The sequence below is a fragment of the Arachis hypogaea genome, chromosome 6, assembly GCF_003086295.3.
Source record: "Arachis hypogaea cultivar Tifrunner chromosome 6, arahy.Tifrunner.gnm2.J5K5, whole genome shotgun sequence".
In the NCBI taxonomy this organism is placed as follows: domain Eukaryota; kingdom Viridiplantae; phylum Streptophyta; class Magnoliopsida; order Fabales; family Fabaceae; genus Arachis; species Arachis hypogaea.
The window spans coordinates 109,209,313-109,353,491 of NC_092041.1; the positions used below are offsets into that span (position 1 = coordinate 109,209,313).

The 144,179-nt window shown below is 32.1% G+C and overlaps 10 protein-coding genes across 17 annotated transcripts; 3 read left to right on the forward strand and 7 right to left on the reverse strand.

Annotated features, from left to right (window-relative positions):
• Positions 1-412: 412 nt before the first annotated feature.
• On the reverse strand, positions 413-1,944 carry LOC140173759 (uncharacterized). The gene is made up of 3 exons (XM_072198333.1): positions 1,879-1,944; positions 772-1,363; positions 413-657 (listed from the first exon to the last, which is right to left on the reverse strand). Exons 1-3 carry the CDS (start codon positions 1,942-1,944, stop codon positions 413-415), a joined length of 903 nt encoding a protein of 300 aa, XP_072054434.1.
• A 5,799-nt stretch (positions 1,945-7,743) lies between these two features.
• LOC112755593 (BURP domain protein RD22) lies at positions 7,744-10,100 on the forward strand. Its single transcript, XM_025803781.3, has 3 exons — positions 7,744-8,073; positions 8,285-8,396; positions 9,026-10,100. The coding sequence occupies exons 1-3, from the start codon at positions 8,035-8,037 to the stop codon at positions 9,859-9,861; spliced, it is 987 nt and encodes a 328-aa protein (XP_025659566.1). The 5' UTR covers positions 7,744-8,034; the 3' UTR covers positions 9,862-10,100.
• A 414-nt stretch (positions 10,101-10,514) lies between these two features.
• LOC112755592 (helicase and polymerase-containing protein TEBICHI) lies at positions 10,515-29,290 on the reverse strand. 2 transcript variants are annotated; one of them, XR_003814648.2, is made up of 25 exons: positions 29,038-29,290; positions 28,250-28,716; positions 27,057-28,050; positions 26,336-26,400; positions 24,649-24,754; positions 24,302-24,502; positions 23,985-24,185; positions 22,972-23,133; positions 22,650-22,889; positions 22,266-22,478; positions 21,595-21,945; positions 21,285-21,437; positions 20,652-20,873; positions 19,969-20,187; positions 19,733-19,850; positions 18,203-19,365; positions 17,894-18,091; positions 16,258-16,517; positions 13,733-13,922; positions 13,532-13,639; positions 12,567-12,995; positions 11,594-11,702; positions 11,355-11,495; positions 11,132-11,228; positions 10,515-11,025 (listed from the first exon to the last, which is right to left on the reverse strand). XR_003814648.2 is itself a non-coding variant. In XM_025803779.3 (25 exons), exons 1-25 carry the CDS (start codon positions 29,071-29,073, stop codon positions 10,955-10,957), a joined length of 6,438 nt encoding a protein of 2,145 aa, XP_025659564.1. In that variant the 5' UTR covers positions 29,074-29,290; the 3' UTR covers positions 10,515-10,954. The 2 variants fall into 2 exon arrangements, 1 of the variants encoding a protein (XP_025659564.1); XM_025803779.3 differs by having other exon boundaries at positions 12,643-12,995.
• Positions 29,291-37,507: 8,217 nt separating this feature from the next.
• LOC112755594 (uncharacterized) lies at positions 37,508-48,742 on the forward strand. Of its 2 annotated transcripts, none has more exons than XM_025803782.3 (19): positions 37,508-38,004; positions 39,634-39,716; positions 39,815-40,042; positions 40,411-40,497; positions 40,621-40,710; positions 40,795-40,921; positions 42,693-42,793; positions 43,398-43,566; positions 43,735-43,856; positions 44,027-44,155; positions 44,258-44,356; positions 44,444-44,501; positions 44,582-44,657; positions 44,743-44,872; positions 45,690-45,847; positions 46,703-46,775; positions 46,850-47,044; positions 47,475-47,568; positions 47,685-48,742. In XM_025803782.3, the coding sequence occupies exons 2-19, from the start codon at positions 39,642-39,644 to the stop codon at positions 48,557-48,559; spliced, it is 2,886 nt and encodes a 961-aa protein (XP_025659567.1). In that variant the 5' UTR covers positions 37,508-38,004; positions 39,634-39,641; the 3' UTR covers positions 48,560-48,742. The 2 variants fall into 2 exon arrangements, with proteins under 2 accessions (XP_025659567.1, XP_025659568.1); XM_025803783.3 differs by having other exon boundaries at positions 37,855-38,004; positions 39,629-39,716.
• Positions 48,743-50,157: 1,415 nt separating this feature from the next.
• On the reverse strand, positions 50,158-56,400 carry LOC112755596 (basic leucine zipper 9). 2 transcript variants are annotated; one of them, XM_025803786.3, is made up of 6 exons: positions 55,981-56,400; positions 53,102-53,261; positions 52,852-53,014; positions 52,703-52,778; positions 52,235-52,360; positions 50,158-50,700 (listed from the first exon to the last, which is right to left on the reverse strand). In XM_025803786.3, exons 1-6 carry the CDS (start codon positions 56,233-56,235, stop codon positions 50,380-50,382), a joined length of 1,101 nt encoding a protein of 366 aa, XP_025659571.1. In that variant the 5' UTR covers positions 56,236-56,400; the 3' UTR covers positions 50,158-50,379. The 2 variants fall into 2 exon arrangements, with proteins under 2 accessions (XP_025659571.1, XP_025659570.1); XM_025803785.3 differs by having other exon boundaries at positions 53,090-53,261; positions 55,981-56,398.
• Positions 56,401-64,068: 7,668 nt separating this feature from the next.
• Positions 64,069-67,552, reverse strand: LOC112755597 (uncharacterized). Its single transcript, XM_025803787.3, has 5 exons — positions 67,205-67,552; positions 66,220-66,342; positions 65,155-65,225; positions 64,947-65,033; positions 64,069-64,418 (listed from the first exon to the last, which is right to left on the reverse strand). Exons 2-5 carry the CDS (start codon positions 66,338-66,340, stop codon positions 64,164-64,166), a joined length of 534 nt encoding a protein of 177 aa, XP_025659572.1. The 5' UTR covers positions 66,341-66,342; positions 67,205-67,552; the 3' UTR covers positions 64,069-64,163.
• A 1,464-nt stretch (positions 67,553-69,016) lies between these two features.
• LOC112755598 (uncharacterized) lies at positions 69,017-72,600 on the reverse strand. Its single transcript, XM_025803788.2, has 2 exons — positions 72,248-72,600; positions 69,017-69,618 (listed from the first exon to the last, which is right to left on the reverse strand). Exons 1-2 carry the CDS (start codon positions 72,413-72,415, stop codon positions 69,085-69,087), a joined length of 702 nt encoding a protein of 233 aa, XP_025659573.1. The 5' UTR covers positions 72,416-72,600; the 3' UTR covers positions 69,017-69,084.
• Positions 72,601-90,106: 17,506 nt separating this feature from the next.
• On the reverse strand, positions 90,107-92,436 carry LOC112755599 (tRNA-splicing endonuclease subunit Sen2-1). Of its 2 annotated transcripts, XM_025803790.2 has the most exons (3): positions 91,951-92,065; positions 91,620-91,704; positions 90,107-91,156 (listed from the first exon to the last, which is right to left on the reverse strand). In XM_025803790.2, exon 3 carries the CDS (start codon positions 91,149-91,151, stop codon positions 90,417-90,419), a length of 735 nt encoding a protein of 244 aa, XP_025659575.1. In that variant the 5' UTR covers positions 91,152-91,156; positions 91,620-91,704; positions 91,951-92,065; the 3' UTR covers positions 90,107-90,416. The 2 variants fall into 2 exon arrangements, with proteins under 2 accessions (XP_025659575.1, XP_025659576.1); XM_025803791.3 differs by lacking the exon at positions 91,620-91,704 and having other exon boundaries at positions 91,951-92,436.
• Positions 92,437-94,408: 1,972 nt separating this feature from the next.
• Positions 94,409-101,691, reverse strand: LOC112755600 (protein RBL). Of its 4 annotated transcripts, none has more exons than XM_072197606.1 (7): positions 101,264-101,663; positions 98,797-98,845; positions 98,496-98,685; positions 98,080-98,178; positions 95,551-96,638; positions 95,204-95,462; positions 94,409-94,992 (listed from the first exon to the last, which is right to left on the reverse strand). In XM_072197606.1, exons 3-7 carry the CDS (start codon positions 98,512-98,514, stop codon positions 94,811-94,813), a joined length of 1,647 nt encoding a protein of 548 aa, XP_072053707.1. In that variant the 5' UTR covers positions 98,515-98,685; positions 98,797-98,845; positions 101,264-101,663; the 3' UTR covers positions 94,409-94,810. The 4 variants fall into 4 exon arrangements, with proteins under 4 accessions (XP_072053707.1, XP_025659578.1, XP_025659579.1 ...); XM_025803793.3 differs by lacking the exon at positions 101,264-101,663 and adding an exon at positions 99,158-101,067; XM_025803794.3 differs by lacking the exon at positions 98,797-98,845 and having other exon boundaries at positions 101,264-101,691.
• Positions 101,692-131,162: 29,471 nt separating this feature from the next.
• On the forward strand, positions 131,163-132,286 carry LOC112754154 (uncharacterized). Its single transcript, XM_025801734.3, has one exon. It carries the CDS (start codon positions 131,174-131,176, stop codon positions 131,831-131,833), a length of 660 nt encoding a protein of 219 aa, XP_025657519.2. The 5' UTR covers positions 131,163-131,173; the 3' UTR covers positions 131,834-132,286.
• Positions 132,287-144,179: the final 11,893 nt, after the last annotated feature.

The window sequence follows — 144,179 nt, forward strand, 5'->3', positions numbered from 1 at the left end:
ATTGAGGTCAGAGGCCTTTTCATGACATTCTTGAATCTAATCATTAACATGAATAAAAAGTCACAGCTCAGACCTCATCTAAATCTAATCAGTACATAACACAGTCATTGTACCTCAATTTTCAAACATAGAGTAAAGAAGTTATTGTTTAAGATAACTCAATTCTCAAAACTAACACATTGTACCTGAAAAGTGCTTGTTGCTGGATCAGTGTTTGTTGCTGGATCAGTGCTTGTTGCTGGATCAATTGATGAATTGTGAGTTGTTGTCTTCTTTTGTGCTCGTCTCTCCTTTTTAGTCATAGGCTTCCAGCTGGGATCTTGTGCTGCATTCGGACATGTCTTGTAGTAGTGGCCTTTTTGGCCACACTTAGAGCAAGTAACAACGAATGTCTTCTTTGCCTTGTTGGTGCTCATCTCTCTCTCTCAACTGGATTGGCTCTTCTCTTTATCTTAGGTCTATGAGCAGCTCTCTTGATACTGGGAGGCAGTGGCCTTGATGCATTGGTAGGTATCCAGTTCTCTTCATTATTGGCTGGTTTAATACAATGTGAATAAGTTGTTCTGATGGCTTCCATAGTTAGCCACTTATGGACAAAATCCTCACCCTTACTATCCATTTTAGCTAGTGCTGCAACTGCATGTCTACCAGACATTCCTATGGATAATAACGAAGTGATGCAGAATCAGAAAAAGGATAATGGACAGACAGTGATAAACCAAAAATTATAACAACTAAATATTTATCCAATAACTATATAACCAGAGTTACCAGTCAACTGCCAAACATTGCATGTGCATGTCCTCTTGTGAAGATTAACACCCACTTTATGGTTTTGAAAACGAACCTCAAAGAGGACTCTTTCCGAATCACCAGCCCATATAGTTCTCCATTTATGACTCTTAGGCTTGATAAATTGATCCAACTTCTGATGTTGTACTGGTGCAAGCGATCCAATGTGAGCCTCCAACTTCTTGTGCATTGCCATCTTTCTCATTATGTAGCACCGCAGCCCTTCACACATTGTTAGAATAGGCTTTTTCCTATGCTCCACAATCTTTGCATTCCATACTTCACACATATTATTAGTTATGTTGTCCACTTTCGACCCATGACTAAAGTATACCTTACACCATACAGCCGGCTCAAATTTTTGTATATACTCCCATGCTGGTGTACTTACTCGCTTTAACTTCTCCATCGCAACACCTAATTCAGTGTGTGTGGTGCACCTTGCACATTCGCAAACCAATTGCTTCGTCTTTTCATCTTTGAAGTGCTTGATGAAGTTCTTCCAGATATGTAGTACACAATTCCTACGATGAGCTCTCAGAAATATCTTCTTCAAGGCCAATGTCAACCCCTGTATCAGTCCAAGGACATGATATTATTAGAAAATTTTAATTAGCAATTGGTTGCATCTTATAATAAATTAACTATTGGCAATAATTTTGTAGAGAGAGATATCTATCTATATGTTTATATATATTCCAAAATAATCATCTAATTTTTACTAGAAAAATCAAATTTGTTAAATACAAGATCTAATCAGGGAGCTGCAGTACAACATATTTAATCATCAATTGACGATGAATGAAATGGACTCTTAGCTAACATAAGAATTAATTCATCCACTAATAAACTGATAAATAAAAAAAGTTTTATCTCAATGGAACATATTAACCAACCAAAGCAGAATGCAGAATTATATATAGTTATGATCAAATTTATAGCACAGTAGTACAAGTCTATAACACAAAACAGAGTACATAATGCATAAGTATTCAATACAAGTAGCTGATTAAATTTATATGCATCCAAAAACAAGTTACAGTAAATTACATCAAACAAGTTAACTTAGCAGGGTTTAGAGTTAACCTTTTGTTGATCGGAGATAAAATTCAGTCCCAACTCAGTGCAATCCCTTAGATCCTGCTTCAACATTGACGAAAATCAGCCCCAGGTGTCTTTACATTCGTTCAGAATCATAGCATACACAATGACAAAAAAGTGGTTGTTGGCATCTTGCCCCACTGCAGATAATAGTTGTCCACCATAGTGACCTTTGAGGAAGCACCCATCCAACCCGATTAGAGGCTTGCACCCATCTTTAAAACCCCTTTTACATGCATACAAACTTATATACAACTTGTCAAAGAGTGGCAGCGACTCTGGCTCCCTGGATTACTCCTGTGTAGTTCCATTAGATAGTCGTGGAGCTTTTTATACTGAGCTTGTTCGTTGCCTATAACTATCTCTCCGGCAACCTTCAGTCCCCTGCTTATCATTTTCTCACTAAGATGTACATTATACTCCTCAATCATATACTCCCTAGCCTGTTTAGGCTTTAACTCAGGCTGAGTCAGTAACCTCTTTACCAACTTTGATGTCACCCATTCTCTCTTAGCTAGATTACTGCCAAAATGTCTAGCACGGTTATGCTCATTAACCAATGTCTTCACCTGATAACACCCCGTAGCACTACTGTTCCAAAAGGTCAGAATCAACCAAGGACAGTTCTCTCCTGTACATGCAGCCCTCGCCCTCTTCTTTTCATTCTTTAGATACATCACATCCTTCCTTTCATACACAAAGTAGTCCTTTAGTGCATTCTTAGAACTTTCCATTATGATAAATGTTTACCCCACCTTAAATTCAACTTTTTCATGTTCTGTCTCCTCATTGAAAGCATCAAATGTAATCTTGTTTTCATTATCATCAGACATTGTGCTGTTAAATACTTCACTCTCATATTCATAAGGCTTGTCATAATCTGGGTCTAACTCTTCTCCAACAATATCAGAATTTGATGCCGTTGTATTTTCAGCCAGTCCATGCCTAGCCTCCACACCACTCCCTGCTTTAGGCGCATCAACTACTGCACCTTCTGTCCCAGTTTTTTCATCCCTCAGAATATGTGTCCTTCTCCTACCTGAATACTTCTTGGAAGTCCGTTTCTTGGCTGTCTTTGGAGAATAGCATGGACCACCTTTACTTGGTCCAGGCTTATCCCTACTATTTAGGCCACCCTTGCTTAATCCCCTATTAGGGCCAGACTTCATCTCACTATCTAGTCCATCCTTCACCTCACTAGCTGGATCACACTTCACCTCCCTAGCTGGATTCTGATTAGCTCTCTTCCTTGGTGACATCATTTTTCTTCTTTTTTTTTCAATCTCTCCTTCCTTTTCTGTTATTCGCTATAGTCACTGCTATGAGTATCTTCATATTCCGGAGGAGGTGGCTTATATGGCTCGTCCTCAGTTGCTTCATACCCATCACTTGAGGAAGATGAGTCACTCATGATAACCTCCTCAGCTTGCATCTCCTCATCCACAACTTCTGGCACACTAACCGGATTATCAAAGTAGATATAAATTTCGTTTGTCCTCTTGTTTTTAATCTTGTTATTCCTCATGTCATTTATCTCAGTATCACCCCTCATTACATGTAAGCCAAATTCTAAGTCAGGTTCCATGATATCAAACCAAACCATAGTCTTGTACCCTATGTAACTCAACTCCTTCAGTAACGTTTCAAAATAAAAGAAGTTCACCAAATCAATGTCTAAAGGTGGCCACTTCTTGACTTTTTCATCAACATATTCTAATTTTTCCTGTGCATTTCTCTTAAAATTTTGTCCATGATGAAAAACAAGAACTACTTCAAACTCATCCATCTGAAAATTATTATTACTAATCAAAATCCAATTCATAACATTTTATCTCACTATGCCAATGGTCTAAACTAATGACAAGCAACATTAATTATTTAACAAATTAATTAAAAAATTTCAAAATCTATTCACGTCCACAACATTTTTAAAAACCCACAACTAGGCAACCCATTTTAACCTACTGAACACTGCAACACCAACATGCAATTTAGGAACAAAAGTTGCCTCTACTGCACGACGTCAGCGACTCCGTCAAGTGCAGAGTCAGAAGAGTCTTCTGAGTCCTTCCTGGCAGCCTTGTCAGCATCCTTGTCAGCACCAACACTTGCTACTTCCACCACTCTCTGTCCTTTTGCACGAAAAAGGTTGCAGGGGCTTTGGTTATTCTGTAAATATGAGTTAGGACTTGGGGGGTTATGAGGGTGAGAATGACATTTTCTTCTTCTTAACTTACAAACCACGTCGTTTTTGAATGTGACAGGGGGACAAATCGACCCTTGTCCATTCTCCCTCATCTACATTGGCACTTAACTCTGGACTAACTGCCAGATCAGCGCCGGTAAGTGCCACATCAGACTTTTCCGTCAACTATGGACGGGGGATACAAAAGAGGGGCGCGATGAGTTATTTTATGCACGGACAGAGTCCGACGTGGGTTACTTTTTTGCTGAGAGATCGCTTTGTCCTAATTTAAAATGAACAGGGATCGAGTTGGATGTTTACTTTTTTCCTTTTGATTTTTGGACGGCATGAATATTATCTTACGTGTTAGTGTTGACTTTTTTTGTTTTTTTATTTTTTGTATTAGAATGGGGCTAAAAACCCAGAATAAAGGACCTATATACAAATTTGTTGGGGTAAGATAGTTCCTCTTTCTTTCTCATTGAGGATCCTGGATACATCAGAGAAAGATGAGTCCCAAAAAACAAAATTAATTTCTAAGTCTAGACTCTTTTTAGCCAAGCAATTGACATATCTATTGCCTTCTCTGTATATCTGTACAAAAATTATTTCTCAATTTTTATATATCACATCACTGATGTTTCTAACAATAAGATTGGAATGAATGGCCAAATTCTTCTTCCCTATCAATAAGCTAAAAACAACAGCAGAATCCACTTCCATCATAATCTATTTTATACCCAAAGTCCACGTTGTACTCAAACCTTTCAGAATACTCCACAATTCTGCCTCAAACATAGTTTTCCTTCTTATTTTGTGTGAAAAGCTAGCTATCCATTTTCCTTCATCATTCTTTAGGATGCCACCACATCCAAACCCGCCTGGGTTTCCTCTCGCTGTGCCATCCAAATTGCGCTTCGCCCAACTTGGCAGTGGTGGGTTCCACCGAATCTGCCTCTTTTTTCTTCGACGCATTTTTCCTACACGGTAAGTTTCTTCTATTAGATTTTCTTGACTTGTTTTTTGATTTTTTGGTGTGGGTGAGGTGGACGTTTGTAATTTGGCTCATTTATTTCTCTATTTCTCTAAGACCATAGTCTCCAGTAGCACATCATAAAGGTGTCCTTCCAGCTCAGCTCTCGATCATTTCCTAAGTTCCTCTTCAGGTTAGTTTGAATCCAATTCTCCCAATTTAAATGGAAAAAATTAGAAATTTTTTTGGGTCTTAGCAATTTACACCATACAATATATGCTTTAGGACAATTCCTCAAGACATGAATAGTATTTTCTATACCTCCATTGCATAGTTGGCATATATCTGAAGCTATAAAAAATTTTTATTTTCTTTTGTTAGTCATTATCTTCTCGTGCATTGCTATCCATAGAAAAATTTTGGCTCTTTGTGGTCCCCACCAATTCCATAGTTTCGTCCACACTATTTTTTTTCTCATTCGGCCAGTTGGCTAGAGCTCTATAGATAGTTTACTGAGTAATCTCCATCCTAAGAGTATTTTCACATCCTCTTGTCATCCTCTCTGTTTGCTTGAGGTGCCGGAATGCTTAAATTTTATCCACTTTGATGGGAGACAGATTTCTTATTAAATTTTCAATATTACATTCTCTATTCTCTCTGGTTTATTCCCAGACTAAACTGTTTTGATTTATATCTGCTGGGTTTAGTGTCGCACCAAACAAGGGGGTTCTCCTACTATTCATTGTTGCTCCCGGAGCTTTGTTGTTAAGTCATTTCCCATTATTTACACTGATCCATACTCAAAATTTAGCCAGAAATTTAGCAACTCTTTTCAAAGTGGGAAGTCACTTGATTTAGGTTGATAGTAGTTGTTTAGCATCTCTCCATTGTACTACTTATGCAATAGAATCCTAACCCATAAGGCATTAGAATTTTTTATAGCTTGCTAGATAATTTTCAAAAGAAAAGCATCATTCATAATGGTAAGTTTCTTGAATCCAAAACCTCTTACGAACTTTGGTTTATACAGGGATAATCAAACACCATTTTCTTCATTTATCCCAAATTGGTATTGCAGAGAGTTGAAGAAGTGAAGAAATTAACTTATATGCAAATAGAAATAAATTACCTTTATCATCTGACTTAACTTAGCATGCTTTTGATTAAGGTGATTTGACTTTTACTTTTTTTATTAACATTTCTCTTTCTTTTTTCTCCATCTTCATTTATTAGTTTTTGGATTTTGTTTTTTTCTCTTCGAATAATAGTCTTGGTGTGATAGTATCTGTGATATTTCTATCTCCCTTAGCTATCCACTTCTATCTTGATTTTTGCATCTAGAAAGTCTCTTCTTTGTCAACAATATCATTCAGTTCCTTGTTGAGGTTATGTTCCAGCTTTTTTAAGAAAGGTTGTTACCATAAGAGTAGTTTCTTTGAATGCCGACAATTTTATTTAGAATTCTATGCTTTGTTTTAACGATGTTGCCAAATGTGTATTTATTCCACTTTAGAAGATTCACCTTAAGGGTGTTAAGAGAGTTTAGCAGGAAAACTTCTTTTCTTCAATTTGCCTTAACACAATCTGTAAAGTTCGGGTGAAGAACTCACTTAGCCTTAAATCTAAAAAGCCTATCTTGACAACCACTGTTCACTTTGTAATTCTTGATCAAGAGAAGGTGGTGATTCGAATTAGTCTTTTTTTTGGTGAACAAAGGGGCCAAAGGCCCATTCGAATTAGTCTTTTAAAAGAATTTCTATAACTAATTTTTTTTGTTATTCTTTATAGTTATGGTCTAACAAGCGAGTTTAGTTTGACTTGTAAGTTGTAAGTAAGGCCCAATATATAGATTACGGATTTCTTTAGCAGCACTACTGTTTTTTGAAAACTTTTTTTTCCCTTCTCTCTCTTTTTCCTTTTTTTATAAACATAAGACCATCCAATTTTTTTATTTTATGATATTGAGAAAACTCAGGATTCTTTTATTTTTTGAATAAAAAATGTGGTATTTACACAAATGTGCAAAATTTGAACAATTTACCATTATACACGTTATTAGGAATAATTATAATATATATATATATATATATATATATATATATATTAAAAATTAATTATTACATCAATTACTCGTATAAAATACAGTTAGAATAATACAAAATAAAGATTAAAAGTATATGAAGGAAATTTGGCTGGAATATTTCGCGAAATATGTTACACTACTTTCTTATCATATTGTCATGGATTCAAATACCATGAATAACCTCAATATATAACAGCAATATCGTACAAAAGATTCATTAACGCTGTAGCAACAAAATCTTAGTTTCATTCCACAAGCACCCAAAAACCTTCAATGTCCAATGCCTTCCCCGAGTTCATTCCAATATGCTGTTCCAGGGTTGCCTCCTATTAAAATAAGAAGAAAAATAGGACAAGTAGATCCTAAAAGAACTAATTTGTGTTCTCCAATCTTACTAAAAGATGAACTTGAATAAATTTTCTTTGAGAGGTTTTAACGAATAATTGTCAATAAATGCCCAATATATTTATCATTAGACAATCTTTTTATTTTATTTTAGTCCCTTTTTTCTACTTGCCTGGCTAGCCGTGGCGAACTTAAATCATTTCAATAATTATTTAAAAAAAAAAACATGATTATAAATAAACATTTCTAGTTTGTTTTAGCCATATACTCTACCAAACTAGACATGTATTTCAGCTTTGAAATAGAAGCAATAATTGTGTCTCATATTATAGCATTGCAAGTTTGCAACAAAATTGGCTGAGACAGGGGCAGTTGAATGAATAGAAGTTACGTGTATGAGTTAGTTGATAAAATTAGTGGTCATTTGTTACGTTTCAAGCAACCCAATTGAGAATCCATTTCACTATATATACAAATGCTGCAACACACATTGTTCTCCACACCTTCGATCTTCTCAACTTTGATCAATACTTGATAAATTAGCTCTCCAATATCATGGGGTTTCATCTCTTTCCCATTATTACATTTTTCATGGTAAGCTTAGGCATATAATTATTATTAGTACCTATCAATATATAATTAATAAATTAATTTAATATTAATATGACTTTGTGAAATTTTGTTTTACTTTGAACCTTTAAGGTATTATAAACCACTAACCCATTATTCAAAGTCTATTTTAATCTGAAATTGCCTTTGCTATTATTATGGAAAATTGAGAATGAAGTTCTATTTCGAAATGCAGGCATCACTAGTGGCAACTAATAATGCTGAATTGCCTCCTCAAATTTATTGGAAGTCCTTGCTCCCAGAAACTCCAATGCCAAAGGCAATCACCAATCTGCTACACCCTTCAGGTCATATTGTACTTCAGAATTCGGATGGTGCCTTGTTCATTTTTCTTATGCTGAATATCATCACTTTTAATTGCTAATTTTAAATCTTTATCAACAAAATCGTCATCAATTAATTGGGAATGACAGATAATTAAAAAAAAAAACACTACTTTACTATATTACTTCATTTTCTTTTCCTAGAAGTTTATATCTTAAAATGTCCTTGTAGTACATTTGTTGCATAGGTTGAGATTTTGAGATGAAAACATGAAATGCTACTACCTCTAGTAGGCAAACTCGTATTATACAACAATTTGTCCCATTAGATAAGTTAAAATCATGATTAAATTCAACAAGTGGAGAAAATAATTCAAATTGTTAATCATTGAGTTCAAGTTGCCTTTTGTTAAAAATATCAGGTTACTATTTTAGTGATGTAACATAGGTATAAATATCTGAGTATTAAAATTTCTGCAAATAAATATCTTAGCAAAAATATCTAACCACATATAAGACTTGAAAAACTATAAGTTAATAATTAAAAATTAAATTATTATCTAATGATTGTTAAGTATTAATTTGACACGAAAAAAAAATCTGCAATTAAGCTTAAAAAAAATACTTGAGCTGACATTGACCAAATTTGAAAGGTTTGACGAATGAGAAATTCACCTCAGTGGATTACGAAGGAGATGGCACCGACGTCAACGTTGGCGGAGGAAACGGAGGAGTCTCCGTGGGAGCTGGGAAAAGAGGAAAGCCAGTACACGTTGGCGTAGGGTACTCTCCATTTGACTATGTATATGCAGCTACAGAGACACAGTTACATCACGATCCCAACGTCGCGCTTTTCTTCTTAGAAGAGACCTTGCATCATGGATCACAGATCAACCTGCACTTCACCAAACCTTCCAATCTACCATCCTTCATTCCTCGCCGACTCGCAGATTCCATTCCCTTCGCGTCAACCAAGGCGAAGGAAATATTCAAGAAACTATCCATCAAACCAGATTCGGACGATGCCGAAAGCATGATAAATACAATAATCGGTTGCGAAAAGCCTGCGATCTCTGGAGAGGAAAAGCAATGCGTGAATTCTTTGGAGTCTATGGTTGATTTCTGCACTTCCAAGATTGGGAAAAATGTTGCGGCGGTTTCTACCGAAGTGAGCAAAGAAAGCGTTTTGCAAAAGTATACGGTTACCAAAGGAGTGAAGAAACTGGGAGAAAAGGAGGGGGCTGTGTGTCATTTACAGAATTACCCTTACGCGGTATTTTATTGTCATAAAACAGAGACCATTGAAGCTTATTATGTGCCTTTGGAGGGTGCTGATGGGAGCAGAGTTAAAGCAATAGCGGTGTGCCATACTAACACATTGGGATGGAACCCAAAGCACTTGGCCTTCCAGGTTCTGAAAGTTGAGCCTGGAACTCTTCCAGTTTGTCACTTTCTTCCTGAGGACCATGTTGTTTGGGTTCCAAAGTAAAAAGAAACTCATGGATACTATTTGTGAGGACCATGTTGTTTGGGTTCAAAAGTAAAAAGAAACTCATGGGTACTATTTGTGAAGTCGTTTAATAACTACTTGGTTTCATAATTGAACTGAAAGAACTGTTCTACTTCTAATTCCTTTCTTTTCTTAGTTTGTTGAACACTTCACTTTCTGTGTACATTGCAAAATCAATTAAGAATGGAGGAAGTGATAGTAACATTGTGCTCGATTCATTTTACTGTTTTATTGATTCTGTATTTGCTTATGATGAATTGTGATGAAAATCTTGTATTTTGATTTGGGATTGCAGTGATTGTATAGTGTACACTATCTTTTTTTTAGGCAAAAAATGTTAAAAATGTATATCACGTTAAAGAGTAAACTAGCAAATTAAATTCTATAAAGATGCCACTGCCTATTTTAGTTAATGCGACCAAAGTGCATCAGGCAGCAGCACGAGTCTTCGGAAAAAGTTATAACAAACATGAAAACTTGAATGAAAATCAACACAGGATTTCTTAAATTCTTCCATGACGTTTGTGCTCTTTGTTAGATGATGGATTGCTTAATTGACTGATCGGTTATCAGAGTTAATCCTGTCAATTTATTTTTACTTGACATTATGCTGGATGAGAGTTTTACCATTGTTTGTTGAGATGAAACTGTAGCCATTTTTTCTTATAAGGATACAACAGGGGAGTGACCACATTGTCAATTCTTTCTTACAAGAGCGTTCTATTATGTACAGATTTCTACAAAATTTTTTGTTTTTCCCATCCTATACATGAAAAATTATTTAATGAATAATTGCAGCATCGCCACTTGTGATGCATCGGAACCCGTTTGCTATCTTCGAAGTGAGAAATATGAAATCTTGCCAGTATTTCTCGCTCTTAATCTGCAACATAGAAGTAAAACCTCATCAGAATTAATAAGCCTTTTGTTTGGCTGCCATGGTCGGGTGATGATTCCCCCCTCCATTCCAGACCTCCCTGAAAATTTAACAATGAAGGTGCCGCTCAATATAATTGAATACTTCTGACATCATGGACTATTCAGTGATGTGATTTTCGGCATTATCTTGAATTTATCTGTCCGGTGCAAATGCCTCCAAAGATCCCCATGTTCTCCCAACTTGGACTTTCGCACGAAGAGGAACTGCACCAGCGCACGGATAATCGTAAAGAATGAATTTGATTTTCACAATATGATAACAGAAACTTTCGTCTACCCAAGTAAAGAAGAGAAAAGCATAAACACATACCAAGAAGTGAGACTGCATTCTCCATGCTTGTCTTTAACAGCGCGGCAGCTTCCCTTATCACCGAAGGATCAACTTCCAGCACTAACTCATCATGCACCTAGTTGTAAATCAATAAAGATCGAAATAAGAAAACACAATGGGGTAAACAAGAGAAATAATAATAATAATAATAATAATAATAATAATAATAATAATAATAATAATAATAATAATAATAATAAACCTGTAATGAAATTCGGCAACGATCTCTGAGCATGTGAAACTTGGTTGCCATAGAAGAACTAGAATCCGAACTATCAACACCGTCGACAATCACGGAGTAAATTCTTAGCATTGCAATCTTGATTATGTCTGCAGCAGATCCCTTGAGGAACAGGGGAAAAAATATTAACACAAAGATCATCGAGCTCTGAAAAAAACATAATCTGACTCCGGATCCAGGATTGAAATTTTAAACTATACCTGACAAATGGAATTCACAGCTTGCCTTTGAGCTTTTGATTTTTCTGTACTGTTGCCAAATTTTATTTTAGACAAAAATCGTTTTCTTCCCTTAAGAGTCTCGACATATCTGGATAGTGCATGAAGAAGCAAACCACAAAGTTATAGCCCAACAGTAACAGGCTTAGAAAGAATGCAGTTTATCCTATGTTTTTTTTCCTGATGAAAAATAAAGCTAGCTATACGATAAAATACTAGCATAAATATGCTTAGTTTGCTCTATGGTTAGATACAGAAATCAGTAAATCATTTAAAATAATTAAATTGTTTCTATTTTCTAATACCTAAAACTATAATTTATGTCTACAAAGAAAAACAAATAAAAGTGTGGTTAGATAAGACATCATTTCATGAGACTAAAATTTTTGGAAAACAATGTCATATGTTATCAGAGTTTATATGATCAAGGATTAAGAATTCAATGTTAATCCCTATTCTTCCATATAAAACTAGAATTCCACCTCTAGGTATGATGGAGTAAAGTACTATTCACACTTTAACCCTAAAGTTGTACTTTCAAAAGTTGCTCATCTTTCTTGGCTTTTCAAATATAGCTAACTAAAAGTTCTTAGATAAAACAAAATTAGTGGTTTTCATTCAATAAGCATGAGTTACAACAATAGTATTTAGTGAACTTACTTTTAAATTAAAATAACTTTAATAGACATAAATGTAATAAATAGTAAGAATAAATCTGGATATTCATTAATATATAAGATTATATTAGATTTTTAACTTTAAAAAGCACAAGCTATCTTTAAAATATATATTCTTTTTTGGAAAGCACAAGCACATTTCTAATAAACTTTACCAAACCACCCTAAATATAAAACTATTCATGAACATTCACAAAACATCTTAACCTTTCAGAAATTAATCGCAAGCATAATCAATAATTGTTTGAACCAATTGGTGTCCTAAGCTTATTGCTTACCTCATCTTAGTCATTATAGCATTGCAGAAGGGATATGTCATTTAGGATATACAAAAGTGGGAAAAAGTCTCCTCACCCTTTGAGACGACAAGATGAAACAACTTCATTGAGCCAAGAAGAAACACCAGGAAAAGAGCTTTTGAAATAACTAATCTTTTCTGCAGCTTCATCAGAAGTGCAATCAAGGTGATCAGCAAGGCTATTGGCACCCATTCCATAAAGAATTCCATAAACCATCTTTTTAGTCTGATCTCTCTCATTGGAGCTGACAGAATCCTCTGCACACCCAATCCACCTTGCCGCTATCATTGTAAAGGCATCACCATCAGGCTTACTGAGAAGCTCAATGAGAGAAGAGTCTTTAGAGAAGTGTGCCATCACCCTCAATTCTATTTGAGAATAGTCTGCTGTTAACAGTAACCAGTTGTCCTGCAACAAACAAAATAAACAAATAAGAACACAACACAATCGCTCAAGTATATCACACAAATACACTTTCCTAAACTTTAAAATGTTCCAAATAAGGTTTGTTGAAGAATAGCAGACTGCAACGGATATACATTGGGAGTTTTGGATGATAGGAAGAGAACCCCCCGCCCCGCCGGGGGGTTAAGCGTCGTACTAAAAAGGAGGTTTGTCCTGCTATAAATGTGAATCAAATTTCAGTAGGGAACTTATTGTAGGTGTACAACATCGAAACACATTTTAATTTTTAACGATGCTGGTTGGCATGACAGAGATTGGGGAAACCATTCTACACTAATAACACTCATAAGAACTGGGCACAGCATAGAAAGAAAAACTACACTTGTCTTGAAATTTACTAACTAATCTTGCATTCAATAAAGACCCAGGTCCTATCACACACACATACACAACAACGACAACAACAAAGCCTTATCCCAATAGGCACACACAGATACACAAAACGCAAATAAAACATAACCCAAGGTAAAGTTAAAGACCTGAGTAGGAATAAAGAAATCACGAGCATTAATGCTGTAATGATTTTCATCAGCATCTCCTTCGCTTTTATCCTCTTCCATTTTGAAGTCTACTGTATGTTCAACACACTGCATCGTTCATAAAGACAGTCCATAATATTAAATATAGCAAACAACAAAGGGAAAAAAAGAAGAGGAAACTTGCAGATTAAGAACATATACCTGAAGATTAGGTTCCTCCATTGAAAGTCGACCAGTTGCTGTAGATGTCTGAAGCCAATGCCCATGTAATGTATACTTCTGTGTGCTTACCGATAGCCTAGCTAGAGAACAAATTGATCCAAGTGTAGTGTTCAAGAGCTTTGCCATTGTTCGATGCTCTTTAATGATTGGAACAATGGGATGTACATGCCTGAAAAATAATCATATTTTCTAGAATAATGTGCAAATATGAAATACAAAGAAATTTTAAATCAAAATACAGATATATTGGGAAATATATTTACAACATTTTTGCACACCTTAAAGTGTACACATTTATTTTTGAGATAGTGGCTATAGTTCATTTATTGTCCAAAATTGGAAGGTGTACCGTGTACCAAAAAGATTGTGCAAATAACACTTATATATTTAGCCTCCTACATATAATAAAAAATTCTGGTCTCTACAGCATGGTAAATGTAATAGGGTATACTATAAATCAAATAACATACAAATCAAATAATCAACTCATGGAAATAATATGGGAGGTTCATCATAATATTCCTAAAACTGAGATTAGAAATGTTCAAACTCAATGGGATATCACAGCCCCTTCGGAACCCACTTTGTCACCTTTTATTAACCCTCTTGCCTCTGCTCTAAAAATCAGCAGACCAAGAGTATCTACTACTAGGTGAACAAAAAGGGGGATAGGCAATCACCATGTCTCAGGTCCCTTTCACCACAAAACTATCACTTTGGCTAGCCATTGACAATCTCTTGTAAGACATCCAGAAATGCCTTTCTGTTGCAGAACTTTATCCAAGAAGCTCCAGCTAACCTTGTCAGAAGCTTTCTCAAAGTCTAACTTAAAAAGAATACATTCTTTTGATCTTCTCCTCATCATCCACCACCGAATTAAAATCAACATCCTAGCCAAGCACTTTGGTTGTCCAAAATAGCATCTCCAAGCATTTCACTCAAGTGGGTGGAAAACCTTTCTAATGATCTTGTACATGCTGGTTAAGAGGCTAACAGGTCGATAGTCCTTGACTCTAATCAACCTATCCTTCTTAGGAATGAAGGTGACAAAAGTGGAATTCATGCTCTTCCTAATATTTCCATTCCTGTGAAATTCCTCAAACACCTCAAAAGATCATGCTTGATAACAATCCAACACGCTTGGAAAAAACAGAGTGAAACCATCAAGTCCAAGTGCCTTATCCTTATCCATGCTCCAAACAGCCTGTTTAATTTTCTCTAGATCAAAAGGTCTCTCTAGAAAGGTTGTTTTGCCCTGGGGAATGACCAACCAATCTATCCTTGAAGAAAGGTCTAGATTTGTTTTCCTCATAGTAAAGCATCATAAAAAACCATGTTTGCTTCTGGAGCTTTTCTTCTTTCTATTTAGGTGCTCTTCTATTTCACTTTCTTCATAAATGACTAGTTTGAGTGTTTGAGGATGATGATGAATGCAGAAACATGGTGGGTGGTACGAACAAGAATGAAGAAGGTAATGAAAAATCAATGACTTTTCACGGAATATTTTATTTAATTCAAGTGTTGGTAACAATACCCTGTGGGTACTCAATTGAATTGTTTTTATTTAAGGTAGGAACCTGAATACAAATTTAAAACTACAGCAATTTATTTGAAATTTCAGTAAAAATATAAGGGCCTTAAGAAAAATCAAGTTAAAGATTGACATATTTTCTTTACTTATGCATTACATCTGATCACACCGTGTCTACTTTAAAAGATACAGACTCCCTAAACGTTCATCTTTCATAAGATTTTTTAAAAAAATAAAAGAAAATACCCCTCCTTAATTTTCATCCAGACACATGGAGAATTCTCCAGACACAACATTTATTTTCAATGATAAAAGCAAATGCTACCAACATATCAACATAACCAAATCACCTAAATGGATCAAACTTGTCTTCTACATACCAAACCTACTATAAATATGTTTGTGCGGTATAACATCCTTCCATCCCACTTAAGCCAAACCATCAAAATCTGAAACATTTTAAAGATTTTCACGTATTATTTCTCTTGATCTTTCTCATCTCTAGTTATTTAATATTTAGATACAGTCCGCCCGATAGTACTTAGCTCATACGTCCTTTTGTAAGGTTGAAAATCAAAAGAGGAAAGAAAATCATTAAATAAGAAACTGGAGGCATAGACATAAATTCGCAAACCCAAGGAAAGGTATTTGTTGCTCTTCTATTTATTTATTGAGTTTAATTTTAATGCACTGACAGTGTAAAGCATTTTACACAGTCATGCAATCACATTTATCCTTTTAGATAACCATTCATGCAGTCAATGTGAAAGGTAATTATTTTTACTGATATGGTGCTACGTAATTGGATGCACGTGTAAAATTACTTTACATTGACAATGCATCAAAATTAAATTCTTATTTATTATATAAACTACCTACTAAGTACTAACAAAAGCAACAGCAAAGCATTAGAAGTTATTGGAAGATTGCTTTTAATAACAATTAAAAGGAAAAAGAAAAACTTGCTGAATACCTTAATGCATCCAAGCATTGCTTTCCAGTACTTGCATGTTTTTTCCCCTTATTTCGGCCATCAGGAATAGGCAGCATCAAGTGTTCAAAGAGCACCTTTGCAATGTCTGCTGGCATGTTCAATGAAAATGTAATCCCAGCCAGCTTATAAGCTTCCTTTTCAAGATACTTCAGCCTTTTCACCAACAATTTACGAGCCTGAATGCATCTCTCCAAGTCGACACCAATTCCCCATAGTTCCATGTCAGCAAGAACATTTACCTAAAGCAGCATCCATGTAGCATTACTCAGTGCATGTAAACATATAAAACAACTGAGAACTTAAAACCATAAAAACAAACATCAAGGTAACTTGGTATAATTGTTCATAGTCTTAGTTTATAATTGTGACAGTACATATTATTTATAATATTTATATTGAGAAAATTTATGGGGAAAAAATAAAGCAAATTCTAAATAACATCCTTCTTATCACTGCATTGAATGTTTGTAAAAGCATCTTGCTGCCAACTTCAAATAATCAAAATGGCCTGAAAACAACATACCTTTATATATTCCAAATAAAAGCTAATATCAACTATTTCATCACCTTTTTTACTTTTATGGCTTTTATTTAAGCTTTCAAGCAAATTAAAAACGAGATTAATTCATGGCTTAGTATTTAGCAGCTAAATCACCTTATATGATACACTGCAAGGATATGCAAGTCTAATGCTAATCTTTCTATATGATATTTCACCAAATATAAGGAGAAAGTCCATCAGAGTCAGCATGTAGAACCACACAAAAATGTTAACTATACAATTAAGAAATTAAAATATTTAAGTCATTTAGTGAATTTCATATACAGTTAATCTCAGCCTTCAATGGAATAGATTGGTTAACATGTTGATAATTGTTTATAAGTTCATTGCATAGTTAGCATTTCCAGAAAACCCAAATTGGAATAAATTTACTACACCGTTGACAGAACAACACCAATAAATGAACATTTGAGTTATACAAATATCCAAAATCAACAAGCTATATAAAATCTTTTGTCTTGCTTGCTGAAGGAATTCATATTTTCAATATCAATATATATAACCAAAACAAAATTTCCAACATGAGAAAGGACCAAGATGTCTTTACATGAGAAAGTTTTACATGTCTATGCATATGTCCAAGAAAGGTCCTAACCCCTAAATGTATCCAGCACTTGTTCGATATAGTTTACAATTTTTTTGATGCATCAAATGTGCAATGCATGAATTTATAATTTATTGTAATGCATACATCCTACATTAAACAAGTTGCTAATTTTAGTGTCAACACACATCAGAATAAAAACACACTTCATTAAGTAATAAAGTTAATGAAGTCTAGAGAAGTGTTGGCTAGTTAGAACAGTAGAGCCAGCTAGGATAGGACAGTTATAAGTTAATTACAGCTTCCATATCTAACTTAAGTATGAAAGCACTATTCTGCCCTTTGGACTAGCTTATGCAGAATCCTATCCCACATTGTATATAAACACAGATCAGTGCTAAGCTCAATCATAATACAGAGTACACATTTCTGAACTTTCTCTCTTCTCTTTGAATTCTCTCGTATCTCAAACTGTATTATTAAAATTAAAAAATTACTTAAAATCTTACCAAAGGGATTTCTATTCTCATAAGCACTTCAACAAGTTCTTCAGAAACAAGTAATTTCCAAAGAACAGAACATAATGCTCTTGTTTGGGCAACCCGTCGGCAGCAACCATTATGTGCAGCTCTTCGCATCTGATTCTTCCACCTGCCACTCTGATTAGCAGCTGCAGCATCCTCAGAGGATAACCTCTTCTTTACCTCCTAAAACATCAACATAAATACTTAACTCTAAACGACCTAATATCTCCTACAATAACACAAAACATAGTCACATATGTACAAGTATCCATGCAATTCGAATATTTACATTACCTTCTCCAGGTTTGGATTTGAGCTCCTCTCTTCATCAGGCCACAGTATCCAAGTCACAATACACATGTCAATTACATCTTTAATGAGGACACGTGGTAGCAATACATATGAACTATCTACAATTTCAAAGTCTTCATTATTTCCAAGATTGTAAGAGCAACCAAACCTCTGAAGTGAAACTGCAGGCTTTTTTAAAACCTGAATTTGAATCTTCAAATTCCAAGTGAACTTTTTGACATCTCTTTTTCCTAATATTTTACTAATCCTGCTCCATCTATCCTTGGCAATCTCCAAATCATGCTTAGAATTAGAAGATGAAACTTTCAGCTTGTGACTGCATGCACTCAAGGATAAACTGTCATCGCTTTTACCCGTAGACAACAAAATATCCCTGGGAAGGTTAATGTAGTATACAGGAGAGCATTCCCAACAGATGGCTATGCCATGTATTTCAAAAGGAGCAGGAGAGTGCAGTTCCAATCGTTTGATATAGTGGATATCAAAGTAGAACTCTGGCAAAGTTTCCCATAGATCCAGAAATGAATCAATCCCACCAGGACTACTACCTGCATTAATGGGACCTCTCTGGGTGGAACTTTCCATATCTCCACTTGCTAAAATTCTACTATGATGTTGGTCCTCTGAACCACGAGCTAGGCACCCATCATGTATGACGGTGGTATCAGTTGGATTCTGTAACTGATCAGAGAGAGTGGGCAGATCTACATTCTTGGTAGGGTCAAAAGCAGCATTGGGCTCATTCCTTATAGATCCAATAACTGGAGCTTCAGAATTTTCAGTAGAAAAATTAAATGGAACCTCACTGATTGGTTTTCCTTTCAGATAAACTAGAGCATCATTTTCAGAATCTTGTCTCTGTCTTGCTAAAGCAACTTCATTAGAACTATCATTGTGGACTGCATCAACAAAACTATGACTAGTGTGAGCTGTGTCACTTCCAGAGTTACTTCCAGCTTCTTTCTTGGTAGAATCAGAAGCAGCAGTAAATATGGGAGGAGCAAACTGTGGGACATCATATCCAAGTGACTTATATGCTGAGAAAGCAGCAACCCTTGCCTCATCAGCTTTATCAAGAACAATCTTTCGAGCACCATTCTTGATCTTCTTCGCCACACCAAATTGTAAACTCCGTTTCGCAGAGCCTTCCAAAATAAACAAAATTAAATCTCGTCAAAATAGAGTCTAGATTGTCTCCATAGACATCAAAGATTTATGGAATGAATTGAAGCAATAAATTAAAGTCAAGTAGAAACTATAACAAGAATTGAAGATAAACTCAAAGAAATAAAAAAATATAGCGCAGTGCTAACAGACTCAATTGAAAATGTTATCAAGAAATATCGACAAACAAGAGGTCCATATAAGATGTTAATCCAATTATTTTAATGCCATTTTAACCATATGTGATTTTTCATGTAATAAAGCACCAAAAAGGTTATCTCAATCTTTTAAACATAAAAACAAATAAATAAATAAATAAATTCACTAATAAAAATTTTTGAAGATGACCTTCTGTTGCCCATGATGAAGATTCAAAAAGCGCCTTAACTATTTCTGGTACCGAAGCTTCAGCAATTGCAAGAGGTGTTCGTAAACCTGCTTTATAGAGTGCTCTAGCTCGAGAACCCTACAAATTGAATGGTAAACAAGGCAAAGCAATGAGCTCTATCACAAGCCTATACTAAGAACAAGACATAAACTATTTGATGGAGTATGCCAGAGTGATAGCATTCGACTGCACCTACTTTAACATAGGGAATGGCAGTAAGCTCTACAATCTCTGCTCTGACTCCAAATGACACACGATTCTGAAATTTAGCAACTAAGCCTTCAAGATCATGCCAGCCAAGCCTCTCACAGAATGCAGAAACCATAGATGCAAACCTTCCAGCATTCTCTTGCAAGGCTTGAACCATTCCTCTGGCAACTTTATATGCTTCACAAACCTCGCCCACAGGAGTTTCCTTTAAAAAAGCACATTCATTCAAAGAATGATTTAATCACTAGAAAAATATTATAGATTAAATAAAGAGGAAAAGTATTGTTAAAGCAATTGTTAAAACAAAAGTTGAAATATTGTTAGAACTACAACAGTAAGCAGAACAAAATTTTATGACACTATCCTTTAAATATTGTTTACTTTCGCTTAACAGCAATGCTTTGCTTTTTCCGTTACCCCTTGACTTCCTTTAGGATCTAATTTACATTCATGGCTTCTCTTTGATCCTCTCCACTCTGTTACTTTCAGGAATTTTCCATAATTGGACATGCAAAAGGGTACTGTGTTAACACCTTGAGTTCTTGTTCTAACTGAGAAGGATTGCTTCTTACTTTTCTATCTTTTTTTCCTAATGGCATCCATCTTTGGAAAAACAAAGAAAAAAAATACAAATAGTGATATTTTAATCCACACAACAGGAAAAAGCACCTGAACTAGCAGCGACAAAATAAGAGCTACATAGAATCGTCTACAGACACGAAGTGTTTGATCATCTGAGAGTGCAGTTGCATCAGAGATCCCGAGTTGATTTCCTCGTTTATTGTTTATCCCTCTTGTACTGTCGCTTGACTTGTTATAAGAACGTATAGGTGCCCCATGTGCCATACGCATCAAGAATGGTTCCGTCACACCTACTCGATTACCAACTGACTGCAAAAAGTAAAATAAATAATGAAATAAAAATTAAAAAAATCAATGATAATCAACAGGTGTTACAAATATGCTAAAGCTTCCATAGAACAGTTATGTCAAAACTACAAACATAAAGTTACTCCAAATTGATCTCCCTTGACATTTAAAGACAATTCAAACAGTACACTTTGCACAGCATACTAGTACTAGAATAACACTGACATAGAGCTCTGACTTCCAATTTTACCATTTCATTGTTCATTTATATAGTTTGGACACTTTCCGTACTATAAATTTATTTCTTCTGCAAAGATAGGTTATATTGAATATCTGATGAAATCCAAGCAGCTCCAAAAGTCTTTCTGAAAAGCAACATGGGAAGTTACATCATGAACTATGTCATGGCTGTATTTTCTAGAAGAAACCAACCTGGTCAAGTGGAGACAATTTCACAAATCGCTCATAGTACAATTCCCAATCTGGCTCAACATCAACATTGATTGGAGTGACCAAGTAAACTAAGTGCAGGTCAGATGCGAGGACAAATCCTTCCCTAGCCCTTGAAAGGTCAGCGAGCACAATCTAAGATCAACCATACATAACAGGTTAATGCCAATGATAAACATAACTTTTAAAACTTCCCCAAATTATCCACCTAAATATTAAGCCATCCCCAGAATAAGAAGAACCAAAAAGAACAAACAGAACAGTGAAAATAAAAGTAAACAGAAACATTTACAAGTGATTCTTCTGGAGGGAGAGAGCTGCCAAATGATGCACGTCCAAGAGGTGTTGTACTGTAAAGTTTAGTGTCTTCATTCCATTCAAGAAACTTTCTTTGGCACAACCAGCGGAGGGATTCTTGTGCAGACTTTACCACATCTTGGAATGGTTTTGTGGAGTTCAAAAGAGTACATCTAACGTAGCGATGAACATCACTAGCTGTTTGAACTATTCCACCAGCCACAACTTCTAAGATTGCATGAGTCATTCCATTCACATCTTCAGATAAACAGGAATGTAATGGTGGACAGCTTTCATTAAGAAGCCCCATAACTCTTTTTACCTCTTCTGGTTTGCAGATAAGTACCTATGAAGATCAAAATCATTTGACACATTCAACTAATCAATTAAGTATAACAAAACAGTGCAATCAATGTAACATGAATATGCCCACATACATATAAATTATAATTAATTAAACTATAACATGCATGTGAAAAGCATAACCAAGTAGAGGCAAACAATATGCATATGGAATTATTGAATATGTTAAGTACAACAAGAGAAGAAATAAATAAAGATGATAATGAGTCAAAATACATAAAAGTACAATATATCAATCAGCCTAAAAACAAAACACAAACACTACCCATATAATAGTTGAAAGTGTAACAGAAAAGGGCATACACTTTCTCCTTTTGTATCAATTCCAGTACGACCAGCACGACCAGCCATCTGTTTGTACCTCGTCCCATCTATAAAATCACGACCAATTCTAGGCTGGCGGAAAATAACCCTCCTAGCTGGCAGATTAACCCCTGCCGCTAAGGTTGATGTGGCAGTTAAAACACGTAAAAGTCCTTTTCGGTAACAGGTTTCAATTATCTCTCTTTCCTCAACCTGAGAACAGTGAAAATGGTCTAGGACTTGAGAAATAGGTGAAATATTCTGCCACAAATTCATTCTATATACCATACGTAAAGTTCAGGTCAAATGAGGAATTCTACTAAATTGAGTTTGCACTAACAATGTTAGCAGAAGCTATAAACAAAGAAGAAATAAAAGAATTACCGTGAGGCCAGCATGGTGAAATGCAACACCCGAAGGAAGGGTTTCCTCTAATACGGGATCCAACCCAGCAGGACACTTTCTCAACGAGTCGATAGCAGAAGTAATATCAGCAAACTCACAGTCATTCTCCTGAATATTAGCAATAAAGCTTTTAAGGAACTTTCCAACATGCCTTGCTGTCGATTCACAACCCTTTCGACTAGAGCAAAATATTAAGACTGATTGTCCCTCTTGAACAACCTGAAAGCATATTAATTGTTGATAATTATTCAGGGTTCACTACAGAGTGTATACATTGCAGTTAAGACTCTAAAGTACCCACCTCATTACAAAGCTCAACAACATGATCTGGATCTTTACCACCAAGATCAGCTGCCTTTGAGATTGTTCTAGAAAGTTCCATACTCTTGTCATATATGGAATTACCAACTTTTATATATTCTTCTAAAGGAACTGGCCGGAACTCTGTCTGGTATAGTGCTGCCTTGAGGTAAAATTTGCAACAATCGAATTAAAAGATAATCACCAGAAGAAAAGGTGCTTATACTAATATGACAATGTTGAAAGCTTCATTTATCATTTAGGAAACCAAATTATCTAGCACAGTAATACTTGTACCTCAGATAGAGTCTACAAATTATGATTCAAAGAATTCCCTGAAGTTTCATATCGTCTTTTGAATTAAAAATCATGAACTGCAAGATAGATTCCTCTTAGGATTTGCCTTGCTGATGCTGAGTTTCTTCAATTTCATGTCAATGTTCATCAGCAGTGCATTTTGGTGGGGAAGAAAGTGAAAACCAATAAAATCCTATTTTCTATTTTTACTTTTTCATTTCAAACAAACCTAAAACCAGAGAACATTAGAAAATGGAATGGAAAATGTTTGCGCAGACCAAACATGCCCTAAATGAATTACTTCACAACCAGAATATTAATTTAGTGTGATATCAACATAGGAAGAAGATCGTCGTCAAAATGCTTAGGAAGATAATCCAGTGCAAATCCCCAGTTCACCACCTCCTGATCTTCCCCCCAGCAGGGCAACAACTCCCTAATTCTCTATTTATTTCCACCTTTATTCATTATATCCATGCACTCTAGTATTGTCTAGGTTCCTAACACAATCAGGTGGGATCAAAGTTTTCTGAAAGATAAATACCAATATGTATGTTATGCAGATCATGTCTGAACAGATTGAAGTCCAATAATTGCTACTTTTTGGACTTATTTTAGGTTATAAATGGAAAAAAAAAATAATACATGCTATTCTTATGTTTGTTAATGAAGCATTTGTTATGTATGGAAATAAATAATGTTTGAAATACTCCATACTTGAAGCCAGTCAGCAACTGCTGCAACATTTGGCATTGTTGCACTCATTCCAACAATTTGCAGACCTTGAGCAGGATCAGAATTGTCGCTGCTTCCACCTGAACTTTCTCCTTCACTTGATTTTGAAATACCTTCTCCTGCCGCATAACGAAGTTTTGTCAGCATGAGTTCCAGAAGATAACCTCTATTTGCATCACCAACCTGTTAAAAGACATAAGCAACAAAACACTATGAGAACTGTCTAAGTGTACCATTTTGCATGTAATAGAATTCCCATCTCCTAAACGTGTAACTAAAAAGTTAATGAGTGACAATACCATATGCAACTCATCTATCACAATAATTCCCATCTCTGATAAACGGCCCTCTTCCAATAATCTATTGATTAAGGAGTTTGCCTTCTCTATCGTGCAAACAGCCACAGAAGTGTCTTTAGGAAGTGTTCCACCACCTTGGTTCCCAAAATAACTACGAACATATTTACCAAGTGGCTCAAGAAGACGTTCAAGGTGTTCTGCCTGTGAACCAAATTGACATCTAAGTGTAAATTTTGAGCTGTTGAAATATGGAAGTTCATAAGCACATCCACAACCTGAATCGTATTTTTAAAAATATAAATAAATGAAAAATTAAAAAATTAAACAGAAGAGAACAAAAAGTGCACCTTTTCAGCACAGATTGACACATATGGAAGAACAAGTATTGCCATTTTATCAGTAGATATCACCCTCCGCAGCATTAAAATCTCAGCAACGATACTCTTACCAGCACTGTGGCAACAAGAAAATCATTTCATACATGTTTTCCTCGAAAGGAAGACATATAAAGGTAAAATGAGAAGGATATAGAGAAAAAAAAAACATACAAATCAAATTTATAAAGGAAAATATAGATAGACAGGAATTTCAATAGTATAAAAGATGATAAATAACATGATGCAGGTATAGAAGAAATGATATAGATCTTGAGCAATGATATACACAGAAGTATAAAATAATATATTGATTCAGTTAGACATTCAACACAAGAAAAGTAATATAACAACAACAACAACAACTAAGCCTTGTCCCACTAAATGAGGTCGGCTACATGAATCAAACGACGCTATTGTGCTCTGTCATGTATCATGTCTACAGAGAGACCGTTTACATGTAGATCTCGTTTGACCACCTCATGGATGATCTTCTTAGCTCTTCCTCTACTTTTCGCCATTTGTCCATCTTCCATCTCATCCACCCTCCTGACCGGATGTTCTATCGGTCTTCTTCTCACATGTCCAAACCACCTGAGACGCGATTCAACCATCTTTTCCACAATGGGTGCTACTCCAACTCTCTCCCTTATATCTTCATTCCTTATTTTATTCAATCGCGTATGACCACTCATCCATCTCAACATCTTCATCTCTGCCACACTCAGCTTATGTTCGTGCTCCTCTTTAGCCGCCCAACACTCCGTACCATACAGCATAGCCGGTCTTATAGCGGTGCGATAGAATTTACCTTTAAGTTTTAAAGGCACTTTTTTGTCGCATATAAAACCAGATGCACTCCGCCATTTTGACCAACCTGCTTGGATCCTATGATTTACATAATGTTCAATCTCTCCATTATCCTGTATGATGCACCCAAGATACTTAAAACTTTTAACTTTTCGTAGGATGTTCTCTCCAATTTTCACCTCTATATTGGAGTTTTCCCTTCTCAGACTGAACTTACATTCCATATATTCCGTCTTGCTACGGCTTATGCGCAGACCATACACTTCTAGAGCTTCTCTCCATAACTCCAACTTCTTATTTAGATCTTCCCTTGACTCTCCCATAAGGACGATACAAGAAAAGTAATATAATATGAAATAAAACATTTATTGATTAAATATGCTTCTTTTTCCAGATGTCATTACAAAAGTATAAGGCTGTAAGTGATCTTAGTATTTCTGACCAAACTCAAGAATAGCATTCTATCTAATGAAATCCTGAAGGTGGAAGACGGAACAAATGCAAACACGTTCCTCAAATTCGTGACCCTTGGCACATTATCATTAAACCCTTTACATAAATGAATAGGGCATAAATATAACAGGGTGCTGTAAGATCCCACATTGAGGAAGTGCAACTATGTTAATTCTGCATGGTTGTATACCCTAGTTATGGCTGATTAAGTAACTACTTGGGTATTTCCCGTTATTGAGCCTGTGTGCTCGCACAAGTACAATACACACAAACAAGCACTCACTATAGATACTTTTGCATGCTCTCTGTCCTGATATAATTGTTTTCCAATACTATCCAAATTATCTGTTCCTTCCAGACACGTTTTACAGAAATATCCAGTTGCATAAGAGAGTACCTTGTAGAAGCACAATATACAAGATTTCTTCTCTGAAGGACACCATCCACCCGAAGACAGTCAACCTAATAGATAGAAAGATAAATAGAAAGTTCCAATAAACTTATATATGCCAGAACAAAAGGTTTTTGAAGTAAATAATTTTTAAGATCAGATCATAATGTTAAACACAGCCATATTTCAAGAAGTTCTCATATCCAACTAAATTTACACTGTTTTTACACCTGGTTAATCACATAAATATATATACCAAATTATGTTTATTTCATGGATAACAAGTACCAAGTATTTTCCCCTGGTACCAAAAAAGAGGCACGACTAGTTACAAATTTGAACATCATTAATTCCTATCAAAAGAAAACATCCATTAACCACATATATCATAAATTATGTCACAATAATAACCAAACAATATGACTAACGGGAAATTTGCACATCGTTAGAGCAGCTTAGACAGGGTGGATAGAGCAAGCTTAGAAAGGGTGGATACTTTTGGTGTAAAATCAGAACCCACTAAACACTAAGCCAACAACTTGAACAAAAGTTAAGATACATTAATAGAAAGAAAGAAATGGGAAAAAAAAGTAAAACAAATAGCAGCCAGTACCCAGTAGTGCAATACATTTGGATAGAAGAGCATAAAATCAGTTTTATAGAAAAAATAAAGTGTAGCAAATTGTTATAATACTTAAGGAGCAACTTCATATAAAAGGCAACTAACCTGCCATTCATAAAGCTTTGAGATTCCTTTCTTTCTATATATACTGCATATTTCAGGTGGAAGCCAGCTGTTTAGCTCTAAATGATTCTTAAACGACAGACTACTCGACGGAGTACAAGCTTCATCAGATTTATGTGTATTAACTGCCATCGCAACCTCATTGAGGGGTGAATTAAATGTCATACTAATATTATCCTGACTTGAAAAATTCATTCTTTTGCATACTGCATCTACTAAAGGCTTCTCCTTCCCTTCATCAATCTTTTGATATCTATGATCTGTTACAGAACCACACTCATACTGTCTACCACCCTCACAAGTAACATTAGTCAGATTACCAACACCACGATCTTGCAGGGTACTTTCACCCAAAATATTATCCTCTAATGAAAAATCAAAATGCTTCACAGGAAGAACAGAGACTTCTTTCTTGGAATCTTTGGTGTGCATCCCTGCTTCCCCCTTCCAAAATCTGCTCTTGCATTGATCCATTACTTCCCTCAGCTTTCCATCATGACTTTGTAAATTAGATGAATTCTCCATTTCATGTTGCTCATCCACCACATTAATCTTGTGCATAACAATAGAAGAATCATGAGTCACAGGAACACACAAACCATCGGCAACTTGAATCGCTTCATTCCAAAAAGCTGAGCCAGGTGAAAAACTTGAGCTTCCACGTGTTGACTTTGGAGTCTCCTTGACACATGCTTTGACAACCAAGGATCCTGGCGTATTAAATTCAGCAGGATTCATACTTGAAGTAGGTGTATGGGTACATTTTCGAAGGCTCGGGTCACTACCAACAACACCAGAACAGATTTCTTTAGGAATATCATCACTAGAGATGTTTTCACTACCAAAATGTGGCTCACTAGTGGGGTCCTCACACTTCTCCGCCAAACTAATATTTTTATCTACTAATGTAAGAGAACAATGTCTGGTATGAGCATCTTCTTTCATTTCCGACGACAAACGAATCTGGTCTACTCCACTGCAAGCAGCATAGTTCAAATTATATAAGAAGCAGGAATTGATAGTTTAAAATAAATAAATAAAATAGAGGTAGTAGAAAAACCTACAACAACAAAACCCATGCTTGCACATATCCACAGCAAAGTGCAAACAGATGACCCTACCAATCATGACAGAGCCAACATGATCTAATTGGTCAAAATTATAAAGGAATGTACCTGCAATACAAGGACAGAAACTCTGCCGCAAATCGTTTGGCATCCGAGTTTGGCACACCCATTGCCATACCACTCCATCCTTTTTCCTGGCCAGGGTCTCCAACCACCATGGAACTCACCTTCGATGATTCATCCATTAGTCCTGAAGGCAAAGCTTGTGCCAGCTCATTCCCTTGGGCCGACAAAACAGGCAGCTTACTTTGCTCATAATCAATACAACTACTAACATCTAAAGCTAAATTTCTCTTAACCGAATGCTGCCTAACCAAAGACTCCCCAACCGGGGTGGCCACATTGGACAGCCTGGCAGCATGGCAATCATCTTGTGAAGAAACCAAGTAACTGTCCAAAGTTCCTTTGGCACTAGGAGACCCATCAACCCCATGATGCTTTGCACCTTTCTCAGATCTCCCAGGCATAGAAGCAGGCGACACCGCAGCCGCTTTCCTTTTCTTCGAAGGATAAAACTGTATCATGCAAAAACTCAGTCACCAATACCAGTGAGAAACAGAACAATCCATAGATTCTCTAAATTCAAACCAAACCAAAAAAAAAAAAGCAATAACCATCGTAAGTCATGCTCAAGAAACAAACTAGGCATAAGGGAAACAAAAACTGTTTTCGCTAATTACCAAAGGAAAATGAAAGATTTTCGGTGATATGCAAGAAACAAAACAAATCAGATTCTAGTAGTTATTTTTCGTTCTTTTCAGAGTGAAATGCGAAGAAAGAACAAAAATGAGTATGAACGGCGTTGTTAAGGGTTGGGAGTGAAATTTGGGGAGGACCTGATCAATGCGATTGCGAGGAGAACCAGAATCCATGGTAGAAGAGGAGGACTTTCACGGTTTCCAGAACTCAAGATCCTTCTTCTTGTTCCTCGTCTACTTCAGTGTGCCCTAATCGCGAGAACCATGAAAGGTTGGAGTCCTTTTCATGGCGGAGTGCCTGCCTGAAATGGCAGTGGCGAAGCGGAGTGTGGAAATGGAAGTGGCGCTGATAACTTCAAATTGAAATTGAAATTGAAAACTGTGGTGGCCCATGAAAACTTGAACATTTTTGTGTTTTATTTCTCCATAATTTAAAAAGCTTTTCTTTTTTGGACGGGGGTTAAAAAGCTTGAATTTATTGAGTTTACACAAATAATTCTCTCTTTTTTTGGTTTGTACCAAGGTATCCATTGGGCCAAAAGCCCAATCCCAATGAGCCCAGCCCAACTACAATGAGCCCAGTCCAATCAGTGTCACAAGTGACAAGTTGGGTCGTTCAGAAGAGTTCTGACAATGTAGCGCGTTGTAGTGGCATGTATAGTAATGGCAAATATGTTTGTTTCCTAAAGAGCTACACCAATTCTTATTTGAGTTAATAGTCAAAATCGTCTCTAAAAAATACTCGATCTTCATTTTAGTTCTTGAAAGATAAAATTAATCGAAATCTACGACTTGATCACGTTAGTCCTTCTATCAGTTGGATGATGACGTGTCACGTTAAGTGCCACGTGGCACATGATGACGTGGTGGGCTGATGCCACGTGTCACAAGATGATTGGTTGACGTGTCAGGACAGTGACACGTGACGTGTCACCTGTCACTTGACATTTAAAAAAGTTATTTATAATCAAAATAGTCCTTAAAAGTTTAGATGTAAGTTATTTTCATCCCTAAAATTTTAAAAATTAATCAAATTAGTTCTTATATAATTTTTTTTATAATATTAAATTTAAATTATTTTTTAATACTTGTAAAACCCATATTTTTTAAAATTAAATAATTAACTATTTATAAATTATTATATTATATTGAGATATAATTTTTTAAAAAAAATATTTTTAATAAAAATAATTAAATAGAATTTTATGATTATTAAAATTTAATTTAATTATTATTTATTTTAATAAATTTAAATTATTTAAAAAAATATTTTAATTAGACAAATATTAAATTGATTTTTATTATTATTATTATTATTATTATTATTATTATTATTATTATTATTATTAAAGTTAAAAAGAAAAAAGAAAAAAAAAAGAAAAGAAGGAAGAAATTGGCCGAAGCCATTAGGTAGTAGAAGAAAGAAAATATAGCTTATATGTATATATAAATATATAACACCCATGCCACCAAATCACCATCTATTATATTCATTACCTTAGTTCCATATATATATATATATATATATATAACTGTGACATTACCATTAAGCCTTTAAAAGGGAATCAATGAGAAGAGATTGAAACATGGCTTGCATGTATGTATATAGTTTATACATGTATAATCAATGACACCTATTAATGCTTTACAATCACAAATCTTTATTAATCACCATCATCCCTAATTATCTTTCTTTTCCCTTATACATCACCGAATTGAACTTGAAAGAAAAGAGAGAGTATGTTGTGAGTGAGAAGAACGAGAAACCATGCAACCTCCAACTTTTCGGCTCTTGATTTTTTGAGATTCGTAACTCCAATTAAAAATCTAATTTGATAAGTGTTTGTATCCTTCTCTTTTACACATTGGCATTATTTTTGTTCAGTAAAAATTGACAGTGACGTAGCTCCTCTTTTTCTTGAATTCGGCCAATTGAAGTTCTAGGAGACATAGATGACTTTTGACGTTTTCTTCTTCAGTAGCTCAGTCAAAAAGTTTTTCTAAAATTTTTGTTGATTCTGATTTCGTATAAAGGTAGGGGTTTCGTTTTTAAAATTACAAGTTTTTAATTTAAAAATGCCAAAAAACTTATTGAGTAATTGCAAATAATTTACACGTGTTTTGTGTGCCTAATTGATGAGAATTGGCTGTAATTGTGAGTGTTGATCAATTTGGTGTTGCTTGTTAAATTGAAATGTGATTTGAGTTTATGAATTGGATTTGAATTAAGACTGTGTTTGATGCTTTATGGTTATGGAAGTGGATGGTAACTGATTTTGGTATTAGTATGATGGTGAATATGTGTTGATGAAGGGCTGGTAAAAATACGCAAGAAGGTGATTTTGGTTAATATTAAATGTTAAACGAGTATGGTCGGAAGGATTTGTAAAGTCTGAATGAAGAAATAAATTTCCTTTAATTTCAAAAGAAAAAGATTTGAAACAGGCTAATTTTATTCGAATAGAAAGAGGCTTAGCTTTAAAGAAAATGATTTTATTATATTTGATATTTTGAACGGTGTGAATATTGAAAATAATTTATTACTTGAAAATGTTTTGAAAAGGGTTTGAAAAGTGGTTAGGTTGGGACTCTTGAAGGGTGGCAAAGACCGGATTGTAAAGAAAATGCTGCCAAATTTTTATAAAACTCTAAAACTTTATTTAAAGTATTATTTAAAAAACAAATCTAATCTAAGAATATTACTTGTTTTTTTTTCGATATATTACGAAAAGAGTTTTGTTTTCAAACCGATTTATTAAAAATAGTATAATGTATTAAACTCAGTCTTTTGAGAAGGGATTTTGCTTTAAGTTATGTTTTGAGTTCGGGTTGATAAGAAAGAAAAGAAGAAGAAGAACGAAAAGTAAAGGAAAGAAAGATAATTAAAGGAATCTCTACCACAGGAGAGTAGAGAATAAAAATTAAATAATATATTAACTAAAAGGATTTCTGTCACAGGAGAGCAGAGAACAAAGATTAAAGGAATATATTAATTAATGAAATGACTGCCACAGGAGAGCAGATGTGACATTATATGGGCCTTAGTGCCAAATGTAAAGTGGAGACACCCACACACTGAGAACTGTTTTTCAGATGTACGCTTATTGATTTGGAAGTCACACTGTATGCGGTCTAGCAGTACGACTTATAAGCACACTGTATGCATATGGAAAATCATATCTGGGACTCGTGCCCGGGTAATGTCTGGAGCGGGTAGGCAACCGACACATGAGCTCATGGCCTGCGTTAGGGATAGACATGCATCATGTTGTTTGCATATTTGCATTTGATTGCGCTTGCTTATCTTATTTCTTTGTGATTGTGCTGTTTGCCTTGTTGTGACTTGCTTGTACATTGAATTGAATCTCTTGATTGTACTATTTGTTTGTGAATGTATTAAAGTGATTACGAATTGACATTTGACTGAGGATTAACTATGTGATTGAGAGACAGGTAGTATGACAAGTTTTATATTTAAAATTTGTTTTGAGTTTAGAGATTTTAAAAAGAGGTAATTAGTTAGCTAAAGTAGAACCAAGAGTATTTTCAAAGGGTTTGATAAAAAAAATATAGTTTTATTGAGTAAAGTTAATTATTTGCACTTTATTTTAAAATTACTTTTACGACATTCTCATTCCCTGTTGAGAACGTGTAGTTTGTTCTCACCCCAAAATCTTTCACCCTTTCAGTGACATAGGTTTGAAGACTCAGTTTGAAACTGCGGACGATTATTAGTTTTATTTGAGTTAAGTTATGAGTTGAGTTACTTTCATAGAATTCCCTCGCCTTTGTTATTTAGATTTTATTTTATACAGATGGATAGGAATTATATTCAAGTTTTATATTGAATTTATTTGTATAGCGCTTATTATTATTAGTAATTATGTGAATATTAGTGTTTGAATATCTTTTGATATATGATTTTAGTTAGTAAAAACAAGTTTTTTTTCTGAATTTTTCTCAAAAACTGAAACGTGATATCGACCTAAAGGCTCAATAATAAATTTATAATAAAGGAAATCAGGTCCGTAATGCCTTACTTTTGGTACGATCATGACGTGCTAAAAGTTAGGGTATTACAATACTACTAATTTTAATAGAAATGTAATTGACAAACAAAAAATTAGTAATTGTATCTTTTCTTCTTAAAATTTTTTTCAATAAAATTATCTCTCTCCTTTAATTCTTCTCAAAATCTCTCTTATTCTTTTCTATTCTAAAACCTTTTTCTTACATTATCACATTTTGCTGGAATATATATATACTCAAAATTGAAATGTATATTTTGTTTGTCAATTACATTTCTATTAAAATTAGTAGTATCAAAAAATATTTTAAATTTCATATTATCAAGAAAAAATAAAAAAAATTATATAAGGACTAATTTGATTAATTTTTAAAATTTTAGGGATGAACATGACTTACCTCTGAACTTTTAAGGACTATTTTAATTATAAATAACTTTTTTACATGTCAAGTGATGACACGTGTCACTAATCTGATGCGTCAACCGATCATCTTGTGACACGTGACATCTACCCACCACGTCATCATGCGCCACGTGACACGTCATCATGCGCCACGTGACACGTCATCATCTAATTGACAGAAGAACTAATGTGACCAAGTCGTGTATCTTTTGATGACGATTTCGATTAATTATATCTTTCGAGAACCAAAATGAAGATTCGGGTATCTTTCAGGAACGATTTTGACTATTAATTCTTCTTACTTTCTTAGTCACCCCCAACTTATAATGTAGTATGTATAGTGTGTTGCATGTATGAATGGGTGTGCGTATTGTATACGACAAAAAAATCTTGTGAGGCTATTGTTTATTAAATTGTGTATGTTTATAACTAAGTTGAATTAGTCTAGTGATTAGCTTATTAATCTATTTAAATAAATGTTGGCTAATTTATTTGTCAACGACAAATTCTTAAATGGAGTTCTAATCCACAACGAATTAGTCTTTGGTTTGCTGCACTGAAACATGGTAGGAAACAAAAAAAAGAGAGCTATTACACATTCAAGTTTTTTTTTTCAACCAAATTTAACTAAGTTTGTCTAAATCCAACAAAAATAGTTTTATTGGTGGAGCATGAATAAACGCTCCAACTATGTAAACGTTTCTGCATTTTTCTTCTCTTTTTTCTTCTACTTCTTTGCGTTTCTCCTTCTCATTCTTCGCATTCCTCTTCCTTTTTCTTTGTGTTACTCCTCCTTCTTCTTCGTGTTTCTTCTTCTTAGTTTTATTCCTATGAAAATAGTAAATCAGGAAGAATTTTGGAAAAATGAAATAAGAAAGAGAAGATGAAGAAAAAAAAGATGAAAAAGAAGAAGAAGTCGAAGCAAAAGATGGAGAGAAGAAATTCAATTGAAACAAAACCAATGAACCTAAATTAAACTAAGAAATGAATCGAAATTTCTTAAAAAATAAAAAGTTTGGTCAATACTTAGCAGTAGCATCAAGTGAACCTCAGTAATTCACAAATGAACAAAATTAGTTCAGATTTGAACAAAAACTAACTAAATAACTATACGTGAATAAGTTCAACAAATTCAAACGAAACGAAACTAAATGAATCTAAATTTCTTAAGGAATAAAAAATTTGGTGAATACTTAACAGCAGCATTAAGTGAACCTCAATTAATTCACAAATAAACCGAAAGAAGATTATGACTTTAGTTTTATTATTACTGTTGATGTATATTTATTATAGTGAATGCTACGGTATCTTTGAGATTGTGTCTAACTTATTAAAAAAGGTAAATAGATAATATTTAATAAATTTTAAATATTTTATTTTTTGTTTTAAACATTTTATTTTTTATCTTTAAAAATAAATTAAACAATTTAAATATCATAGTAAAATATACCATAAAAATAATTTATTATTGTATTAATATAAACGATTTAAAAAAATAGAAAGAGAAGATGGGGCAATTTACCATCTTGCTAATGTATCCTTTGACAAGTCAAAACAACAAATTCATTTTATATCATTTTAGTAGACTAGAGGTGGACGAGACAGATTGATCCGCTTTGTCACCCCTACGGGATACAATGGCATTTGTAACGGTATAGATATCCATTCCATCCAACTTGTGCACTACGCGGGTATCAACTAACAACCTAATAAATAAGTAATGGAAAGTCTTAACAACCGGAAGGAGAAAAGGGCATGGTGCATAACAGGACACGTTTATAATGGTTGCTCAAACGCGCTTATGTGTCCTTGAATTCTCAATTCTAAATTCAAGTTTCTAAGTTTCCACATTCAACTTTCAACAAATGGAAAGGGTCAAATAGAACTATAGAAGGTGCTATATCTCACTTCAAATAAAAGTCTCACCTTCTCCACCCCTAGTAGCCTAATTCTTTGTATTCTTAATTTAATTTAATGTTGGTCACATCACCCTAAGACAATTTTAGGTAGCCTTTCAAAATATATTATTGATGTCAACTTTTTAAAGTCATTAATTAATATTATTAAAAGTATGTCATGATTATATATATAACAACAATAAAACTTTCTCTCATTAGCTGAGGTGAGCTTAATATATATTTTAATTGATATTACCAATAAAAAGTTAAATATAAGAGTAAAGTATAGTTTTTGTCCTTAATGTTTGGGGTAAGTTTTAAAATTGTCCCTAACGTTTCAATCGTCCTATTTAAATTCCTAACGTTTCAAAATTGACTCAATATTATCCTCCGTTAGGGATCCGTTAATAGAATTAACGGCGGGACAAAATTGAGACGATTTTGAAACATTAAGGACTTAAATAGGACGAAAACATCAGGGACAAAAACGATACATAAAAATAAATTTTATTTTATTTTATTTTTCAATAATATTAATTTTGTTTACTGTACATAGTATTCAATTATTTTTTTAATTACATCTAAATAAATTACACTTAATCACATTTCTTTCATTTAAAATAATTTTTTATAATTTTAAAGAATTTTGATACATTAGAGACAAAAAGTATAATTTATATTTTATTTTATATATATTAATTTTTTTCTAAAAGTTTATATATTAGTCATTCTACAAATATTTCATGATAACTAAAAATCTTTAAGAGTAAAATTATAAAAAAATTAATTTATTTAAAATGAAAGTAATATGATTAAGTGTAATTTACTTAGATGTGATTAAAAAATAATTAAATACTATGTCTAGTAAAAAATTGATATTATTGAAGGATAAAATTAAAATTTATTTCTATATATCATTTTTGTCCCTAACGTTTTCATCCTATTTAAGTCCCTAACGTTTGAAAATCGTCTCAATTTTATCCCGCCGTCAATTCTGTTAACGGATCCCTAACGACAGGACAACATTGAGTCAGTTTTGAAACATTAAGGACTTAAATAGGACGATTGAAACGTTAAGAACAACTTTAAAATTTACCCCAAACGTTGGGGACAAAAACGATACTTTACTCTAAATATAATTCAATCCAATGTTTATATTTATATAATTTTAAGAAAATAAATAATTGAATAACAGTTTTAAAGATGTGATATTTGATGTGCAGGTTAAACTTCTTTAGGTGTGTTAGTTTGTTAATTAGTTTGAAGAGAAAATAGAAAGAAGAAAACAGAAAGAAAAAAATTAGAAAAAAAAGTAGCTACTTTCTATTATTTGGTTGAAGTGAAAATTAAAAGGGAAAAAATGGATCATATAAAAAAGTGGACGAGAGACGAGACCCACTAAATATTTTTTTTCCTCCATCATTGGATGGAAAATAAAAAGAAAATATCACTTTATTATATTTCAATATTATTTTTATAATATATTTTATAATATATAAGGATAAAATTATAAAAATATCCTTTTATAATATTATCTATTATTTTTTTCATCTAAACATATCTAAAAAAAATAAAAATTTACTCAAGTATTTAGTTATACCAACAAACAAGTAAATTACATTCACAAGCAATGATTTTATCAATTTTAAAAAATACATAAATCGCATCAAGAACTAGAAAATTAAAAAGAATTTTTGAATTTTTTTCCATCGTTTAAATGAATGTACAAAATATAATTTAAATAACAATAAAAATAATCAAATTACAATCTAAATGTTCAACATCTATAAAATTATTCATCACAATATTTATTTTCAAATAACTGATAAGAATAAAAAATAATAATTTTAACTTAATTTTCAATTAACAAACAATTTTAAATTAATAACAATATTTACACTATAGAAAAACTGTGTTAAAAATAAAATAATTATATTTATTTTAAGAAACAAATAAAAAATAAAATAAATAAAACAAAAACAAAAAATATTTATTATTTATTTATTATCGATTACATTTATTATCAAAATTACATGAGAGACATATATATATATATATATATATATATATATATATATATTTCTCCCTTATTTTATTTAGTAAAATATAAATTTATGTATTTAATTAATATGTAATTTTTATGGCTCATTTTTTTATATATGAATTTTTTGAAGATATTGTTTGTAGTTATAGAAAATTTGTGTGTTTCTAATTAATGTGGAGTCAATTTTTTTTTTAATTCTAAAATATAAATCAGAGACATCGAATTGGGAAGAAAAAAAGCTAATAATCTAATTTAAGAAGAGTTGAATTTAAATTTTAGAAGTTCACAAATTAAAAGGTCGATTTTGTAAAAATTTATAAATCGAAGGATATTTTTATATTTTAAAAATTTTAAAAAATAAAAGTTCAAAAATCGAGAGATCAATTTTGTATTTTAAAAATTTTAAAAGATTAAAGTTTTCAAATCGAAGAGTCAACTTTTATGTTTTAAAAATAAAAAAAAAACCTTCACAAATCACATAATCAAATTTGTAATCTTCCTCTGAAAAAAAAAAAACATAGTATTTTACACATTATTAAAAAATACTACTATAAATCTAATATCAAAATTAAAAAGTGAATTTCTGTTGCTTTTTCCTTTTCGTACCACTTCTCGTTCAAGCAGTTACCTTTTCTCAGCTTCAGGTCCCTCTTCTCTGGTTTCTTCCCTTCCCCAGCCATAATCTGTCAAGTCTCTCTCCTTACACTATTTCTTCGCGTTTCCGTGTTCACTGGTGAGATTTTCTACGATTCATGGTAGCTGCTAATGATTTCGTCCTATGGACTCATTTTTTTTCCCTCTTTGAATTGGAGTTTTTGTTTTTATACTCAATTTGATGGGAATTATGATCTTCAATTCGAACGGCTGCGTTACTCATTATAGTTTTACATAATTCACGCGTAAAGTGTCGGTGTTACCTTGTATTTCAGAGATTAATGTATATTTGGCATCATCATTTTATTTTCACTTTCACAAGATGTTTCTGTAATTTGTGGTGCGAGGTTATAAATTGCTTGTTGCTGAAGGTGGTTATAAAATTTTATGATGGAAGCTGAGATTTTGGGTTTGGGAAATGATCGTCTTGTAACAAGAACAGCCTTGGAGTTAATTGTTCAATAGAGGTGTTGAGTGTTTAATGGAAATTTGTACATTTTTATACTAAGGGCAGTAGCTGGAAAAATCAACTGTGATTACTGTTTGCTATTTATATTGCTCCTGCTGTTGCTACATGTGGATTATGATTCGGCGAAGTTTAGTTAGCTACCGTTTAAGAAGTTATGTTACTACCTACAATTAATATGGCCTTTTTATGGGGTTTCATGGACTTCATTGTTCAGAGAATGTGGAACTGCGAGAATGAGTTTGCACTGCTCTGCTTCACTGTTCTGTTAACTTGTCACTTGTGGCATTATATATGTTTTAGTCATCGCAGTAGCTGTGTTTACCTTTTTTTTACTATGACCATTTTCCCTTTTTGATGTTTCATTTTCTTTCCAATCCTTTTAAAGAAAAACAGTGTAAATTAATCTCATCAACCTCTAACTTGAGAACATATTATGCTTATGTTTTGTTGGTGTTGGTTCATCCTGCTTTGGTGTTGCAAAAATAAGATCATTCAGCATATGCTTCGAATGCACGTGATTGCTGGGATCTTGTCTCTTGAGATTTTAATTATGTTAAATTTGTATTGCCATATTGTAGGCTGTTTGGTGGGAATTCAATATTTTGGGATTTACTGTTACATGTGGACTTTTCTGCTAGAGTTATGTGTATATGTTTATACTGAGATAATCTAAATTCAGCAATGTTCTTTTTCGGTATGATTACTGGTAACCAGTGTTGCACAACTTTACATGCTCCTCTTGTACTTTTCTTGAATTCTTTCCTCAATAATCAACTTGTAGTACTTCATATGCCATACCGTGTCAATGTTTCAGAATAGGGAGTTTTATTTTGAGAGCCCTCCAGCTCTCCCTCGACAGCTCTTAACTGTCTAACTAGCTTTCCCTCCATCTATTTGTGCCTATTGATTCTTTCCTTACTTCTAATCATTGCCTAATTACTCTGACTGTACTGTACAATGCTGTCCTGAAATTAATTAGGGCCTGTTCCCCACTTCCCCCCTTCCTATGTCTAAAACATATACCTGTATAACCATAGGCTTGTAATAATGCCATAAATTAAACTGTAACTCTTTTTCCACTCATTCTTCGTTCGGGATTTCGCATTGCTTTTCTAATTTGTGTTATTATCTTGCTCTCTAAATTCCTGCTTTTGGAAGTGCTTATTTTATGATATTTTTCCACCAGTATTTTGTGTTTTTGGACTTAAAATTAACTTTTGAGTTCATGTTCAAGCCCAGCTGCGAGAATGGGGTGGGGAAGCATATACAAGAGACGTGTTAGAGTATTTACAATGGCCTTAGTAATATACCTAGATTATAAGGTGAACTTTCTTTCATTACTCAGACTGTATTTTATATATATAAATATAAATAAATAAGTATATGTAACTTAATTAATTGTTCTTTTTCGTCTATGCAGTCCGTACAACAGCGAGAGAAATGGACAAGCAAATCTAAACAATCTGTTTTGTGGGAGAAGGCTCATGAGCGTAATGCTAAGCGAGTTTTAAGTTTGATAATAGAGATGGAAGGCTTGTGGGTGAAACTTGGCCAATATATGTCAACACGAGCAGATGTTCTTCCTGCAGCTTATATACGCCTTTTGAAGCAGTTACAGGACTCTCTTCCTCCTCGCCCATTGGAAGAGGTTTCTATAAGATTTATCTTTTCAAAAAGTTATTTTGTTATGAACTAATCATTAAAAAGAAGCTTTAGGAGAAAAAAAAACTTCCCTTATACTTTGGGGTGTTGGAAACCATTTCCGTCCATTAAGGTGTTCAAAACAATATTTATTTATCAATTCTCTTGCTATACAAGTTCACTTTTTAGGACTCTTAAACAATGAAATTCACATTTCCCCCCATGAAAATTAACTGTCAGCCTGGACCTCACAATCCATTAACGAGAGATTAAGGGTTGTCATCTTCTAATCTAAAATGGTACTTAATCTTTTTTCCCCCCCCTTGAGTCGTTATCTCTAATAGACTTCTCATAGTTTATAATTATATTTGTAAGGTCTATGGCACAATACAGAAAGAGTTGGGGAAATCAATGGATGAGCTATTTGCTAATTTTGTCAATGAACCATTGGCAACAGCATCGGTAAGCCGAATGAGATTTTGTTAGTAAAGGATTATTATATAATCTAATATATAATGATTGTTGATGAACAATTCTCTGTGAGTGTGATAGTCTTGTCTAATCTAAGTCATTCATTTTATGCAGATAGCGCAAGTCCACCGTGCAACCCTGCTCAGTGGTCAGGAAGTGGTTGTTAAAGTTCAACATGATGGAGTAAAGAGAGTCATATTGGAGGTTTCCTTTTATGCTTTAGCGTATAGATGTAAAATGTCACATAGAGGCTTTCAAATGATTGCTGGACCTGCCATTTCTTTTCAGGATTTGAAAAATGCAAAGTCAATTGTCGACTGGATAGCATGGGCTGAGCCACAGTACAACTTTAATCCTATGATTGATGAATGGTGCAAAGAAGCACCTAAAGAACTTGACTTTAATCATGAAGCTGGTATGTTAAGAACTTTTCTAAACTTTGACTTGCTGGATATAAATTTGTGCTTGAAAATTACTTTACTGCATTCTTATTGGACAAGGTTTTGTTCTTGGTGCGTGAATTGCTTGCTGAGTAATTTCTGTTAAGCATCATTTCAATGACGTGTCATTGTGGTCATCCAATATTCAAATCAAGCTCTCCAGGATAGTGACTGTCCTGCTGCTATGCTGAGTCACTTTTCCAGCAATGCTCATCCCTGAGTTATCTGTCAACCATATTTTATGTATAATGTAGGGATGCACATTGTAACGAGCATAAGTTTCAGTGGGCTTTATCATAAAAAGGAGTTCAAAGCGCAGTAGGCTTTATCTTAAAACTGGGGTGGGGGTATTAGATTATCAATGGAATGTTCTAGAATATTTTAGAACTTTGATGAAAATAATAATATTTTGGGGGATAAAGAGCAGTATAATGGAGGAGCCAATGATAGCTGTAGTCTTCTTAAGTAATTTTTTATTCTTTATTTTCAAATAGGGTAAGAGTTTTATTGTATTAATGGGCTTGGGCTTATTGGAGGATGATGGCTATAGTACCTGACCTACTTATATTTATAAATAGGAATAGAGTCATTGGGATCGATATTTTGAATCACATTGTTACAAATAATATCAATTAAATATTAGAATCTCCTAACCAAGTTGGGTTGGTCTAGTGGTTAGCTCACTAGTCCGCTTAAGTTCGAGGGTTCGAATCCCGTCTTGTGCATGCAGCAACCCATTGGCCATCGGCAAACCTTTAAATGGAGCTCCAATCCGCGATGGATTAGTCCTTTGCTTGCCGGGTTTGGGGATACTGTGGGAAACGAAAAAAAAAAAGAATATTAGAATCTCCTTTCTCCCTTTTCTTCCTTCCTTGCCCATGATAATGTCAACACCACTACCACCACGTAACATATCCAGGCATCTCATCCTTGGTCACTGCAGTGTGTTAATTTGTCATGTTCTTGAGAATTGAGAATTGAGATTTCAGAGAGCTAAAGGCTGCTAGTGGACAAGGAACTTATAGAGAGATAATCAACATTATATGACAAAGGATCATTGTGCTATAGATTGGGCATGATTTCTCGTACGATGAGAACCAAGTGCCAACCCTTTAGTCATTGTGTTTCCTGTGGTGGAAGTGGAAACTTGATTTTTGGAACAAGAGGAAAGATGTGGCAGCAAGATCAAGTTAAACATTGGAATAGTGAGAATTTTCTCTAGTTGCTGTTGGGCAACGGTGGGAATTTCCACATACTTAACAATCGAGTGAGGCAATCAATGCCTGAAATCCAGTATTTCATGAGAGGATGAAATGCCAGAAGCTAATTTACATGTGCTTGAGTACAGATTTAAAGGCTACACTATCACTAGTCACCATATTGTAATGTTGCTGCTATCATTACCAATACACTTACTGATGCCAACAGAATGGACTGTATTTTCACAATTTCTAGATCAACATGTATAATCAAAGTTGAGGAGGAGTCTTAAGCGCGTAGTTTAACATTTTCTATTTATTACTTGTACTAATTGGACCATAATTACATTAGTTTTATGTATACATGTCCCTGCAACCATTTGATGAATACTTTGAAAAACGAGTAGCATATTCAAATATATAAACCAGCCATAATTGCAGCCTCCATTAAAATTTCTTCCCTTGTTTGTTTTTGGTTTGTATGTTATGATAACACTCTACACTATTTCCTTTGGTTCATTTCCAGCTGACATTTGTGTTGTTGCAGAAAACACCAGAACAGTGGCTAAAAATCTTGGTTGCAGAAACCAATATGATGGAAATAGGAGTGCCAACCGGGTGGATGTTTTGATCCCTGCTGTAATTCAGGTATCTTTCCTTTATAAATTGAAGTATCTATATGTAATGGGGGTGATGCAAATGGTTAAAAAGTAACTAAACAAGTAATTCTTTTCATATGATATCTTCTTAAAGCTTGAATGCATTAACATGGTTACATATTGCCATTAATAATTGAGCTTCAGACCTGGAAATACAGATTTACAGATTTTGGATATTTCATATGAAGTTCCCCATGGAAGTAACTAAACCTTTTTTTCTGTCTCCATGAGAGCCTTGGAGCAACGGTTGAGTTGTCTCTGTGTGACCTCAAGGTCAAGGTTTCAAGGCGTGGAATAAGCCATTGATGCATTTATCAAATTAGGTTGCGTACATTACAGTTGCAGTCCTTCCCTGGATCCACCTTAATTTGAGATGCTTATGCACCAGGCTTCCCTTTTAAATTGCTTCTGGTGCAAATTTCCAGCAAGTGTTTTCATCATATTCATGCATCTTCTAATAGTAATGATTTCAATTGGTGCTATTTTTATTTCTGGGTGTTCAAACTGAAATGTGTTCCCTTTATAATCTTCTATCATTTTATTTTCTTGTGTAATTTACCCTATTTATATGAACTTGCTGCTGCCAATGATAGTCTACAGAGAAAGTGCTTGTTTTAGAGTACATGGACGGCATTCGATTGAACGATCTACAGGCATTAGAGTATTTTGGAGTAGATAAACAAAAGATTGTTGAGGAGATTACTCGTGCCTATGCTCACCAAATATATGTTGATGGGTTTTTCAACGGTGATCCTCATCCAGGTATATATTCTCCTGCTACGTATGTGCATGTTTCTGTGATGAACACATTTAAAATACTTTTTAATTTTTTTTCATATGGCTTATAACTCTAGTAAAGGCTAAATGAACTTCTTGTACTGATTATTCCATGTTATCGTGCAATATTTTGGTTCTCTTGAACCTTTATAGGAAATTTTCTAGTGAGCAAGGAAGCTCCACATCGTCCCATTTTACTTGACTTTGGGCTTACAAAAAAACTATCAAACACGATTAAGCAAGCACTTGCAAAGATGTTTCTGGCAGCTGCTGAGGTAGGCTTTTTGTGTTTTTTCATGGTTATATGGATATTAGCGAAGTTATTTAAGTACATTAATGCTATGGACCATCTCTCAAAAGTTTATACTGTTGAGTAGAGACACATAAATAATTCTCACCATAAATGGTGGCTCAAGTCAATCTTTCTAAATTATATTTTTGTCAGGGGGACCATGTGGCTCTTCTGTCTGCCTTTGCCGAAATGGGGCTTAAGTTGCGTCTTGACATACCTGAGCAGGCAATGGAGGTAACAACTATATTTTTCCGTTCAACGACACCTGCAAATGAATCCTATGTAAGTGTCCCTTGAGCTCTTGAAAATGTAATTTAAATTGAACTCTCTGGTGTTTGGTTGTCTAACTTCTATCTAATTCTGGTGTATTTCTCTGTTATTAAGAAAACCGTCAAGTCTCTTAACGATCAAAGAGCCAAAAACATGAAAGTTATACAGGAGAAAATGAAACTTGATCAAAACGAAATGAAACGCTTTAATCCTGTGAGTTCAGCTATAACCTTTCATTTCCCCTTCTGTTTTGAAAATTGTTACTTAGTGTGCGAGTGTATGTGTGTATAATGTTTTCAGGTTGATGCATTTCCCGGTGATATTGTAATATTTGGAAGGGTTCTAAATCTTCTAAGAGGTCTGTTTGTCTCATTGTTAGGTCACTGCAATGCTAATTTGTTCTCTGCAACCTATTTTACTTACCTAACATGGATGCAGGGCTTTCTTCCACCATGAATGTAAAAATAGTATATATGGACATCATGAGGCCATTTGCAGAATCAGTACTGAGTGGGTGAGTCTTGTAAAAAATTCTTAAATGATTAATATTCTCCGGTTTGCTAGTATGATTTGTAGCTGAACTGAGGTGCCCTTAACAGGTACATCAATAGAGGACCATCAGTAAATGACAGATGGATTTTTGATTCACCAGTGCACTCTGATGTAGAAGCCAAGCTAAGGAAACTTTTAATTGAGCTGGCAAATAATGATAAAATACTTGGAATCCAGGTATATGCTGCTATTTTTTAATACCGTTGTTTGCTAAAGATTGAGATTGCATTTGTCCGGTCTGACATGTTTCTGTTTCCTTTCTTTATGGCTGAAAGTTGTTCTTTGCTAGAGTCATGAATCATGTATCAAATAATTAGTAAGTACTTTTTAGAACAAAATGTTGGATCCTTGCCCAGTTTGGTTACCTAGTAAGACTGAGGATAGAAGTAAAAATATGGAAAGTTTCTTTCATGAATTGATAGATAGTGTAGATATCTTCAACCTTGGGTAATCTTGACATGTTATTGGTATGAAAGACTCTATAATCAAAAGTTTGATCTGTTTTACTAAATAAAGTTGACTCTTATCCCATGATAGAATAAGCCATGGCATTATGCACACTTAAGTCCAATTGACTCTCACCAAACCATGTTTGCATACTTTGATTTTTCTATATCGGTTGATGTAAGGACAAGTCTCTAAGTTGATGTATCTTCAGCCTTCTTTTCATTTGGAACAACTTTGTTATAGAAATTCTTGATTTATAAAATAAAATGTTCGCTTTATGTATAGTACGAACTGATGAATAAGACTATTTCAGCATTTATACATTGAGATCAATGTGTGTGGATTTAGTTGAATATTCTTTACACAGACATCCACTACTGATATAGTACATATTATTGTTGAGCTAATTGTGCCATCTTCCCATTTATTTCTGTTCACCTAAGAGATGTTATTTTTACTCATTTATTTATGTCTATATCATTGTCGCTGTTGTTGCTTTGGATGTTGAGAGTCAAAGAACTCAAGAAATTGTTTACTGTATTTACAGGTCTGTGCTTACAAAGATGGAGAAGTCATTATTGACACTGCTGCTGGAGTGCTTGGCAAATATGACCCTCGGCCAGTTAAGCCTGATACCCTTTTTCCAGTGTTCTCTGTTACAAAGGGTATAACAGCAGGAATGGTACATTGGCTGGTTGACAATGGGTATGTTTAAGTATGCTATATGCTATGACCATAGAGTTTGCATTCCCATGCTTGTATCTTGGGTAATTAGGGTTCACCCATAACACGGTATATATTGAGGATAAGCAGCTAGACTGCACTGAGTTTCATGCGTTTGACTAGTAAATGAACGCTGTTTGAATTGTTAATCCCAACATAGATTTTCCTTATGTACAGTCCTGTCTTGGATTTTCCATGAAATGGTCTTCCAACCTTTTCGATTCTATACTGTCATCCATATTAACTTTCATTTGCTTTCTGGTATGGAACAATATACTTGATCACCCTACAATGTGTTGCCTATCGTATGATGAGTTCTCATGTTTACTCTTCGTGTTAGTGTTGTCTATGTAGTTTGGAGCATATGTATGGTAAGCTGGTTTTTTGGAATGGGAATGTCTTGTCATGCCTATCAAGGACCTTTTATGCATATTTGGAACCAAGAAACACATCCTTACTTTATGAAGATGAGAGGAAAAACTTTTACTTAATACATTCATTTAGACTTCATAATCTGTTGCAACATTATTTATGTGGTTTAACATATCATAAGTATCCCCACATCATTTAACTTACTTTTTTATATGCTGAGTTACAAGAGTTGGTATTTCATTTCGCTACATGCGTGATATATGTTCAAATGCCAGAAAAGAGGAATATATATAACTTCTTTATATGCTGAGTTACAAGAGTTGGTATTTCATTTCTCTACATGCCACGTGATATATGTTCAAATGCCAGACAAGAGGAATTTATATATGTGTGTGTGGGTGGGTGTGGGTGTATGTGTCTAGAGCTTTCTAAACCTTAAATAAGTATATGCTTATTATTTTGCAGAAAACTGAACCTTCAAGAGAATGTTGCGAATGTTTGGCCTGCATTTGGATCAAACGGGAAAGATGCAATTAAGGTCAAATACCGATATTTTCTCTTGAATGATGCTCTGAAGCTAGTATTTTAATAGTTTAAATCTTCCGTTTTCAGGTTCATCATGTGCTTAACCATATCTCTGGTTTGCACAATGCTATGGCAGACATCACGCGGGAAAACCCTCTACTAATGATTGATTGGGATGAATGTTTAAATCAGATTTCTAGGTCAGTGCCTGAGACAGAACCAGGCAAGCAGCAGTTCTATCACTATTTGTCATTTGGGTGGTTGTGTGGTGGAATCATTGAGGTATGAGTGCTTGCCTTTTCAGATGAATTTTCCTCTTTTTGTTTTGGTTCTAATGCATCCTCTAATTAATTTCAACTTCATTGAACTTTCTGAATAACTGAGGGTAAAAAAGGATTACTGTTTTGTTGATAAAAAAATGAGATGGAATATTATCCATAATGATGATACTTTGAAAACCATATATAAGAATAATGGTTCAGTAGGCCTAACAAAGTTTGAATCTTGAAACTTGGTGGAGTGCTAATAGAATATCTCTTTAACATTTGATGACAACGTGCAGCGTGTGTTTTAGATGAAATAGGATTGTGCGGCATTGTTGCAGTCATTTTTATGTTATTATTCCTCCGAAACTGGCTAAACCAATTGCAAGTGGAAACCCTTTACTATTAGGATTTCTATCATGTTCTGATGATTCACTTGGATAAAACAGCATGCATCTGGCAAGAAATTTCAGGAGATCCTTGAAGAAGCAATAGTTCGCCCCCTCCATATTGAAGGAGAGCTATATGTAGGGATTCCCCCAGGCAAGTTTTGATGAATAAATTACTTTCTGAGGGATGAAATTGAATTTTGCATCAGTTCAATTTTGATTTCTTAAATAATGTAATAAGTAACCATGCTTCATTGCTGCTATTTTCAGGGGTGGAATCACGTCTTGCCGCTCTGACTGTAGATACTGATGATTTAAGCAGGCTCTCTGCTATCACTTCTCGTCCTGAGCTTCCGTCTACCTTCCAGCCACAGCAAATTGCTCAACTTGTAACCACCTTGCCTCCTCTTTTCAATACACTGAATGCTCGCCGTGCCATCATACCGGCTGCTAATGGACATTTAACTGCCCGGGCACTTGCACGTTACTATGCTGCCTTAGCTGATGGTGGCAGGATACCACCACCTCATTCTTCTGCTTCCAAGCCACCACTTGGAAGCCATCCCCACATCCCCAAATTCTCTTCTGAGAAGCCCCCTAAAAAGCGCAGTTGTATGGGGAGGAGAGATGTAGCTTTAACTACAAGTAACGCCCCTACGTATGAAAAAGTCCCTACCCATGACAGTTTCCAGGACAATGAAAGCCAAGGTATTAGCAGAGATAGTATTAGCAGTAGTATAAGTAGTAGCAGAATGGATAGTACTCCAAGAACCAATATTACTGGTCAGCTTTTCAGGAATCCGAAAATTATCGACGAATTCTTGGGAAAAGGAGATTATGAGAATTTAACTTTGCCAGGTGGTGGTTTTGGCCTAGGATTTAAGAGGTTTAGTTCGAAGGATGGTTCATCAATAGCGTTTGGTCACTCTGGAATGGGTGGTTCCACAGGGTTTTGTGATGTTACAAATAGATTTGCAATTGCTGTGACATTGAACAAGATGTCATTCGGTGGTGTCACTGGAAAAGTTGTTCAGCTTGTTTGTTCTGAGTTGAATATTCCTGTGCCTGATGATTTCCTTAGATTTTCAGTTGAGCAGAGAGGACCTGATGGTCAATTAAATATGGGTAGGCCTATTATTAATTGAGGCTTACATTTTCTCTCTTTTTTAAAACACCTTTACATCGGGAATCATATGTATCCAATTTCATTTTCCTGGGGCCTTAAGAATTTATAAACAAGGAACTTATAGTTATATATATATATACCGGGAGCTGTACTGTTAAAAGTTTATAACCACATGTGAATGGATTTATATTTTTGTTTCTTACATGAATATTCAAATGAAAAGTGTACGTTACATACCAAATTATAATCAAATAATATACTTGTAAACTTTTCTTGAGAGTATCTTTTAGAAAATACTTTTAGTGATTTATTCTTCTCAATTTTATTTCAACTTTGGTAAGAATTGTGAGGGAAAAAAGGTATTGTTGGCCTGCAAACTATAAACATAATTATTCGTGGAATAAGAATATATGGTCAGTTTGGAATTTGGATGTCAACCAAGAGTCCCGTATTGTTTTTCTCCATTTATCCTAGTGATTATATTATGAATATGACAGAGATCAATAGTTTGTAAATTAAGTTGGTCCAATAATTCATTAGCCATGTACACAACTCTTACTTCATCCTAGCCTCTCCTATTACATTCACTATTTTCTAGTTATTCTATGCTTGACTGATTCTTATGTAGTTTTGTGGTATTGCAGAGAGAGGTCTATTAATCCTTATTTGGAAGACCTTCCAATCGAGTATGGACAAATTAATAATAAAAAAATCACTATCACTTATATAAAGACGGTAAAAATAATTTTTGTTAAGTTATTATTTGACCGCAGTTAAAAAACATAAGTTAATAATAAAAATATAAATTATAAAAAAAATTAAATCAACAAATAAATTAAAAGATTTAGTAAAAATATAATTAAATTATTTAAACTAATAGACTAAAAATGAATGATTCTAACTAATATTAATTCAAATGACAGTAAATTTTTAAAATTAATACAAAATAATTTTTTTCAAAAGCTCAGTTTTACAATAAATTTTATTCAAATAACACTGAATTTCATGTTTTCAACTTGTGATTTGTACTATTTCAATATAGTTTCCTAAATAAGATAGCAATTTTTTCGTAAGAAAAACAAAAGCATAACAATTTTTTTTTTCGTTTGTAGCTGACCATAATACCCTCTTTGAAAAAGAAATCTGTTAATACTTTGTGATGAATTCCAAAATTTAGAGTAAATACAATTTCTGCAACATTGATTCTAATTCATACTCTACTTGCTTAAATAAATATGAAAATTAGAACTTTCAAGTAATTCTTATTTTTCAGTATTTCGTATCAAAGGGAAAAAGATTAAATTATCAATAGAATTACTCTTAATACTCACTTCTCTAAACACAATGTATAGGATCAGAGCATAATTTCAAGTACAGAAAGATACTTAAAAGAACCGAAAAGATAAACAAAATGATAATGCATGAGTAAAAAGGTCAACTATAATTTTCTATCATTTCACATCCAGAAGTAAACTATAATTTTTCTAAAAATATTTATTTTTAGAAAAAAGTTTCTCCAGATATAAGTCGATGAACCCTTCAATTCACTTTAGGTTCTTTTGCGGATGAATTAAATACCCCATCACAACAAAGAAAACTAAAATAAGGGGAACTATATTGGACAAAGGCAAACATTAATTTGGATGTAACTAGTTTCATTACTACAAGAGAGTATGGATGGTCGAAACTCTTAAAGTTCTATTTGCTAATTAATTATCTCAACACAAAACTATTTGGAAAAAGAGATAACTATATAATTTTACACATACATCCAATTACGTAATGTCAAGTAGTAAAATAACTATTTTTGTCTAGAAACATTTATTAAGCACAAACTCATCACGGCCATAAGTTAGTGACAGAGCTTACAGCATCGCTTATGACTGCATTATAATCACTATAGTTGTTATTATTATTATTATTATTAGTTATGTCCAAGTTTCTGGCAAGTCCTCCAAGATGGGCTGAGTTTTGTCCATCAACACTAGTGATGCAGCTTCCATATGAGGAGTCATTTCCATGGACAGTAATGGTTGGCGAAACATGTGCCACGCGCCGCAAATTATTGTTGGTGTTCATCTGACCCCGCTGATTCTGGATTAGCTGGTTGTTCAGATTAGTGAAAGAGCTTCGAGCAACCATGTCCTCCGCTAATTTCACCTAAAATTTATACATAGAAAATTCTTTATTTGTGGCTAAATACTTTCTTTTATGAAAAAGTATATCTTACCAATATACTATCTGCGAACTTATTACCAACAATAATTAATTATTATATTTTAAATACATGTATAAGGAGATACATTCAAAAAATACATATATAAAGATATTTTTATTAGACACAGTCATAAAAAAAACATTTTTATTAGACACATTCACAAAGACATTTCCGTTAAACACAATCATAAAAAGAGTTGGCAAATATTAGCAAAAATGTTGTTAGTAACGTACAAAATTGTTCTTTTATTTGTTCATTATTCTCTACCCAAAATCATTTGTGATCAAGATAGGTTTGGGATGCCCGAGGTTGGCCCGGATTCATCTTAATCGAACCGAGTTGGCGACATTTATCTTGCTGTTTGGTTAACCAAGATAAATCCGGACTTATCTGAACCGATAAAATCGTAGGATATGTCTAGTCGACTCAACTTAGTTGGTATTTGTTGAGTCGATCCAGAACAATCAATTTTTTTTTCCTTTACCAAAATAGTAGACTCGAATCCTTAATTTTTTAATTGAGTATGAAGAGACTATATCAGTTGAGTTATAACTCATTGGTCCGGACAATTAAATTTTATCATTTAATTTGTTAGACTATATATAAATTAACTATATTAGATATATATTAAGATTGATTACTAATAAAAAATATATATTAAAATATATACATTAAAAATAAATTAAACTATATATATTTATATAAAAATATATAATAACTCATTTTAATAATTAGTTTTAAAATAGAAATAACATCTTTGTATATAAATAACTAAGTACTTAACATTTCTATTTTGAATTAAATGAATGATTTGCAAATAAAAGAGCTGCACTTATATATGCATGCATTCAACGTGTCAAAATTAAAGTTCATTAATAATGGTATCGCTAAAACCTTACGATACAGGAATTATTCATCATTTTGCGTTAACTCTATACCTCATAATAAACGATTAGGATTAATAGGTAAATTAATCTATTAAAAAAAGAATATTTTTTAAATTTGTTTTTAATTTTTTTAATTAAATTGATCTTTTAAAAATTATGAATTAATAATATTTGTCTTTTATAATTTTATTAATAATTTTTGTCAATAATTAATGATATAATATCTAAATATATTTATAAAAATCTATCTATATAATCACTAAATCATATTAAAAAGATAATTTATGTAATTAGAAAAAAAATTAATTAATAAATTTTTATAAATATATTTAATCACCGTCTAATTAGACATATTAAATATTATGTATGTTATCAATTAACGTTTCATATCACTAATTATTGATAAAAATTGTTAATAAAATCACGGAAGAAAAAATATCAATAATTAATCATTTTTAAAATATCAATTTAATTAAAAAAATCTTTTAAAGACAAATTTAAAAAAAAATTATTTTTCAGGAACTAATTTAAATATTAACCAAAGCTATGAGAAACATGATCCACACAGAGAAAAGAACCTGATATATACCTTAGCTCTCAAAGCTTCAACATCTGATTTAAGAACTCGGTTATTTGTATCAGCATCACGAAAGTGTTGGCTAGCATCTGTAAGCTGTTTGTACAGGGTTGCATTTTCCAACCTCAGCTGTTCAACCTGATCACAAAAACAAATTTCAAAATTATCATTATCATAATCTAAAATTATTTTTAGTGGTAAAGTCAACCTTAATAATTAATAAATAATGAAGTAAACTATACTTAGAAATTAAAATCACACAATATTTGTGGGGGTCATGATATATGCCCCAGCAACCAACTAATATATGAATCCAAGGTATTCTTATTTTCAAGGATAGAAACTCTTACTTTCATATGAAATCGTTAGTTAAAAATATGAAATAATTTGATATGTTTAACGATTTTCAATTAACAACTTTAACAAAAACAAATGCATTCGAGTTTTCACCTTTTCTATAAACAAGTTATGTTTAATTACCTGAGACTCAAGGTCAGTCAAATAAGCTTGCTTCCTTCTTCTAGACCTCCGAGCAGACTCGCGATTAGAAACCTTCCTGAAATTAGAACCATGTAAAGTTGCACCTCATATTTTCCTATGGTTGAGTAGAATAATAAGTAGTTTGATACCTTCTGAGGCGCTTCATATCAATAGGGTTTGTGCTTTCTTCACATGGACCTGCCTCATCATCCTCATCGGACGCCTCACGTGATGAGGAACCGCACGTGGTCCCTCCTTTGCCTTCACTTCCTCTGCCGCCGTTTGGTTTATTAGCAGACACTGGGCTTCCAACTGCCCATAACTAACAAAATCAAAACCATATAATATACATGACTTTGAGTATTATAATAATATTATTATTATTACCAGTAGCTGTACCACAAATGGATGATTGAGAATCAATAGTTGAATGGTTGCGAGTGAGGTTCTGAGAGCACACAAGCTGCTGCTGCTGTTGAGTACTGTTATTATAATTAATATTGTTATTATTATCTGTCACTCCACTAGTACAGGTCGAAAATGTAGTCACCACCACATCCTGCAAATATATATATATTCTTAAATTCAACTAATTAAGTTAAGTGCCTAAACAAAGTAATAACCTGATGAAAGAAATAAAGTTCTTAGAATTCATGGACATACACAACAATTTTGTAGTCCTATATATTTTAACTACTCGCAGATATTTTCGTTAATGACATGCAAAAGGTGCATATTATTAATACGTATATATAAAAGATGAAAAGCTATCAGGCCGGGCCACTAGCAAAAAGCCTACACAAGGGGCCACTTAGATTATGGGCATGTGCAGTAATATTATTAATTAGGACATTCTAATAATAAAGAAATCAGTTTAATTATGCTAACGTGGAAGATTCCATGTCTTTTATCTGTTTGTTACCAGCTTTAGAATTCATTTAAAAATTGCTGCTTTTCTTTTTTTTTTTTTTACTTAATTGATAAGAAAGAGCAGCTAGGATTTTTTTTTTTTTGAGAGTGGAAATTCAAGTTAAAACCATCAATAACATGTGAAAGGATTATGTTTACATCCATTATTATATTACTCGTATTATGATAACAAAAGATGAAATTGGTTATCTGATAAAAAAAATTATATTGGATTTCTTCCCCTTCTTTTTTTCCTCTAGATTGGATCTATGAAATGGATGATGAAATTTTTCAAGGAATTCTGTATAACACTTTGATACGGTGGAAGTAACAATGATTATGTTCGTATTCTTGATGAAAATTCTCTCATCAAAACATGAATTTGACAACTTTAAAACAACTTTATTATACATATATTTGTTTAAAAAATTAAAACAAACAAATAATTAAGTAGTGCTTATTATTTTTTAGTTGATATGAAAACTATTCCGGCCGGTGGACCATTTTTTATTAATTTAGTTACCTTTTAATATCTCGATAATATTTTTGTTTAATAATATATTTTATAATCAGTATGAAATGATGAAACCTTAATAAGGGAACACAAAAATTTCTATGTAAACTAATAAAGTTAAACTACAGGGGTGAATTGGCTTTAAGAGAACGAAATTGAAAAAAAAAAAAAACAGTTAGTATATTTTTGCAACTCTTGTGTGAAAAAAAGAAACCATCGGTTCAAAATTTTTTCATATTTATTTTTTTAATGAAAAATTTGTTTATGTTTAATTGTTGAACAAATTAAAATATATATTGAACTTCATTACATAAAATTCTATATATCATCAACTCTTAATCTATATACTTAGAGTAAAATAAATGAGTGCCATAATTAGAAAAAATAAAATATTATAATAAATTTGGCGTGATTTTGAAAAAAAAATTAGAACAATTTTCTGAGTAACAATCAATAACTTTGTCCATTAAAAAAAAAAATCAACTTTGATAATTTTCTGCTGATGAGATGGCCTGTCCTTTATTTCACCACTCAACTTTTTTTTTAATTTTATCTAATTTTTTTAAAAATAAAGAGTAAGTTATTTCTTATGACATGTCTAATAATTATTAAATGAAATGAATTATATCATTATGGTTAATATTAACTCTTAATTTAACTTAACTTTTGATAACTAATAAACTAATTAAATATAGTCAATTTTATTTGTACATGATAAGAGTTACAAATGAGATATTGTTTTATAATTTTTTTTATTTTTTTTAAACCATACACATATTAATTAGATCTAATGATACAAAAAAAAACTAAAAAACTAAAAAGAACAATTGAAAAGAAAAATCAAAAGGCCAATTTAAAATAACAAAAAAATAGATAAAGTATTAATTCATTAAGGGTAAATTTCATAATTGTTAATGGAGTTGATATAAAAATTTTGTAATTTTATAGGTATAAAGTTCATATAGTTTTACTATAATTAATTAATTTAGTTGTCAAAATTTAAGTTGAATTAAGAATTAATATTAATCATCTTGATAATATAATTTATTTTATTTAATAGCTATTAAATTTATCATGGAGAATAATTTACTCTTTGTTTAAGAGAAAGTTGAGTAAAATTTATAATTTTTTTTTTATTTGTCTTCTAACCAAGTTTGTCCTCTTTTATTTTTCGTGCAATTATACCTTGAGTTCAACATCTGTACTCTAATGAAAATTCATTAATCAACAAAATTATATTTCTAAACCTGATTCTTATTAACATATTCCAATTAATTTCATTATACTTTTCTCATTCATATATAAGTTACAATAAGAACTTGTTACTTCACTTGCAAGGTTCCTATTTAGTACTAAGTATTAACACCTTTTCAAAGGAAGCATGCCTTTGTCGAAAGTCCAAAGCAGTCAGAAATTACCACTCTACCTTTATTTGTTGTATACTTGTATCACATGAGAAGCTTGTGTTCATTTTTTTTTTCACCAACTGATATTTCAACTTAGATGATACAATATTCACGGAGCAAAAGTCAGTTGTTTCTATACGAAGTTATTAATTAAAAATTATTAAATAATAATTTAATCAAATAGGTTAAATCATCTTCGGCTCACAATAAATGAATTAGTCAAAATGGCATGCACTGATTTATGGAGTGGTTGATTAGGTAAATGAAAACCTAGATGCATGAACCAAAATCACAAGAAAACAAACGACTGCCACATCATCAATACTGTAACCGTTTGATGACGTGGCATAAGAATGAGATCCAAATACAACGAACTTTCCATTGTGAGAGAGCTAAGATCCAGAGCGGTTCCTAAAGTGTGAAGTGTGTGAGAGTGAAAGAGCACTAACCGGGTTTCGGAAAGCGGCGGAGGCGGAGGCGGAGGGAACGCCACCGTCACCGCCGCCGCTGCCGATGAACGGATCCGTCATACAAGGTTTCAAGTCGTTGTCGTCGGCGTGTTCCTCGTTCGGTGCGTCCGCCATCCAAGTCTTCATGAATTCTTCGACTTCCAGATCGAGCTCCGTCGGAGCACGGCGGAAGTCACAGTAGTCGCCGGCTAATAACGACGGTGCTGACATAACGCCGCAAGATTTGGGGTCCATATAGCCGGAGAGAGGGAAAGAAGCTAAGAAGGGGTGGTGGGAAGAGAAGGGGAAGAAAAGGGAGTAAGAGAAGCAGCTTGATGGGTATAAATAAGAAAATTAATACGTGGCAATGGTGGCCACTGGGATAGAATTTTAAAAATTATAAATAAATAAAAGAAAATAAAATTGCATGGCACATGAATGAACTTAGCGAAAGCTTTAGACTGTTGAAATCACTGAATTGCCCTTCAGCTCAATAGCATTTGCAAATTGCAACACAAGTGTGGTATTTCATCCGCATAATGTATTTTTATTTTATTTTAAAAATATATGATAAATAATTTTTTATACCTATTTTTATTTTTCTTTGTATTTATCTATATGATTTTTATATAAATATAAAAAATCAGTTATTAGTTAGTTATTATATAAAAATACATATCTATTATTGTTAAAATATTTAATTATTCTACTATAATATATTTAATTATTATAATTATTAAATTTGTTAAAAAATATATGAAATAATATATATAACTGATACAAATATATAATAACTAATTCAATTGTTATTTTTTATTTTGAAATATTTTTGCTTTTTGTTATTTATTTATCATTGTTATTATTTATTAATCTTAATACGATAATAATGTGCCAAAAAGAAAATGTGACGAGTTTCTTCATTTTTATTGGTGAATGATCACACTTGAGCTTCTTCCAGCCAATCTATTTCTTCAGCAATTATCTATTATTATTATTTTTATTCATCGTTATTTATTTGAAATGTTACGAATTAATGAACTATGAAGTTATTAGTAATTGGCGTGGCCAAATTGTGTTCCAGTAGCATATAAGTGCTTGCGCCAACTTTAATCACTGGAAAACTTTGATGATAAATACATAAATAGCATATTAAAAGCCATGCAAGCTAAAGCCACTACCCCTATTTAATAAGATCTAATCCAAAATAAAGGGAACTGATGACAATCGGAAAAAAATCGGTCCTTTCTCTATTTGCTAAGGTGTTCATGGATTGGATCCAATTCGTATATTCACAGTATTTATTTGAATCTAAATCAAAAATTGCGAATATAGCTTCAATCTGTAAGACTATCAGATCGGATCAGATTAGATTTGCATAATAATCAGATCGGATTCCAAATATTTTGTGCAGATATCTGTATATTCGCATATTCGCAAAAATAAAAAAATAAATAAGTAAATATTTTTTTATGTTTTGTTTTAACTAATAATTATCATATATGTTGTATTATTTTAATTTATTATTTAAGAAAAGTATGTTTAATATTATTTTAAGAGTAAACATATTTAAAAAAATAGAAAAAATGAATTTTATTGGTATTTTTTAATAAAAATAAGATTTTAAAAATATTTTATGTTTTACGGATATATTCGATATCCAATTCGTAAATATCGGATCCAAACTTAAAATCTGTGGATATTAGATCCAATCCGATTTGATAATTTTAGTGCGGATCAAATTGAAATCTTGGTCATATTCAATCCGATCCGATCCGCGTTCACTCTTGTTATTTGCTGCTCCAAAAAATAAATTAATATTTTTATATACGTGCGTGTAGAAGTATCTAGACGATGAGAGCTCAACTTTTGCATCCCACAATCCTAAAAGTTTTATTTATCATGGTCGATAATATAAGTCTTTTTTTTTTTAAAGGATAATAAAAAGAGGAAGATGAGAGTTGAATATACACCTTTGGATTCAATAGGAGATTTGATCACTGATGACATGTAGACTAAACTGCTACTAAAGGTTTAATAGTAATAAAAAATTAAGATAACTTACATTAAATAATTATTGTCTATCTAGGATTATTAGTTGAAAAGAAATGGAAAAAATTATCATCAACTACGTGACTAAACCCTAAATAAGTAATAAAATAACAACTTAAATTTACATCTCAATACCTATTCCAACGCTGTGTGGCAAAAGCATTATTAACTTTGAAATTAATTTTGATGTACTATTAATATAAAGTAGTGTTATACGTATATTAAATTACATAATAAAATAATTAATTTGAGTTGGTCGAATGATCAGTTTACTCGTTCGTTTAAGCAAGTGTTGGAAATTTGAATCCCGTTCTTGACCTGTCGGATTGTGAGATACCATGGACAACCAACAAAAATTACATAATAAAATATCAGCAAAAAAAACTACTTTATTTTTATATTGACAGTATAAAATAATTATTCAAAAAAATAAATGTGATTGTACAATTATATAAAACATTTTACATTATCTTACCAAAATTAAACTCTATAAACTTTATCAAGACCTGAATCATGAAAAATGAAAGAGCACAAAGTGAAAGCATACGTGGTAAAGCAACATACAAAGAGTACAAATCTCTGAAAGCGTTGTGCCTCTAAAATTTAGCAGCCTGCCAATGAGATGATGTGGTCCAAAAAATTGAATTCCAAACCCAACAAAGCCAAGCAGATAGATTAACAATCTTTATTTTACTTTTGGAAAAGCATTAAAGGATGTGGCTTATGCATATCAATAATGAAATAATGCATGCATGAAAGGCAAATAGCACACACACGATGCAACTAAAGTGTTTGGAGCAATAACAATAATAACTAAAATTTTAATTAAAAAAATAATGGGTTTTCTTAGTGTGTAAGTTCTTATGTTCAAGTATTGGAGTTTGATTGGGACAAGCACCGACCCCAAAACTAAAGTTGGTAACGTAATTACATGCTTTATGGGTCAGGCCTCTGGCTCTATGAGAGTTTAAAGGTGACTAGCAAATAAAGCTTTTTTTTTTTCAATTTATTATATTATTTGTTTATTCTGAGTTAACCTTTTTGCTGTTATTATCATCACGCAATACCTAACTTTTCAAAAAAATTAAAATACCCAGTTAGCTTCCACGTTAAACCACCATGAAATAGTTTATGCAATCGTGTCTTTATTGTTTAATCTGGTGGTAGTGGTGGTGGTGGGTCAATGTAACTCATGGGGGCGAAGTTTGGCTACTATATCTAGCACAATTCTATTTTACTTTTATCTTTAGCTTAAATTTCAAGAATTTAATTTTGATACACTGTTATTGTAAATCATTTTGCACATGTATCCAATTATATAGCGTCACATTAACAAAAATAACTATATTTTATATTGATTGTGTGAATAATCATCTAAAAAAATTATTGTTATTATACAATTGTATAAAATATTTTACACTTAGGATATCAAAATTAAACCCAAGTTTCAATATACATATGTTATCAACTTGATCGGAAATGTGGTTTTGATTCCTTATTTGTCTAGTAATCATCCAGAAAACTGAATCATTAAACAAAAAATAAAATTTAAGTTTTAAAGAATATGTGATTTTAAAATGGTGTCGCTTTTGGTGGCACTTATTTGTTGGTGGCTAAAATGGCCAAGCAGATAGAACCAATTCAGTTATGACACATTTCACGTTTGAATATATATAGGGGATGAAGTTTTTGACCAGGCTAGCTAAACACAGTAATTTCAGTAATGGAACACAATAAAATTATTGGATCAGTAAACAAGAGTGATTAACAATTCAAATTTCAAAGACCTAGTAAATCATTGAGATGACATATTAGCATGTCTCATAATATGGCGAGTTAATTTATCTGACAAAAAAAAATTTCATGTGTCCACAAAATAAGTTCAATTTTGTTTTATTTGAATATGGTATTCATTGTCAATTCTTTTTTTTTTTTGGAAAAAAAAAAGTTCAATACATAAGGTGGAGCAGAAATAACGAAAGACCCAATGTATATGATAAAGCAAATTAGCCAACTCTTAATAACAGTAATGATTATCTCATTGTCATTCCGGTATTGTCATCAACAACAAAAAAGATCCACACCTAGCCACTCCTTATAGTTCATGAAGGACATATGAATGATCTCATCAACCCCTTTTCTTTTATTCTAAAAAATCTTTCTATTTCTTTCTAGCCAGATGTTCCAGATAATCGCACAAAAATCCATCAACCACCTCTTGCGTTCCTCCTTGGTACCTGAAATCTCAGTCCAACTTATAAAATGTTCCTTCAACGTCCCCAGGTAAGACCATAGCCTTCCAGCAAAAGATAACCAAACACATTAAACCTGTCAAGAAAAATCACAACCAAGAAACAAGTGGTGACCATATTCAATACTCTTGTTACAAAACACACATACAACATCTTCCTGGTGGATAACTCCCAACCGACTCAGCCTCTCCTTCGTGTTGACCCTACCAATCAAAGCAAACCAAACAAACAGTTCAATCCTTGGTGGAACTAAACCTTTCCAGATTGTCCTTGTAAAGTTATAGCTTGTTATATCCTCCGGAATGATATCCTCTTGTAGTACCTACAAAAAAGAGTTAGTAGAAAAGACCCCTTGTTTATCAAATTTTCATACAACTCTATCCTCACTGCCATAATCCAATTTGATCAACCTTAAGACATCATACAGTTGGTTTACTAGATGCAACTCCCATTGAAACAGCTCTCGTCTCCATTGGAAGTTCCATATCCACTCAGTCCCATCCCAAAACCCGCAATCCTCTATAAAAGATCCTCTTTGGTTTGAGACTGAGAAAAGTCTCGGAAACTGATCTTTCAGAGCACCACCACGCAGCCAAACATCCTCCCAGAACCGAGTCCCTCTTCCATCACCCACCTCCATAGCCAACCCAATAATCATCTTCTGTCTTACTTGCTGATTCTTGAACTGTAACTGGCAGATATCCTTCCAAGGGCCCCTTGATAGGTAATACCTGAGAGGACAACAACACATTTAGGTTCAAGTTATTATAAGCACAAACCACCTTCTTCCACAGCGGACAATCCTCTTTTGAAAAACGCCACCACCACTTAAAAAGAAGGGCGGTGTTTCGCAGCATGGCATCCCCGACACCCAACCCACCAAGTTTTTTGGGCGCCTGCACCACCTCCCACTTAACCAAAGCCATACCATTCCTACCATCCTCCTTACTCCATAGAAATCTACTCTGCAAAGAAATAAGCTTCTCCGCAACGGCCTTTGGCATCTTATACAGGTTCAAATAATATATAGGAAGGCTATTTAGTACAGATTCAATGAGCACCAACTTACCGGCTTTATTAAGAACTTTGGCTTTCCAAAGGCTAAGTTTTTCTTCCACTTTGTCAATAATTGGCTTCCATGTCTTCACCAACCTTGGATTAGCTCCTAACAAGATCCCCAAATATTTAACTGGAAGGGAGGCTTCCTTGCAGCCCAGCACGCAGCACATACGTTGTACCCACTGAGCATCACAGTTAATAGGAATAAAGCTAGATTTATCAAAGTTGATGCTTAACCCCGACATCAACTCAAAACAGCGAAGAATCCTCCTGTAGTTATTGACTGTCTCTTCCTCTGATGGACAAAATAGAATGGTGTCATCTGCAAACTGGAGATGCGACAGCTCAACCTGATCTTTACCTATCAGTAGTGGATAAATGCGACCGTTCCTAACCGCCTCCTCAAGCATCCTATGTAGCACATCCACAACAAGGACAAACAGAAAAGGAGACAGCGGGTCACCTTGCCGTAGACCCCTTTTCATCTTAAACGGCTTAGAGGGCGAACCGTTTATCAAAACTGACATGGAGCAAGTACTGACACACTCCATAACCCACCCCCTCCACCTACTTCCAAACCCCATTTTTTGTAAAACAAGATCCACAAAGCTCCACTTGACTCTATCATATGCCTTCTGAAAGTCTAACTTTATTATCACTGCTTCCTTCTTTCTCAGTTTGAGCCATTGAACAGTTTCGCAAGCAATAAGAGCCCCGTCATGTATTTTCCGGCCCTTAACAAAAGCATTCTGTGTCTCACCTACAAGTCGTGGCATTATCGCTCGCATTCTCCTAACCAGCATCTTAGAAATGACTTTGTATACACACCCGACCATACTAATAGGCCTCAGGTCTTTGATTTCCTTTACTCCAATAAACTTAGGAGCCAATGCAACCCAAGTGAGATTAGCAGCCGCCGGTAATCTGGAAGACTGGAAGAAGCCCAACACCGCCCCCGTTAATTCAACACCAATTTCATCCCAACACTTCTTTATGAAGTTCATGTTGTAGCCGTCACTCTCAGGAGCCTTTGATGATTCACAATCCCACACTGCTTCTCTAACCTCTTCAGGGGTCGGTTGTATCTCCAAAGCCAAAGCATCATCCTCACTAATCTTCTCCACCAGCCCGTCTCTAAACCCCACCAACGGCGACTTCTCCTGATGATACAAGTCCTTGTAGAAGTCCCTAATCAGAATCTTGATTCTAGTTTGATTCCTTATCAACCTTCCATTAATAACCAATGCATCAACCCTATTGTTTATCCTTCTCGCCGAAGCTATGTTGTGGAAGTACCTCGTGTTTTTATCTATGTCCCTGGCATGTCTTGAGCGCGACATCTGCTTCCAATGTAGTTCTTTCCTTAGATACCACTTTGCACAACATGTCACAAGCGCTTTCCTTCTTGCCTCAACCGTTTCATCATAAGCCCCTTTGCCCACCGTGTCATCAATCTTCTTGATCTCTTCCTCCAACTTCAAAATTTTGTTGTCCATGTCTCCAAAATTCTCTTTATGCCATCTTCTCAAAGGAACTGCCAAAGCATTCAACTTATTTGTGAATTGCACGTCTTGTAACCCTCTCCATTCCTCCTTTACCAACCTCAGAAACTTTCATGTGTAAACTACGAGTCAAGGCTTCTGAATGGTTTAGGGCCATCTCTCAGTCTCTTATCTTCCACTATAAGGGGACAATGGTCTGACAAACCCCTTGGACCACCTCGTAATCGACTCTCTGAAAACTTCTCTAGTCACTCCAAACTCACCAGGGCCCTGTCAATACGGCTATAGGAATGTCCTCTGAACCAAGTGAACTTGCAGTCAGTAATAAGCAAATCCACTAAACCCATGTCTTGTATCCAGTTCTTGAAATCCTCCGCCGATAAAACAACAAAACTGGCTTTCTGTATATAAAATTACAACATTGTCTTCACAATAACTTAGCACAAGTTACCACACATTTAACATAACATAAACACTTATTACGGGTTAGATTATAATAGTCTCTTCCAAGTTCCAATCAGCTCAGCAAAGTGTCACACACTATTGAGTATTGAGACATTGTTGGCAACTTGGCATTATATGAAAACAAAAACCACCATTTATTCATTCGATAACTTTACTATTAATGGTGTTGCTAATCACCCTTAGTCACGGGATTCCAGGTCACCAGAGAACACCCTTTTAAAATAGGTTATTAAAGTGCAAGAGTTTTCAGCAATACAATATATGAATAAAAAAAAACTTTTATTCAAGAATGTAGCCTTTTAAATTATGTAATTTAGGTTACGAAAATGTGATGTTATAAAAAAATTTATAAATTAAATGCATTAATTGTCAGATCGTTATTTGTACCGTGCAGGATGAACAATACATATATCCTGTAGCGTTCTATAATTAATTGCACATGTCGGCATCGTGTTCTATGCTGGCTTCTTATGTTAGAATAGTCTATTGCAAGTGTTAGACTACCTCTAGAATGTTTTAATACATTCCAACCCATGGATTCCAACCGTGCAAATAAGTGATGGGGCTAATTGTCGGATAATTGTCTAGCAACGTAGACATCTTGGTTTTGCTCATTACTGGAGCTGATTTTATTTTGCTATATGATTTTGGATATATAGTGACTTTCGTCAAGATTTATTTTGGTTTTTGAATGTGGTTCGGATGATGTTCCCTTGTCTATTTTGAACAATTATATGACTAATGACTTCAAATATCTATGGTTAGTTCAAATTTGGGTCATAATTTTCATAGACACCGATGAATCACTACATTAAATTTCATACAAAATTTTTGCATTGAATAGGGGATTGTATACTCAACGATGCTTCTTACCGCCACCCTTTTTCCCTGGTTTCCCTTTACCTCCTTTCTTGGTCCATTTACTAGACATTCCAGTGTCATGATCTCTTGATGTTGATGGTGCTGAATTTAATAAATGCCTCACATCCAGTATGCCGTTTCTAAAATGACCTTCACTTGATCTCAAACCCCTGTCCTCGGCCTTGTGCTTACCCGCCGATTTCTTACTGCTACCACTATGCTTTCCACCAAATTGTCCAAGAATCAATCGCTGCAAAACGTGGTACAGATAAGAATAACAGACTAATAGAGTTACCATGCAAGTCAGACGAAAAGTAGACAATAAAGATAAGAAGGCAGGGGGAGGGGGTTGAAGGGGGAGTTTCTTCCTAACTTATTTTTTGGTTTTTTCCCCTCAAAGCAATACACATCTCAGTTCATCCCATGCATAAATACATATTTCAAATGTTGACCCCTGAACTTTGAAGAATCCGCCAAAACATTTATCCTTTTCGCAAATGCTTTGCAAGCGTGGTTTCTTACATTAAAGAGAAGATTTGAAACTAGCAGTTGTCACAAAAAGTGTCATCTATGTTATTTTAGCAAATTTATATGCTAAATAGGACTATTCTATAGATATAACTAATGTCGTTTATAATGAGGATAGACAATTTAAATTTTCAAATGAATGTGGGAAAAAATAAATCATTTATTACAAAAGAAAAATTTGAAACTAGAAAAGAAGTTAGGAGACAGAGAATATTTTTGCCTAATCAAAAAGTTTGTAAACATAAATTACCTCTTGAAGCATTTCCTGTTCTCTCTCCTTTTGTTTCTTCAGTATTGGACGTGCCACACTTAGAGGTAATCTCTGTTTCTTGGGGGGCTAAATAAAGGAAAAAAAGAAATCCATTAAAGCTTGCATCTTGATTCTTGAGCATGCTGCTGATAATACCATTTGCAATGGTACATGATGTTAAAAAATAGCATCAACAGATAGTCCTCACCTTCCCACCAAGAGAGACGACCTTTTGATTCTCAATCTTTTTACGTTCTTTCCATGTCATATGTGAGTAGCCTAACAAAAAATTGTTAATCATTAGTTATTATAACAAACCAATTCACTACAATAATAGATAGACATGGTGAGAAGGTGATTAAAACCCGTAAAACTGATAATGATAATCGTATATAGTTTAGCTCACACCTCCAATATATAGAAACATTGTAAAACTCACTAAAACATGAATAAAGGCTAGAAAGGAACTTGGACAGTAACAAACTTGCCTACATCGAATCATGGTGGGAGATTACATGGGTTATAAGCAAGAAGGGAATAATTAACTAGACAGGCAGGAGATTGGTTAGACCTATCTTGTTTTTCTCTTCCTACTTTCTTTTAAAGATGAAATTGGTTAGAATTCGGAAGAAAGTAGACACTCCTTAACTTCTTCGACTATGTGTTTCCTTCATCTACCTATACTCTTTTCAAATTTTCCAGAAATTGAGATTGTTAAAAAGTCTGCCTTCTAAGAAGAGATAAAAGGAGGATAAGAGGCACCTTAAAACGTTTATTCCTAGACCAATGGAATGATAATTCTAAAGATAATCTCACCAAATCCATGAACTGCCAAAGAAAGTGAAAAGTGAATTGTGTTTGAAACAAAAGACTACTCTAAACACAACTATGGCGCACTAAGTTGCCAGATCATGTTATTATGCCCTATCACAACTATCTACCCAAATAAACTGGCATAATCCATAAAATTCTACTTAGAGCATTTGTTTGCCAAGTATGTATACTAAGGATTAAACTGCATCAGGGGAGAGCAAAGAAATCCGATCTATTTACAAATAATAAATAGTAAAAACAGCCTGACATCGAAGTATATTATAACTGTTGGTAATATTCTTTCTCTCATCTTATTGTTATTCTTTTTTAATAAAAAAAAAACACTAAGGAAAAGATCAAAACACATCAACAAGAGAAATTAGATTACCAAAAGGTAAAGATAGGAGACAACAGCCAAGAAAAGGGAAAGCTTCAAATGAGAAAAGAATAAGGGACATACTAAAATTTTCAACTTCTTTCATAATTTTCTTTATGTCCATCTCTTGATCCTGCATATCATTATGTTCACTTGGAGGCCCACGTCTCCCCCCTACCTTCTTATTCTTGTTCATCTTTCCCATCACTGCTTCAGAAATTGAAAGACAAAAATTGATTAGAAAAGTCACAAACAACTGAAAACTTTGAAACATAAATATATTCTAATGTAAATCTTAAAAAATAAAAATACAACATCAACCAAAGCCTCATAATCATAGTTATTAGAACCAAACCGGTAATCGACCGGGTCATACGACCGAGTCATTGGTGCAACTGGTAGACTCTATTACAATTAAATATAAATATGAAATTATAAACGATAAACTTAAAATTAAAAATTCAAGAACATGTCTTCACAAACACATTAATAATAATCAAGTATAACTCTATGACATAACTAATGAAGCAAATATAGATAATAAACTAGACACTAATACAAAATAATTTTTCAATTTAAATAAACAAGAGCGCAAAACATAACTCAATCAGTAAATTAATGATTAACAAACTAATCAAAAACATAAATTCAACTAATTTATAAATCAATCCATCAAATACCATTATACCAATAATCCAATACTGCCTATGTAATAGTCAATACTCAATATTAAATCAACTCTTATTATTACAATTAAAGGTTAAGACTAAGACTAAGAGTCTCTGTACAGAAACTATCTATTCTTACAGCAACAAATTCTTCTCAGTGATGATTGTCGGCAACAAATTCAACTCAGTGATAATTTTCAACAACAAAAAGATTATTTACAGCAACCATAAATTTAGTTCAATGCAACAACAAATTCAACTCAATACAACAATAAATCTGACTCAATACAGCAACAAAAGATGGTTCAGTCATGATTTACAGCAACAAGGATTGACAGGGACAAGGGACAAGGGAAAAGGGAAAATTGAAAAAGAGAGAAGAGGGGAATGCAGGGACTCACCAGCCACGATGTTCGACGGCGACTCAGCGACGAAATCGGCGAGAAGGAAGTGACGGAGAGGCCCCGGAGCAAGAACACGACGACGAGGAGGAGGCGAGGGAAGGCGGAAAGACACAAACCACGAGGAGACACCGGCAACTGTGAGTAGACGACTACTGGAAGGCGTGAAGAGGGCCGGAGAAATTCGCGATACTGGGATTTCAGTTAGGAATTAGGTTTGTCTTTCAGTACTCTTTTTTTTTTTTGGACAGAGCCGAACGGGTCATGGGTTTCTCTTTTAGTATGTTTCAGTCTTTTCCTCGCCTTTTTCCCCTCATATCCAAAATGAGTTCAATTTGCTTTTACTCCAAAAAAATGGGCCCATTATGTTCTATTTAGCTCAGGTTAAGTGGTTAACTGTTCAAGACCCAAAAAAAAAAAAGTGGTTAACTGTTCTTTACCTATTTTTCTGCAATTAGATCAAGGAAATAATATTTTTATTCTTAAAATTTGGTACACCAATTTTGCCTTTTTTTTATGGAATAATCGAAAGTTTTATTTTAAATAAAAAAAGGTTTAGAGATCAAATTTTGGTCTAATTCTTTTTAATATATCTTTTAAATAATTATTTAAATATTCTTACAAAAATATAGATTTCATCCAAATAATTGTTAGTTTTGATGTCCTGTATAAAATATTTTAGAATTTAGCTAATTTGTGCTCCAAAAGTATTTGTTAAAATTACAAATTAAAAATTTTTTATTTAAAATATAAAAAATAAATTTTTAATATATTTGTTAAAAAATTCGAAAAATTTTCATTAATAATAATCTTACAATTGTATCTATTTTTGGATAATTATTCACACGATAAATATAAAAAATAATTTTTTTTTACTTAATATTATGTATTTAGATGTACTTATAAAATTATTTTTAACTGATAGGTATATTAAAGTTATTTTCTTAATTATTTGAAAAGAGTCGCAAATAATAGTTTTGGTTTCTTAAATCTACCTCATCATATCTCCTTCTTCCTCATAGTCATTAGCACCATTTTCATCTAATTCTAATTTTCGAGAATGTATTATTATTTGAAATTAAGCTGGGGTTACTACACCTTGTCCCTTGAGGCTAACGAAATGTCAGTTAAGATGTTGCACTTAATTATGCCATCTAATTAGCGATAAGAAACTAAGTTTAGTGGGCTCACTACACACACATACAAAACAAACAATATAGCAATTCAAAATCATGCATGCACCGCGTGTCATATATAGGCATTTTTGATTTCCCGACCCACTTTCTGGATCAAAATCTCAACCAAATTAAAAAGCTTATTAAGTGGGCGATGAATCACGTATAAAATATTTTAATTTATAATCCAATTAAAAAAAATGGACTAACTACTGTCGTCAAAAATAGATATATAGAATAAAAATTTAATTTTGATGCACCATCACTAAAATAGTTTTATAAGTACATCTAATCACATAATACTATAACATTAAAAATAACTATTATTTTTATTGATCACGTAAATGCTCATCCAAAACGACAGATGTAATTATATGACTGTCTAAACAGTGCGTCAAAATTTAACTCATAATAAATCACCAAAATAGTATTCACTAAGAATATAATATCCGATCCTAATTAATTTTGATCCCTAACTTTATATTTCCCTACCATTATTTTCCCTTAGTTATATGATAATTTCATTTTTTTTATATAGGACAATTTTGTACCCAATTGACATCTTCTAATTTAGAAGTCACATATTGGTTTAATTTCGTTCTTAAGAAGTATTCTTTAAGTAACAAAAAGTTTCGAGTTCACATAAAAATATTTATTATTATAATTAAGATTGTACATATATAGAAACATACATATATAATAATTTCATACAAAATCTCCGTTTTGATTGGCGTTGACCATCTTTCCCTTGGCAGTAGTAAACACAATGTCAAGATTGTATAACACTGGAACCATAGTGATGGTGCACAGGAACACCAGCACAGGACCAAATATCCACAGCAAAAGAGGTAGTGCACCGTAGAAAATCCTGTTCCCAACCGTGTTCAACATAAACCCTCTCTCCAATATCTCACTTATGTATTCTGGAGTCACAAGAGACATTGGATCCTGAGGAATGTTGATTAGGATGTTTACTTGGTTTATGAACCTTATGGACAGGGAGTGGCAAAAGAATGAGAAGAGGAAGAGAGTCAGCAGCGTCACGTATTTCAAAGCTACCATGAACTCGCCATGTGCGCCGTACACTGCGTCGTTCAGCGGCTTTTTGACACTGTAGGTGCTGCTTATCACGGCCGCTAGGCCGGAGCAGAGGAGGATGGAGGTTGTTGCCATTAGGGTTGAACCCATTATTGTGTTTCGAAGTGATTGTACGGCCAATATGTTTTTCTTGTCATTGTCCTACACAATTAAATAAGTAAAGTCAGATGATTTGATATATTTGACTAAATTATTATTTAACGATTCTTAACTATTAATTTCATATAAAAACAACTTGCATGTATTATCAATGTAATAAAATTTTACACAAATAATTAAAATAGTGAGAATAGATAATTAATCTCTATCAATAGTGTAGATATTTATCCTATTCATAGTTGAAATAACCACTACAAGACAAACAGAACTTAGCGGCGGTTTTAAACTGTCGTGAAACCAAACACCAGCAGCTCAAGAAACGCCACCCATAAGGCTGCGGAGTTGTATTTTGCATTTGACATTTTGCATTATGTATATATATAATGTAACGATTATGTTATGTCTAAGTCAATTATCGGTATAAAATACATATTAAAATATAAATACACATTAAAAATAAATTAAATTACATATATTTATACACAAAGATATTAATGGTTTATTTTAATATTGAAAATAACATTTTTGATAATATAATTATGTTTTGTAAAATAAATAAAGATGTTAAAAATTGAAGGAATTGTTTTGCAGAATTGATTTTCAGTTGCCTTATTAGACATTATCAAATCTGCTTTCTATTTGCACAATGATGAAGCATGCACTTTTAATTTGCTCAAATTAATGGGCCACAAATTAAGACTATTGAAAGACAAACATGTAACATGCATGCATAATGGAATGAGACAGTAAATCACTACTACTTGTAGTGTGTATTTGCTTTACCGATACGAAAGAACCATAAATACCTGTACATTCTTAGAATAAGTGACTTATCAATTTTATAATTTTATTAATAAAAATTAAAAAAGAAAATTTATTTATGAATTAATAAAATCAATTTGTATTCATAAAAAAATAAGCAAACTATCATTCTACTTGTAAAATATTTAAAATATTGACAAATTTACTCATAAATAAAATTAATATTTAGATATTTTATCACATAGACATTAATAAAACTAGTCTCATTTATTCATAAATAAATTTATTAGTATTCTAAATATTCATAGATAAATATATTTTAAAAATAATTATTCATTTTCAATTCTATTTAATTATTTTTAATTAAAATGTGTATTAATTTTTCCCAAGAAATATACAAGAATATTTTTAGGAAAGATGAAAGAACACTTTTGATATTCTTTTAGGGATATGCCTGATTTTGTTGCATCAAATGCGATAAGATATAGTATGATGAGATGTTTGTTGTGTGTCAAATAATGCTGCAAAAGACAGATAAGTGCCCTCTTTTCTCTCTTCCTATCCTAGGACACTTTTTTATATTGGAAGATCTAGTATTATACCAATGACTAAGGTGAATTAATTTTAGGGGACAATAAAAAAATGTTAGTCATAACGCACTGACTAAAATGAGAATAATAATAATAATGAGGGAATAATGTGAATATAAACATAGATATATATGGTGAGGATAAAATTTTAGTGGATATCTGTTTCACTTCAAAAAGAAATTTAGATTGTAAATATTGTAAGCACCAGTTAGGAGCACAATAATTCAAAGATGTTTTTTCTTCCCATCTTTGAAATGTATTGATGCTGCACATGCAAATTTATCAAACTATATATAATTAATTAGGTGTGGCTAGAAGAATATGAAATTGGATATTCTAAAATTAATGAACGAATTAATTTAAGGAAATTAAATTAAGAATTAAGTATATGAAATTGGATATTCTAATAATGACTCCATTGAATATTAATTATTAATAAAAAAGTAAAAAAATGTTTAAGACACATATATTTTTTATAAAAAATATTTGATAATAAAAAAAATTAATCAAAAATAATAAAAAAAATTCTAACTATTTTTTTTGTTTTTCTAATATTACCAAATTTTTATAAGTATAATGTGATTATTTCTCTTACCTCCATTATTTTCTTTTTATTTCACCGGACATAATGGTTAAAATTCCAAGACCAGTTTATAGCTAATATAAGTTGTGAAAAAGAAAGAATATAATGATGCTATACTTTACAAGGGTTGGCACATGTAATTTGCTAGTATTATAAATTGTTATTCAACCAGTTCTGACTGATCTAGACAAATAAACTTTGTTTCATGTTCATTTATGGAGTAAATAACAAATTTTTGTTTTTGACGAAAGAGAAAATTAAATTATCTTAAAAAGAAAAGAAACAATATCATACTCTCAAAGATTAACCTGTTTAACAAAGACTTGCCACTTAACCAGAGATTTTGATAGATGAAGCTTTAAAAAAAAAATGATGCCATTTCTTTCATTTAAATGATCATTTTATTATAAAAAGAGTTTTTAAGAGGCCAAAATAATAAGTTATAACTCAAATGATATAGTCTTTTCATACTCACCTAAGAGTGCACCGATTCGAGTACGACAGAAGAGTAAAAATTTTCAAAATAAAAAAAAATACAAATAACTTGAAAGCTTTGGAGCAGTGACCATTGCCACTCTCCCTCAGCATGAAAAATAAGATTAATCATGACAAAATAAATAGTCCATAAATGTATAAAAAAAAAAAAGACATACATTCATATATAATTATGTAGTCCTTAAAAGATGAAGAAAATTTGAGAAAATATTATTGTATAAAATGAAGAAAATAAGATTACCTTCAACATGGTATTAACCCAATTCCTACGGGCACTAGAGTTGATGCCAATGATGGTGGTGTGAGGGTGAGTCCTAACCTTGTGCCACAGCCACATATGGTAACCAATGCTCACTATCAACGCCAATGGCACCAATATCACATCCAAATAGCACTTTCTCCATTCCATTTTTCTCTTTATTACAGCTTAGCTTGCGTTCTCTCTTTCTCAACAACAATTTCAGTTTCAATAAAATTGATGTATGTATGTATGTGACTCTTTATTATTCCTTATTGGCAACACCAAGAACGATATATATAATGCACTTTCTCCAGAGAATGCATGTGGACATCTTTTTCGACTGCGTGCTTCATGCTACCATCTACGGAAAATAAGTCACTATATAATTAATCATAATTAAATAAAATAGTACACTTGCTTTTTCACTAAATTACAAACCATGGCCTAGTTTTCTATATGTCTTAGCTAGTGGTTTGCCTTTATTATTATTATTATTATTATTATTATTATTATTTGAATAATACTAAGGCACTATTTTTTTTAGTCAAAATTAATTAATTTTTTAAAAATTATTTTATTTATGTTAAATCTTAGATCCTAAATCATAAATTCTTAATTTTTTAAATTTTAAATTCTAAATTTTCAAAAAATAAGAATTTTAGAATTAAAAAATACTAATATTAACTACCTAGAATTTAATTTCCTGTATTTATTATTATTATTATTATTATTATTATTATTATTATTATTATTATTATTATTATTATTATTATTATCCGTTCATACTTTTTGTTCCCCCTTATATTAGGGTGGTCATGACTATATAACTATAAAGCACCGGACATACATATTTCGTCATTCTAAGAAATGATAATAATTTTTTGTTAGGTAGGTTTTAGGCAAAAGTCCATTATATATATATATATATATATATATATATATATATATATATATATATATGTATGTATGTATGTATGTATGTATGTATGTATGTATGTATGTATGTATGTATGTATAAGCTTCTATTTTTATCCCTCTCATGATCTTAAAATACTCTCTCCTCTTTCTTTTCCTTTTGTATGTGCTAGCTAGTGTAGCTTTTTGATACCTCATGTAAAGTTTAATATATATAGAAATGTATTTAAAATGTATGTGTTATAAAATCGCTCATTTCAAAAGTTTAAGTTGATAGGAGAATGTAATACTAATGATTATATCTCTAATATTACATGGTATCAGAGTTTTATATCCGAAAAGTCAAAAATTCGATCTTTGGTGAACCCAAAAAAATAAAAAAAATAGCAAATCAAACAAACTCAAAAGAGAGACTCTTGCTTGAAGGAGAATATTAGAGATATAACTATTAATGTTACATTTTCCTATTAGCTTAAACTTTTGGGATGAATAATTTTATAACAGTATATACTACTTAAAATATTTTAAAAATTATAAATAATTTGATTTGATTCCCATGGAATAAGAAGTGATTGTTTTCATGTATATAGAAGAATGAAGTAGTGATTTAATTTGGTAATAATTGATGTTTAAACAAAACAAAACCTCTTCAAAACATAACTAATTTTTTTTTTGGTGACTAAAACATAACTAATTTAAAATATAAATTATTAGTTTAGTAAATTAATTAAAATTAATTTTTATTTTAATAATAATTTAATAGACAACAAATTAAATATGATAGTTAATTCTAAAATCAATTCAAATCTTATTGTTTAATTTGTATAAATTATTTTAAACATAATATTTGATTTATAAACAAAAATCAAGATTTCTTTTTTGATTATTTCAAACACTCACATATGAAAATTGATAGACTCATCAAAATATTTGTTAACAAGTGCATATAAATAAAAGTTGAGAAATTAATATACAGGACAAGAATATGATAAGCTCCTCAATAATGTATATAATAATTATAACTATACATGCGCTTATCCTACAATAATTTAATCAGAATCAAAGTATAAATTTTTTTTTCCATAATTATATGTTCAATATTTTTGTATAAACTTAATTAATTCCCTTTTTATCCCTTATTTAATTTTCTTTCTCAATCCCATTATTTGTTTAATTTTAAACTGCAACTTAACTTTTAAGGTATGCTTAACAGATCACCACTATAGTCGTACTTGCACTATATAGCCACTTTTTCCCTCCTCCCTCTCTTGTCTTTGACAAAATCATGTGATGAAATTAAAAGGTCAAATAATAATTAAAGTGTGCTTATCTATAAGTTTTATATATCTTAATACAAGACTCTATCATTATAACCTCCAATTAGGTATTAGGTATTAGGTATTGATACTTTTAAAACAGACAAGGCATGTAATCTTCATCTTCAAAAAATAATAATACATGTATACTATATAAAAACTAAATCAGTTACTATATATTTGTATATTTTTATACATATTATTAATTAATTAATTTTTTTTAACTAAAAAATCTGTTACATATTTAATTTTTTTTTATGAGACACCTACGTATTTTTATATACAATAGTTAATTGATAGCTGATTTTTCTTTTATATAATATTTGTTTTATATTTACTACTATCTAGATTAGTAACTATTTTTCATTTTCTTTATTTTTCTCTTGACATGACCTTGACATATTGTTATATATATGTTGCTAAGATATAAATTGACATTACACTATAATTACAAATGCAACAAACTAGGCAATTTGAATTCTTGTGACCAAACTGATAACTAAACAAAAATATTAATACAGAAAGGACAAAATAATTGAAAGCATGAGTTAATTAATTATGAAGTTATGTAACAAATTATTAGTGAGGTTGAGAAGGTAGTGAAAATGATGGGTTGGCATATTAATATAAGAGATATATGAGGTTACGTGTAGTGATGTTCTGACAAGGCGCATTGGGACGCAAGTGTGCCAAAGGAAGAATTAGAGAAAAAAAAAATTATGTTGGTATATTTTTTATTTTATTTTTTTATAGTATAAAAATATTTTTTATTTTATAATTTTTTTATAATTATTTTTAATGCTAAAATAAATAATATATATATAATAAGGAGAAAGAAAAATGATATGATCCCACAAAACCACACTATAAACAGGAGCACATGCTTCCCTCGTGACTTGAAAGTAACACAAATTAAGTGCGTTTTTCTCACACTACATTCATACATCACGATTGGGGTTACATATACATATTAAATAATTAAGTAGTGCCGTTTGGGTCACAATTTTAACTAATAACGACAAAGCTTTTCACTCATCATCATCACATCTCAACAAACTAGCTAATTAATTGATTATATGTATAAGAAATAAAAGGAATCAGTTTGTTAATTTACGTTAATTAGTTGAGGGGATTAGTTAAGTCATATTTGGTTTAGAGATTCTGAAACCTATTTACTACTTATGACCATGCTAAAATGAGAATAGATATATCCATTTGTTAGATATGTTAGTTGTTAGTTGTAATGTTTTGGGTTGGCTTTAATAAATTTTTATTTTCTAAAAATTATATGAAGGTCTATCTCACGTTTTTAATAAAATATTTAATATGTGAATCTGATAATTAAATTCTTAACAAATTTTATTATAAGACGATTAGGTCCTAAAAAATATTATAAGACAAATTAGTTTCTATTCAAAATGACAGAGGAATTAATTCGTTTGACAAAAACAGCTTTTAAAAATTTTTACTAGATAACAATTTATTAAAGGACAAAAAATACGTTTAATTTAAAATTTTGTTAGACTAATTTAAATGTTTATTCTATTAAAATGTCCTGTGAATTTCATAATGAGATATGTAAGGTGTTTGTCTTATATTTGAGCTAATATTAATTAATTAATTTTCTATTTCTTTTAACTAAAAGTATTAGTTTCTTATCTCTTTTTATGATTTTGTTTTCTCCTTTACGGAGAACTTTTTCCTATATAAGTAACTAAAAGTATTATTTTGACATGTTATTTATCTATATGCGTCAAAATTGTACATATTAACGAAAAATTTTGATGATTCTTTACTTCAGTTATATGCAAACGGTATCATGTTAATAACATCACTTTTTTTTAGGATAAATTCTATTGGTAACTTTTAGAAAATTGTAGATAAAATTTGTAGATAATCCATAAGTTCAAATAGTGTAAGAGGATTGGTACTTAGATTATTTTTTGTTAAAGATATACATGTGCTATTTGTGTAAATTTTTTATTTAAATAAATAATTTTATAATATATTACCAGAATTTTTATATCTAAAAAAATTAAATTTTTTCATGAAAAAATTGTATATATAAAAAAATTTATACAAAAGTCAAGCAAGCAAAAACAAAAGCTTTTAGTGAGAGACGCGTATTAGAGATTTAATTTTTTATATGTCTATTTTTATTTATTTAAATTTTTAGAATAAATAATTTTATGATATTTTTTAATTTATTAGGATTTAATTAGATCTAAATTATTTACAAGCCTAATAAAATTATTTCAAAGGGAAAAAAAATACTAATTAAAATATTTAAAAACCCAAATATATGGTGGTAATTAATGATGACATTACCCTCGAATTAAAATACAAAAATATTATCTGTACACTAAAATTAATCACTAAAATTAGTTATTATATATTTGTGTATAAATACATATATATTTTAACTCATTTTTTAATATATTTTTTGTATTTCAATGTATATTTTACTTTAGTAGCTAATTTTAATGGATAATTTTAATGAAACCTAGTATTATTGTATAAAATATCTCACATTTTGAATTCTATTAATCATTGTGTACACATATTTATAAAAAGAGTTAAATCTTAATCAATTAATTAACTTCATTGCTAGTCTGCTAGATCAACTGCTTAAGTATTACCATGACTCTATATTCGATTTAGCTAGGTTTCTCCAAGGGTAAGTGACTCTACTTCTATAAACCTAATTATTTAGAGTAATTTAATGACATTATAATTATTTTAGAGATAGATTTGATGATCTGAGATTGATCATTTATCAAGTGAATGCTTAAACTTGCTTATAATAAATGTTACAAATACTTTTTTATATATTTTTTTACGATTTTTAAAGTCGATTTAATTCAAAATATATATCCAAGTTTAATAAACTTTATTTAAAAAAAAAAAAACTTTTAATATTCATGTTTAGCCACGGTTGAAATTATGAGTATTTTTTGTAATATTATAAAACACATACATGAACATTCTAGATCTTACTGCGTTTATTAAGAGAAAATAATGGGCTGGGCAATTATATATATGTTTAACTCTAATTAAGTTTAAGTAATCACTACAACACAAAATACTACTTCATGAAATGTCACATTTAAATGACCAGAAATAGAAAATTAAAGAAAATGCAATCTTTGAGTATATGTCACGGCGGTTTTTAGGAATAAACAACATTAAGTGTGATGGACCGATTCCTATGGTCACATTTTAAGTGTGATATATAGAGGTGAAATTTCATATCAGTTGATAATTGATCAAGCCGGAAGTATATAATATGGACTACTCAGTACTCATCATTGATATATATAATATAATTACTTAATTATTTTTTGTTTTAGACTATCGATATTTAGAAGACTTCCATCGGATTCTTATTTGGAAAATAAGAAAACTACTATCTTGGGCCTCACACTTATTGTGTGACATATATATATGAGTTAGGATTAAATAATGATGATATTAGTATCAATTTAAGTATGTGTCATACTAGCTTTTTATTCGGATAATTTTTTAAAGGTTTAATTATTTTATCGATTTTTATAGTTTTATTGAATTTTTAATTGAGTCTTTATATATTTTTTTAATTAAATTTCTATATTATATTAGATTTTATAATTAAATTTCTGCTGTGATAAAAATATTAAAATTAATACAATATTCTGTTAAATTATACAGAATATTCAATCAAGTGTTAGATATATTCGTTTTGTTTAATGAAATATTCTATTAACTTTAATATTTTTGTCACGACAGATACTTAATTACAAAATTTGATATGGTATAAAGACTCAATAAAAAAAATATAAAACCCTAATTAAAAATTTAGTAAAATTATAAAAATTGACAGAATAATTAAATATTTTTTAAATTTAACTGTTGAATTAGAAATGTATATATTATTATATAGATAATCCCTAAAAAAATTTATAACAATCCAAAATGTTTGTTATATATTTCATATTTATATACTTGAAAATCACATCATATATTTGTTTAGAATATACATAAATAGAGAGTTTTTCAGTTACATATTTATTGATATCCGATTGCTGTAAAATTTAGCATAAATAATCTTCATTATATGTTATTGTGATTCGATGATTGGATTGATAAAATATAATGTCTTGTAAAAAAATTATTAGCGTAATTTCACTTAAATTGTCATGCGCCACTTAGGTAGCGTTTGATGGAAAAACAGAGACAGAAAGACTGAGACTGAGAGACAAAGATTAAGAAATAGAAATTGAAATAAATTTCAGTATTCTGTTTGATACAAAGTAGAAGACAGAAATTGAAACAAGAATGAAATTTTAATTTAATTTATACAAACGATAAAATTGGAATTAATTAATTGAAATGAAAGTATTTTAAGTATAAAATGTTATTAAAATTTCAGTTTCTATCTCTAAAAATTTTAATCCTCTGTGTCCCCATTTTTTGAAAGTACTGAAATACTGAAATTTTGAAGACAGAGACAGAATTTTTAATATCATTTTTTGAACCAACAAACATAATACTAAATCTCAGCCTCTCAATCTCTATCTCAATACCTCAAAACAAACGTTACCTTAAAGATCATTTGTACTGAATTTTACCGAAATGAGACAATAATAATATGCATGCAATTGAAGGATTTTTTGCTTATGATTTTCAAGTGTATATATAAAAGATATAGTAAATAATTTCATATTGAAATGAAATTTTCTAAAATAATCTATAATCTATAAACTTCTAATAATACAACGATTAATTTTTTTTTTAAATATTACACGAATAAAAATTATTTAATAATAGAATATTGATTTAAATTGAGATCAACATCATTATTTAATATTTTTATCCATCATATATACCTCTAAACAAGTGCCTTATCCAATTCAAAATTTCCAATCCAAATTAATATAACATCTTTCACGTTTCAATCTCAAAAATACCTATCAAACTTTTGAGTCATTATTGCTTCTTTTTACCACTTCCGTTTCTATATATATCAATACTAATAATGTTATATACCAAGCAAACATAACTACAGTTCTCGATGATATTGAAGCCTAGTATCCAATTGTTTGATCAATTATGCCCCCATTATTTTTCTTTATCAATTATATATAGTAATGAAGTTAGCAAACTCTAAACTCAAATAACAAAATATACAAGAGATTATTAACTATTAAAATTTAAGAACATATATATTTTACATGATAAATTTATTATTAATAAAAAATGTTAAATATTTTTATTTAATAAATATAAAATAAATATATTAAAAACTTATACTTTTTATATTTTTAATATTTTTTTTAATTTTATAATCTTAATATGTGTCTTTAAATCACAAGATAAATAAACTCTAATCATTATATTATTAAACTATGAATTTATTAACAGCACAAATATCAATCTATATTAATTAACAACAATAATTAAAGCATGAGAAATGTCATCAGATGAATTAAAAATCATCATGATATACATTATACTAAGCTAGCAATGTAACTAAAATCTATATATGGGTTATGCCTCTGTTAACAACCTAACTATTTTTTGAAAAAAAAAAAGAAAAATGAAATAACTTTAAGTTAGAATAGATTATAAATATATATTTTTTAAGTAAAGAAAAAAAAGCAGAAATCTCTCTGAATATTATTTTTAAATTAGCTACCGCTTTTAAAAAGTAAGTCAAAGGAAAACAGCAAGAAAGGTAAAGAAACAAAACTTTTACAAAAAGATGACAGTATATGATAAACCTGATTAATAATACATTCATTGGAAATGAGTGACACTTATGAGTAATATAATTCGAGTCTTTTCATTTTCTAATTTCTATCAAACCATTCTTTGGAAAAGAGGATAGTGGAAATTGGAATAATCTGCATGATTAATGAAGAAAATACTGTGCATATATTACAACATATATAAAATTGCCAAAGCCATATATGCTAGTTGCTAATTAATAAAATTGCCTATGTCATCTCAACACCACCACATACACATGCATAACTTTCTATATAAATATATATATATATAAAATTCACTACAAGAAAGGAGAAAAATACGGCCCAAAAAGTAGTAATAATTAGATACATAATTATTCAAGTATTTTTATTTTAGGATTAACTATTAATTTAATATTCGAAAAATTTAACCGTTAAATATTTTTTAAAGATGTTATCAATAAAATAGTCTATGAATAATTTAAAAATGTGACAAAAATAGTTAGTACATTTTATTTGTTTATAAGTGATAAAAATAACTTTTATATTTAGCAAATAATTTATCCATTTAATTTAAATTTTTGTGACAATATTTGAATAAATATTTAAAAAATAAAAAAAATTCATACCAACATTTAATCTCTATTTACTTTTATTTTTTAAAAAAATATAGTTATTCACAATATTTTTTTTAAAAAAATTCACTTGTCATAAAATTAATAAATTTTAAAGATAAAAAAATCTCATTTTTTTAAATAATAATTGCAAAATTTACATCGTCTGATCTCTAAAATCATTTTTTAAAACATATATTTAATATCTAGTTCTTTTTGTTACGTTTTAAAATTTTTTAAAAACTTATTCATCTTTAGCATTTTTTAAATTATTTTTTTTTAGATATGAACTTTAAAATACTATTTTAATAATTTACTCTTTTATTTTATTTTAAAAAAATAGAATAATAAAGCTATATTTTAGAGTTATTATTATAAAATATTTGATATTATATTATAAAATTATCCCTTTTAAAATTTTAAGATATTAAATAAAAATATATGAATAATTATATATTAAAAATAAAAAATATATTTTTCATTGAAAATTTAAAGGGTGTAGTCCAATCAACAATAATAATAAATTAATAATAAGGTGTGGTGCGGCCATGAGAATTGAGAAGTAGGTGGCCAACAATACCTTTGCAATAAGTGGGTGTATATGTAAATTGTGATATCCACCTACGTCCACTACTGTGTGTACAATAATAACAAAAGACCAAGCTCAAAATTCTCCATCTTAATGGTTTCTAACTTTCTATCACCTAGTAAAATCTAAAGTACACACTCTATTATAATAGTCTTTGATCTAATTATGATTAAATGGAAACTCAGATGCAGTCGACTTCATGTGAAGTTGATAGCTGAGAGCCGTTAGATGAAAATTTAGTCAAATCAGTCAAATCATCTAACGACTCTCAGGTATCAACTTTACGTAAAGTCAACTGCACTTGAGTTTTCATCTTATGATTTTATATTTTGCTGACAGTGATTGTAACTGGGATTGCAAAGAAATTGCATTGTGATACCATATATTATACAAAACAAACAATTTTACTTGAAATTGGTATAATTAGTGCATATGTTCATTGGGATTATTCGTAATTGCAATTGCGGCTGTAAGATATTATCTAGAGGAAATATTTTGCATCAGATGTAACACAATTTTTTAAACATCATATTTTGATATAATATATCTTAAAAAATTATTCTTCAAATAAACTGAATATAACTTTTGATTTATTGATGAAATTTTATATACTTTATAATATATAATTATTGCAATTTTGTCATCATGGAAATATATATACAATTTAATGAGATTTCATTTCAACGTTATTAATTGGTCAAATACCTTGCAATCTCAGTATAATTCTTACATCATGTTTTTATCAACAACCGTCCATCCTCATATAACTATATATATTGCGGAGTTCAATCTAAAAGAATTAACATACAGTAATTGAACCCAGCTATTACTCCAACATACCTAACATTATTCTTGAACACCCAATGCAAAAACAATGCGAACCCCGCCAATAGGAATATGCCTATCAAATGATGATCCTAATTAGCCACTTAGTAATTTTTCATAGTATTTGTTTTTAGAGACTGACACTGAAATTGGAAATTATGATTAATATTTCAGTCTTAGAATATAAAATTTTAGTCTTTTCAGTATTTTTAAAAAATAAAAATATGTAAGACTAAAATTTTTTAAAATAGAAACTAAAATTTTAATAATATTTTTTCTCAAAATATCTTCATTTAATTTTTTAAATTTTAAATTTATTCATTCATCTTTATATTTATCTTAAACTAAATATAATATTGAGATATAATACAATTCAACATAAATCAAATATAATAAAAAATTTAATTTAATCTCTATCTCTGTATTTCAGTCTCAGTCTTTCAAATGCAACCTAAATAATTATCGGATATAGCTATTAGTTTAGCTAGTAATAAAACTCTTGATGCTTCGGATTATATTGGAAATTTAATGTTTACTTGTAAATTCCTTTCTTTAAAAACAAAAGTATTTATTTTCTTAATCAAGTCTCCGGTTAATTCTCAAAACATTTATTATTTTGTATATTTATTTATTTTTCAAATCTTATTCAATATAATACAATTATTTTAGAATTAAGACAGAAATTTTGTAAAATAACATATAAATTTTTTTAAAAAAATGAATTTTTTTTAAAAAATAATACAAAAATTATAACGAAATAAATAATGTAAAATTTTTTTATAAATTAAATAATACAAAATATGAACAAGAGAAGAAGAAGGAAGAATATTAAGAAGAAAAAGAAAGAAAAGGAAAACGAACAAGAGAAAAAATTATGAAAAATGAAAATTTGATTTAAAATACTAAAATGTACTTATCAATAAAAGACTCAGCAAAATGAATATAGGGAAGTATTTAGTGACCTAAGTAAGCTACATTCATAAGACTACAATGTACGTGGAATACAGGCTTGATCAATTCTTGTGAAAAAAGGATGATCCAAATTTCTAATAAATTTCCATTCAAAAGATTTTACAAATTAATTGTGACACTTTTTCTTAGAGCTTATTATTGTACTTCGACAGTTTATTTTCCCTCTTTCTTTTTCTTTTTCCTTTTCCTTCTCTCAAAAAAGAATAATCATAACATGCACACGTGTCTATTTTTAATTATTTTCCTTCAACCTTTATCGCCATCAGGTGGAAATCTAACGTGTTCCCCCTTCTAATTTGAGAAGTATTGTGCTCCTTTTTTCCCGGACAAAATGTTGATGACTCTACAAATGAGTCTAAAAATGACTAGGATCATATCCATTCAAATTAAAAATATGTACAAAATAAAACATTCAAAACGTAAATTGTATTTTTTATTTTTAACGTTTACGATTAATTTTTAAAAATATTTTTAATATTTAATTTTATTTTAAATATTTTTAGTTTATATCAAAATTATTAATAAAAATTTTTAATTTTATCTCTAATATTTTTTACATAGAATTAACTTCAGAAGTAATTTTGATTAAATTGAAAACATTAAAAATAAAATTGAATGAAATTAAACGTTAAAATATTTTTAAAGAAAAATACAAACGTTAGATACAAAAAAAATACTTTATCTACATTAAAATTTTCTAAATTCAATGAATACTGAATTTATTTTCTTCTATTTCTCACTTTCATTTAGTAAGCTACTAAGCTGTGTCATTATTCTATCTGATTAAAGACATTTGTTAAATATATTATAAATGAAAATATTTTTATAAAAAATATAAATTGATATTATTTTAAAAGTTTTGTATGCATTCAATATCTGAATTATCGTATTATCTTGTCGCCGCTTCCGAGTTGTGACTGCTTCTGGATAATAAATCGACATGGAACGCATAGTGACTTGCAATGATTCGATGAATAAAGACTAATTCTTTGTATCAAAATCAGGGAATGGAATCATTTGAAATGGTATCAGGATATAAGAGGAATATTCTCGGGTTAAATAGTTGAACAAATAGTTATTAATTACCAAGGAAGAATTATACAATCGAAATGGAAGTAATAAACAAAAGATATTAAACTACTCTTTTATCTTAGTCCATAACAACAATAAAAAAATCTTATAACCCATAAATTCAGTCTAATAAAAAACATAAATTCAATTACAATTTTAATTTTTATTATTTTATCTTTATTTGTTTTTACCTTTTATAGAACAATGCTCTCTATATATATAATTTTACTTTCGTAGTTTACAATTCAATTCAATCAATCAACAATCAATAAAAGTTCGCATTCTTTTTTTTTTTTTTATTCTTTTGCAATTTTATCAAAAGAGAATAATAAAATGAAGGTGACAAATAGCACATGAGCCTAGACCTAAAATTGAAATAAAGTATAATAAAAAGAGAACAATTTCTCAAGTGATCATTTTTACTCTAAAGGTGGATTTTTTTAAATAAATAAAATAAATATTTTATTTATTAAAATAGATCATTTATATTTTTTTTACCGATTTTTATCTTTTTACTTATTGTATTTATCATGTAAACGATTTGAGTTTGAGTATATCTCGTGTATAGAAGGTATGCCACGTTATGCATTACACGTATTACGTTTGTGCACGTGATATGTGGGATAGAGTGGGATTCATGTATCTCATTTACAGTATAAATGATATATACTAAAACTCAAATCATTTATACTGTAAACGAGTTATATGCTCACTTAAAATGTTTTCAACATAGACGAGATATAGTACGACGAAAATCAATTAGCTACATATAAAAAGATCTACAAACCATTGGTATTCTCCACAAATATCTCAATCATTCTTCTCATCTGTTTTTTTCGATAAATTTAATAAAAATATCTAGTGTTAGTGGTTATTGTGTTGTGACGGTGTATCCCAATTGTCACATGAGAAACAGTGACAATGGGATTGTATTTGAGTGTGAAAATTCTATTCTGTCGCGTATTTGCAGAGCAAAATTTTTTTTCTGAGTTAAAAAGTCTAATATCAACGCACATCGGTGGTAAGTTGTCTAAGGCTCCTAGTTGTGATTGGTACAATATGAACTTCATTAAGAAGTGTTGGGAGATACTGGGTCAGAATTCACTATAGCTGTCATGGATTTCTTTCAGTCTGTTGAACTACCAAGGAAGTCTAATGTTGTTACGTGGGTGGTTTTGGCTCCAAAGTTTGTTGGAGCTAAGGAGATTAAGGATCTTCGGCCAATTAGCATGGTAGAATGTGTGTATAAAGTCATATCGAAGGTGTTTGTTCGGAGAATGAAGAAGGTAATGCCAGGATTGGTTGGGGAGACTTAGAGTACTTTTGTGAAGAGAAGGAAGATCCATGACAGGGCTCTGATTGCGTGTAAAACTGTGTAGTGGCTGAAGACAAAAAAGAAGATCTCGGCGATAACTAAGTTGGACTTCCAAAAAGGCTATGATAGAATAAAATGGAGGTTTGTGGATATTGTACTTCAAAAGATGGGATTTGGACAAAAAAAGGAGAAAGTGGATCAAAGAATGTGTGTGCATGGCATCTATGGTTCACCATCTAGATCTTTTAAGATGAAACAAGGTTGCTTACGACAGGGCAATCCTAGTTCGCCATTCTTATTTGTTCTTGTTGTTGATGATGTCCTCCATAGGATGGTAGGAGAGGTTGTTAAATATGGCAGGATTGCTCCTCTAATGATTGGGTGGGACAATGTTGAGTTGTCTTACTTGCAATTCGCAGACGATACCATACTCTTCTACGGTCACGAAGGATGTGTAGATTGTTGGGGCGTAAATAAGTTTTATTGTTAGTTAAATATCTTGGTATTTCTTTGGAAGCAAACCCCAAGTTAGTCAAAACATAAAAATCAATAATAGACAAAGTGAAAGAGAAGCTCAACTTGTGAAAAACAAAAACGCTTAGTAAAACTAGTAAACTGGTCCTCATCAAATATGTGCTTAATAGTCTGCTAGTTTATTACCTCAGCATATATAAGATGCCTAAAGCAGTGACAGAAAAGTTAATTTTTTTGCAGAGGAGGTCCCTATGGAGTAAGGAGGATGACAAGCATGGGATACCATCGGTGAGGTGGAAAATTGTGCAAGCTCCAAAAAATTTAGGAGGTCTGAAATCGGTGATGCAGTTATTCGGAATACAGCTCTCTTGTTCAAGTGGTGGTGACGATTTTTGAAGAAAGATTGTCCATTATAGAAGAAAATTATGTGTTCCTGTAATGATTTGGATTCAAGTATAGTACTCTCTTGTTAGCCGCCTAAGAGATGAGGTCCATAGAAGGATATATGGCAGTTACAGATAAAGAAGCAACAAGTGAGAGACAATATGATCAGAGGTCAATCTTTGGAGGTAGAGAATGGTAGAAGAATTCGATTCTAGGAGGATAGTTGACTACCATGTAGTATGTTGAAGATCGTCTTTCGAAGATTTTTCTCGGTCTCAAACCAACATGGATCGGTGATAGGAAATTGTGGGTTATGGGATTAGTTAGAGTGGATATGGAATTTTCAATGGAAAAGACAATTATTCCAATGGGAGTTGGATTTAGTTAACCAACTCCATGGGGTCTTTCAGTCAGTCAAATTAACACATGAGAGAGAAGACCAACTAGTGTGAAAAATTGATAAATCCGGCATTTATTCTACTAACTCTTTTGTGCAGATTTTACAGGCTGAACTAATATCGAAGGATATTACAAGTTACAATTTTACTAGTTCTATTTATAGGGGCTTGGTACCACCACAAATTGAATTATTCACTTGATTTGTGTTAGTGGGCAGGGTCAATAATAAGGAGAGATTAAGTAGATTTAGCGTTATTGATCAAAATGATAGTATTTGTGCTCTATGTAAACAAGATACTGAGAATGATTACCACTTGTTTATTGGTTATAAGTTTATTTGGCAGGTGTAGTATACTTGGTTGTCTGCCTATGATAAGTCATATTCTATTCCAAGAACAATTAAGCAACATTTTGAGAATTGGACAGGTGCACCTGTAAGAAAAGAAGAATGTAACAGGCGGTTGATTGATTTTTTTGCTATTATTTGGAGTACTTGGTTGGAAAGAAATGACATAATCTTCAGGAATCAAACAACAGGTATTGCAGAAGTAATCAACTGGTCGATTAGGAGTTACAAAGAGTGGAGTGATATTTGATCCTTCTGGTTGTTGATGGCATTGATGGAGATGACTAGGGATTAGTTTTATTTTACCTGTCTAGTATTCTTTATATTATTGCTCCACCTTATTGTGTTGAACTTTTTGTTTTAGGAAAAAAAAAAGAGAAAATAGGTTTGAAGAGTTGGTTATCGGATGCTAACACCAATGGAAAATGAAGTATTTCGGTTTCGTTTGTTTTGACTCGATGGCAATGAGCATGTGCGCCTCATGTTTGATGTCCATGTGAAAATCATGGCAGAATAAGTGATGTAACTTTTTGCGGAGGTCAGTGATGTTGGCGGTGGTAGTTCTAGCAGCTTGAATTTTGTCCAGGATGACCCACTTTTTGCACCACTCCTTACACTGTGCTAATGTGGAGGTTTCCACGAACGTGGACGGTGAGGAGTCCGACAAAGAGTATGTTGCCAATAGCAACGAGGGTGATTCCTTTGATGATGATGAGGATGAGGACTTCGTACCAGAGACTCCGGTATGTAAATCAGTTTGGTATCTTCTGCCTGTCCTGTAACAGATTCCAGAGTTATCAGTTATACCCAACCACTATCACACATTGGATTTGGATGCGATGAACAAGGTAACTCCATTTTCCAATATGAGTGGGACGATTATAACACAGACGGTAAAGTAGAGTTTCGGGTTAGTCACAGATTCAGAAGCAGAGAGACAATCATGCAAGGTGTGAAAAATTACAACATTTAAAGAAGTGTTGAGTACCGAGTTGTGGAATCAGATCAGTTAAAGTACCATGTGCATGGTAGGCAATTTACTGATGAATGTCTTTAAAGTCTCTGTGTCACCCTCCGACAGAATCTCAGATATTGATAAGCCTTGCTTTATATTGTAATTCATTATCTTATTTATCGTGTTTATTTTGGTTAGAATGTCGATCGATTATATTTTAATTCGTTAGGTAGGTGCGTAAATTCGGCAGATCGCACACCTATTTAGCTCTACCATATTTCCAGATTATCTCCAACCTCTATTCTACGCATGCATAATAACACGAAATCTATAAAAGTAGCATAACTATAACATTATATGATTGTTTATTTAAAATAGAAAAATGACAACACTAACCTCGAAGTCGATCGCTCTCGCGATGTCCCAGGTCGCATTCAGGCGATTGATGTCATCGTCTCGTGCATCTGCGTGTGCCATAATGTTCGAGTATCTCAAGAATATCATGAAAAACTGTCAAGAGAAGGAGAAATGAAGCGAAAGAAATAGTGAAAGGGACACTTGAGGCACTATAAACAACATCCTTATATAGGCGTCAGTCATGCTTATCTCGTTTAGAGTGTAAACAATTTGAGTTTGAGAACGAAATCAGCCAAGTGCTACTTGATTATTGATTGATACACTTTATATAAAATAAAATAATAAAATTTGTTTTTCATAATATTTATAAAAAATTTAGGATTTTATTTGTTTTTAAAACTACCATCAGCATAATACAATTAATTTTACCCCTTTCATCTTTTTTCTTTCCCTCTCACCATTACTATTATTATTCCTGCTTTTACCACCACTATTACTATTACCACTACCAACACCATCGTTGTAATAATGGAAATGTTTACTAGTTAATTCTTTCAAATTAATTTGAATTTAAGAATTAAACCGCCCAATAAACAACTTTTTTTCTTTTTTATAATAGAGGGTAACAGTAAACTTAGATATGAAGGGTCCATAGAGTGAAATAGTGAATCTTTTATGTATTCCATGGAACTTCCCACGACAGCTCCAATGATAAACCTGTCACAAATAATTAAGAATTTGCCCCAAACACAAGTTTTATTATTTCTATTTTTGCCACCATTTCAACTTAGATTTACAAATTTCCCACAAATTGATCTCCAAATTAATCATTAGATCAAGTTTAATTTTCCCCATAATAATTTTTTCTGGTGCTATTCTTTGACAGTGATTATTCCAGGGGAGTAAAAGGTTATCAGCATTTTCAAATGTTTTTAAGGCAATATTAGTGAATGAAACAGATCAGAAACACCTGTATTGTTCCAAGTAGAGGAATCCATAGCTTTTGTAATTGAGTGTGCTTCCTCCAACACCCTTGCAGGATCTATTGAAACTTATATTGCATTTCTTCAGGTATGCACTTGAAAACAATAGAGCAGGTGGGTTTTTTCAGGAGATCTTGAACCATTTCGGTATACTCCACCTTCATGTAAAGAGGTACATTTGCTTAACTGTTAAAAGACGGCAGACCAACTTGGGTTGGTTGAGTAGTCAACTCATCTTAACCAAGTATCGGAGATTTGAATTTCGCAGATTAGTTCTTAACATGTCGAAACGGGAAATACCATGGAGCAAAAAAAAAAGAAAAAAACGAAAAAACTGTTAAAAGGCTTTCAGATTAAACTATGCAACTTGCTATTTCTTTTTGAAGTTCCTTGCCGATAACACCAGCTAGAAATTCAAAATAGTTGGTTAATAATTAGTAATTAAGATTATTGATTGCGATGAAATCCATACTTGCTGACGTGCCAGACAAGCGATTTGTTTCATTGAACAGCCATTTAAAATTGAAATATCTTCATCTAGAATAATCATTTTCTAACAGTTTGGAATTATTATTTTGGGAAAATTAAACTGGATCTTATGATTAATTTGGGGAATAATTTGTAAAAAAATTGTAAATCTTAGTATAGTTAAAATGGTGGCAAAATCAGAAATAACAAAACTTGTGCTGGGCAGTTTTAATTATTTGTGACAGCTCCAACACTCCTGGGAATAGTTTGCCAACTCACAAACTCCACTAAGAATTATAAATCCATGGGAGTAGAGAGGAGTGGGCAAAGACTATAAAGTATAAACACAACAATGAATTTTCTTTTACATTGTAATTTATATTAAATATTAATATAGTATGATTAGTATCCAATGAAGTGACATTGTACGTGTACCACAGAGTAATATTCCCTGGTTATGCTACCTGCAACTTTCGCGGCATTGTTCCGGACTCCATCTGGCGATCGTGCGCTCTTCGACGGTGTAGTTAGCCAAGCATGATGGTGAGTCATCCCTGCTACCATTTTTACTGATGTATAGGACCAACAAGGTCTTTGCAACACTTCCAACTAATCGCGTTGCGCAATGAACATCAGACCATAGTCTCAATCTTCCATTTACATCTTTCACGGTCTCCCCATCTGATAAAACAAGTACACCGTACTCTGAATGAACACGAGATGGATGATGACGATACACAACGAAGTCAACACCATACTGAAAGCCCGACCTCACAACCCAATTTTTCATTCTAAGATGAGAATAAGCCTTGAAGAAATTTGGGAATGTTTCTTTCTTGGACTTCATGTAATGCCATAGGTCTTCATTGGTTTGGGGAATTCGATTGCCACCATTAATCTTCAAGCAATTCATAGAGTAACATAGGAAAAATGCTTCTTCCAAGCTTAATTGAAACCACACTTTGTCCTTTTCAACCGTTCCCACTGGTCTACCAAAGCATGCTTTATCAAGCAACACAATTTTTTCTGCTCCCGCTGCATAGTGAACACTTTTGTTGGACAATATTCCATATGCATCTGATTGAACTAGAGAGGACTGAAGCTCAGATATTATATTTGACATTGGTTCTTTAAGTGCTTCAGCTTCTGCATCCTTTTTAGCTTTTGCATCTTTTCCTTTCCATCTTGGCACCATTTGACCTTAAAAAACATTAAACACATTTTTCAATTGCCAATCCATGATCACTTAGCAATTAGCACAAGCTCAATTAAACAGTCGAACAGAACAAATATAAGTTTTTTGGAATAAAAGGCAATTTTCAACTTCCCACCAAAAGTAAAAAGGGAGATCACTATTCAATTATTCAACAATCATCATATGTTTACAACAGCTAAGGCAGTTATTTACAGACTAATCAAGTAACTAATGCCTAATTATTCAGTAATCATGTTAACGACTACTATAGTTAAGGCCCTTATTTATGACTAATCAGGTAACAAACTTCTAATAATGCCTAAGAGTGTATCAAATATGAATGTTCTTCTGCATTCTTCTAATATCTTTTTTTTTTTGTAAAATAAGTTCCTTCACAATTCAACTCTGAATTTTTAACGCAGAGAAGAAAAAAGAGGGAATGACGAAATGTTGGTGTTCAAAGCACACCTCAATATCTTAAGTTCAAGCAATCCTAGCCCTCCTCCAACACCTTCAATAATAAAAAGGTCCAATTATAGAGCTGCAGATTCACCTAATTCAAATCCCGAAGGAATCAAATACATGAGTCAGGATCATTATCAATCATTCAAAATTATTCAAAAAACACAAACAATAATTCAAGATTAAATACTGTATTTCATATTTGCTCTGCGTTTAGCTACACTGTTTTGTTAATTAACCAGAACAACGATACCAAATTTAAATGAAAAAAAATCAGTTCACATTCAGATTCAAGTGACTCCAAAGGGTAAAAAGAATTAAAGAGGGAGAAGCAGACCCGAAGAGACGGAGAGGGCGACAAGAAGATGGCGAGGCTTGTGCGAATGGCGGAGTGGAGGCTGAGGGAGTCACCAGAGAGGAAGCAGGGAGTAACCACTAACCAGCGAGGAGTCAAGGGTTTAGGGGTTTTTTTTGTCATGGGCTTCCAGGCGCAAACGGATACCCGGACACACCCACCATACCCGAACCCGAAGCAAACAGAATTGTTCCCGTATCCAGTGAACCTCAAGCCCAGGTCGAGCCCACAGCCTTTTTTAAGCTTTGCTTTGCTTTTCTGACAAAAAAAAATACTTAGCTTTGCTTCCTATTTTAGTCCGGTTTATTTTTTTTTTTAAATGAACCCTACGTGTGATCATATATAAGCTAAGGTAACAATAAAATATATTTTTATAAATTTTTTAATAATGGCTAATTAGCCCTTATTTAATCTTAATTACAACTTAATCTTTTATATATTATTTAATTATTATATTTACTATCTATTTTATAAATTATTATTTTTATTCATCTATTATATTTATTAACTATTAGAAATAAAAACAACAACGAAATAGATCTTTCATTAATTGTGAACTTTTATAAATATTTTGTCAATGTGAATCAACTATTTTTTTTTATCCTTGATTCGTTAATGGTTATATCTCGTGTTTCTTGGTAAAATACAATCGATTAAATATCGCACGACAATATGAGTTTTTTCAAAATTCAATCAATTGGAATTATTACACAATAAGAGTATTTTCTTATTCAATTGATTGGTTGCTTAATAAAATTAATTGAGTTTTGTACGTGATTATGAGTATTTTCGTATTCAATCGATTGGTATGATTAACGGTTTAACGGTTTAAAAAAATTCACATTTTTACGATGAAGTAATGCCATTTTCATTTATTATTTCAACAATCATGTCATACAAATATTGTCTTGTAAATTATATTTTATTTTATATAATTAATTTGTTTATAAAAAAATATTTTTTTTAGTTTTTTATTTGTTTGCATTCTATTTATATGTTTGCATATATTAAAATTATTTCCATTCCTTAGATGTTTGTGACATAAATTAATATTTTTTAATCCTTATTATTAAACCACTCTTCCATCTTAACCCATAACATAGGAGACGAGGAGGTGATGGTAGAATACTATCTAGTGAAGAAAGAGAGATGGGTGTGTGTTCAAAGTGATCCGGGTCATGGGTTCAACTTGGTTAAAAAATAACAATGAGAAAAAAGAAGAGGTTTTAGAGAAAATAAAGAACTAGATAGAATTTGGTCAATAGATATAGACGAGAGTTCAACTGTAAAATTAAACATATTATGTGATGGAAATTTATATAAGAGTTCATATGTTTTTTTCTAATATGTTATCAGTTATGTTTTTAAGAGAGACATAATTTTTACACGTAGTTTAATCCAAACTGCACTTGAAATTGATGCATATAGTGAAGCCAGAGTTGGAAAAAAAATTTTCTCTCTCCCACTCTGCAAAATTCTCTCTTGCTCTCTCATTTTCTTTTCAAGAAAAGGAAATTCAACGCCATGGACTATAACCTCTTTAGCCTCGAGCTCCATGACCATTCCGCTGGAAAGTTCTCCTATACTGCCGTCCAAGGCAACTAAGATGTCCAACAATTCAGTCAGATTGAAATTGGAAGTAAATCAATATTTGTAAAAAAGGACGAAAAAAAGTTACAACAACTTAATATATATTGCAGTTCTCAATTCAATCGATTAAATTATGATAAAAAGTTAAAAACTCAGTCGATTGTTTTCTTGGGTTTACAGATGTAACAAATCAAGGACAAAAAAAATCGTCGCATTGCCAAAATATATACGAAGGTCACGATTAATGATAGATTTATTTCCTTGTTATTTTTGTTTCTATTTATTAATAAACATAATAAATAAATAATAAAATAATAATTTATAAAATAAATTGTAGATTTAATAATTAAATAATATATAAAAGATTAAATTTAATTAAAATTGAATAAATACTATTTACCAATTATTAAAAAACTTAAAAAACATATTTTGTTATTAAACCATTTAATGGTCCAAACGTTCTGAGACCATCGAATCTTATGTCTGGTTAGTAGGTAATTATCGAGAATTTGAATCTTACATTGTTTAGGTAACAATCCATTAGCCCACAACAAATCCTTAATGGAGCTCAGATCCATAGTTCTTGACCTATTGAATTGGAAGATACCAGAAAAAGAAAACAATATAAGCTAAGGTGACCACATCCTTCTTGATTAGAATGGAAAAACAATATTATTAATATAATAAGCAATATCGGATATCATATTCTGGTGCTCAAATTGATTTAATTAGTTAGTCATTACCTATGTATGTTAATCACAGGCAACATTTGCAAGATTAGATCTATAATATACATGAGACTGAATACTAAAAAAGCTTTAGGACCAAAGGCCAATTAACACAACACATCTAAATGAACAGGCTCATCATATCTAAAGGATAGTAATAATAAAAGATTCATGTTTCAAATAGGCTACAACTCTACAAGTTGGCTAAAACTGGCCAGAAATGTAGCATTACCGGAGTCCATCCACATACTACGGAAATGGCACTTGTGCATTACAATTAAAACCAATAAACCCAACAAGTTCTGAAACTAACTAAATTAGTTCAACTAAACTAAGCTTTTACCAATTCAACTATACAAAAACGTTTAGTTCCATGATCAATTCAATAAAACATTCACGTGACCAATCCATACTATGTGATTTCTAACCATTAACTTTCTCTTGTCAGGATCCTAGATATGAAAAGAAAGTAAATTATAGTACAATGTCTCTTTTTCCAACACAGAAAAAATTGCAATCTGCTATTATTCATCTGTAAGTTCAACACCGTCAAAACCATTACTATTATCCTGATCAACCAAAGATTTGCCTCTAGGTTTAGAGGATTTGCTAGGTTTTGATGGTTTCTTTATTTTTTCTGCCTGTAACTCTAACACCTTCTCAGAAGGTTTCCGTTTTCTTTTAACACGTGCACCACCAGCATCATCTGCAAAAGAAAATTTAAGTGTCAAATTCCTAAAATGCAGAAGTCTATGTAGTTTACACGAGCGGGGTTCAAAATTTCAAAAGTTCAAGACGTATAGCTAAATGAAACGAGACAAAATAAATTTAACTGCAGGTGTCAAAATTTTTCTTGTCGAAATAGCAATTTTAAGCAATCTAAAATACACATCTACAAGCATAAGGGACGATTTTACCTTCAACTGGACTTGAGGCTTGATTCGGCATATGTCCATTTGGCCCAGCTTCTTCTGAAAGTGGGGATCCAGTGTTGGTACTGTCCACTAGCTTTGAAGAACTTTCTAGACACTTATCTTGTTCAGGAACATCACGACTGGGAGTTGCAGGCAAGAAACATAACTCTTCTTGAGACATATCAGAGTCGCTGAAAGCAGCATCTTCCTCCACCGTTACAATGTCAACTTCTTCATCTTCATTAACATCAGAACCTTTTACCTACGTGCATATGAACTAAGGACTAAACAAAAGGAGAAGAAAAACGAAAGAGAAGGACAGCATGACCAATAATCTAGCAACCTCTTACCTTCTCGGTTTCAGGAATCAAATCAAATTCATCTTCTCGCTCTACATACTCCTCATTTTCCTCAAGCTCTTTGAAATCGGGAGCAAATGCACTCCAATTCTCAGTGTAATCTTTAGCCCAAATGTAAACTATTCCATTCAAAGAAACAGATACAACAATAGGACGTACAGGATGCCATGCTAAATCAATAAGAGCTTCCTTAGGCCCTTCAAGGATTTTCACAAGATGCCCAGCCCTATCCCAAATGTAAATCTTGTGTTCTCCTTTGCTAGCAGAACCCCCGACAACCCACTCACCATCACCACTGAAACAGGGCGCTTTCCAGTGCACCTTTGTAATTGAATCTTGAAATTCCCGAAATAAAGTTAAGCATTTTGTTCCTACAGCCTTCAACTTCTCAACTCCATCAAGATCGTTGAAATTCTTATTAAGGTCATCAAGTGCCCTTACTTCCTCTTTCAAGGGAAGAAGATTTTCATAGATCCTGATTACTCGATCATTTGAGTTTGTAAGTAGATACTGTCCATTCCTGCTGAACACAATGTTCTTTACTACAGAACCACCAGAGATAGGAACCATGGCACGCACTTCACCATCTTGATGATCAATTACAAGAATTTCCCCTTTTGAGTTCCCCACATAAACCAGACTGCCATACTTACTAAAGCAAGCAGCAGTTGGTGTGAAGGAGGTAATTCCATCAGAACACTTGTTACGCGATGGAAGGTTTGGTCCATTGGATATCTCTGAGACAGAAACTTTAAGTGAAGTTGTGTTGCCTGTATTCAAATCAACAATCATTGGAGCACACGAGAGAGGGCATGCTAAGCATAGAGACGGCATAGAGGAACCTGGATGAAGACGGGCTTGTAGAGAGGTTTGTTGCAAGACTATTCTTGTCATTCTTTTACCGCTCAAAACATCCCATAATGATAACGACTTGTCGGCAGCAGATACAAGAATTCGATTACCACACTTTGACCAACAGACACTGGTTATGGGAGAGGAACATTCATTATCCCGAAGCTCTTTAGCAACTCCCCGGGTTTCAAAATCCCAGACAACACAACTTCCATCATTGCACCCAGCTGATTCAATTAAAAAAATAAATAATAAAGAGCACGTAAGTTGACTGCACATAGTATCTCCAACTAGCAATAATTGTGCCCCCACTTTCATGTATAAATTTGCACGTGAAACTCATTTTGGTAAAGTTTAACCCCAACCAAACATGCCATAAAAGTTCAGCAGTAGCGGTAATATTTACCAAAACCAAAATCACTAAATAGACACGCCATCAGTACACAATAATAGATTAAACCAGAACAAACATTACAGCCTGCAAATAATTATAGCCGATGCACCTCTGCCCTTACTGAATGGTATGAAAAATTAGGAACTGTAGAGTGTAAAATACAAAATCTAATCGTTATACAGCTTGCTTTTTATTTTAATAGTGGAGGTAGGTCAAATAAATTTGATATTTTAATCACACTATTAATGGTATCCCAACAAGCAGTTAATATAACAAAATCCAATCATCAATAGTAGAAGTTTAAACTTTAAACAAGACATTACCATCAGAAAATCCTGAAGTCATGATAGTCTACAAGTGTTCAACACACCATAAGTTTACAAAAACTAACATTCTAAAAATTATATCAGGAAGGCTCTTAAGAAAAACACACTAATTGTGTTTGCATTTAGAATGGAGTAAAAAAAAGGGTTTCAATTTTATTAATACATTATGTTTGGTTAACCAGTGACAAGAAAGGTAACTTTGGTCAGGGAAAATTTTTCCTAATCTTGAGGGTATATCTAATACCATTGAAGAACCACACCCCCAAAAATTAGCTATCACAAATTCACAATTAGAGAACCCAATGCCTTATAAACCCTCCTGTGGAATCCCATACATGCATTTTTATACTAAAGTTCCATATATTTCAATTGGATCCTAATTACTAACAACCCACCAGGATCCCTAGACATAGCACCCACGCTAATGGTACTGAACTACCTCCTTCAACTCCTGGATCCTAGCATCTCATCATGAGTTCTAGAGAGCAAAGAAACTGCTGAAATTGTAGCATATCAGGAAAAGTTGCTGCTTAGCAGTGGGCAAAGCACTTGAGCATATTAGGATTATCAGGTAGAAACCTAATCTATTTTTCTTTCTTTCTTTACTTTCTATGTGTAAATTAGACCACACAGGCATATCAAAGTTACCAGTTGCAAAGCAAAATGCACTCCTAAAGTCCTGCCAATTATTTCAAGCCAATAACTTGAATTACAAACAAGCCAAACTACTAAAATTAAGCATAGATTCTCCACCCTTAAATCCAATGACTACTATATCTCACCCCAACATAAGTTGAAATATGTTATTCTATTCTTCTGAACAACTAGAGGAAAGTTACTTGATCACAAAAGTTCCATTCAAAAGTGACAAACAGTTCATTTGTAAAGGCAATTCAAGTATAAAATAAGAGTATTAGGCTTTTTTAAACAGTTCATTAGTGTGTTTACCAGCAAGAAGGGTACCGCGGCGATTGAAGGCAATACATTTCATACAGCCATGCTCCAAATACTCCTCAATCACTTCGGGGAAGTCTCCCTGCAACGGATCTTCAATACATTCACACAATAATGGTTTCAGACAACTAAAAATACAAAAACAAAAATTAAAATATAAAAAAAAAGCATAGACACAACAGAATCACCAATGTCTTTTTTAGCCGTACCAACCCTTAATTTGTTAATTTCTAGTCATAGTTTACAAAGTTCAAACATCAACTTCGAAAATAGAAGAAAAATATGTTTATGACAAATCATCAAAGTAAGGTAGCCAGGGAAAAAAAGGGAAAATATAGCTGAAACAAATGAAAAAGTCCTCAGAACTCAATGAAGTGAAGGACGAGAGGAATAAAAGGAAGAAAGCTAACCAATAATGGGCGTGTTCATCGTTCCACGAAATTCAAAGGTACATTGAGGAGGCCGAGGAGCCAACAACAACTTTGATGAGTCTTGCTCCAACAACGGCACAAGCTCTTGTGCCGGCAACAACAAACAAAGGCAAAATGGGTTAAGGCTGCAACGATTCTCACGATGATCAGAAGGTGCTGCCTTATTATTCTGACAAAGGAAGTGAAATAACATGAGAAATCAATCTTCCTAAAACAGTGGAATTGAAATCAGACCCAAATAGGTGTGTTTTAGGCTTTTGGCATTCGATAGTGTCCTCACCTAAAGTTGTAATACCCGTTGGATTAAAAGTAAAACACCTTGCGCAATGCTATTTCAACAAACAACCAGTAATTAGAATAATCTACCATTTTCAACCATGAACTATTTAAGTGCGGGTAAAGTGTGTATTTTCTCGTGACAAGTACCCTAATGCCATGGAATACTTTGCCCAACATCAAAGTTTATCATCAATAACAACACAGCAACAGTAACATCTAAACAGAAGCAACAGCAACAAAAACTCAACATCACAGCAAAACAGCAAAAAGAACACAGCAAATTACAAAAACAGATGAGGCAATAACAACTCAACAACACAGCAAGAAGACCAGAGCATGTGATCAAAGGACAGAGGACCTACCGGAACTGAGGCAGCGGTGGAAGAACAACACAGCCGAAGCAACGGACAACACGGCGCAACGCGAGGCCGCAACGGGAGGCGCCGGCTCAAAGAGAGAGAGGAGAAAGACGCTGATGCGAGAGAGGAGGGAGAAGAGGAGCTTGGGTGGGGTTAGGGTTCGAGATAGGCTTTTTATTTGGGACTCGTTTTGGTCCGAGCCAATTTTTTTGAACCAGAACAACGGTTTTAGGACGGTTTTCCAATTCGAAACCGGTTCTTGAAAGGAACCATTATATTCTAAGGACCGAATTAAGAGAGCAGTAGAACATGAAAATAGATTCTCTCCATTTTTTTATTTGAGAGAATAAAAAATAATTTTTTATAATTAATTTTATAAATAAAATAAAAAATATAAAAAAATTAAAAATTACATTAAAAAAATGTAGAAGGATTTATTTTCATAACACACTCCTTCCTAATTTCATTTGGCTTTTAGAACAACGATTTTAAACAAGATTTTAAAAATCGGACCGATCATCAAACCGTTTTAGTTATTAGTTCATTGGTTTACTAATTTAATCGGTCTAACCGTAATTCAACCGGAAAAACCGCTCCATAATAAAAATAAATAAATTATAAAAAAAATCCAAAATACCTTTCAAATTTAAAACCCTACGTAAAATATCACCAACTAAATGTAATTAATCATCAAAATAAGCAATAACTTGCTGCAAATTTGTTGACAATTAACATAATTATATTTCCATTAAAAATAGCTGGATTGAATTACAATGCACAAGTTAAAGATAGAAAATATTGTCTTAGTGTAGCTAAGTCAAAAAGTAAAACAAAAAATGATAGTGTTGCACAATAAACACACAACAGAGCCCGAAACAAACACACAACACAACAGAGGCTGAAACAAAAACACAACAAAGCCTGAAACAAAAAGAATCCAACACAGAGGAGGGGTAGCAAGTCGGCGGAGATCAAGAACAGGGAAAGTACAACCAAACAATGAAAACAGAATTTTGTTTATATAACAAAACAATCAAAACATGAATCATACAATCACTAATTGCAAATTTTTTCTTCATAAGAACAGAACAATGAAAACATGAAGCATATAATAAATCAGAAGATCACCAATTGCAAATCTTTTAATAAGAACAGAAGTTAGAACAGTGAAAAATGAAGAAAGATTAGTAGTTTTCAACCCAATTTTAACAAAGCTCATCACAATGATTAACAACATAAAAAAGCAATGAAGGAACAGTGAATCAATAACATAGGCAGTGCAAATTCAAGAAACTTTAATAAAATTTAACTACAAAAACAGACAGTAAAGCAGTAATAGAGTTATCAATTTAAAATTTATCATCAAATACATTCAGTGAGCAAAACCAATCAACCAAGTACTGACTGGGCATTCGGAAGAAAAAAATCAAAAGAACATTTAAATCACAGCAAAAACACAACAACAATAGGAACATTTAAAACAAAGCTACCCAAAAAAAATATAAAAATCACCATTGCTGAAAACAATGATTTGATCCATGTATGCTCAAAGAATTAAAAGCTAAGCTTACAGGAAAGTGAAGAATACCAAAACCAAAGAACCTTCTATCACAGCTTAAATCAAGAACAGAAAATCACAACAAAAACAAAAAAATTAAAAGTAACAGAAGAACAACAGAACAACAACACAAGAAGAACACTAATGCAAGTGGAATCATCATGCTAATATGTTTTCTGCAAAGATGCTATTTGTGCAGCTAAAATTTCCTAATTACTAAGATCCAATTATTCTAATTTCACATGCAATCAACTTACTAAGTTTCTAAAAGCTAGAAATTATAAAACCAACCAGAAATATGTTTAAAGCATTTGATCAAACATGTTGAGTGCGGTAAAATTAAAACAAAATAAGAGAATTCAAAGCTTAATATCAATGTGATAGAGAAGAGAACATAATTATTGTAACTTCAATTCAGTCTATGAAATAATCCAAACCGCTACCAAATCAAATAGTTACTTAATGTAATAGAAACCAGAAGTTGCAGAGTTTGAAGCAGAGTATTGGTGTTGTGTGAGTGTATTGTCTGGTGGCGGGTTTAGGGAACTCACGGCGAAAGAGAGCAGTTCGACGGCTAGGTGGAGCGCGCGGGTTGGTCGCAGTGTTTGAAGCAGAGCAACGTGGCTTCCAGACGAACACAAATGCGAACTCGAACGGTGAACGGCGAGTGAACGCGAACAGTGAACGCCGAGCGAACGTGAACGGCAAACAAACGGCGACGGAAGCGCGGCTGAGCAGACAAAGACGACGGACGCCGAGCTCGAGGAAGCAGCCGCGATCGGTGACAGCGAACAGGGGTTGAAGACTTGGATCACGAGGGAAGCTAGATGGACGGATGGCGAATTTTGAGTGCGACGGACGCGGCAGTATGCCACTCCTTGCGGCGGTGGTGTAGGCTTACAGTGCTAGGGTATTTTGGCTGGGGTTGTGTGATTTGATTTATTTCTGAATGAAAGAAAGAAAGAAAGGGGGAAAGGGAGAAAGAAACGAAGGAGCTTCCGTTTTAGTGTAAACCGGGCGGGTTCCGGTTCGGTGCAATCGTCCGATTCTTGTTCGATTCACCGGTTTTTTAAACAACGGTTTTACATGTCCGATTGGACTGTTAATGTTGCCGGTTGCGGTTGAACCGATCCGATCGGCCGGTTCGGTTCGGTTTTTAGAACATTGATTTTGACACGATCCCATCACCAACACCACCATTGGAAGGACAACCGTAAAAATCAATCAATGTGCATTATCTGTCTTATTGCTTACAATACAAGTTACATCACAAAGATCAATTAATTTTGTGTAAAACCTAAATAGGTTCATAACTCGGAGGCTGGCTCATATTGTAAATATATCTCAAATCTTGATTTATTATTTTTTCAAGACTTTTTTTCAGTTTGTTTATGAGTTCAACAAACTCGCAGATTTATTTAAAAATTTGATTCATAAATTATAATTCAAAACAATAAATAAATTAAAAAATTTTAAATTAACATTAGATATATTCTAAAATTTATAAATCATAACTTATGTATATAAATCAATATTTAATTATTTATATATTATAATCATACTTACAACTAAATTACAATCCATATAAACACAAATTCTTTTTTCATAAAAAAAAAAAAATGAAACTAGAATCTTAACTTAAGTCTTGACTGCTCTTTTTTTTGTGTGTGTTTTGTATTGAGTTTATTATGAATAAATAATTATAAATTTAACCTAAAAATAATTTATTTTTGTAAAAATAATATTTTAACAAATCAGTCTAACAAATTTTATAGGTTTTGTTTAAAGTATTTTCAATCTTATTCTAGCCGAAACAAATAAATAATATTCACCAGCGAAAACATCTGTGCATGACGAGGTTATTATTGGGGAATATAATCTTTTAATTTGGATAGGTCGTATTATAAAACAACCACAAATGACCAATCAACTTTTCTACAGAATTATATATAAAAATAAATTACATTTATAATTAAAATTTATAAATAATATAATTAAAGATAATTCTAATTCATAATCAAACTTCAAAAAATAAACTAAACTTACAATTTTTTTTAAAGATATGAATGAATAAAAATATAAAAAAACACCGTGATAACTGTAATAAGTAATGTTTTGTGTTCATAAAAAATTTAAGGGTAAAAAACATAAACAAGCCAAGGAGAGAACAATTTGACACAAATAAGCCAAAGTAAAATCTGATTCATCAATCAACCAAAGCACATCTCTATGTAGTTCGAACCAATATGGTTCGAACTCACTTTCTATGTAATTCGAACCAAATAGGTTCGAATTACACATTGTAACCCATATCAACATAATTCGAACCAATTTGGTTCGAACTCTAAATCCATAATTCGAACCAATTAGGTTCGAATTACAATGAAAAAATAGTCACCAAGTAATTCGAACTAAATTGGTTCGAGTTACTAAGAATTCGTTCCACACAGCAATTTAAGTTACAAACATAGTTTCCGCATCATGTCTTAATAAAACTCGTACAGTTATTTATTCCGGTGTGCATTAGACATACATTTCGTTTAAAACTGCGCAGACAGAACATATTCATTAACTAAAATCCCATTCAAAGTACATCGCACTAACGTTAACAAATTCTATCAGTCACCAACTACAAGTAAGAAAACTGATAATAGTGGAATCTAAACGCGAAATTGAAACAACAAAAGTACCAAAGCCACAAATACACCTAATCATGTCCCCGTGTGTGCTCTGCTCCTCCGAGCTGTGGGCAACTCCGACATGTGTGGCCGGGTTGCTGACAAAGCCCACATCTCTTTGGCCGGTTCGGATCTGCCTCGTCCATATTAGTCCGTATCCGAGTGGACCTCGGACGACCCTCTCTCACACGCCTCTTATTGGGGTCAGGGATAACAGTCGGCCCGTCATACGGTGGCCAGAAACTCTCCGGAATGGGAGGTGTGAAACCCATCCGATACACACTGAAGACCGAACTAAGACGATACACCTGATGGACGTAAGGCTCCCATGTAAGCCGTGAGTAGGCACAGCATGCCAGTGCGTGGGGACACGGGAAATGAAGTGCCTGGAAGTATCCGCAGTCACATGTCTGAGATGCAAGCGAGACTCTGTAGCTACCCAGTGAGAAAGAACCAGTCGGAGTTGTCTCTGCGACGGTGAACTCGGAGTTATCCCTGTCATACACAGTAACCGTGAAGCACCTAGCTGTCTTCAAGTTGGCCTCTATACACTTCACCAAGTGCTAACTAAATTGTTGTCCGGTTCCCATCTGCGCCTCAGCCTCTCTCCCTTTGCGAACAAATAATTCGGCCAACCTTCCGTATGTTGCCTTCACTAGCGAGCACACAGGAAGATTTCTGACACCCTTGAGGATCGAGTTCACACACTCAGATATATTCGTCGTCATGTGTCCGAATCTACGCCCCTCATCACAATGTTGTGTCCACAACGAATACTCAATCCGGTTCGCCCAGTCACACATCGCCGAGTCTTCGGACCTAAGAATGTCAAACCAGTAATGGAACTCGATCTCGGTCTTAGCGTACGCCGCATTCACAAGTAGCTTCCTTGCGTCTTTGCCCTTGAAGGTGAGGGCAAAATTTGCCGCAACATGTCAAATGCAGAATGTCCGGTATGCAGACGGAGGTAACCAGCCTCCGTCAGGAGCCTCAAGCGCGGCCTTTATGCCGTTATGCCTGTTCGAGATAACCAGCAGACCCGGCTGCGGTGTCACATGCTCACGTAGGTGGGAGAGAAAGAAAGGCCACGACTTAGCATTCTCACTCTCGACTAATGCGAATGCAACAGGGAGTATGTTGGAGTTTCCGTCCTGTGCAATCGGGACAAGCAACGTTCCCCCATACTTGCCATACAGATGGGTCCCGTCAATACTAATTAGAGGCTTGCAATGACGGAATGCCTCGATACATGGTGGAAACGTCCAGAATAGTCTACGAAAATAAGCTCGAGACTCGTCCAAGTGTCCACCGACACGAACAGGACTCGTCCTTAGGACTGCAACAGTACCAGCTATCGTCAACTGGACTCCTAACACCCACCTTGGGAGCTTGTTGTACGACTCGTCCCAGTCACCATAGATGAGGGCAACAGCCTTCTGCTTCACCAACCAGACCCTCCTGTAAGTCGGCCTAAACCCAAAGTGTGTGGCGGTGGCATTTAGGAGCACCTTGATGCTGACGGATGCATCAACCCTAACCATTGGCATAATGAATGCCGATATCACATGGTAATCCAAACTCATGTGGTCGCTGGAAATGGAGGTGGCGAGACAAGTATGCGGTCCATTGTAACGTTTGACCTCCCAAACTCCCTTTCGCTGTCGGAGACTAAGCCGAATCAACCATGTACACCCATTGCCGAACTCAGAACACTTGCCCACATACCGGCGATAGTCAGACTCCACGACCTTGTACTGTACCCCTCGACGGATGCTGTAAGTCTTGACACTTAAGAGGGCCTCTTCTTTATCCGGAAATTGCTGACCAACCTGAAACTCTGTCAGACCTGCAGACCCTTCAGCATCTCTAGCGCCAAATCCAGCCGGCTGCCCAGGAACCCCCTCCTGCCTCATGGCATCCAAGTCCAAAGAGGAAAAATATGGAGGGTACTGCTGCGTGCCAGAGCTAGAACCACCGCCCGCCCCAGCAGGCTCACTTGCTCCAACATCATCGCCACTGTCATCAGCAATCATATCCGACTCGACATCATCGTCCTCTGGATCATCCAAGAATCCATCTCCAACTCCAGCCGGTACAGCACACTGTAAAGAGGTCCGCAGATATTCCCCTTCTCCGACCTCGTCGCCTACACTGCCGTTGAGATCAACAGCGAACGAAGGGGAGGCGACAGGTTGGACGGGTGGCTCGTACGCAGGGACGGAGGAAGATGCAACGGCGGGTCTGGAGCTAGAACCGGCTACCATGGCTAAAGTGGTGGTATTCCGGTTCGAATCCCCGAGCTGGACACCGCGTCAACCAACTTTGCCAAAAGTTCTGGTGTCCTCACCTCTGGAAACTGCCGGCGACAATGAAACATGTCCTGCAAGTCCTCATCACTCCCGATTGTGAAACAATCGTACTTCACAGTTTCCTGGAGCACCGTGATTGGAATTCGATAAAAAATCTTCTTAACCCGTTTCACACCTTCTAGACCAAGTTTCAGCAGTACAGAGCTAACAAGGTCCTTATACCTCGTCGTAGGCCTGACGATAATACAGAGAGGATCCTTATCAGTGAACTTCACACCGGAACGAGTTTTCCTCTTAATGGATCCTCTGTGGTGAACCAACACTACAAAACTCTCCTCACTAGCCATTTTACCTCCCCTTTAATGATAGCAACTCACGTTCACACCATATATATACAGGTCTGGTCCTCACTAATTCGAACCAGCCTACTACGAAATATGGTCTGTGTAAATCGAACCAAGCTGGTTCGAATTACTTAATGTGTGTAATTTGAACCTAATTGGTTCGAATTATTGAGTTAGAGTTCGAACCAAGTTGGTTCGATTATGTTGATATGGGTTACAATGTGTAATTCGAACCTATTTGGTTCGAATTACATGAAAAGTGAGTTCGAACCAATTTGGTTCGAACTACATAGAAATATGCTTTGGCTCATTCGTGAAGCAATTTTCAATTTGGCGGATTTGCGTATTTTCTCAGCTCCCTTGACTTATTTACGTTTTTTACCCAAAATTTAATATTGTTATGTAAATTAAAAGTTTGATATTTTATAATTAAATGTATAATTATTTTAATAACCGATTCTTTTATGAAAATTTATATCAAATAATACATATAAATAATAAAATATATATAAATATATTAGTGACTAATTTTTAGTTATAATAGATGTTTTTGGTAATGATAGAGTTGTACATACATAAGTATATCTTAATATTTATCTTTCCTTCTTTCTACGCTTTCTCTTTTTTGAGTATTTAATATAATTATCAGGAATTATTAGAATAGAGTGCTGCTCATCACAGCTAGAAATGAAACCTTTAGATTACGACGTTTCTTCCCTCTATTCAACTGAAGGTTGATATACTAACTTTTTTGTTAGCCAAAATATAATATAATATGAATGTGATTCAATTAGCTGGCAGAATATTTCTACTGCATTATGCAAACCAAATCCTTGCAAATAATGGACCTAACTAATTAAAGGCAAAAAAGTTTACATTAAAATTTAGGAGAATGTTGTTATGCACTCAATTAGTTTAACTTCATGATTAGTGCGCAAAGCAATTCAACATTTTGAAATTAATACTATAACTTACAATTAAATTAATTATTCATAATATAACGTTCAACAGTATTAGAACATATAGATTTTTAAAGGATTTTGTGATAGATTTATAGGTCTTTAAGAGCAAAAGTATTAAGTTTTGGAGAAAATTTTGTAATAAATATATATATTTGCGAGGAAAAATAGATAAACACTCTAGATTCTCTTGTCATATAGGAGATAATTTACCCTTTCTAATAGGATAATATGAGATTTGTTTATATTTAATTCCATAAATACTATAATAATTTAACTTATATAAATTAGAGTTAAAATTTCTGAACTAAAATAAACGTTTTTTTTATTATCGTATTCTACGTAAAAATCTTAAATCCAACAAATTTTGTTTTTACGAAAACAAAAACAAATAAAAATAAAATAAAAATTTAATAAAATCTAACCAATGTCGAGAAGTAAAAGGATTTTTTTAATAAATAAAATAAATGTAATTTTTATCAGAATAAATAATTTAAAAAATTTACCGATTTAAATTTTTCTGTCTTATCTCGTTTACAGTATAAACGAGATGATATTTCATGTATTTCGTTTACACTGTAAACGAGATAAGACCCATCAGCATGACACGTGTATATCTCGTTTACAGTGTAAACGAGATAAGACTTGTACGCGCCTATAAATAGAAGTCGTTTACAGCTTTATTCCGGGTCCCAATTTGACATATTCAACCTCTTCCTCCCCTCTTTCAAGCCTTTCCTACCATATTTTAGACTGATACGGTGATGGCGCACCAGGCAGGAAACGACGGAGACATCAATAGGCTGAACGAAACGTCGCATTACGCCGAGGCGGCCAACTTTGAGGTTAGTTGCGTTCTGTTTGTTTAATCTAAATATGTGGTCATTGTCAGGGTAGTCCTTAAGTGACAAGAAAGTAGTTAAATGGTTTAGGGATAGGGCTTTAGGAAGAATTTAGAACTGTATTTGCTTGTGTAAGGTTGTTATGACATAATTATTTGTTTGGAACTCTGTTTTTCTTGTGCTAGGTTGTTAGTATTTATAACGTTTTAATTAGGATTTCTTAGTATGGAATATGTAATTTAGGGACATGTGTAGGCTATAATCATGAAAGTAAGGACTTAAGTAGAAGTAGTTGTAAGTTAAATAGAAATATTTGCTTAACGTCTAATTTGTTGTGTATCATGTTAAGCTGATCTAATTTGTAACACTCCCCCATACCTGCCATACAGATGTGTGCCATCTACAGATACAAATGGCTTGCAATGCTTGAAGGCCTCGATACATGACGGAAAAGGCCAAAAAACTTTGTCGAACATGCTGCAGTCTCGTACCAGAAGATGAATATCGTAGAATAGTTTGACGCGTAGGTCACAAATGGTTCAAAGAAAACAGTTCTGCAGTGCCTGAAGCAGCTTGGGCACCTTGGTGTACGACTCTTCCAAATCCCCGTATATTTGTGTAATTGCCTTCTGCTTTTCCATCCATACCTTTTTGTAGAATGGTTTGAAGTGATAGCTTGCCTGGACCGCACCTTGCAAAACCGGAATACTCATAAAGGGGTTAGACTGAATCAACGGCAATATGACCCTGTAGATCAGACTGCTGTCTAAATGACGATGGTCTTGAGACATGATGGGTGCTACACAACTGTGCGCTCCACCAACCCTCAGAACCTCCCTGAACACAACAAAACAGTATTGTTTCAGTCATATCTCAAACTTACTTAATATATCATATAGAAGTACCGAAAAGCACAATTAAAGTTGAACTTACCAATATCCGAGGTTCTGCCGAAACGCCACACGGAGGCTCCATTGACACCCATTGTCAGCTTGACAGCACTGCACATGGTACTTTAACCGGTCCGATTCGATCATCCGGTACTCCGCACTCCTGCAAATACTGTAGTTCTTCACACCCTGAAGCACTGCCTCTCGGCTTCTGAACCTGTGACCGATCCGAAACTCTACCCCGTCTTCTAGGTTATAATCCTCTTCTCTCGTGTCAGAAAACGGAGTCCTCTCATGCATAGCGTCCAGATCCATACTGTGATAGTGACTTGACACTGCCGATAGTGCCGGAATTGGGTGAGGTGGAGGCAAGACATGACGCGCCACAGTTTGGGCAGCTGTCTTCGGAACAAACTCATCCTCGTCCCCACCATCGAACGAATCACTGTCCACACTGTCCGCCACGTAATCATCGTCTGACTCCTCCTCACCCTCCTCTATCTCATCCACTGGAATGACGACATGAATGGGCGGTGGTGCGAGATGTCGATCGTCCTGTACATAGGTCGAGTGTACGGAACCACCGCGACCACTATGTCCCACCTCGGCAGAAAGCTCCATTACCTGCTCCACCATGATCCTCCCATGGATGTCGAACATCAGTTGCACTTGCACATGCTCGTCTCCCTGAAGTCGGAATAGTCAAAACTGGAAGACTCCTTTACCCATGGGTGCCAGCAACCTATACGTCACCCTTCTGATCTCCATCACTTCTGTACCACCGAGCTTGCTCAATATCAAACTCTTCAAATCCGACAACGTATTCACACGCTGAGTGCGAAACAATATCGAATTCTCACATTCAAATGTCACACTGTTGTCTCAATTTCTCATACGACAATTGGGATAAACAAGCACAACTATGTATGGACTGTTACTGGCCATTGATGCCTTGTTTTTGTGAGAAAAACGAGACAGGAAAATGATAGAAAATGTTTGTGGAGAATACCAAGGGTTACATATTCTTTCATAGCTGCTGCCAATTTGTCTTCTTCTATCTCGTTTACACTGTAAACAAGATGATATTTCTATACCTCATTTACAGTATAAACGATATATATGTATCTCGTTTACACTATAAATGAGATACACACGTGTCATGCTAATAAGTCTTATAGTGTAAACAAGATAAGAAGTGAAAATTTAAATCAGTAAATATTTTTTAAATTATTTATTTTGGTAAAAATTATATTTATTTTATTTATTAAAAAAATCCGAAGTAAAAAGCTAAGATAGTAGTATTATTTACTTGAGATGAAAATATTTCAATGATAGGAGAGGCAAGTGATGCAACATAACCTAGATCAATTTTGTCTTTTTTCACTCTCATCTAAGAGTATGTGTTTTTCACTATGATACAGGAGAGATAAATGATACAACATGTTCTTCTTCTTCTTTTCTATAGTTGTTCGTTATATTTAAGTGTGTCTTTTCTCCTTTTATGTACACTTTCGTTCTGATCTTCTGCTCTCTTCTCTTTCAGCCTTTCTTCTATTTGTGTCATTCTTCTTCTCATTCATTTCGTTTCTCTCTTTTTTATTTTTTAGTTTTAGTTGAATTAGATTTTTAAACTTAAGTTAGAAAATTGAGTTAAACTTATCATAAATTTTTAGAACAGACTTACAATATAAAATGTGATGATTGATAAAAGACCCTTATTTTAGTTAATATTTTAAATTTAATTTAAATAAGTTAAACTATGATTATTTACTAGACTAAATATAAATCAATCATATATTGCCATGTCAAAAAAGATAAATTCTCCTTATAATAAAGGATTTCGGAGTGTTTGCCCGAAAAAAATTATCAAATCTCTAAAGAATTATAATGATAGACTTATTTATAGGTCCTTAAACGAGATGAAAGATTGATGAGGATAGGATGTATTATATATGGCATTATAATTTTTGAGAAACTTAAAAGTCCTTTTTCCAAGTACTTGATTGCTGGATATTTTTTTTCTACTCGAAAAGTTTTAAAATTTTCAATGGAAACTTATTATTACATTTTTTTCCTTGTTGAGAAGGTTATAAATAATTAAATATATTGCAAAATTAGTATTTTTATTTGTAATAATATTATGAAAATATAATTTTTTTAAAATTACGTAGTTTTATATATATATATATATATATATATATATATATATATATATTATAGTACAAAAGATTTATATAATTAAGCTACTTTTACAAAAAGGTTGTAAGAGACAAAAGTTCCGTCGGCTAAAAAAATCAGGATTTTCGTAGATAAAAAAAATCAAATAAAAGATTTTTAGTTATTATTTTTATGTGAAAGGGTTTAATTTTTTACTAATAATTAATTTTAGTATTCATTATCCAAAATTTGAAAGAATTTAACGTATATACTTTTACATTTGATTAGGTGTTAAGTCTGTTGTACAAATAAAAATAATTAATTTTTATGCTTACTATTTAAAAATAATATTTTTTTCTCTATGTATATAAAAATATAATTAGATATTAGCATAAAAAAATTTATATTGATAGTTATAAAATTAACTCAAAATTATTTTTTTAAAAAATAATTGAATATTGATTTTAACTTTTAATCATAACATTAGTATTCTCTCTAAATTATATGTAATCAATATTTTAAGAAAGAAGAGAAGTGAAAATATAGATTGCAAAGATAAGCAGTAAAATTAAAATTAAATAAAAAATATACATATAATAATAATATCTTTTATTTGAATTATATTATGTTGTTAATTTTATTGTTTGTAAAATAAAAAGGTAGAAAAAAATAGAAAATAAGAGAAAAGAGAGAGAAAGCTAAAGAAAAAGAATGAGAGCGGAGGTTTGTTAATTTTGGAAGAAATAATTTTATTTTAGTTGTTATAAAAAATATTTAGTGACACATTTTGATTTGTCAAATTACTAATATAATTATAAATTATATATAAAGTAAGAAGGATGGAGAGAAATAGAAAAAGAAGAGATATAGATAAGAGAATGTAGAAAGGGAGTTTATTAACTTTAGAAAGAAATATTTTTTTTTAATTTTAATAAAAGAGTGTCATGTGACACATTTTAGTTATTCAATTAGTTAATAATATATAATATATAATATAATTATATTTTAATTTTAATTTAATTTAAATACAATTAGAGAATGTTATGTTGCATATTTAATTGTTAAATTGTAATTAGTCATTAATAATAATGATATATAGGAGCAATAAAATGGTGAAGGAATGAAAGAAATAGAGAAATAAAAAAAAAACTCCTTAATTTAAAAAAAATAATTTTAATTATAATAAAAAAGTGACATATGATATATTTTAATTATAAAATTAATAATATATAATAAAATTTTGAAAGACATACTTATTTTATTATTCAAATTTAATTTATGAAAGTAAATATTGCTATTTTCTAATTGATAATATCGTTTTTATTATATGTTATTTTACCTTTAACTTCTTATGAACCAGTAAGAAAACAATAACAAGAACAGAAGATAATAACTAAAAAAAAATCACATAAAAGAGTGAGTAATAGTAAATATCAAATTAGAGAGTGACAATACATTACCTCCTTTTGTATACAAAGCACCGTTTAATACTTTAAGTAATATTTTAAATTAATCTTCAAAAAACTGTTAGTTGATCAATTTAATATTCAACAAATAAACTTTAACCATTAACTAAGTCCATAACACTTATTTAATTAAACAAATTAATTATCACGTCAAAATTTGATAAAAGTTTACAAATTAATTCTTATCGTTATTTACTAAATCCTTTCATATATATAAACGTGAGAATTAATTCGTCTAATAAAATAAACGTTTTGGGAATTCATTTATTTGATAAGTAAAATTTATTAGAGTAAATATTTAACTAAAAATTTTTAGAAATTGATTTAGAGTATTATTCAATTGTTTATATATATATATATATATATATATATCGCTTTAAATTATTAGTATATTAAAATTAAATTTAGAAGACAATAAAAAGTGGCAGTATTTTTTAAAAATTAAATTTATTATCAAAAGTTATCATATAAATTGAGTTTAGTGATTATTATTATTTTTTTGTCATGTCTGAACGAATAAATTGACACTAAAAAAAGAAAAAAGATTAGACCCTCATTCAATACGACTTAAAACAGAATGATTATTATACTAATAAAACGCTAAGCGGAATTTAATAAAACTCATTCATTATTCTATTGTTGTCGATTTGATATCTTTAAATTTTTCTATCGTTGGCTGGTTGACGACAAATTTAAAACTTCTCGGATCTACCTCATTCTGTCTCTGCCATAGATAATCTCGGAAGCCTAAGAAATCGCCATCGAGGAGGGACACTCAATTGTCTGTCGTTGTTATTGGCTGGCTAACTCCCCAAACACAAAACCGATCCGGAAAAGAACCTTATCTCCTCAAAACTATACTATAACCACATTGACTCTCAAATGATGACGCTAATATTAAATATTATATATATATATATATATATATATATAATATTTCTTAATTTTTTTTTGTCATATGACCTGAACGAATAAGTTGGCACAAACAAAAAAATTCTTCCATCACCAACGAAGTTTGATGAAACACTTTCATTACTCCATTGTTGTCAATCTGATGTCTTTAGAGATCTTTATTGTGTAAATATTGTTCTTCTTGGGAAGTTAGTTTGGACTTTTTTCCAGCATCCAAACAAGTTATGGGTCCAATTGTTGGATGCCAAATACCGATCATCTCTATATGACTGTTTTAGTTATCCTAAGAACAAGGACTCTCTCATTTGGAAGTGTCTTGCAAGGCTTGGGAAGTGTTGAAGGATGGGTTTGCTTGGTGTATTGGAAATTTGAACCAGAATTTTTAGTTTTCTAGCTGGAGGAGAGAAGGACGGTTATCTAATGAGATAGATTATGTTCACATTTCTGATTCGAATCTCCGAATACAGGATATTTGGTCGGTTGGTAGGTGGCATTTGGATACTCTTTATTCTCCTTTATCTCAAAATCTGAAAAGTAATATTCTCTCTTACAATCCAGATGAACAAGCAGGTCCAGAAGTGGGTTGGTATTGGAGTGGGTCTGCTGCCAAAGACTATAACTCACGCAATGGTTACTTGTGATTGTGTAAGCAGCTGTTTGGTTGGGAGGAGCAGGAGAATTGGCTTTGGCTTTGGCGTCAGCTTGTTCCGGAAAAGCATAAGTTTTTAGCTTGGTTGTGTCTTAAGGAGGCTCTTCCTACTGCAAGTTTTCGCTTTAGAAGAGGGATGTCGTCATCGGATAGGTGTCCAAGATGTCTTTCTAGCCAAGAATCGATTTTACATTGTATTCGGGATTGTCCAAAAGCTCAACTTGTCTGGCATAGGTTAGATATTTCTTGTCGTCCTTTGGATTTGAAGAACTGGTTCTTATATCATAGCAGAGAGCATCTATTCAAGTTCTTTTCGGGACTTTGGTGGATATGGCGAGCAAGGAATAATGACATCTTCTGGAAAAAGTGATTTGTCTGGCATTAACTTCAGAAAAGGAGCTTAGGAATATTTTTGAATTACAACGTATGCCCCTTCCCTCTACTCTAAATGGTTTTTGAAATCTCCCATCCATTGGTACTTTTAAGATTAATTGTGATGCTAGTTATTTTGGTTCGGGTGATAGTGTTGGTTTTGCTTGTGTTATTAGAGATTATAATGGGAGCTGGCAAAGGGGGTGTTTAGGAATGATTGAGAGTAATAGTATTCTTTAAGGAGAATTGTTTGCTATTTGAAGAGGATATCTCTTAGCTTGGGATGTGGGTCAACAAGATGTTATTTATGAGACGGATTGTGTGGAAGCATTTAATCTTGTCACTCAAGATGGTTTTGGGTTTATTGATCCATTGGTGCTCAAAATAAGAGATATCATGCATTGGAATTGGCGTGTTGACTTTCGTTTGATTATGAGAGATGCAAATACGGTGACAGATACTATGGCAAAGATGGCGATGAAGTTACAACTTTCGCATGTAGAGCTTTTTTCACCTTGGGAAGAGTTTAAGAGTAGTCTTAAATGGAACTGTCTCTCTATTTAAGCAGTTCTTTGTTTTGTTTATTTTGTTTTTCTTTGTTTAATTTATTTCAGCCACAAAAAAAAATCTGATGTCTTTAGACATCACCATCCTTCTCTAACTAACAGCTCATCTTTAACGTGATGGTATTTTTTTATTGTTGTCAACCCAAAGCCTTCAACATTTTCCTTCATCAAGCCTTACCGTCGTATCTTTTTCCTTCCTATTTGTGCTACTCCTTAGCTTCTTCAGTTCATCTCTATTTCAGTCTCTTTCATCGAAGATGACATCCCATCTTCAAAACCAGTCGATCATAATGACAAAATTCTTTAAATAAGTTTGATAAAAACTTTTTAGTGAGATGAGATTTTAGCGGCATAACTGTGATTCTTTTAGATTTGGTACATAAATTTTTAGCTCATTTTTTATCTATTATTTACTTTAATTTCAAATCCAGTTATCTTATTTTTTTGGACGGACACTATATTTTTAATATTCATATATTTTTTTGTTTTGAATTTTAGTTTAATATCTTCTAATACTTAACCAAAAAAAAACTTTTAGGAAGTCTAATTTTCATAAATTATCGATGATGATGGGACCAAGAGGCTCAACCTTTCAGTGACGACAATTGGAATCAAACGAGTTACAGATCATGCACAATCAGGTGGATGGTGGTGATTGGTGAGGCAATCATTGTTTTGAAAGAGAAAGAGATAAAGTTTGATTAGTTTCTATTCTTTTTGTTTTATTTTTTTAATTTTTAATACCCATAACTTGATATAAATAGTACGTTTTAGGATCACACTTGGAGACTATAAATTTTTATTAATTAATTGTATGTGAATGGTATTGTTCTAGTATAATGAAATTGCAATTTACAAATTAAACCTCTCTTCTTTTTCGTTTTTTTTCTTGAAATTTGACTTAAAAGAACATAAATTTTATTCTTCAAAAAATAATTTAATAATTAAAAATTAAAGGACATAGTAGTTAAAAGCTAAGGTTGACATTTGATATAATATTCAATTCTCAATTATTCATGAATTTATTGGCCATAATTTTAGAAATTATAGTAAACTCTTGAAAAATTCTATTGATCTGAATCAAAAGGAAGAAAGGTAGAGTACTCAACTAAGGATAGAGTTCACAGGGTGGAAGTTGGAGGATAATAAAAAAAATGTGATCCTAAACATTAATAGAAGAGGAAGAGGAGGAGATCAGTTAACCAAAAAGTCAACTCTTGTTAATCTAATCAAAAACTTTTTCAAATTATCCTGTAATGACGTCAATAAAAAAACCATGATCCACATCAAGCCTAATACAGAAAATCAAAATTCCCCAGCATTAAACCTGCACATTCATACCCCAAACCAAATAATACCTATTTCTCTATCTCAAAACAGTAGTAAGGAACATGTTCCTACAGGAGCCGAGGAGGTAACGGGGGAGTCATGTTATATGGAGGAAGTAGGCACATTCCAGCAGGATAGTAAATCTGGTAAAGACTCTAGAAGCTTAAAGAGGAAGAAGATTAAGCATTTAGCACGACAAAGTAATGAAGCTGAAAACATCAAGATGGTTACAGGGATGAAACATAGTGCAGAGACTAGAGAGGAGGTGGAGGAAGGTCAGATTGAGAAAAAAGGGTCAGTGGAGAGAAATGTTGACTAGGGTGAGGGTGCCAACCCATCAAAGGCACCCATGGGGCTATGAAGTTGATAATGTGAAACTGTCGGGATTTGAGGAAATCCCTGACAATTCACAACATCAAAGGGATTCAAAACTCCCATTCTCCCGAGGTGGTGTTCTTATGTGAGACAAAGAACCAATCCTCGCTAGTAGAAAGACAGTTAAAAAGTGTGGATCTCACGGAGGTATTTTGTATTAATCCTAATGGTACGGCAGGAGGCTTGACTCTAGCATGGAGGGAAGGAATGAAGGTGAAGGTGAATAGCAGTGCAGAATTTTATATATCCTTCTCAATTGAAGATCAAGAGAGAAAAATCACATGGGAGATGTTAGGGGTTCACCTCCACAGTACTGACCAGCTGAGAGATACTCAATATGAGGCCTTGCTGAAGATTATTAGACAGCTTGGAGATAGATATGTTGTCATTGGTGATTTTAATGCCATATTATCATCAGATGAAAAGGAGGGAGGAAGGGAGAAATCATTTCAATCCATTCAGAAGTTTCAAAACTTTATGAATCATGGATACCTGGTAGATATAGGGTATCTGGAGGAGAAATTTACATGGTGGAATCAGAATTATCAAGAGAGAGTAATTAGAGAGAGACTCTATAGGGCTTTTTTGTCTCTAAAACTAAGGGAGGAATATCCGTTGGCTACACTCACACACTTGGATGATATTGGTTTAAACCATCGCCCTCTGCTATTAAACTCAAATTCAACAACCATCAAGAGTAAAAAGAGGTTCAAATTTCAAGAGAGATGGTGTGGGGAGGAGATGACAGATTCAATAGTTAAGGAGGTGTGGCAAACAAGCTTTTCTGGCTCACCAATGTTCTAATTGTTTCAGAAACTAAAGCGCTGCAGATCTGAAATAGTTAAATTGCAAGCTTCGGGGGTAGGAAATTCTAGAAAAGAAATGAAGAAGATTGCAACTAAACTATCGGCATTGAAAGAAGATCCTAGCTCTGCTAATAAAATAAAGATCTTACAGCTAGAGGAAGAGTTGAGTAATGCATGTATTATGGAGGAAAGGTTCTAGAGGGAGAAATCTAGAATTGATTGGATTAAATGAGAAAATCAAAACACAAAATTTTTTCACTTCAAGAGTCAAGTTAGAAACAGGAGAAATAAGATATGGAGGTTAGAGGATGAGAATGGAGAGTGGTATACTACTCCAAAAAAAATTGGGGCGAGAATGCAAAGATGCTTTGAAGAGTTGTTTACAACAGAAAATCCTCAAGATCCTTCCCATGTGCTGGCTGGGTTCAGAAAGAAGGTCTCCTCTGAGACTAATTGGCACCTTACTAAACCAATTAGTGAAGGAAAAATTAAGAGGGCAGTTTTTTCTAGTAACCCGGGGGTTGCCCCAAGAGATGATGGATTCACGGTAAAATTTTTTCAATTCTATTGGAGAGTCATTGGAGGGGATATATGCAGGGCAGTTAAGAGCTTCTTTGGTGGAGGAAGAATACTAAAGAGCTTCAACCATACTCAAATTTGTCTAACTCGAAAGACTCCAAATGCAGAAAATATGTCGCAGATTCGACCCATCAGCCTAAACACCGTATTCTATAAAATTATTTCCAAGGTACTTGTCCATCGCTTGCAGCCTCTTATGAATATAATAATTAGTGACAATCAGAGTGTATTTATTAGAGGGAGACTAATTGGTGATACTATTCTTGTGGCTCATGAATGCATGTATTTCTTAAAGAATAAATCATTTAGGGGCACTAATTTAGCACTAAAGGTGGATATGAGCAAAGCATATGATCAAGTGGAATGGAGTTTTGTGTGGTTCGTAATGAAAAAACTTGGTTTTTGTCAGAGGTGGATAGAATGGGTAAAGGAATGTGTCAGTAATATTTTTTATTCTGTTATTGTGAAAAATTATCCTATTGGTTTCTTTAAACCAAGTAGAGGGCTCCGGCAAGGAGATCCCCTCTCACCCTACCTTTTTCTATTATGTGCAGAAGGTCTATCATTTCTGCTCCACAAAGGAGAACATGATAACCTATTTAAGGGGTTTCGATTGAACAGTAGATGTCCATCCATCAACCACATTTTATTCGCTGATGACTCTTTACTATTCTGTAAAGAAACACCACATAATTGTGTAAATTTGATTAATGTTATTCAGTAGTATGACTCCCAAAACGGTCAGATTATCAATTTCAGTAAATCTGCAGTATTTTTCAGTAAGAATACACCTCATGCTATTAAGGAAGAAATCGCTACTTTTCTTAGAGTCCCTAATATTGGTGCGCAAGATAAATATTTAGGTCTCCCATCTATTGTTAACAGATCTAAATGTCTGACATTTGCTTCTGTAAAAGATAAGATGTCGAAGAAGCTACAAGGTTGGAAGCGTCAGCTATTGTCAGCAAACGGAAGAGAAATCTTAATCAAAGCTGTGGGGTGTGCTATACCTATATATACTCTAAGTTGTTTCAAACTGTCCGAATCACTATTAGATGATATTCACAAAATGATGATGCAATTCTGGTGGAGTCAAAAATAGAATGAAAAAAAAATTCCAATAGATCAGCTGGGATACAATGAGCAGAATTAAAGAGGAAGGCGGTATGGGGTTTAAAGATCTCAAAGCGTTTAATCTTGCGATACTGGCAAAGCAGGGATGGAGACTAATGACTAAACCAATTCTCTGTTTTACAAAGTCTTCAAAAGCAAATATTTTAGACTTACATCTTTTTTAGGAGCGAAACCAGGTCTGAGACCATCTTGGGCTTGGCAGAGCTTACTGGAAGGCAGAAAAGTACTGGAATAGGGTACCAAATGGAAAGTCACGACACAGGGTATAGTAAAATTCAAAGAAGATCCATGGTTTGGTAACTTACCTCCATTTCAAGTACAGGAAGAAGACTGCAGTGATGGAAATCTGACCTGACTAAGACAACTATTCCATGAGATAGGGGGTTGGAATACACAGCTCATTCATAGTATGTTCAGTCCCAACATAGCACAACAAATCTGCCAAATGGACATTGAAGAAGGTGAAAATTCAGTTAGGTGGATAAAGCATGATTCAGGTCAGTACAATGTTAGAACGGGATATAAAGTGACTTACAAGTTTTTTCATAAGCCTATCGAAGATCTTCATGTCAAATTTCAAAGTAGACAACTATGGAGGAGCATCTGAGAGGTTCGATGCCAACTAAAAATCAAGGCATTTCTATGAAAATTTGCTCACGAAGGGCTAGCAATAAACACAAATCTTCATAAGAGGATACCTTAGATCCCCAATTTATGTTCGTGATGTTCTTCACTGCCAGAAACGCACCTCCTGCTTTGATTTTTTGTCTGGGAGTTGTGCAAGTATGGAATCAATCACCAGTAACAAGTGTGATTCTTAAAGATCCGACTATGAAACCATGAGAGTGGTGGTGTCAGTTGATGGAAGCGGTGAAAAGAAGAAGAGACTCAAAAGAAAAAATAAGTCAAATAAGTTACCTTCTATGGCAGATCTGGTTGTCCAGAAACGCTCTCATTTTTTAAAATTACAGAGTTGAGATTGGAAAAATTCTGTCCCAAGTTTTGACATTTGCAGAAGAATTTGGGCGACTTGGGAGGCATAGCAACTGAAACTGAAGAGGAGAGAATAGCTTCGTCTTTTTGTTTTAAATCCTTAATACTTTAGCTTGGTATTGTTGTTTTTGGGAGTTCCCCAAATTTTTATTATTGTATATGCTTATCCCTGATTGTGTGGGTATTATAATTGAACCATTTGATTACAATAAAGGTATTAACTTTGGAAAAAAAATTAAATAGGGATAAAACCATGGATATCCACGAGTAAGTGAATTTAAGTTTTTAAAAGATTTTTTCTGTCTGTAATTTTGGGTATTTTATAAATTAAGAGAAGAGCAACTAATAATTTTAACCCTTAAAAGAGACATAATTTTATACGAAAAACAAAAAACATGACTCCTGAAAATAAACTCTTGCTTATCAAGATAAACCAACTATCAAATCCAAAAAAAAAAAAGAAAAAAAACAACTATAAACACTTGTGATTGTGAAAAATAATGAAGCTGCCTTTGTGGTACATTAGTTACTGATGTAGTAATGTGCATTTAGTGAAATTCTTAATTTAACCCTACCAAAAATAGCTGCAATCATGTTGCCACGACCATCATAATAATAGTAGTTAGAATCTCGATTTAAGTTTTAAAATTTTTTTATAATACAATTCTAAATGAGTTAATCGATTTTATGAAATTTTTACTAAATTTGACGATTTTACAATTAAATCTTGTTAAAATTTTATTTTTTATGTATTTAATTTATTTTTTTAATTTTATATAAAATCTTGTTTTTTTATGCCTTACATCATACAACATTACACCGTTCCGAATCAAAAAACAAAGACCATCATGCCTATGCTTACACAACCATAACAATATATTATTAGTAAACTGATCTGAAAATTTTCATTCACTCCAACTATCTCACTGTTAACTTTCATTTCAAGAAATCAACTTAGGTTAGTCTAATTAGTGGTTAACTTAGTTTATTAGTCCACTTAAATAAGTATCGATAATTTGAATTATAATTTGTGTATACAAAAATTCATTAATCAATAACAAACTTTTAAATAAAATTCAAATTTACAATGAGTTACTAAAACTGAATGCAAAGGGAAAAATATTTGAAAACATCAAAGAATAGTATCACCTCCATCAAAATGTTCCTCAAAATTTTCTTTCATCACATAGGCACTACAGTGAATTTTGTATTTTATATGGTATAAAATTCTTAGGCTTAAAACTATAAAGTTCAAATTCTGTTGACACAAAAAGAAAAATTTAAACATAAAAATAAATAAAAGACGAAAGAAGACACACGTAAAAAATTTAAACAAACACAAAAGAGGTTTTTACATAAAAAATATATATTAAAAATAATAATCCTTTATTTATTTTTTTATTATTTCAAACTTTTGAAAGATATGATTTTATTAGGATAATATAAAAAAGAGTTAAGTACTTTTTTTCGTCTCTAAGGTCTGGGGTGAAAATCAAATTCGTTCCCGATCTTTTTTTGTTATTAAAATCAACCTCAATGCTCACAAATACTTTAAAATCATCCTCCCCTCCATTAAAGAATTTTTTGGACACTTTTATCCCTAAAGTCTTTAACGCTTCGTTTTTATTACGCTTCGTTTTTATTCCCGCGAAAGGTATTCAGTGTCTCATTTACATTACACACCTGAAAATTGATGTTTCACCTTCAATGATGCCCTAACAGAAATTCATCATCACATGAGGAGTAGCGTTACTATATTTGGACTGCGTTGGAGAGATTATGGAAGCAGGTCATTTCACTGTTGTCATCTCGAATTAGGTATGTATGCACCATCAGTTTCGGTTTTGTGGAGCTTAAAACGTAATAATGTGTAATGAATTCCGTTAGTTTTCAAAAAACTGCTAGGGTTTGATTTAAAGTTTTTTGTTTTTGGTTTTAGGGAATGGGAAGCTTTAATTTGAGTGTCTACCTTGTGGTCGATTTGGATATGATAATGGGACATTACAGTTTATAGGGAGACAAAAGGCACTCATTGATGATGTTGATATGAGAGTGGTTGCTGGTCTGTATTTAAGGCATATGCAGAGATAAGACAGTTTAGGTACACAAAGAAAAATATATCAGCTTTGTGGTATAAGGATCCAACAGCTGAATGGTTAGAGAAAGATTTGAAGTTATTTGCTGCTGATAGAGATGCACTTGAGATGTGTAGAATAGCGGAGTTGAGGAGTCATGTTGAGATGTTTATGGTGCATAAAGTTGAGGATGCTGACGAATTTCTTGAAGTTGGGTATATTGATGTTAGAGGCAAAATAGAGAAAAATCATAGGAATCGGTTAGTGGTTTATGAAGCTGAACAAGGTCAACATGTGGAAAATGATAATGTGGAATAAGTTAATGAAAGAGATAACTTGCACCCAGATGTGGCTGCTGAAAATACACAAGATGAATCAAACAGTGATGATAACAACGAGGATAAGAAATTTTTTGTTTGATCTTAAAATTGACAGTGTAGATGAAGTTTATTTTACAGATAGTAAATAAGAGTATGATGATGAGAGTGAGTTTGAGGACCTGACAAGTGCTAAGGATGGTGATCGGATTGATAAAGGCAAAGGCGTTGTGAATGGTGATTTTAGTGATGAGGAAGGCTTCAATAGTGATGAAATAGATTTGGATTATGAAGTTGGTGGTGGTTCAGATTAGAAGGATAGACGGGAGGAAGATAACTATAAAACTAGGAGGTATCCAATTCATAAGGATGTTAAAGACATGACGAAGTATAAGTGGGAGGTGGAAACTATATATGCTTCAAGAGAGGAATTCAAAGACACTGTAACAGCATATGCAGTGCAACAAGAAGGGGGATCAGGTATACCATGCTTGACTTGGTTAGAGTGAGGGTTATTTGTCATCCGAGTTGTCCTTTTTGGTTATATGCTGCAAAAATGAGTGCGGAAGCAACTTGGCAGCTTAGGTCTATGAACTTTAAGCATGCTTGTGGCTAGTCACATAAGGTTGGAATAATGCATACTTCGTAGTTGAGTAAAAGCCAGTCTCACTTATTTAAGAGGGGCAGATTTAGAAGTGCTCAAATTATGGTGAATCAGGTCACAAGAGGGGACGATGCAAGAAGCCACCCCTCCCTGTAAGTGTATTTACAATATGTATGTTAGAGTTTTATTGAAATGGTTGATTAAAAGTAATTTTGCTGTATTTCAGGTCCAACCACCTAAACAACCTGTTGTCAAGAAAACCAATGGAGGGAGGAAGAGTTCATCTTCAATGCCCAGAACCAGGTCAAAGTCATCATCATAGCCTACTGTCCAATCAGCTACTAGAGAGAGGAAGAGGTCCAATCTGTAATAAAAATCATCAACACAGCCCCAACCAGACACCAACATATCACCCACAACTAGGTCTAAGTCATCCCAACCCAAGTCCAAGCCCACACCACCATCATTTAAGCCCAACACACCAGCGGCAGCTACTCTCCACCAAAAGTTCAAGATGAAGCCCATCAGAAACTTAACACAACCACCATCAGTACTCAAGAAGAAGGATGTATCCAACTCAAGCCAACCAGTCAAGACTGTCTCCTTCAGTCACAATATTGCACTACATGTTTCTTTAAGAAAGTTGAGGCTGAAAGCAAAACTTCTTCCAAAAGCTTGGGAAAAACTTTAAAAATTTGAGATGTTGTTATGTTACTAATGTAGTGTCGAGTTGAGTATACTCAATATTTGTAAGACTTTATTTTATCTAGAACTTATGTTATACTGTTTATGCTTATTGTTGTTTAGATAGCAACAAAATTGCTCTAGGTTTATGGTGATTGAAGTTTTCATCTTTTGTTGTTGTTTTTCTTTAACTAGACAATATTTTTTCTAGGTCCAACTGTCAACTAATGAATTTGATGGTGACTGAAGTTTCCATCTTTTGTTGTTATTTAGATATGCTTATTAATGAATTTGACATAGTGGTGTTTTAATAAATGTGCTTGTGGTGGTCTCTAATGTTAGTTCATATAACCAAGTGAAGTTTACACAATTCTTGAGTAACAATTCCAAGCTACCAGATCCAGTTTCATTGCCAGTTTCTTGTCAAATTACAAATACAGAAATTCACTTACATAATTCTTGACCAACCTACAAAACCAAGCTCAGTAACACAATTTCTGTTCAGTCACAGTAGTAGATTTTCATTAACACAATATATGTCAAGTTACAAAACTCAATTTCATTCAAATAAAAAAGCTCAAGTAAAAGTACAATTTCATCAAAGTCTAAACACATTCCAACTAAAAGAACCCTATTTTCTCCCTTGATTTCATCAAGCCATTTTCAGAGGCATCACACAAGGTAGTCCCTGCTTCTAATTCAACCAAATCTGCAACCAGAAAAAAACAACCAATCTAACCAACCATGCCCAACACTGCAGCAACCTTCAACTTCCAATCAAAGTCCCTCGCTTTTGTTTTTAGGGTTACAACTTTCCTCTTCAACCTTACAACATGCGGATCTTCAGTTTCAGCTTCTGGGTCTGCCCAACGAAAAAACTGACACTCTTCTTTAATCTACAAGATTCTACTATAGTGAGTCCCCAGAAACAAAACACTACCATCAATCAAAAACAAAAATAAAAAAATGTACCTCAGATTAGACGCAGCCCCAAAATCGTCGACCAGAGTTTTTTTCGTTCCCAAAATTCATAGCACAGGTTTCTCACCATGTCTACAGAGAAGCTCCTTCTTCTGTGCAGACGAGCGACTCAAGACGACCTCTTCAAAGCCATGGTTGCACTGCAACTTCTGGAACCCTAGCAGACGTTCGATTATTTTGATTGATGGTGAGATTTTGATTTAATCTCTCTCCAACCAGTTATAAAAAAAAATTAATTTTCTTAATTATTAAAGGCATCAACTATTAGTAACAACTTAAAGGATAAAAGTGTCCAAAAAAATTGTTAATTGAGAGGAGGATGATTTTAAAGTGTTTGTGAGCATTGAGAATGGTTTTAATAACAAAAAAGGTTGAAAACAAATTTAATTTTCATCCCAAATCTTAGGAATAAAAAAATATTTAACCCCATAAAAAAATATTAACACAACAAAAACATCATTCCGTGAGAGGGATTAGTAATTTTATAGATAATTAACGATTGATCGAGACAAATTAGCAATTGACTAAGGCAATGCAAGCAAGTTACTGGTTGGTGCATTTTGTTAGAAGGATTATTAGGGATTTATTTTGTAATTTCTATCTTTTCGGACACTATTCTATTAAAAATGGTTATGTTTTTGGACAAAAACTCTTAAGAAAATGATAAATTAAGATATGTTGCTATTGTATACTCAATAAGACTAGAGATTAGTGGTGAGTTATCGATTGTCAAGTAAAAGTGAGCATAGGTCGGATTAGTTTGGATTTAAGGTGAAATTATAATCGAATTAATTAAATTATATGTAATTGATTTGATTTAGTTTGTGTATACGTTTTTTTGTGTGTGTATTTGAATCAAACCAAATCGATTAAAAACGGATTGATTTAGTTTGGATAATTGGGTATCCAATAAAATAGAAATTTATAAAAAAAAGAAAAACAAAATTTTTATCTAAAAGATTCTGTAAGTACAATAAACATGTAATATTAATAGAAATTATCCAAATGTGTTAAACACTAAATATATTAAAAATTAAACATATTAAAATCCAAACATATAAAATACTAAAGACATTAAAATTCAAACATATTAATATATATATATATTATTTAATTAATATATGATCGAGTCTACAAAATTTATTCAGATTCTGCATCTTTAAAATCGTTATCCAAATTAATTACTAGAAAGAATCATTAATTTAGTTCGAGTTGAATTCAATTACCCGTTAATTCTAAAATCAATTTAATATTCGATTCAAATTTAAACGAATAATCAAATATCTGCAATCTATGCTCACTCTATTGTTGAACATTGAAGATTAACTTCAATTGAACCAAAAAATTAGTCATAATATACATTATTTTAGCAACATTCACACATTCCTCGTTATCTTATATTATTTTTAGTTTGGTCCCCATGCTCAGTGCTATAACCATTTGTCAGTCAAACCATTATTTATGGAACAATGAAGTTATTAATAGAGCAATAATTGAAATTTATAAGGCCATATGATAAGAAGATGACTACCTAGAAGGCCACCCAACAAATTCAGTTTTCTCATTCCAATGATTTGATTATCGATTAAACGCATCTCATCCAACTATACAACTAAAAAAAATATATATCAAAATAATATATATTTTAATCTCTTTCTTAAATTTGAGTTTAGAACAAATTTTCTATTATTAAGAGACGGTTACCCTTTTTATGAAATTTCCATTGAATCAGTAAAATGATTCAATTTTTTACTAATAAAATTCGAATAATAACGGTGGTTTGATGTTGAATAAAAAATGATCACACAACCTCCAATGAGCACATTAGGTTACCATTTCTGCTCATGATTGATCATAGAGTTCTCTCAAACGGTGCAACCGAGTGCGGATCATGTTTGGAGAATCTCTATTTATATACTTTAATTATGTGAAACAAAACTAATTAATTTAGTATTATGCCTAAAGTCAGATCAGTTATTTAATCTTATTTTATTTTATGTACGAACCTAATCTTTAATTATGTAGCTTCGTTTTCATAGTCCATGTATTCTTCTGCATTCGGACATGGATTAAGTTCTTTTTGATTCATGTTATCATCATCATCACTATCTATTTTAATCACAAACATATGGAAGTAAGTCAAACTGCTTACTTAGTAAGGAAAGTTTATTATTTGCACCGTCACACATCAATAATAATATTTCTACCATAACTTAAGACTTAAATTACTCCTTCTCCCATACTTTAATTCAACATACAACTTTTTATTAATTATCATCATACTTTTAGGCTAGCTAGGAATAGTGATCAAATAAAATTTGAACTTCTTATGTTGCAATTATTGTTATTCGCTGCTCTATTAGGATATCATCAATCAGTTGTTGCTGTAGCCAACTACCTTTTTTGTGTGTGCGTCTAAATTAGATGTAGCCAACCAATGGTCTTAACAAAAGTTTGTTTCTTTTATAATTTAACCAAAAAAAATAATTTTTTCTAACCAAATATCAGTCAATTTTTTAAAATACTCTTTGAAAAAGTTTAGGAGGCAACAACTTTGTTACATTCTGGCCAGCATGTAACCAGCAAAGAAAAGTGAGCCATTGGATAAAATTTCACACCAATCTCACTACAACAATATAGACTATTTTTTAGGATTATTATGTATCAAAAAAAATTAAAATTCGTCAAAAAAACAAATTTTGACACTATTTTAACTGTGAAAATATGTTAATAAAAGTTTTGTCAAAAATAGTATTTTTGACATATAAGTAATTGTAAAAAAAGTTTAAATCTTATTTTGATAAATATTGGCCGTCAAAAATAATTTGTTAGAAAAATTTGAGAATATATTTTTTGTGATACTTATTAATCGTCAAAAATACTATTTATTTTGACACTTATTGACCATAAAAATTTCTCAACAAAAATTTTTAACAAAAAATGAGATGAGATCTTAAAACTGAAGAATAAACTGAGATTTTGAAGATGAAAAATGAGTAATATGATCCAAAATTGAGAGTAGTGTGATGCCAAAATTGACGGAGCTCAACGAAAAAAAAGAATAATGGAGTAAGTTGAAAATAAATAAGTGTCAAAAATATTATAACAAAAAATTCCAATATAAAATATACGTATATGTAATTCTTTTAAGTTTTTAATATATTAAATAAATTATATATACAAATAAAGAATATTTTTTTAACTCTTTGAACAAATTAAATGTCAACAATTTTTAGCTAAACTCTTATTCTTATTATAGTAACCATTAATTAAATTAAAACACATAATTATTATATAAAAAGACATATTAAATAAGAAGTGGTTTTGTCTAACTTAAAGTATGGAATTATAATATTTTGGGTACTCGTTAATATATTCTCTTCTTGGGAGAAAACAAAAATAGTAGTATAAATTTGCACTTTCTTTCTTTCCTCTTCTGTTACCATGCACGCTTTTTTCTCCTATGGTGCCTTTTACTCCACATAAATAAATATATATAATGCAATGAACTTAGTATAAAATTAAGCTTTTCTTATTTTGGTCATTAACGCTCACTCCTAAGGTCCAAGTTAAAACATTACCCTAAAAATACACATAACGCAAGGTCCAAGTTAACATGCATGGAATGGAACATCTCAAAGTGCTAAAGTGCTAAAGTGCAAAGTTATTAGGAGGAACAAAAATAGAAGAAGAAGAAATTTAATCATTGTTTGTTCTATTAATCTTAGAGTATATTATATGTATTTTATGAAAAACAAATAGTTAGCCAGTTAGGGAATCAATCAATTTTTTTTCGTTAATATTAGTTAATTTTTTTAAATTATTTTTACTTTAAATTTTAAATATTAAATATTAAATTCTAAATTTTAAGTCTTAAATCCTCTTAAAAATAAGAGTTTCATATTTTAAAAAAATTAGCTAAAATATTGACTAATTAAAATTAGTTTTCTATTCTTATCAAAAAATATTTATAATTATATTTTATTTTTATTTATAATGTTTTAATTTAAATATTTATAAAAAATATAAAAATAATGCTATCACTACTATTATTATTATATAATAATAAATGCTAGATAGGTTATGTCTTTTCGTCAATTCATTACGTAAAATTTAATAATGATACTTATTTATATATATATATATATATATATATACCATTTATTATAGTGATATGTCTATTTATGAAAAATTGTCACCAAAATAACAATTAAAAAAATCATTTATTTTATTAGAATTTGTAGTTAAAAAAATAACAGTCGATAAATATTATATAAAAATTAAAAAGATATTGAGGTTTCATTTTACTATCTAAATGATACCATTTCTAATGTTTATGTGACGACGATAACTATTACGTACTACATGTTTAAGCGTTAGATAAGCATACACATAAATATTATTATTAGATTGTATATAATGAATTAATAGAAGAACATAATATATATTCACTATTTACCATCATAAAAAGTTTAATTGACAATGTTTTTTAAATTAATTAATCTAAAATCAATATATTCAAGGACTTGGTTTTTATTTTACTCTTATTATTATAATATTATACATAAAATTCCATTGATGCCCCATACCTTGTCACATGGCTCTCATAGAAGTTATAAATCAAGTCACCCAAAAAAGAAGTTATAAATCTGACGTTTAATTAATTGAGATCATCAGGTAAGAGATAAATGCAATTAAAATAAACTAAGAGTTTTGCATGGTACGGTACAATTTGTATTGTACGAGGGTTCCTTGACTCTCAGTCTCAGGGCAGTTTGCATTCGAAAAATTAAACTAAGATTTTTTCAGAACCTATCGCTGCTTTAATCTAGCAAAATGTGTTTTAATTAATTAAAATTTTTTCATAATTTCACTTGTAAGATCTCAGTCCTAGTCACATGTGATTTAAATAAAACTAACCCCATATGGGTTTAACCTCCAAAGCAAGGAAAGGGTGCTTCAGAAATGCTTATGCTCAGAGTTAAACTAATCACTCACATGTGAATGCAAACTTGAAAATTTATAATAAACTCTATATCCTGGCAAATAATAATAAATATATAGTTTTGTTATTTGGTTTAATTTTTCTATGCATGTGAAACAGAAAGTTCCAAATTCGTATTATATATATGTGTGTGTGTGTGGCAGTGTCTTATTAGTCTCTTAGATGTACTTAATTTAACTTATGTCATGTACTAATGTACATTTGCTATATTATAAATTTAAATATGAACCAAGACATCCATCACAATTATTAGATTCCTAATGTATGTTAAACCAATTTTTTTTTATCAGTTCAACCGTTAAATTAAGGTGTTTTTTTTATAGGATAAATTTATATGTAATTGTTTTGATACGAATTTGATAATTAAAAATTATTAGATGATAATTTAATCAAATATATTAAATTATTTAATAATTTTTAAATATTAACTTTACATAAAGATAAATATACATAAATTTTTACTATTTTTTATATATAAATTATCAAAATAGTATCAAAAGTTTATATTGTTGATAGAAATAATTATAAAAGATATAATAATAAATAAGTTTTTGAAAAATTAAAAAATTTTGCAAAAATAACCAAATATTAATATACATTCTTAAAAAGGTTTTAGAAATTAGATTTTGATGCGATTTTTTATAGTTATTTTTAAAAAAATAAGATATTTTTATATTTAAAATTTGGTAATTTTATCTTCAATAATTTTTCATTTTTTGTGAATAACTATATTTGTTTTTAAAAAATATTTACAGATCAAATGTTGTCTTCATTTTTTTATGCACATTTTAAATAGTTATATAAATATTTTTATATAAATTCATATCAAATAGACCAAGTCAGTTGTCATTTATAAAAGCAATATACTTTCTATTATGTTTGTTGTATTTTTAAATTATTTAAAAAATTATTTATCATTTATATTTTTTAAAATTATTTTTTAACGATATAAACTTTTAAGTATATTTTATTAATACTTAACCTTTTCTTACATACTCTGTTGCATAAAATTTTATAATGATATGAGTTTATTTTGTATAATATATAGCGTTAACTTAAAAAAACAATGAAGAATAATATTTGATTTAGTAATACTAGAAATCATTATATTTTTTAATTTATAATCATTAATTAATTATTATTAACATTTTTAATAATATAAAATTATAATCTTTTTTAATATTAAATATTGGTTAAATTTTAGATGAAAACTCAGATACAATCGAATCACATAAAGTTGATACCTAAAAACTGTTAAATAAAAATTTAGTTAAATCAGTTCTCTTAAATATCAACTTTACTTTAAGTCAACTAAATTTTAATAAAAGTAGCCTGACTGTGACTTTCTCTATTTGATTATTGAGAAATGAGAGATACAAATACCAAGGTCTTAGTGGTCTTCTATAAATTGAAAGCAACAACCATCATCAATATCATGCAACCCCAAATCACTCTTCACTACTTTCAAAATCAAAAAGTAATTCACCAAAAACCAACCATGTCCATGGATCCAAGGAAATCAAACAAGATCAGAGAAATCGTTAGGCTTCAACAGATCCTCAAGAAATGGAGAAGGATAGCAAGCAATAACACCAACAACAACAACAACCACGACGACCACCGGAGCACCACCGCCAACACCGGCACTACTACGAGCAAAAGTATAAAGTTTCTAAAGAGAACGCTCTCGCTATCGGAACGTGACGTGGCGCAGACCGCGAATAACAACACGGTGGTTCCGAAAGGTTACTTAGCCATTTGTGTTGGTGAAGAGCTTAAACGGTTCGTAATTCCAACCGTTTATTTGGGGCACCAAGCCTTCCAGATTCTTCTGAGAGAAGCAGAGGAAGAATTTGGGTTCCAACAAACCGGTGTTCTTAGGATCCCTTGTGAAGTCTCGGTTTTTGAGAGTATATTGAAAATGGTTGAAGGAAAGAATAATGGTAGAAATAATAATCAGAAGGAAAAGGTTTCAACTACTACTGCAAATCAAGAGTGCAGGCTTAATGCTGAAGAGATTATGAGCTGTTGTTCTTCTTCCTCTGATAATCAACTTGCTTATTCTCACCATCCTCAAAGTCCTTTGTGCAGATAGGAATAAGGGATAAAACAGGAATTTTGCATATTTCTTTTTTTTTTTTTCCTTATTTTTCTAATTTGATCCTTTATGGAGGCCATTAATCCTATGTATTATGAGAATGAGTTTCAATTAGATGTAAAAGAAATTACTAAAGTGATTGGAAATTATGAAAACAATGAAGTAAAAACTTATCATGGGCAATTAAGTTTAGGAAAAGTCTAGGGCCAGTAATTTTATTACATTTTGGCCAGCATGTAACCAGCAGAGAAAGATGAGTCATTGGATGAAATCTCACACCAATTTCACACCATCAAATCATCATTGATGGCTAGTTGATGGCTACCAATCACAAATGTTGCTGGTCCCTAGCATTGCTCTTAAGTTGATGTGAAGTTGGATAATTGATAATTGTTAAATAATAATTTAGTTCGATGAATACGAATTAATTCTCCAAATGTTATATAATAATATAGGTTAATTATTGATCTTATTATTGTTAATATATATAAGGCTAAAAGTTGTTCAATTTTGCAGCAGGTTCATTATTTGTTCATCAATCCTGCAACAACCCAAAATTGAAGAACTCACACTACCAAACAGCTTTAAATCAAGTAGGAAACTAATTAACAATGATCATGCAGTAGTTAATTTTTAAATTGAATTTGTTATTGTTATTTTGGTGAGGATATTAGGAGTCAATCAAGTTTTTAGAAGGTTTAGTAGATTCTCGATTTAGTTTGTTAAAACTTTTATTTTTCAAAATAGTTTATAAAAAGTTAATTTTTTAAAAATGATTTTTTAAAAGTTGCAATATTTATGTTTGGTAAATTAAATTAAAATAACTTTTAATAAATACAAATAACAATAATTGTGTTTGGTAAAATAACTTTTAAAATTTAAAAATACTATAATAGATATAAATGTAAACATTAAATTTAAAAATTAGTTAACATATGAGGTTATATTAGACTTTTAAACTTTTAAAAGTAAAATTCAACTTTAAAAAATTCTATCTTAGGTACTTTAAAAAATATTTCGATCTTTTAAAAGCTGTAAATACAAGTACATAGTCTTTTTAATTTACCAAATATAAAATGAGTAGCTTGAATTTTTAAAAAATACAAATATTTCTTAAAAAACTTTACCAAATCAAACTTAAGTGTTTTAAAGTATTTTAAAAATATTATATTAATATTTCAATAATTTTAGTTATTAATTTCAATTATAAAATATTATTTATTAAAATTACCTATTAAAATTTTAATAATACTAATATTTCTAAAATGGTTACAAAATTTCTTAATTATAGTCCTTTTATAACCAACGTGATTAAATTATTTTTTTTCTTCCTTTATTTTTATCTGTCACCGTAAAAATCAATTTGATAGTATGAAATAATAACTTAAAACACTCTTAATTAATTGAAAGATCAATTATATAGGGAGTGAATTCTTTCTCATAAAGAAAAAATTGGATGGTATTAATTATGATTTTTTATTTTTTATTATTTTTTTATTATTTTTAATTTTGATCTCACTTATAAAATTAATGATAAAAAATTATATTATATTTATTCAAGTGTTAAAAAAATTGGTGAGATTCCTTTCCAATTATATATATAGGCATGGACAGATGGACATGGTAATATACTTCGCTTTTGATTATGTGGTAGCTAGTGATCATAGCTAGTGATTATGTCTCTTTTCTTTGACTACAACAACAACAACAAAGCCTTGTCCCACTAAGTGGGGTCGGCTACATGAATCAAACGACGCCATTGTGCTCTATCATGTATTATGTCTACAGAGAGACCGTTTACATGTAGATCTCGTTTGACCACCTCATGGATGGTCTTCTTAGGTCTTCCTCTGCCTTTCGCCCTTTGTCCATCTTCCATCTCATCCACCCTCCTGACTGGATGTTCTATCGGTCTTCTTCTCACATGTTCAAACCACCTGAGACGCGATTCAACCATCTTTTCCACAATGGGTGCTACTCCAACTCTCTCCCTTATATCTTCATTCCTTATTTTATCCAATCGCGTGTGACCACTCATCCATCTCAACATCTTCATCTCTGCCACACTCAGCTTATGTTCGTGCTCTCCTTTAGCCGCCCAACACTCCGTACCATACAGCATAGCCGGTCTTATAGCGGTGCGATAGAATTTACCTTTAAGTTTTAAAGTCACTTTTTTATCGCATATAAAACCAGATGCACTCCGCCATTTTGACCAACCTGCTTGGATCCTATGATTTACATCATGTTCAATCTCTCCATTATCCTGTATGATGCACCCAAGATACTTAAAACTTTTAACTTTTCGTAAGGTGTTCTCTCCAATTTTCACCTCTATATTGGAGTTTTCCCTTCTCAGACTGAACTTACATTCCATATATTCCGTCTTGCTACGGCTTATGCACAGACCATACACTTCTAGAGCTTCTCTCCATAACTCCAACTTCTTATTTAGGTCTTCCCTTGACTCTCCCATAAGGACGATATCATCGGCAAAAAGCATGCACCATGGCACAGGCTCTTGGATGTGCTCTGTGAGTACTTCCAAGACTAATGTGAAAAGGTATGGACTTAAGGATGATCCCTGGTGTAATCCTATACCAATAGGGAATTCCTCTGTCACACCACCTTGAGTCTTCACACTAGTTGTGGCCCCATCATACATGTCTTTAATTGCCCGAATATATGCGATCCTTACTCTCCTCTTTTCTAAAACCTTCCATAAGACCTCCCTTGGTACCCTATCATACGCTTTTTCCAAATCAATAAACACCATGTGTAGATCCCTTTTATTACTACGATACCTCTCCATCATCCTTCTTAATAGGTATATCGCTTCAGTGGTAGATCTGCCTGGCATAAATCCAAATTGGTTCTCTGTTACTTGTGTCTCTTTTCTCAACCTCCGTTCTATCACCCTTTCCCATAACTTCATAGTATGACTCATAAGCTTAATCCCTCTATAATTTCCGCAACTTTGTATATCTCCCTTATTCTTGTAGATAGGTACCAAGGTGCTCTTTCTCCACTCATCAGGCATCTTCTTTGACCTTAAAATCTCATTAAAAAGCTTGGTTAACCAGTTGATGCCTTTTCCTCCAAGACCCTTCCAAACCTCAATCGGGATATTATCAGGTCCTACTGCCCTGCCATTTTTCATCTGCTTTAGAGCCTCTTTTACCTCGAAGTCTCGAATCCTTCGATAGTAGTCAAAGTTTTGATCTTCTTCCCTTGTGCATAATCGACCAAGGCTCGGAAGAGTCTTCTGTCCCTCATTAAATAACTCGTAGAAGTAGCTCTTCCACCTTTCATTAATCTTCTCCTCTTGAGCCAACACCTCTCCATCCTTATCCTTTATGCACTTAACCTGATCCAAATCTCTCGTTCTTCTTTCCCGGCTCTTTGCAATTCTATATATACATTTTTCTCCTTCTTTCGTGTCCAAAGACTGGTAGAGACCCTCATATGCTCTTGTTCTTGCTTCACTTACAGCCACTTTTGTCTCTTTCTTAGCCGCCTTATATTTTTCCCAGTTATCTGCATTGCGGCATAAAGACCACTCTTTAAAGCATTCTCTTTTTATCTTTATCTTTTCTTGTATACTCGCATTCCACCACCAGGACTCCTTGTCTCTTGGTCCTATTCCTTTAGATTCACCAAAACTTTCTTTTGCTGTTCTTCTAATAACTTCTGCCATCTCCCTCCACATCTCTTCCGCGCTTCCATTCCCATCCCACCTTGCCTCTTCTCCTACCCGTCTTAGGAAGCTTCTTTGTTCCTCACCTTTCATCCGCCACCACCTCGTCCTTGGTTCTTCGTATGATGTCTTTTCCTCAACTTTTTCTCAACGCGAAAATCCATGACGAGCACCCTATGTTGTGTTGTCAAACTCTCTCCCGGGATAATTTTACAGTTAATGCAAAATTTCCGGTCGACTCTCCTCAACAAGAAGAAGTCGATTTGAGAGCTTGTCATGCCACTCTTATAGGTTATAAGATGTTCATCTCTCTTTTTAAAACACGTATTTGCGATGAGAAGATCAAAAGTTGAGGAAAAGTCCAAAATAGTTTTACCCTCGGCATTGATCACCCCGAAACCATGGCCTCCGTGAATACTCCCATATCCAGTCACTTCTCTCCCAACATGGCCATTTAAATCTCCTCCTAAGAAAATCTTATCTCCCAAAGATATGCCTTGAACCAAACTCTCTAGATCCTCCCAAAACCTTATCTTGTGTTGTTCGTCCGAACCCACTTGCGGTGCATAGGCGCTAATCACATGAAAAGCACCTCCCTCCACCACAAGTTTGATAGAGATGATCCGATCTCCCACCCTCTTGACATCAACTACGTCCTTCTTCCACTGCTTATCCACAATTATTCCAACTCCATTCCTATTCTTCACCTTTCCTGTATACCAAAGTTTGAAACCAGAAGAATCCAACTCCCTAGCCTTTGCACCAACCCATTTCGTTTCTTGTAGGCACATAATGTTAATCTTCCTCCTTGTCATGGTATCCACCACCTCCATGGACTTTCCTGTTAGAGTGCCTATGTTCCATGTCCCAAATCTCAACCTTTTGTCGCTTCGACCTTTACCTTTTCCTTTGTGAACTAGCTTATTTACCCTCGTCCGTTCACGAAAACGCGAGAACCCTTGCTCATTTAACACTACATCCGGGCACCGATGCAGCGGCTCTTGCTTTGACACCGTACTCGAGCCATACGGCGCATTACTTCCGGGTAACGACCTAGCTTTAGCGCAATAATGTCTTTGATTCATGTCATGGGGGGTTCAGCTATATTTTTACGTTGGTTGCCGAAGACCTAACACAACCCTCCTCCTTTATCCGGGCTTGGGACCGGCTATGTACCGCAAGTGTAACGTCTCTTTTCTTTGACTATTAAGCATTAATTGAAGCCTGATGAGTGATTAGGGTCAAAGACCAATACCACCGGAAACTCTTGGGCAATCACTTTTTTGCAGTTTTGGTCATCGTTTGACCGCATCAAAAATATTAAATTTTATTCAATAAATAAATTTTATTAATTTATAGATATAAATTTTAAAAAATATAATATAAATTTTATTAATTTATATATATATATATTTTAATAAATATATATTTAAATTATATATTTTTTTGTATATAATTTTTATAAATATGAATATAAATGATAACTAATGAAATATTAAAATAATACTATTTACTAGACATGTAACATTATTTTAATACTAGAGTATAATTTTTTATTATAATATTTATATATTAAAATTAGTCATTAAAATTAGTCAATAATATAAAATATATATTAAAATATAAATATATTATAAAATTTAATAAATTAAAATATATAAGTATTTATTCAAAAATATATTAATAATTAATTTAAGTGATTAATTTTGATGTACGAATAACATTTTTGAGAGTTTTAAAATGAAAGTAATTTAACTACCAAAGTATAAAAATATTGGTTGTTGATAATGTTGAAAAAAAAAAAAGAATTGCCACTTGTTATTAAATATGCGTTTAGGTGTAAAGCCCTTTAACTATGCTGGAGAGACTAAGACGAGACATAGGCCAAGACAATGAGGATTTGACGATACAATGCAAGAACAAAGAATAATGAGTAGCAATTGAAAGCTTCTCTCTAGTTTCTTTCTAAGATTTTTAATCTATCCAAAATACTCTCCTTCTTGAAATGTGTAGCATTATATGCATACATAAGTCACACAAAAAGTATAATAATAATTGGTAAGTGCTAAATTATCAAAATCTATACAAAAGGTTCATATTGCAGATAAAAAGATGTAAAAGATATGAATCATAAAATTTTTGTGAAAGATTTAAAAATATAACAAAAATAAAAAATAAATTTTTTTATATAAGTGATAAATAATTTTTTATATTTAGAAAATAACTTTTGTATTTAATCTAAATTTTTGTAAAAATATTTGAATAATTAACTATTTAAAAGATGCAGGTAAAAATAAAACAAAATTCAATTTTTAAACATTATTTTTTTATAAAAAAAATTTGTTATTCACAAGCGAAAACATTTGCAAAAAAATATTTATTTAACGTAAAATCACCAAATTTTAAAAATAAAATATATTAATTTTTTAATTATGTTATAAAAATGTATTAAGATTTAAAATTAAATCTCTAAAATTATTTTTGAAAATATATATCTAGTTAATTTTTAATTATTTTGTCACATTTTAAATTTGCTGTAATTATTTATTGTTAGTATCTTTTAAAATTAATTATTTTTTTAGCGATATAAATTTTCGATAGATAGTTCATCCGAAGGTAATTTAAACACACATGACAAAAGAAAATTTTGAAATTGCATAAAATTGACAGTTCTATATTGATTTAGCATCCTCCCCATCGAGGCTTCAGGGTTTGGAGATCTCCTTGTTTTACTACATTGACTTTAATTTTTTTTCCCGTATTTTTTTACTCTAAAACAATGTGCAAACTCTGCCTATAATACATTCAATGTGCCCTAATGCTAATTGAAAAGTTTACTCAAAATCAAAAGTGCCTATGACCTTGGGGTCATCTAGCTAGATGTATAACATATGATAAAAGATAAAAAAAAAATCCTATTTATACATGTATTTTAGTATAGATATATGTATAATTTAATTTATTTTTAATATATATTTTGTATTTGAATGTATATTTTATATTAATAACTAATTTTTTTAATGTATATTTAGCATGATTGTAAAAGATAATAATCAAATTAATAAGTTAATATTATAATCAATGATTCATGAGTTAAATCTTTTTGAGATCTCAGAGCACTGAAACACACATGAGATCTAAAATATGACAACTAGGTAGTACCATACGGATAATCTATGGAATTGTCTTATAATAAAAGATCACAATGCCAGGTTTTGTGGATTATATTGAAGTGTCATAATAAGCCCTTTTATTTTGCTAGTAAAATCGCTGGGATTACAAGTTGCAATGCAAGTATTAATCATACACATGTTTCACTGCTCACATAGCAATATAAAATTGCTGCCACTTGCATTGAAATCATGTTCGTACAAAGTTTTCTGGTGGCATATTATCAGGCTTCTATTATGCACATCACATGCATGCCATGCATCCCTCATTTTTTATCAAATTGCTTGGTTATCCCATTTCATCGGTTAGGTCGTGTTTGGTAGTTAACACTGCACCTAAAGGTGAAATTTTTTTAGTTCCTGTCCTTGTTATTATTATGGTAAAAACTCAAGTATAGAATTCATGTAAAATTGATAGTTAAAAGTCGTTAGATGAAGATTTAGTCAAATCGATCAAATCATTTAACGATTCTCAGTTATTAACTTCACGTGAAGTTGACTACACTTGAGTTTTCACCTATTATTATGTTAGTGTTGCAAGTGTGAGGAGTGTTGAAGTTAGTCTCACATCAAAAAATGCATGGAAGAGTGAGGAGTTTATAAGATGAGAGACTCATTAATTTGACACCTTAAGGTTTTGAGTTGGATGTGGTGTCTTCTCATCTTATGTTCTCTCACTTGATTCCTCCCCGAAGTCTCCCCAGTGGTCGAGAGCTTTCCACAGTTGGCCCAACATATTATTACTATTATTTTAGAAACGACGTAACAACTAAAATTAGAAATTAATTTTGATGTATTAACATTATAATATAATTGAACAATTATATAAATAATTATTTATACCGTTAATATAAAAAATAATTATTTTTATTGATGTAATATTATATAATTAATTAAATACACATTTAAATTAATTTATAATTGAGAGTGCATTAAAATTAAATTCATAAAATTAATATCTTAAAATTAAAGCTTTAGAAATCAACCCCTCGTTATCCGTGGTTTGTCACGCATGCAAACTTAAACAGTAAGTTATTACTTCAAAAATGGAATCTTCTAATTAGTTCCAAGAAAACTCCACCTGCAGGTACAGTAGACATAGTACTTTGCTTTTCATAAAATAAAATTGGATTCAAATTTTAAGAATAGTAATTTTTTTTAATTTCTATTATATATTCTAAAAGTAGGTAATAGATGAAGCGGTTATTGACTATCAAGAATTCAAGATTCATATAGGGGTAGAATACGAGGGTAATTGACCCTTTTATTAAAACATTGCCGTTTTATTTTTTTTTCAGAAAAAAAGAAAAAGAAAAATTCGAGATACTGTACTGCTGGCAAATCAGGCATATATAATATGATTATGAGAAATATTAGATAAGTAAATTATTTTAAACTAAATTCAACTAACTTTTTTCTTTTATGTATCTTCTTATTTTCTTAAGTTAGTTTTTATTATATTAATAAATCATTAGACCGATTTAATTAAATTTAATTACTAAAATAATTTAATAATGTAACATCATCCTCGTATTATTTCCATTTAAAAAAGAAAGATTCCACTCAAATCTGGTAGAAAATTTAATAGTGAAGTCAAAGAGGTATGGCCTTGTACATTGAAAGTGATGAATCGCTTGGTATATGCTGGATGGATGTTACAGTAATCTATTAATATGAAAAAGGATTTACTTAATATATGCGTTTGGAATTTAAGTTTAGTTTATAATTAGCATAATCATTCCAACCAAATCAGCAATTAATCCAATCAAAGTACTGTATTAATAGGTTATTTGTTTAATCGTTGAATAATTAATTGAACCGTTAATTCGATTATAATCGAGTAAAGTATCGTTTTTGTCCTCAAGATTTAGGGTAAATTCTATTTATGTTCCTAAAGTTTAAATCGTCTTATTTATATCCCTACTGTTTGTAAAAATGATTCAATGTTATCCTGCCGTCAATTACACATCATGAACGCTTTAATTTCAGTTTTAAAAATTTCTTCTTGAGGTTAGAATACAAATATCTGGAATATAATCGATGATCCATTCCAAAAAATAGCTTATCAAAAATTAAAACTAATTCCTACAACATTTACATAATTCACTTTTTTAGGGACATAATTGAATCTAAACACAAATAGTGGGTATAATATTAAAATCGAACACATCCAAGTAATACTTAATTGAGAATGAATACATCTAAATTGTGAGAATAATTGAAAAATATAATCTGATTTGTTAGTATAATTGATAGTAGGATAACATTGAATCACTTTTATAAACGTTAGGGATACAAATAGGACGATTTAAACGTAAGGAACACAAATAAGACTTACCCCAAACATTAGGATAAAAACAATACTTTACTCATTATAATTTAATAATTATATGAATTTTTTATAATAAATAATTTTTTATTTTTAACCGTTAGTTGTTTTTAGATTTCAATAATTTTTTAATTATTTTTTTTAATTGTTATTTTTAACCATTGTTAACTCGACTCAGCTGTTTGAAAATAAATTTGGGACATGTCTTTATATTTGTTAGTTGCCTACGTAGCTAAACTAAAAAAATTGGGCAGATACAATTAGAAGTCTGTCGCGTTTTCATAGTTATATTGATGTATGTGCTGTGTTGCTAATAAGAATATCTTTAAGTTGACTGATTCATTGTAACTACTTTAGCCATAGATTTTTTGGCCTTTTTCGAGTTTTAAACTTAGTAAGTTTGATATATTTCATTAGTCGTGAATTTCGAGATACTTATGTTTCTTATGTCGATTAATGAACGTTCAATTATTTTACTATTATTAAACTAAAGTATTGAATGACAAGTGGTCAAAATATCAGCTAATATTAAGCGAGAAAATGATCTAGAATGACACATTGTAAGCTGAGAATAAACTTAATGCAGCGGGAAATATAAGTGTTAAGGTGGCTTTAATAGAAAGTTTTTGTCTGAGATTTTTATTGTTAAGTTATGACCTTTAACACTATTTTCCTTTTACAGTTCACATGAATGTCTTATAGTTCACTCGAAGTTGTTCAGGTAATGCATTCCAAAATACTAGAGCCTCGATATACGATATTATGAAGAACAGTAACTGTATTGATATACTATGCGGTTATAGAGTAGCATCAGATGGATAAGGTACTGCCACAACTGGGAGAATACTATATCGACTTCGTGTAGCTTTGGACATATATTTCTTAATGATAAGGGTGATTGTTGGTCTCCTAGGACCTTAAAATCTTAACACCTCCATTAGAATATTAGAGTCCATCATGTTCTCTGGTTTGATGTTGTCCCAAATCCAGATCCATCACAGTGATACTTGAAGCGGTAATATGAACATGGCAGAGGTTCTTGTCGCTGGAGCTCTTCCTTGGTAACTCCAAAGCTATTTCGATTCTGATAGAGACTGCACAGAGATATCAAGGACAGACAACTCCCATGAATTAGGTACCTGATGTCTTAGACAAATATCGTGTTAAATGACGAAATTGCATTGGTATCCGAGCAAGTGATCGTAAATGGAAGTAAATCGAGGATAAAATTACTGCAATGGAAGGAAGGGATTGACCCCCTTAGACAAGGTAGGGGTTGTGGTGGGCGTGGAAGTAAAGGTGGTCATGGAGGTAGAGGTGGTGGCCATAAAGAGAATGTATATTTTGTTGGAGGCTTGTTTTACATGAAAAAATCTTAAATCGAACTTAACAGCTTCGATTTATAGAGTAAAGTATAAATGAAACATGCATGTAAGCTGTTTGATTATAAGACATTCATGTAATATTGCATTTTGGATTAACCATTAAAATACCCTCGAATTATTTAAACGCTGACAAAAATATACTCGAATTTTACTGTCGATAAAAATGCCTTCAAATAATTTTAAAATACAATAATAATATCCAACCGTAAATATATATTTTTAAAAAATACCTTAGATATTGAATTTTGATGCAATTTTTTACAAGAATGATTATAAAAATAAGATATTATACATAAAAATTGGTGATTTTTCGTTAAGTATATATTTTTTATAATTTTTTTTTGTTAACAACCAATAATACTTTTAAAAAACCATAAAACAATATATACTTAACAAAAAATCACCAAGTTTTAAGAATAATAATATCTCATTTTTCTAATCATGCTCGCAAAAAATTACATCAAAATTCAATTTCTAATGTATTTTTTGTGAAATACATATTTAATGTTAGTTTTTTTGCAAGATTATCTAACATTTAAATATGTATTTCTCAAAAAATATATTAGGAATTAAATTTTGATACAATTTTTTGCAAGCATGATTAAAAAAATGAGATATCATTATCCTTAAAATTTGATGATTTTTCGTTGAGTATATATTTTTTTGTAATTTTTTATTGACAACTAATAATACTTTTAAAAAATCACAAAAAAATATACTTAAAAAGAATTACCAAATTTTAAGAATAATAATATCTCATTTTTTAATTATGCTTGTAAAAAATCACATCAAAATTCAATCTCTAAGACATTTTTTGAAAACATATATTTATTTTTGGGTATTGTTATTGTATTTTTGAATTATTTATAGGCATTTTTGTCAATAGTAGAATTTGGGTGCATTTTTGTTCGCGTTTGAACAATTTGGAGGAATTTTTGGTGGTTAATCCTAGGGGTGTGCATGGCTCAGCAAGGCCCGAAGACCCGACCTGACCCTGAACATTTTAAGGGCTAATTTGGTGTGATTTCATCGGGTTTAATATCGGGTAAGTGTCTCAAAAATAGATCCGGTCATTATTTTGGATCGGGTCCGGGCCATGGCTCTGGTCGTCCGAACTCGGTGCGGTGACCTGGTCATCATACACAATTAATATTTTGTGTTACTAGTGATAGATGATGACTATTCTTATGTGGAATTTAAGTATTGTAAACCTTAATATTTTGTGTTATTAGTTATTATAAGACTATAAATTAATGTCTTATGTTTAAAATGCATAAGATTTTAGACTAATGTATAATATTGTGTTATTGTATTGATTTAAATATTTGGTATTATTATACAATATTAGTATTGATTATGTTTATGCTTTAATTTTAGAAAAGAGTTGGTTCTTGTTATGTTTTTCTAATTGAATTTTACCATGTCAAATAATAGTTGTAGTCTTGGAAATTTGGATATTTTCACATGCTAGCTCATAAAAAGATATCAAGGTAATGTAATGTTAACGGTCCGGTTTTTACCCAATTTTTATCCGGAATAATTGTGGCCCGAAAATGTATAGGTTTCATCGGGTTTAGAGACGAATTCGGGTCTAATAAATATGCCCGGTACGTATTTCGGGCCGGATCTGAATCACATCAAACTCGGTTTCACCCGACCCATGCACACCCCTAATTAATTCTTGTATTTTATTCCATTTATTTAGGTGAATTACCCACACACGCGCGCGCACACACACATACATACACCCCAAATCTCTTCT

Coding starts and splice junctions, on each gene's coding strand:
- LOC140173759 (XM_072198333.1), bottom strand. CDS start 1,944: ATGTTGAAGCAGGATCTAAGGGATTGCACTGAGTTGGGACTGAATTTT. Junction 1,364..1,878: donor TTATCTCCGATCAACAAAAG/GTTAACTCTAAA, acceptor GGACTGATACAG/GGGTTGACATTGGCCTTGAA. Junction 658..771: donor CAATGTTTGGCAGTTGACTG/GTAACTCTGGTT, acceptor TATTATCCATAG/GAATGTCTGGTAGACATGCA.
- LOC112755593 (XM_025803781.3), top strand. CDS start 8,035: ATGGGGTTTCATCTCTTTCCCATTATTACATTTTTCATG. Junction 8,074..8,284: donor CCATTATTACATTTTTCATG/GTAAGCTTAGGC, acceptor TTCGAAATGCAG/GCATCACTAGTGGCAACTAA. Junction 8,397..9,025: donor CAATCTGCTACACCCTTCAG/GTCATATTGTAC, acceptor CAAATTTGAAAG/GTTTGACGAATGAGAAATTC.
- LOC112755592 (XM_025803779.3), bottom strand. CDS start 29,073: ATGGATTCTGGTTCTCCTCGCAATCGCATTGATCAG. Junction 24,755..26,335: donor GTATATTGTGCTTCTACAAG/GTACTCTCTTAT, acceptor TTGTTGCCACAG/TGCTGGTAAGAGTATCGTTG. Junction 13,640..13,732: donor TGGAGGAACCTAATCTTCAG/GTATATGTTCTT, acceptor TGAACGATGCAG/TGTGTTGAACATACAGTAGA.
- LOC112755594 (XM_025803782.3), top strand. CDS start 39,642: ATGGGGTGGGGAAGCATATACAAGAGACGTGTTAGAGTATTTACAATG. Junction 39,717..39,814: donor TAATATACCTAGATTATAAG/GTGAACTTTCTT, acceptor TCGTCTATGCAG/TCCGTACAACAGCGAGAGAA. Junction 44,658..44,742: donor GCAGAATCAGTACTGAGTGG/GTGAGTCTTGTA, acceptor TGCCCTTAACAG/GTACATCAATAGAGGACCAT.
- LOC112755596 (XM_025803785.3), bottom strand. CDS start 56,235: ATGGACCCCAAATCTTGCGGCGTTATGTCAGCACCGTCGTTATTAGCC. Junction 52,779..52,851: donor GATATGAAGCGCCTCAGAAG/GTATCAAACTAC, acceptor TTCTAATTTCAG/GAAGGTTTCTAATCGCGAGT. Junction 50,701..52,234: donor TTGAAGCTTTGAGAGCTAAG/GTATATATCAGG, acceptor TATAAATTTTAG/GTGAAATTAGCGGAGGACAT.
- LOC112755597 (XM_025803787.3), bottom strand. CDS start 66,340: ATGGGAAAGATGAACAAGAATAAGAAGGTAGGGGGGAGACGTGGGCCT. Junction 65,226..66,219: donor GAAAGAAGTTGAAAATTTTA/GTATGTCCCTTA, acceptor ATTTTTTGTTAG/GCTACTCACATATGACATGG. Junction 64,419..64,946: donor AACAGGAAATGCTTCAAGAG/GTAATTTATGTT, acceptor CACGTTTTGCAG/CGATTGATTCTTGGACAATT.
- LOC112755598 (XM_025803788.2), bottom strand. CDS start 72,415: ATGGAATGGAGAAAGTGCTATTTGGATGTGATATTGGTGCCATTGGCG. Junction 69,619..72,247: donor GGGTTAATACCATGTTGAAG/GTAATCTTATTT, acceptor TTAATTGTGTAG/GACAATGACAAGAAAAACAT.
- LOC112755599 (XM_025803791.3), bottom strand. CDS start 91,151: ATGGTGCCAAGATGGAAAGGAAAAGATGCAAAAGCTAAAAAGGATGCA.
- LOC112755600 (XM_025803794.3), bottom strand. Junction 96,639..98,079: donor CCGCGGTACCCTTCTTGCTG/GTAAACACACTA, acceptor TAATTGAATCAG/CTGGGTGCAATGATGGAAGT. Junction 95,463..95,550: donor TGATTCCTGAAACCGAGAAG/GTAAGAGGTTGC, acceptor ATATGCACGTAG/GTAAAAGGTTCTGATGTTAA.
- LOC112754154 (XM_025801734.3), top strand. CDS start 131,174: ATGCAACCCCAAATCACTCTTCACTACTTTCAAAATCAAAAAGTAATT.